This window comes from Phaseolus vulgaris, chromosome 3 (genome assembly GCF_000499845.2).
Source record: "Phaseolus vulgaris cultivar G19833 chromosome 3, P. vulgaris v2.0, whole genome shotgun sequence".
NCBI lineage: Eukaryota > Viridiplantae > Streptophyta > Magnoliopsida > Fabales > Fabaceae > Phaseolus > Phaseolus vulgaris.
Window position 1 is genome coordinate 37169454 of NC_023757.2, and position 138233 is coordinate 37307686.

The 138233-nt window shown below is 29.9% G+C and overlaps 10 protein-coding genes and 1 long non-coding RNA gene across 23 annotated transcripts in view; 4 read left to right on the forward strand and 7 right to left on the reverse strand.

Annotated features, from left to right (window-relative positions):
- Positions 1–1316, reverse strand: part of LOC137807441 (uncharacterized) — a 4107-nt gene extending 2791 nt beyond the window's left edge. Inside the window, exons 1-2 of one of the 2 annotated variants that reach the window (XM_068608087.1) lie at positions 686–1316; positions 93–551 (exon numbers count right to left, since the gene is read on the reverse strand). In XM_068608087.1, the coding sequence (XP_068464188.1) occupies positions 93–534 (442 nt within the window). In that variant the 5' untranslated portion in view covers positions 535–551; positions 686–1316. Of the gene's footprint in view, positions 1–92 lie in introns of both variants that reach the window. The other variant, XM_068608086.1, reaches the window with a different exon arrangement.
- Positions 1317–8387: 7071 nt separating this feature from the next.
- Positions 8388–14718, reverse strand: LOC137807442 (probable WRKY transcription factor 32). The gene is made up of 5 exons (XM_068608089.1): positions 14252–14718; positions 14104–14156; positions 11991–12691; positions 11730–11888; positions 8388–8964 (listed from the first exon to the last, which is right to left on the reverse strand). Exons 1-5 carry the CDS (start codon positions 14493–14495, stop codon positions 8607–8609), a joined length of 1515 nt encoding a protein of 504 aa, XP_068464190.1. The 5' UTR covers positions 14496–14718; the 3' UTR covers positions 8388–8606.
- A 17384-nt stretch (positions 14719–32102) lies between these two features.
- LOC137807444 (uncharacterized) lies at positions 32103–32576 on the reverse strand. The gene is made up of 2 exons (XR_011080519.1): positions 32447–32576; positions 32103–32364 (listed from the first exon to the last, which is right to left on the reverse strand). It is a non-coding gene; the product is annotated as an uncharacterized lncRNA (long non-coding RNA).
- Positions 32577–32793: 217 nt separating this feature from the next.
- LOC137807443 (eukaryotic translation initiation factor 5A-2) lies at positions 32794–35938 on the reverse strand. Its single transcript, XM_068608090.1, has 5 exons — positions 35728–35938; positions 33959–34081; positions 33791–33847; positions 33229–33303; positions 32794–33135 (listed from the first exon to the last, which is right to left on the reverse strand). Exons 1-5 carry the CDS (start codon positions 35848–35850, stop codon positions 33031–33033), a joined length of 483 nt encoding a protein of 160 aa, XP_068464191.1. The 5' UTR covers positions 35851–35938; the 3' UTR covers positions 32794–33030.
- Positions 35939–39837: 3899 nt separating this feature from the next.
- Positions 39838–43378, reverse strand: LOC137807445 (probable LRR receptor-like serine/threonine-protein kinase At2g24230). Its single transcript, XM_068608091.1, has one exon. It carries the CDS (start codon positions 42622–42624, stop codon positions 40057–40059), a length of 2568 nt encoding a protein of 855 aa, XP_068464192.1. The 5' UTR covers positions 42625–43378; the 3' UTR covers positions 39838–40056.
- Positions 43379–61776: 18398 nt separating this feature from the next.
- On the reverse strand, positions 61777–68764 carry LOC137807452 (ubiquitin carboxyl-terminal hydrolase 23). The gene is made up of 10 exons (XM_068608104.1): positions 68266–68764; positions 67934–68048; positions 67615–67725; positions 66853–67025; positions 65770–66096; positions 65373–65498; positions 64566–65189; positions 63715–64375; positions 62675–62768; positions 61777–62260 (listed from the first exon to the last, which is right to left on the reverse strand). Exons 1-10 carry the CDS (start codon positions 68530–68532, stop codon positions 62101–62103), a joined length of 2658 nt encoding a protein of 885 aa, XP_068464205.1. The 5' UTR covers positions 68533–68764; the 3' UTR covers positions 61777–62100.
- Positions 68765–75393: 6629 nt separating this feature from the next.
- On the forward strand, positions 75394–77636 carry LOC137807446 (BTB/POZ domain-containing protein At2g24240-like). The gene has a single exon (XM_068608092.1). It carries the CDS (start codon positions 76088–76090, stop codon positions 77420–77422), a length of 1335 nt encoding a protein of 444 aa, XP_068464193.1. The 5' UTR covers positions 75394–76087; the 3' UTR covers positions 77423–77636.
- A 708-nt stretch (positions 77637–78344) lies between these two features.
- LOC137807447 (omega-6 fatty acid desaturase, chloroplastic) lies at positions 78345–83977 on the reverse strand. The gene is made up of 10 exons (XM_068608093.1): positions 83664–83977; positions 83533–83587; positions 82960–83201; positions 82562–82705; positions 82292–82443; positions 81310–81432; positions 80958–81135; positions 79569–79687; positions 79180–79294; positions 78345–78853 (listed from the first exon to the last, which is right to left on the reverse strand). Exons 1-10 carry the CDS (start codon positions 83700–83702, stop codon positions 78692–78694), a joined length of 1329 nt encoding a protein of 442 aa, XP_068464194.1. The 5' UTR covers positions 83703–83977; the 3' UTR covers positions 78345–78691.
- Positions 83978–91783: 7806 nt separating this feature from the next.
- LOC137807448 (formin-like protein 18) lies at positions 91784–102426 on the forward strand. 6 transcript variants are annotated; one of them, XR_011080520.1, is made up of 18 exons: positions 91784–92147; positions 92384–93081; positions 93944–94165; positions 94254–95821; positions 95920–96043; positions 96583–96654; positions 97490–97588; positions 97690–97731; positions 97934–98014; positions 98099–98149; positions 98234–98315; positions 99535–99629; positions 99829–99900; positions 99981–100097; positions 101176–101244; positions 101321–101387; positions 101772–102104; positions 102210–102426. XR_011080520.1 is itself a non-coding variant. In XM_068608094.1 (17 exons), exons 1-17 carry the CDS (start codon positions 92081–92083, stop codon positions 101930–101932), a joined length of 3687 nt encoding a protein of 1228 aa, XP_068464195.1. In that variant the 5' UTR covers positions 91784–92080; the 3' UTR covers positions 101933–102426. The 6 variants fall into 6 exon arrangements, 2 of the variants coding, with proteins under 2 accessions (XP_068464195.1, XP_068464196.1); XR_011080521.1 differs by having other exon boundaries at positions 102361–102426; XR_011080522.1 differs by having other exon boundaries at positions 101800–102104.
- A 2599-nt stretch (positions 102427–105025) lies between these two features.
- LOC137807449 (RNA polymerase II C-terminal domain phosphatase-like 4) lies at positions 105026–115330 on the forward strand. Of its 7 annotated transcripts, none has more exons than XM_068608097.1 (9): positions 105026–105324; positions 108144–108286; positions 110833–110912; positions 111340–111455; positions 112183–112363; positions 113389–113678; positions 114287–114472; positions 114560–114598; positions 114724–115330. In XM_068608097.1, the coding sequence occupies exons 2-9, from the start codon at positions 108144–108146 to the stop codon at positions 115015–115017; spliced, it is 1329 nt and encodes a 442-aa protein (XP_068464198.1). In that variant the 5' UTR covers positions 105026–105324; the 3' UTR covers positions 115018–115330. The 7 variants fall into 7 exon arrangements, with proteins under 7 accessions (XP_068464198.1, XP_068464199.1, XP_068464200.1 ...); XM_068608098.1 differs by having other exon boundaries at positions 110836–110912; XM_068608096.1 differs by having other exon boundaries at positions 105037–105324; positions 106315–108286.
- Positions 115331–128370: 13040 nt separating this feature from the next.
- On the forward strand, positions 128371–130464 carry LOC137807450 (CBL-interacting serine/threonine-protein kinase 6-like). The gene has a single exon (XM_068608103.1). It carries the CDS (start codon positions 128828–128830, stop codon positions 130127–130129), a length of 1302 nt encoding a protein of 433 aa, XP_068464204.1. The 5' UTR covers positions 128371–128827; the 3' UTR covers positions 130130–130464.
- The last annotated feature ends 7769 nt before the right edge of the window (positions 130465–138233 follow it).

Below are 138233 nucleotides of genomic sequence, written 5' to 3' on the forward strand. Positions count from 1 at the left end.
GCTTATGGTACAATGAATTTATCATCACAGCATAACAAATCTTCATACTATAAATTTGGATGGAATGAAAGAAGATGGAAAAGAATACGAACCAGTATTAGGAGTGATCCAAGCACACCTCTTCTTGGATTGTGAACCATGAGGAGGAGACTCCAACACACCATCAGAAGCAACACTCCTAGGCTTGGAAACAGAGCGCTTCCTTGTGCACCCCAGGCTATTAGACCGAGTTAATCTTCCAGTAGAAGCACGGCTACGAAACGAGTCAGTAGATGCATCAGACGAACATGAAGCATTGAGAGACAAATTACAGTACAGTAACTGCTCGTGCCGGCGCAGAACACTCGCAGAATGTGACTGAGGAGAGGTAAGAACCGTAGACACTTCATGGGATTTCTTCTCTTTGGCCTCATTGTGCAATTTCTCAGCTTTCCTCAGTGGCTTTGAAGCTGGCTTCCGAGAACTCCATGACCCTGTCTTGTTCCCACCCGGTCCAAACACAGGCCTTGCAGCCTCTGAGTCACCAACATTCATAGACCTCAACCTGGGACCTGACATTCACACAAAAAAAATTCTTCACTCCACCACTCACCCTTCAGATGACTCTTTAAGCTCTAACAATCCACTTTTGGAAGGTTAAGACCCAATAGAAAAAGCATGAGCATGTGAAACTTTTAGCGAACACCTGGCGTACAGTGACGAGGGTTTCTAAACAGATCTCAGAATTTCACCCCAAATATGCACTGAACTGAGTACCACTTAAATCACATCCAAAACCTGCAATTTGAGAGGCATTGAAACACGAAACCCACTTTCCTCTCAGACCAGATTCCGAAATCAGCTCAAAAGCCAGAAAGGTTGAAGCCGGTGACGGAAGCTGATGACACAACAGGATCAAGGTGTTGACCCTTTTGAGCTGAGCTAGGGTTTAAGCTGAGTTGCACTGTGTAGCAGTGGTGGTTTGGGAAATGAGGCTAAGAGAGTCTGCAAAGGTTGAGATTCCATTCTGCATTGTGGAGAAGGAAGCTGCTCTCAGCACTACAACCTCGCTTACACGCATTCCTCGGCAAAGTTCACGTTTTTTCAATTTTCTATTCTTTCCCAGAGAAAAAGCAAAGAAATTTTCCGGGAAAAGGGGCGAGGTTTGAGAGTGAGAATAACGGAAATGAAAAAGATTGGAGAGAGAGAGAGAAAGGAAGATACAAAAAAACTATGGAAGATGAGATGAGAAGAAGTGAGAGAATGGGAAGAGTGAGGAAGAACAAGGCCTCTTGAGTTGAGTGAATGAATGAGTGACGCAACGCAACAACAACGTCAAATTAAATTCTTAAAACTATTACTAATATATCAAATTAATAATTGTATTATTTCTGAATTTTAGAATTTCCATTTTAATTATTCATTGATACAATATATAAATAATCATAATATTCCAATACTGGTTAGAAATAAACTCCTGCTCAACTCTATGTAAATTTCACTTATATATAATAAATTATTCGGATCGATGTGATAAAAAAAACAAATTAAAAAATTGTATATATAAATTATAAAATGTTTTAAAAAAACAACCATTTTTCTTAGAATGTATTTTATTTTAGAAATAGAAGTAGAGGAAGTATTGTTTAAAAGAAGTTTGGTAAGAATTAAAAATATATATTCCGTATTTTATTCTTTGAAATAGATTCATTCGTTGACTTTAACTAATTAGTTACCATTTCTTAATATTAACAAATGAAATATCATTATCACTTGTGAAACGCTGTCATTACAAAAAAAAAAAAATTATCGCACTGAACAATAACTAACAGTACAAAAAATATGAAAAAAAAGATCACCAAAATAAAATTAGCTTAGAATGGTAAAAGAGATAACTATAATTTTTAAGATAATATAATATTCCATAATATGTTTACCACAATGCAAAACTCTCACTCAGATAATTTTGAAAGATTTTTCTGTTATTTGTATTTAAAAAGGTAAGATTAGCTTTGCAATTATGATAGTTTTGGCTAATGAAAATAACTTTAAATCAACTAAAACAAAACTATGTGAAATCTCACAAAAAATTTAGTTAGTTAAAATGACACTTTACTGACCTAAGATGACTTTAAAATTGTGTTTTGATGATTTTGGTTAATTAAAGTTACTTTTTAATTGGATAAAACAACATCAACCTCGCTCTTTAGAATGTTTGTGATTTTAGTTTATTAAAAGAAAATTTCAATCAACTAAAATCTTATCTCTTAAACTCAACAAATTTAAAATTATTTTTCATTAATTAAAAACATGTATATAAACATTTCAACGAATGCTCATAAACTTTTATATATCATTTCTATCATATCCAATCACAATTAAACGACAAAAAGCTATAGGACATTAAACATTGAAATTATAACTCAAATAATTATATTAATTACGAGACTATCATCAAATTTAAGAACAAACCAATTAACTTAAAATTGCTTGAATATTCAATCTAAACATAAATATTTAAAGCAACAATTTATATTCTAAATTTTAAAATTCAAAATATAATATATTTTAGATTATAGAATTTAAAATATAATATTTTTTTAATTCTATCATCCATCATCCGTAATATAAACTAAAATTTATATTTCAAATGATAAAATTTAAAATACAAATTTATATTATTAATTAGACAATGGAGACTTACATCTGTCTGTTTTTTGTATTCTATTTATTGACCTATTTTTTAAATAAGTAATGTATTATTGTATAAAAATCATGCAATAAATAGATAAAAGGAAAATTACACCTACCTTTTCCAAGATTTTAGAATACGTATTCACCCCTTTAAGTCACATCATCTTTAGTTTTTAAAAGATACTTATTATCTTTATATTTTTAATTAATACAATGACATTACCTTTTTAATGTTTTTAATAAAATTATATATTTTTTTATTTAAATTAATAATATATAAACTTATTTTTAAATTAAAAAAAACTACGAAACTAGATATTAAATATTTTTATTAAAAATTAAACAATTTATTTATTATATATTAACAATATATAAATAAATTATATTGTCAACCAATTATAAATTGTCTTATAAAAAGATATAAACATATATTTTTGAGAAAAATCTGTATGATTAAGATTATTAACATATTATAATATTTCAATATAAGTATAAACATATCTTAAAAAATATAAATATAAGTATAGTATGAGTAATGATTTATTAATAACATAAGGAATGAGGATATTTATTTTAAAAATAGAAAAAGCGTATGAATGTTAATTAAAAAAAATATAAGGAAGAATGAGTGCAAATATTTTATAATTAAATCATTCAATTCTTATATTTTAAAACTTTTTTGAATTTTTTTATAATTTTTAATTAAGTTATAGTTGATATGTTATTATTAAATAAAACAAGTACAATGAGTAACACTTTGTTAAAAACATAAAAGCAAATATAAATATAATTTTATTAAAAAATATAGAAAAATAAATATTTATTTTAAAGAAATATCACAGTAACCAGATTTTATCTTATCAACAACCAAAATATTAAAGAAAAAGTAAGTAGTTTGACTTGAAAGTAGAGAAAAAAAACTAGTGCCCCCATATTATTTTATCTATCACTTAATATTTTCTCACATATATTAAAAATAAATTATCTAGTAAATAAAGCCAATTCAATAAAATATCCTTACACAATTTCTTTTTCATTATTTGTAATTGTCATGTATTTAAAAGAGATAACTATTACGTATTTTTCTATAACAAAAGCCAAAAAAGTACATGCTTTTATTTTTTATGAATACATGAAATACTTAGTATTGTTCTTCTACCTTGATATGCTAAAAGTGAAATTGACTTCTTCAAAAATAAATTAATCTATAAAAGTTCTTGTATAGTTTATTTTTATTTTTATTTTTAATATATACATCAATTGGATTTAATTTGTAAAAAGTTTATTTTATTTTATTTTCACAGTTTCTCTTAAAAATTTTTATAAAAAAGTTTGTTCACACATATTCCTAAATAATTTACAACTTACAGCATGATAATTGCTAAAAAGTATTTTCTTACACTTAATTGCTTTGCTACAATAATTTGAGTGATGATAAGTTGATAATCATGCATTTACAACTAGAAAAAGAAATAATTTTTTATTGAAATATGAATCACACATAAAGAGATAAAACAATTTTGAAATTGTAATGTGTCACAACAATTGTAAGTTGGAGTATTTCATTATGCAATTGTCAATGTAAAATCAAAATTTATAACAATGAACCAATAAACAATAATACCCATCATATGGATCTTACAATATATGATTCTCACATCTCATACATTCAATTATAATAAAGATAGACATTTACCCATGAGAGTACCTATATAAGTAGTTTCTTTAATCTTCTTTTCTCAATCTATCTTTTGACTATGTTCTTGTCACACTCTTACTTGATGACCAACAGTGAGATAACCTTCTTTGCAAAGACAAAATCTTATTTCCTTTATGTTTTACAATCTCCATCAAATTAGATTTTCATCAGGTTTCGTAATATATAAATATATATATATATATATATATATATATAACCTCCCATATTAACCAATAAGCCCTTTTATATTATTAAATCACATTCATGCTCAAGACCCAAAATCTATTTCACATTAGTCACATTATAATGTTACATGATTTTCTAACATTCTCCCACTTGACTCATGTGAAGTTGTAGTACTTCAGGATTTAATAATTATATAAAGCATAATGCGGATTTAAATTAAGGATACAAAAAATAATAAGAGTAATGACACTTACATGTCATTTAATTAACACATTTTTCTTCCATGTACTACTATATCATTCTTTCTCCTTAATATGACTTTACAATTAAAAGTTTATAATAAGTTCAAACATAATGTCATTTTCATCAACAATAACATAATTGATTTTCCACATCATAATTTGCATGCATGCATATAAAGTGAAAAACATATATTTCATAAACATGTATATCAATGAGCTAATAAGTTAAGAGTGTCAAATAACCATTAGTAGTCATATTCTCAACATGACCAGTAAATGTTTTGGGCGATAACCCTTTTGTTAAAGGATCAACAATCAATCATAAGATTAGTATTAATATGTTTTATTAACACTATGTTTCTGAACCTCTTTCCTAACGATAAAGTATTCTAATTCCATATGCTTATTAACACCTTTGGAATACTTGTTGTTCTTAGAAAAGAAAATAGTTGCAAACAATAAATTCTCAATGGTTTGACAATAATGTTAACCACTCCATGTCCTGAGATAAAATTCTGCAACCAATTAGCTTGAAATGTAGCATTAAAGCATGCCACAAATTCAACCTCCATAGTGGATGCAATAATGATTGTTTCACACTTTTCCATTCGAATAAAAGATACACATAATGAAATATATACTTTCTTATAACCAACAAAGTTTGAACCTGTATATTCAATCACCTTAAGATAATCAGATCTCCTATAAGTAAGCATGTGATTCTTTGTACCTTAAGTATTTTAAGACACTTTTTACAACTTTTCAAAAATCTAATTTTGGATTACTCTAGTATCTACTAAGCATACCACCTGCAAAATTAATATTTGGCCTTGTACATGCTTGAACATACATCAAACTCCCAAAAGGGATATCTCCATCTATTTCCGTTCTAAATCATTCTTTGGACATTATGTGACTAAATCATCTCCTTTCTTCTATATTGGAACAGGAGATGTTAAACATTTTTCCATTCTAAATCTCTCTAAAACTTTATTAATACATACTTTCTAAGATAAGCCTATCAATCCTTGTGATCTATCACAAAATATTTCTATTTCTATCACATGTTATGTCTCACCCTCTTTCATTTGAAAGTTGTTATAAAGAAACTTCTTAGTCTCACTTAATAGACCAAGATCATTAGTTGCAAGCAAGATATCATCAACATACATAATCAAACCACTGACCTTCAAGTATATATACACTGATTAATAATGTTTTCCTTAAATTCAAAGGAAATAATAGGTATCATTGAACTTAATATACCATTGTCTCGAAGTTTGTTTAAGTTCATATATTGAATTCTTAAGTTTACACATCATGTGTTCCTTTCCTTCTTCAATGAACCCCACTGGTTGATTCATATAAACATCATCTTCTAAATTTCTGTTCAAAAAGGCGATTTTAACATTCATTTTATCCAACTAAAGATCATAATGAGTTACTAATGTCATGATAATTCTAAAGGAATCTTTTTTTAGAAACATGTAGAAATATTTCCTTATAGTTAGTGCCATTCTTTTGAGTAAAACCTTTGACAACAAGTTGAGCATTGTAATGTTTGATATTACCACCAAAGTCACATTTAGTCTTAAAGATCCATTTACATCCAACTCTCTCGCCTCCTTCTGGAAATTCCATAAGGTCGACATCATTTTGCATTAATGATTTAAACTCATCTTTCATTGCGTCTAACCATTTATCAGAACTATCACCATTGATGCCTTCTGAAAATGAAACTGAATTATTATCAATGCCTAAGTCATTTTCTGATTCTTGTAGATAAACCACATAATCATTTGAAATAACAGATCTTAACACTATTTCTTGTGGTTGTTACTACAGGTTCACTGTTAATCTTAGGATCATTTATTTTTTGTTCTTCTTCATCATGTTCTGATTCAACAACATGAAGAACAACAATTCTTGAAGTAGAGATACCAGTTAAAGGAACTTGTACTCCAACTTTCATAATGTCCACATTTTGTGAAGCTTCACTCCAACTGGTTTTACCATTCTCAATGAACCAAGCATTTCCAGTTTCAACAATTCTTGTACTATGGGTAGGACAATAAACATATACCATTTTGTTTATGCTGGATAACTAATGAAATATCCACTAATTGTTCTTGCAAACAATTTTTTTTTTCTTGTGGATTATATATTCTAATTTTTGTCTGACAACCCCAAACACGCAGGCATCTTAAACTGGATTACATGTCTGTCAACAATTCAAAATGTGTCTTTTGAACTACCTTACTAGGAACCTTGTTCAACAAATACATGCCAGTTTTTTTAAAAACATACATCCACAAGATAAAAAAAAGAATTACTTAACATGTTCCTAACCATATCCATTAAGGCTTGATTAGTGTATTGAGTACAAATACCTCGTTTCTTAAGGAACTTAGCAAATGAATTAGGGTGTTGTCCACTTTCATCAATCATACTTTCCATAATATTCACCACCTCTATTTGATCTAAAATTTTTCAATAATTAGGAATTAAATAAAATATAAAGATTTGATCACTTTGATAATTACAAATCTATCATACAAATAATTCCAAAAATAATATATTAATCGAAATAAAATTCATCAGTAATTAAGAATTAAATAAAATATAAAAATTTGATCACTTTGATTATTACAAATCTATCATACAAATAATTCCAAAAATAATATCATTTATCAACAAAATATACATTTTATGTCATTACTTTTATTCATCTTAATCTTTTTCTCTTGCATCTAAATAAAACAAAAATTCATGATTTATAATGTAACGGAAGAATTAAGATTTTATTATTTTAATTTAAAATCAATTCATAATCTAGCGGAAATAAAAGGATAAATAAAATATATTAGAAAAAATACTAAATTTGTTTTATTTACGGTGTTAAGGGTGTGAATCTTAAAAGGACCCCTTCAAGAAGAACCTTACATAAACATTAGTCTCATCCAAAAGGGTAGAAACTTTTACATGGCAGCTTGTGAAAATGTTAACCATACCGTCTAACTACCTAGACCCATGCATGGTCTCTGCGCTCGCTGCGTTCTTCTGTGTATATATATAATCTATTCTCATGCATGTGTAGACTACGAGTTATAATAATACATTTCTTTCTTTCTCTCTCTGTAATGCAACCATGGCTTCCTTCACTCTGCAACATTTTACCACACCAGTCAGTCTCAAGGGAGATAACTTTCTCACATGGAAACATCAAGTTCTTGCTACCCTTGGTGGCGTCAAACTCGTGCACTTTTTTGAAAGCAAAAATCTTCCTCCAAGGTACATTTATGATTACAACTACTACTCAGGGGAGGACACTAACTCAACTTTATTACAGATTAATCAAAATTGAATTAAACTAAGGCACTATAAACTTTTTTTAGTTATATGAATCTTTTGAACTATTATTAAAGGACATCATGTCTGCTGCTCCTTTTTGTTAAATTGAGCAACACATACAAGGGAATTTCCTGTCATAATCTTCATATGGAATAATTTAAGCAATGGAGTGGAAAACGGGAAATGAAAATGACAAAATGCTTGTGTTACCCTCCTCCACGACCATGAGAATAAAATGATGTCAATCAATTCTATATTTGTTCCACTACTAGCAAACTGTTTCAGACAAGTTGAAGCGGTGTACAAGCAAAAATACACACCAACTGTTCCACTACAAGCCTACGTGGGGAGGAGAAACAGAAATTAAAAAGGATAAACATGGGAAGCAATGAAGTTACAAGACACCCGCCAATTAATTTAGTTACAACTGCATGCATGGCTTCTGAAACATGAATTCAGCAAGGCTTAATTTCAAAACCTATGCTCAGAAGCGTTCGAGCTGATTCCATTGCTTTCTCACCCCCAAGCTCCAGGGCTTCCCCAGTTAGTTCTCCTTCGGTGTCCACGGACCATTGAGTAGAAACTTTCTTGTTATGTGGGGAATCGGGTTTCTTCACCTGTAAACTGTTCATGGAGGTGGGTGCTGCAGCTGCCACAAGAGGAGCACTTGGTGGCCCATGTCGTTTTTTGGGCACAGGCATGTCATGGTCATGTACACCCTTGTATGTTATAATGACGGCATCTGAGTTATCTACGGCAGATTCAATGTGCTTTCTAACAGGACATCCAGCAGAAGTGCATCTGTAGTAGTTCCTGAAAAAAAAATCAAGGGGTGATCAGAAGAAAAGGAATAAATTACAATTTCAATCGTCAAATTATAAAAACAAAAAAGAGGAAGTCAGTGGCATATAGAAGACAAGTAGAGCAGCTGTTTGGTTACTGTTTCAGAAAGTAAGTTATTATTGTTAAAGATCGACAAACAGAAAAATCCTGCTTTTGTTCCCATGGAGTAAGTTGTGAAGATCTCAATGGTTTGGATTTCTCTATACCAAGCTGTCCGTGGCATGGCAATACCCCACCCTACATTCCAAGTCAGTCACTTTTAAGCATAGGAGGAGGCACCACAGCTCGCACCCACCGTTTCATTTACATCCCAAAGTAGTCTCGCTGAAAAACTGCCCGCACCTAGCATCACAGTTCCAGTGGCGTAGACATGTTGGTGTGAAGATTTTTAGGAGATGAATGTCAGAATGTTATTTGGAACATTTTTCATTCACTTTTGGTTTTTAAGAAATGCTTTAGAAGTTCAGCAGCATCCAGACAATATTTTTCAGACTATTATTTTAAGAAATTATTCTAAAAGGACCTAAACAAGTTTTGAAATTAAGGTAAAAAACAAATCTTAAAAATAAAATAGAAAAGCAATTTCAAACAAGCCCTAATGACTAGCATATTGTATTTTACATACTTCATCACTTGGACATCTGTCCTTGTCCATTTGCCCATTCGAAGCAGCACTTATCAAGAAATAATAGAAGTCAAAGATCTACACCACCAACACATCTTTTACTTAAGACAAGAATCTCATCCTCCCTGTTTTGGAAGGAATGCACTGATAGTTATTCGTAGAGTAAATGAAATAACCACAAACTAAGTCTGTGTAAACTCAAGTTTCGATTAAATTACTTTTGCAAAATTATGCTAAAACTCATTTTAAAATCATGTTTGACTGAAAAACAAACAAGACGGTATTTTCCTGTTTACCTTTTAAACATACTTTTCTATTTTCAAACTGAAAACCAGACATGCACTAAGCATGCAAAACCAAAAAAGAAAAATAGTTTTGCAAAATTATGCTAAAACTCATTTTAAAATCATGTTTGACTGAAAAACAAACAAGACAGCATTTTCCTTTTTACTTTTTAAACATACTTATCTGTTTTCAAACTGAAAACCAGACATGCACTAACATGCAAAACCAAAAAAGAAAATTAGAGAATATTAGCATCCAAATGGTTTTGGATAATAAAGAGCACATGCATGCCCCAGTTATTGACTCTGGTTGACTTTGGGAATAGCAAATCAACGTTCTATGTAATTAAGATTCTTCTTTCATTACTTGTTGCACCAAGGAGAGAGAAATATGCATATAAAAAAAATACAGAATATCTGAAACTCCAATCCAAGTTGGAAAATAGACCTTCCCAATATATTACTTGAGCTGTTGATAAAATTTCCAGAATGAATGGTTGTTCTTTGTGCAGGGAAAATATATCAGTATCCGGCTCAAACTTTGACTTACTATTTACAACTGATTGAAGGCTTGCATCCATAACAGATAGGAAAATATACAGACTCTAACTCTTTTATTGCACAAACTCAGCCAATCATTAATGTTTTGGATAAATCAACCAATACATTTTATTTTTATAAAAATCACCTAAAAAATAATCTGTGACTGCTAATAATGTAGTCAAAACTCAAAAGATCAACAACAGAATAAAATTAAACTAATTTTTAATTTATGACGGTTGACTTTACTATGTTCAATGGAAGCCGACCTAAAAAGAAAACCTGTCTTTATGCAAATGAGCAACATCATTCAATTTCGAAACACAATCTGTGTCAATTATCACAAAAAAGAGTTCCACTACTATATTTTCATCAGAAAATTCAAGTTATAGAAGTTACAGTTTTCTGGTTATTACTCCTTATTTGTGAGCTTTGGTTTCTTTGGCAAACACAAGCCACAGACATACAGCAGTCTGAAATGGTATTACTGAGAAGTCCATACATATTCTCTTAAAGAACCAATAACTTCAGTTTTAAATAATACATGCTACCATGATGGATTCATCATTTCTTGGAACAAGAGAAGAAAGGGACAGACAAGTCCTAGTTTAACACAAAATTCAACAGTTAGCCACAGCTCCTGTTTCATTAGCATTAGATACAATATTTTTTAGAACTGTTTCATTTATTAATTTAGCACTCAGTTCATGTTGGTTTTGGCTTAGTTTTCCCACAAAAACTAAAGCTCTCTAAGCAATTTTTTTATTCAGTTATTCATACTAATACAATTATACAGACATGCACGGGATACATGTGTGTGCCTTCATCCTGGGTCATTAAATATAACTAGTTATTTATTGTTCAAATAAAGTTTAAACCTACACAATAAGAAACTGTTAATGAAGCTCAGCAGTTAGAATAGAACTTCCACAGAAAAGGGAAGTTGAAAATATGTGTGTGTGCAAGCGCATATAGAGAGAGAGGGGGGCAAAATTATTAAATACTAACCCAAATGGCAAAAAAAGCACTGGCTAGAAATAATGTATTTGCATTGCACACCATTGACCTTGCAAGCAAATAAACCCAACATACAATTTCTTATTGAATTCTACAATTTATCAGATTTTTTTTATTGGACACCTATTAAATCTAAATACAACTTATTTTTCACCCACATTGTGTAAGGATATAAACTTGTCAATGCAAAAGAAAAAAAGAAACATGCTAAGGACTGGACAAATTAAAAGGAAAAGAAAACAAAAAGGAAGCAAGATATAGACATTCACCTGGGATGCGGATTTCCCTTCACCATTTTCTGCCCATACTTGCGCCATCGGTAACCATCACCAGATATCCCCACATCCCCTGCTGCATGTATGACAAACTTGGGCTTCTTTCCAGGTTTTACAGGAGAATCCATGTCTGTTAAGTCACCTTTCTTCATTCTGGATATCAAATTAGATGGAAGACGTTAAATATTATATCCTGCCACAGTTACAAGAAAATGGTCTTATCTTTTTTTTTCTATAAAGTACATGCAAACTTACCTTTTTTTCGGTTCTGGCTCATTTACATGTTCCTCTTTCAAAATAACTTTACCATTACCACTGATACTAGATGAGTTTGGCCGTTTCTTATCAGAGCTGCAGGGTCCTTGTAGAGATTCTTTTGAAGAAATAGATGGATCGGGATCCTTCAGAAGTCTGACAGGCTGATCTGGAACACTGTTTTCTACAATAGGTTCACTGGCAGACAGAAACTTATTTTCCCTAAGAGAATTAGTCTTCCGTGGGGGATCATGACTATGCTCACTTTTATAAACAATCTCTATCACATGACCAGAATGATCACAGCATTCAATCTTCTTAGCAAAACAGTCTGAATGAGTGCACCTGTAATAGCTTCGAGAACCTGTAGGACTCTTCACTTGCTTCTGACCATACTTCCGCCAGTTATATCCATCAGATGCTGATGACCTCGCAACAGAAACAGCAGATAAGGCTTTGCCACCGGAAGGATTTTTCTTATCTACTTCTGGCAAATGTGCATTATTGACCTTTGGAGTAGATAATTTTTGTTTTGGTGCAGTTGGACTAGAAACAGATGATAAAGATTGTGTAACAGAAGCTGGTGGTAGTTCAGACAATGGAGTTGAACACACAGACAGCTGAAGCCGATTTGTCTGAGTTGGAAGTGGCTGGGCTGCTCCTCTTTGAATAATTTCTTTTTCAGGAGGTGCAACTGTCTCCTGAGTAAGAAATTTTCTACTTTAGTGCAAAAAAAGCAAAATATATGTGACTTTCTGATGCTTAATTAAAACACAATAAAGATTGCTTTATCTTAGGAATTACTAATTCAAGAAAAGCAATCAAATGACTACTTGTTAATGTTTGTTCGGTGCACCTTAAATTCTCACGTGGGTTATGTTAATTTTTACAATCAATTTAAGGAGATTAGTTGTGCGCTTCACTTTCAAGTTGTATTGCATAATCTGAACTGTCCATACACCTGTAAATTGATACACAAAGCAAAATGCAACTCTGAACCCTTCATCAATGCTCCAAGGCTGAATTGGGTTGGGAAGCCAAATTCCAAAATTAAAAGGACTAAGTACCTCCCCCCAAAAAAATCCCTTAGTTGATTGAAGCCCAAGAGTGGTTTACAAATACCCCAGTCATACTAACACACAAGCCATACAGAACACGGTCCATCGTTGACCATACCTAGTAGTCATACTAAAATTCAACTTAGTTATGGAAAAAGAGTCATGATAGACAGACTCGTGGGGGCTTTAGTAGCTAGAATGTCAAGGATCAATTCACCTAAATTCTTCAAGTTAGACAAAAGCTCAAGAATGGTTTATATATCTACAGTATTTTTTTAGTACTAAATACATCATCAGAGAGGAAAATGCAATGTAAATCACAGGGATAGGAAAAGTATTCTAAAAATCTTCACAAGCGTCTTACACGAGTAATATTCAGATTCAGGTCTCAATTTTGGAACTTGCCAATTATGAGTTGCAGCAGGTACCCTTGATAGGATTTTGGATTATTGCAGCCCGTAGTTAGTTTCTTGATTTTTTTTTAAAGTTTCAAGCTCCTTATGTGGGATCCATCATTAGTATACTTCAAAAGGTAGATGTGAACTCTTTTTTATGTTGAAACTACTAAGCATTTACTTACACTAGGGAAATCAAGAAGCCTGATAAGTATTCTCCAAGAATAAGTTTCATAATATCTAATCTCAGGATGAAATGATTTATCCATATTATCCTCAGACTACTCATTCAAAACCAACCATCATCATCCTGAACACCTATGAAACAAAGACGAAAATGAAAGAAAGAAACAGAGGAACACCACAATTCATACTACCTTTCAGGAAGTTAAAGATTTTAAAGCTAAAGTAACACTTCCCAAACACTAGGTTCTTTAAAACAATATTCAAAGATCCAGTTAACCTATAGGTAGCAACTGGTAAGAATTGCAACTGAGCAAAACTCTTCAAACGGGTTACACTTACACTACATACCAAATCCCTAACCAACCAGAGAACAACTACTAGAAAACCCTTCAAACAAACGATCGCACCAAAACAACACTTAAAATCTCGTTCAAAATAATTAAATCAAATTCCCTAAGATAAATGCTATCTAACCTTACTTTCGGCTTTGCCACTGGAATTCGACGCAGCAGAGCTCCCTTGCAAATCTGTCACATCAACCAAACAATTCACTGAAATATAAATATTCATTTCGAATATGCGTGTGTGGAAAAGAAGGCCACACACTGAACGAAATAATTACCGTCACTGCGATGGTGCTGCACAGCAAGGGTTTGAACCGAAGAGGTAACAGCACCGCCTAGGGTTTCTAAATTGGACTCCGTACGACGCTCGTCAGAACTCCGTAACTCGACGCGCTGCGACTCGGCGGCGGAGGGCGATTCGGTGAGTCGTTGTGTTTGGTTGGCGTCGTGCGGTTCTCGGTCAGAATCGTTTGGCTTGGGGTGTGGCTCTGGGAGAGCTTGGGGGCTGCGGCGCTCAGCCATGGCGCAGTAGCGGAGTATTGAGAGAGAGTGAAGGTTTGGAGCGGTTGCTGGTTTTATGGTGTGGAAAAGCGAAACGTTTCGGGTTTCAAGAAACGCCACAGTTAGTGTGAGAGAGAGTTTGCGGGGGAGAGGGTGTGTGGGTGCGTGTCTCTGACCTGCATTGACTCAGGTGCCTCTTTTCCTCACCAACAATACTTAATCAATGTTTCATTTATCAAAACTCAAATATTAATACTACACTTTAATACATATATTTAATAATTAGGGTCTTCTTAATCACATTCCAACCTCATTCAATTCAATGTCAATACTATCAATATTTTTAAATTATTTTATTCAATTTTTTATTCTTTCAATAAAGACGTTATTTTGACTGAAACATATTTTTTTTTTACTTTAATTATAAATTAGTAAAAAATAATATACTTCATTAAAAAGTAAAATATCAGTCATTTCAATTTCTTTTAAAAATTAATTATAGTCATTGATTTATTGTGTTAAGAAAATAAATATCTTTCTGAAAATAATATTTATGCAATTTTGTCAATTTCACCTAATTGAATAAATAGGTGTTAATATGTAAACTCCAATAATATATGATGGTAATATTTACATGACTTTCAAATATTGAATTGGTTCTTAAGAAATTAAAAATAAAACCAATGATATATGAGAATATCTGTAAGTTAATAAATAACAAACAATATTATACATGAAAATATTATTGTTAACATTTTATTATTAAATGAGGAAATCAGGTCCCATAAATTTTATAAATACACAGAGTTTTTAACTAGTACACCAACGAAATTAATATTATACACGAAAATATTAATAATAGACTTTAACATAGGCTAATTATTAAGAGATAAATTTCACAAAAAATATTCAATGACCTACGTGTTACTTTTTATATCTTTAAGAGATTAAAAGAGATGATTGATTTAATTAAAAGATTCTCTTTTGTTTATGAAAAACTTGTAAATTTACAACAACTTTACATTATCAGTGGGTATATTATATTATTTAAATGGTTTTAAATGCATTAACAAATTAATATTCTCATTCAACTGGAAAAATCTAGTAATTATTTGAAAAATAACATCATGATGAAACTAATTTTTCAACTACTTTATTAATAAAGATACTTGTATCAACAATAAAAGGATCTATTAATGATATAAAATAGCTTATATAACATTTAACGTAACCTTATTTTGACTTTTAATGACAAATTTTAGTTGTCAACTTCAATATTACTCTTATAATGATATATATAAATTAAAAATATGCCAGTCAACATATTTTTTATTAAAATTATAAATACATTAATGATTTATTTATTATTTTTATCAAATATTCATAAAATATCATTTTGCATTATCCTTCATCACCAAGAAAATGTCAATTTCTAAAAATTATAGAAATGAAACTAACGGAACTCACATTAAGAATAAACAAATTATTATAAATTTTTAGTTCTTTTTATATGGGTTATATTTTTTTATTTTTTACTTCTAATATAATCAGAAAATAAGAACATGCTAATTCATTTTCTTTCTGTTATGCTATGACAGAAGGTAACACACGCCGTCCGTTCCTCCGTTAATAGCACTGTTTGTTAGTTGACGCCGTCAATTCTGTAATGTAATGTTCCTGATTCTTTGACTAGCTACCTTTTCTTTTGCTTTTGCTTTTTGGAGCATTAATCACTCTTGAATCCTACGTGGACACTTTCTCTGCCTTTCTTTACTTTCAACGGTTTAATCGTCGTCCCATAAGATTTAGTCATGTCAAATATTTAATATTAAATATATTTTTAAGTATCATTAAGATTATTATATTTCTTATTTTTTATTAAAAATATTTAAGTTTTATTTATGTTAACTCACAACACTTGTTAAATTCTTTTATATTTCACAGTATTAAGGATTTCAGAAATATAAATAATTACATTTCACAATAAATACAAATTTCATCTTATCAATTAGTGTTATAAGATTAAATTAAAATTAAAGTTAATTTTTTAATATATTTTAAGAAATAAATTTATCTTTGTCGATATAGAATTTTAATAAATACTAACCAATTATTTCATATAAAAGATAAGATACCATATCAATAAATAAAATTAGATTTTTAAAGTAAATTATAGAGACAAAAAATATCAACTTCAACAATGAGTGATTGAAAGAAAGAAAGACATTGCATACATATGAAAATTAAAATGTATTCACTTTATAAAAGAATAAAAAAAACATATTTATTGTAGGGATATTAAAATTTGTGTAATAGTAGTTCTAAATTGAAAATGTTTTCAAATAAATTGAATTATGTATTTTGATTTGATATTTTTGGAGCAACTTTTATAGTTAATGGCTATGGCACTTATACTAGAGTTGAATAAAAGTTGGATTTGACATAAATGAGGTTTGGGAAGGAATATAATAGGAATAGAAGTAGTACGATCAAGTCAATAAAGTTCATAGGTGGCTCATGCCAAAGTTGATGACGAATCTGACCTAAATAAGTATTAATATTATGTTTATAGTTGCATTTTGTTATTTGATTTATAATAATAGTGGAAGCATAATGTTAAACCAATAAATAAAAGGAAAAGGGGCATCCACTAGGAACCAGTGTCGATAAGGGGAATGGAAATCCCAAGCATAAGATTGTGTAACTTCTATTATTTCATAACTTCAAATTTAGAAGTTTAAAATTGTAATAAATTTACAAAATTTAGAGTTGGATACAATTCTAGGAAATCAATTATCTAACTCACTAAATAGAAATATTGGGTTGAGTTTTTTTTTAACGGGTTGGATTAAGTTGAGTTAAGATTTTGAGATTTTTCCTTTTGTTATTACAATTACGAGTTATATTTTTAAAGTGTCGACACAACTAAAATTAAAATAAAATAAGATAAGATGTTTGTTTATTTGATATTCGGGTTAAGATGTGATGGAAACGAATCAAAGACGAACAACGAAAATGAGAATGTAAGATGAGTCTGATTGTTTCACTCTTAAATCGGTTATGACTTTTTATTGGATCCAGGAGTTTCCTGTGGTTGGGATAAAATTATTTGGTCTTCATACTTCCAAAACTCTTGTCCTTTGGAAAGTTTTTCATGGACAACTTCCTACAAATCAACACATTCAAAATAAAGGTCTGCATATTTGTTCTATGTGTACACTTTGTACAAAACACGAGGAATCTATTCAACATTTAATTTTTTAATGTTCTAATGCTTTGCGTATTTGGAGTTGGGTTTGGCAGATTTTTCCTATTCTCTAATAAGGATGATCTTCTCTCTTTTATTAAGAGTGATGGTAATCCTTTGGTTAATTTGATTAAGCTTGTTGTTATAACTTTTTCTATTTGGATGATATTGCATATGAGGAATTATGCTCGTTTTCAGGATAAGATTGAGGTTTCTAGGGTTATTTCGGTTATTAAATATTTAACTTATCTAGTGGGAAATTCATCTAAAACTTCAATGAAGAATGATATGTTAGATTTCAACGTAAGTTTTTTTGTATTAATACTTGTACTGGTAAAGTAAAGTTCTTTGTTCTCTTCCTGTTAGATGAGAGTTTCCTTCACCAGGCTAAGTTAAAATTAACATTGATGGGGCTGCTACGGGATATCCTAGTCTTGCTACTTGTGGAGGTATTTTCTGTGGGAGTATGGAGGAATTTATTCGAGCTTTTTCTGCATTTCTTTAAGTTCAGACTGCTCTTGTTGCTGAGTTTTATGAGGTTATACATGCTACGGCGGAAGCTCAAAAGATGGGGCTTACTAATGTTTGGCTGGAATGTGATTCTGCTTTGGTTTGTATTGCGTTTGCTCCTAGGACTAATGTTCCTTGGATGTTTCATAATCGATGAAATATTTGTCTTAATTACTGTGGTGTGGGAAAATCAGGTTTAGGGTTACTCATATTTTTCGTGAAGAAAATGCGTGTGCTCATAAGTTGGCTAATTTAGGATTTATTCATAGATAATCTTTTCATGGGTATAATAGGCTATCATTTAGTTTGTTCTTAGAATTCTTTATGAATAGATATAGTCTACATATGTGTCTTTTTTGTTAACATGTGGGTTTTGGTCTAATCCCCATATTTTTGTATTTTTTTTCTTTTTTTTCTTTTTAATAATATTTTTTTTCATGTGATGACAAATGATTGTTGTTATTTAGGTGTTAGTATACCTAAGATGTCAAGTTGCATAGTCATGCCAATATCAAATTAAATGTAAGACTAGTATAAAAGTGAATAATAAATTTGATATCAGGCTACTCATATTAAACACATCACTCAATTCCTATAAGAACGTGGAATTATTAAGTAACATGAACTAATGAACACTTCTAAATCATACATCTAAATTTGTTAGAAAAAAATTTAATTTAATTATACATATAAAAAGGTTTATATAAATGCCAAGTTTTTTTTTTAATTTCTTATCCCTTAATTGTTTTCATCAATAAACTAAATATTTACATTCAGTTCTGAATTGGAAATATTAAATTAGGGGGAAAATGAATTTTATAGTCAATGAATAACCAATTTTCTACAGAAGTTCCGTAATTAAAAGGAGATAGTAATGTAACTTTTGCTAAGGCATCAGAAAAATATTTATTTATTAAAAATAATGAAATGTGTTGAGAGACCATTATAATATTGAATGCTATATGTTTTTCATAATTCTTTTAACTCTTTTTTGTAATTCCTTAACACTTATAATATAAAAAAAAATTACAAAAATAATATAATTATATGTATAAATAGTACGTATTACTGACTTTATATTTATATTTATGTAAAACATAATATTTAATTATAAGTATGTGCGTATTGTAAGGAGGATAAGATTAGTCTTAGATTAAAAATGATACAATTAAAATGACACTTGAATATTTTATTTTTAAAATAAAAGAGCATATAAATAGAAAATTTAGTTATTCAAATTTCATTATAAAAGAACCACACTTTCTCTAAAAGTTTCATTTAACTTTCATCTTCCTTCTTTCTAAGATTCTGACCTCCTCACTTATCAGTTTGACGATCGGAGTCCGCCATTAGATTCTGAGAGTGAATACTACAAGGTAGTCTTATTAGATTTGTCTCAATCTAGATTTTTGCATGTGACTCTTTTAACTTCAGGATTAGTCTTTGTTAGCTCAGAGTCTTAGTGTTATAGTTAGATTTTTTTATCAGAACTCTATGGTGCAGGTTAAGCTACCCTTGAACTTTTGGTAGATTTGGAACTCTTAGTGAGTATATGCTTAAGTTCAGGTAGGGAAAACTAATTTTAAATTTTCAATAAAACTCTAGGCTAGAAGATCTGGATGTGGAGGGTGACATGGTCACCAGTCTCAAAATTTCTTACAAGATTGATTGTTTTGGTATATTAGAAGTTGATTGAAATTAGAATGTGAAATTTTATATATGGTAGATGTTATAAAATTATATTAGTTTTTTATTTGAATAAGTAAATGAATGTATTTAAATAGTTTGATGAATCACTTAAATGATAATGATTTTTAGTATTGGCTTTTTATTCTGATTTAGATTAATTATTCAACTCTAGTAGGGACTTTGTTACTTTGGTTTAATACATGTGATAAAAAACAATTTGAATGAAAATATTATGTGCTCTTGAGTCCATTTTTTCTCAAACGAGATGGGATTAACTCTGGAATGTTCACTAGTTAATTTCGTTCAAACTAAAATTTTAGTCAAACCAAATTTTTTAGGTTGCTCGCGGGTGCATTTTTGCTCAAGCCAAACAAAATTTATAATAAAAAAAACTTAAACTGGAACTTTGTACTCACTTTTAAAAGGTTGATTATTTCTAATTCATAATTTTTAATTATAAATTATGTGAAATTTTGCTTTATTTATATTTAATTAAAAATTCTTTAATTAGATAATTACGTGAGTATTGGATGAAATTTTGTGTGTTTTGAAATTCTAAGCTTTGGTATGACTTGATTGTGTGATTTTGGATATTTTAAAATTTGGATATGAACTTAATCAAGACATATTATTTTCAGGAAAGAAAATATCGTGTTAAGATTGTTTAGGATGTGTATTGAGTAGGGATTCGTCTAGAAGGAGATATCCCGACTCTCCTGGAATAATGAAATCATATAGATGAAGTTATTCAGGTGGTGAGATTCAAATGAGTTTCATATGAATGGGTAAGTTATTTGAAATATAACTAATTTGATCTGTTATATGAGTTAACCCGGTTGTACTAGGAGAGATGATATTAAGATGATTTATGTGCATAGTTGTGTGAATTTCACAGTGAGATAGTATGACATGTTCAAATCTATGAGTCTAAGTCAATGCACGAGTCTTCCGGAAGTAGAGTCAAGTGTCCGAATATGTTGGAGAATAGAGATCTGACGTGAGGGAAATGTGAATGATGATTTATGATAGATACTTGATGGTTTGAGAAATTTTATGAGACTTATGTTTTGTTAAAGTGAAATTGAAATTATATAGACTTTTTCTATTTAGTTAACTTACCCTATTGTTTATTGTGTTTTGTTTTCTTTATGATCTTGTTTTTACACGGGAGCAGATGAGGTTGCAAGTAATAGAGTTACTCAGCGAGCAGTTCGAATATGAGATGACTTTACTTTAAATGTTTTGTTTGTTTTTAAAACTTTGTATATATTAAAATCCCCAATAAGAAGAATATATTTTTGAAAATACAATATAAGATAATTGTATATATTTATATATTAATTATATATTGTTTACTTTTTATTTTATCAAAAATTGAAAAAAATATGGATGTTACACGTATAATAATTAAAGTTTTTTAATATTTTTCTGAGTTTTAAACTATTTTTATACAATTCTCCATTTTTTTTATGTTTTTTTATATCTATTTTATTATTTATTCTTGTAAATTAGTTTCATTGATATTTGAACTTAATAAAATTATTATTTTATTTTCAAATGGGTTGTGTCATTTGAATAATAATAAAAATGATCAATGGAATAAGTTTATTGTAAATATTGGTAAAATAATTGTTGTACATAACTACAATTTTTTTCCCGAAATATCTTGGCAAAAAATTCGTTATAATCTACAAGTAATTATATTGTATAATTTAAATTTAAGAATATTGTGTTTATAATGTTATTAAGTTATGACTTGCATTTAAATAACTCAAGGTCATGTTTAATTGTTTTTAATGTTGTCTCTAGATGTTTTTGAACATATTTATTATTTTAATATAATGTTTAGACAATATAATAAATAATTTTTAACCTTTTGAAAATGTAAAATGAATTTATAATTAAAATAAGAAATCACATTTCAACACTAAAATAGGAACAACGACACTTATAATATGTAAATTAATTTTTAAAAAATAATGTAAAATTTTAGTTTTTATTAAGATGAATTTTAAATAGATAAATATTTAAAATTCGATAGATAAAAGGTTTATTTCTTATTTTATTATAATTGTTTTTACGTCTCTTATCTCTAAACTCTCGTTAAACATAGAAAAAAATTAAGATTACGGTTATTCTACCAAATTATAGCTAAAAAGAGATAGAAAAATAAAACATTTCAATGTACCAATCAAATGTGTTTCGTAAGTAAAACATTTATGGTTTATATTTCATTGTTTTTTATTGTGTATTCTGTTAAGAAAAAATGTTCTTAAAGTAGGATTCATTTTTTCAAGCTTATATGAATTGTTTTGAGATTTTTGAAAATGTCTAAGTGAAGTTTTATCTATAGACACACATCAATTAAATTAAAGCAAGAGAAAATAATAGTTTCTTTTATTTGAGGGTTTGGTTGTTTAGAAGTGTAGAATGTGTGATAACTAAAATACTAAATATATGCCTATAAAAATTGATATATGTACATTTAAAAACATTATTTGGAATGAAATGAAGAATGCATGTTTTTATGAATCAATTGAAAGTTGAAAACAATGTAGACAAGGTGCTTGATGCATTAGAATGATGATTTGGATGAATTATTACTAATTTTCTGGTTTTTTTTTAATTTTCAAACTAAATATTGTTCAACTGATGTATCATCATTGAAGTGATGCATAAATGGTGTGTAATGATTACACTCATTGTTCAATATCGTTCATTCTTACTTGAGTTACAATACGGGTGTTTAAACCATGACATTGTAGTTGAAACAAAGACTTGTGACTTGAGTGAGGAAGATGTAGATGAAACTTTTTCCCTTCTTGAAGCATATCGCTCAATTATTATGTTCGACTCTCAAGGTATGGTAGATACCAAGTATTTTTGTTACAAGTTTGAGTGAGGTGCAGGAGGTCGATAAGCATGAGTTTTATATTCTTGGAGAATCATGCAGCTACGTTTGGGGTACTCAAGTGGTATCATGGTAACTTTAGCATTAGTCGAACAATGATAAAAGTTTTGGAACATGTTGGAAGAATATCAGTATGTGTATATTGCTCGAACATTAACAGTGCACTCAAGCGATAAATTAGGTGAGGGGAGTACATAATTAATTTATGCCCTCTAGACAAATCTCACCTAAATGGTGAGTGACCGCTCAAGTAAGGAAGCTTGTTCCTAGTTATGGAACGAGAGTCTCCTCAAACAACATGTTTTCATGTGTTTATATGTGTGTTGTTATGAGAATGAATAATCATCATGATGTATACATTGATGAATTAATAGTATATGCTTTAGGCATGTGATTAATGTAGGATATGTATATGACCGAAAATGATAAAGGTGAGATCATTTACTTATGTGTGAGTAAAGATGTGATGTATATGGACAATGATATATTTATGACATGTTGTGGATATTTGGGGTGACATCAGTAAGAATATTATGTGGCACCTCACGATTATTTATCTTATTAATTGATCAATTACCATAATTATCCTATTATATTATTGGTAATTACTTGATGGACGTAATTACTATTACCATAAATAATTAGGGTTTCCCCTTGGGTGTATTATAAATAGAGATTACCAGACAACTAAAGAAGACACTCTCATATTCTAACATCACACGGCCGAAACTCATTCCCTAAAGGGATTTTCGAGCCTCTCATCTCTTTGTCTCTCTACTCACATAATTCCATTCTAAGCGATACACCCTAAAGGGGAACCCGATCAAGATCATGTCTTCGTCCCTCAGCCATACAATCACGGGTCTACCAGGGAACCCGATCAAGATCATGTCTTTGTCCCTCAACCATACGATCACGGGTCTACCAGGTATTATTTAATCATCATTATTCTCGTTTCATTATATGATTGAGGAATCCTAATCCAACATGTGGTATCAGAGCGTTTATGTTGCTTAATCGATTCTTCTTTCGTTTTCCCTAAATTTGGAAGAAACGAAGATTTTGATTCAACCTATTGATTTTCGATGTTTTTATTTTGGTATATTATTGAACCACTTATTTTCGAAAATCCACCTTGATATCATAAAAATAAATTTTAATTTTTTCGAGATCCATAATTATTTTAAGATTTTGAAAATTAAAATTTAATATGAATGTTATGTGTTCTTCGTAATTTTCGTGAGTATTCTCTTATTTGGAATGAAATTAATTTTGATTCTATGTTCATCATCATTATTTGTTGTTTGTATGAATTTTCAAAAATTAGGAATAAAGAATTTTCGGAAATTAATTATTCCCTTAATTAGGAAATTTCAAAAATAATATTTTTCCTTAATTCAAATTTTCGAAATACAATTGATTCCCTTAATTAGGAATGGATTTGATTTGATTGTGTTTTCCTAAAAAAATAAATAAAAATTGATATCTTAGTCTCCAAGTTTTTCCTTATTTAGAATAGTATATTCTTGCTTATTAATTTTCGGGTATTATTATTATTATTACTATTTTCGAAAATAGCAGTCGTGTCAAACTTGGAAACATATCAATCTAATTAAAATTTTGAAGACCAAATCTAAAATCAAATCCTTAATATTCCGCTACTCACCTTATCGGATTTACGAGTAACATATTTACGCGTTTCCTTTTATTTATCGAATTAAATATGGTAAATCTCATGATACTGTAATTATGTTTAAAAAAAATACTTATTTTGTTAAACTCTTAAATATATATATATATATATATATATATTAAGTTTGACAAAATTAAAATTAAATTTTTTGCTTAAACTTAATAACAGGAGTCTCCCTTTTGTCCAACGATGATGGGTTATGTCTTGTTATTTGAGTCTAATTAAGCACCTTCACTTACTTGTGAGTACACTTAATTATTAAATATTCACATGACATTTGCCTAAAAACACAATTACTTCTATTCTGTCCAACGATGTTTGTGGAACTTGTGTTTTGCAAACTTAATATGTGCATAAGCTTAAATGTTCACTTCTGTCCAAAGATGATGTGTCACATTCTTATTGCACATACCTTACTTATAATTGTTCATTATGCTTAAATAATTGGTAATTAACCAAAGTGAAAGCTGATTATTTAAGTAGAACCTAATCTAGTCTATTATTTTGATGTTATAATAGATTTTATCACAACTTCATTATCATAATGGTTCTTACTTATGTCTGCTTTAGATATAAGTTTCCCTATGTCACTTTAACTTTTTCCTTAGCCTAAGTATCTTAATTCATCGTCTAACCAACCCCTAATATGGAAATTAAGACCTTGACTGGTGAAAATCAGTGAAGGTTTCCTAGTCCACTTCATTATGACTTCTCTTCATTTTGCGTTTGAAGCCTTCAAAGTCAACTATAATACTCAGAAGGACAAATGGTCCATGAGTGAGTTGATTGCTATGACTGTTCAAGAAGAAGAGCGCCTGAAGCTGGAGAAACCAGATGTTGCTTACCTCGTGGCTACTGAATCAAAGAAGCGGAAGGGCAAATTCCATTGAAAAGGAATCTAATAAGGTCCCTAAAACTGATGTAAGTGCACCCTCCAGCTCTAACAAATCCACTAGCAAGTCCTACTGCAAGTTCTGCCGCAAGGTAGGACATAAGCAGTCTAAGTGCTCAAGCTTTAAGGAGTGACTAGCTAAGAAAGGTAATCATCTAAATATGATAATTGAGTCCTTTAATTTAAATGTTCCAACTAATACTTGGTGGTTTGACTTTGGTTCTATGGTTCATGTGACCAATTCAATCCAGGGATTCCTTACAATCCGGAAGCTGGAAAGAAACCAAAGAACACTTAAGATGGGGAATGGACAAGAACTATTTGTCGAAGCTGTGGGAACCTTAGAATTACTTATGAAAACTGTAAAATGTATTAAACTTTTTGATACCTTATATATTCCCGAAATTACTCGAAATCTTGTATCAGGACCAAAGTTAGACATTGATGGTTTTTATGTTTCCCATGGTCATGGCAAACTTACTATTTCTTTAAATTCTCAATTGTTTTGGTACTGGTTTTCTGGATAACGGTCTCTATAAGTTAGAACTAGATGATAGCTTCTCTAAATCTTTGTTATCATATAATATTAATGAGAACTTAACAAAGACCAAGAGAAAACGAGACTTAGAAACTTCATCCATGTTGTGCCATCAACGTTTAGGCCATATTTCACGAGATCTCTTATCTCGACTTGTGAAGGATGAAGTCTTACCATCTCTCGATTTCACTGATTTTGGAACATGTGTCAAATGCCTCAAAGGCAAAATGACATCCACGACTAAGAAAGGTGCCACTAGGAGTTCAAAATTATTAGAACTTATTCATACTGACATTAGTGGCCCTTACAACATCGTTGGAATAACAGGACATAATTCATTTATCATTTTTATAGATGATTATTCTCGTTACATGTACTTGTATCTCATTAAGGAAAAATCTGAATCACTTACAACTTTTATAGATTATAAAACTGAAGTTGAAAAACAACTTGATCTTCAAATAAAAGTTGTGCGATCAGATAAATGAAGTGAATACTATGGTAGACATACTGATTTGGGACAAGCCCCTGGTCCATTTTATGAGTTTTGTAAAAGCCAGGGGATTGTGAACCAATACACCATGCCCGGTACTCCTCAACAAAACGGTGTTGCTGAAAGGAGAAACAAGACCCTAATGAACATGGTACGTAGTATGTTAGCCAACTCCAATTTGCCCTTATTCCTCTGGACCGAGGCATTAAAAGCAGCAGTTCATATACTCAATAGAGTTCCTTCCAAATCTGTCCCTAAAACTCCTTATGAACTTTGGACTGAAAGGAAACCGAGTCTTAGATATATGAAAGTATGGGGCTGCCTTGCTGAAGCTAAAGTTTATAACTCTTTCTTAAAGAAGCTTGACATGAAAACAATAACTTGTCACTTCATCGGGTATCCCGATCACTCAAAGGGTTATAGATTTTATTGTCCTTCCCACGTCACCCGCATTGTAGAAACCAAGCATGCTCATTTCCTGAGGATTTCAAGATCAGTGGGAGCAGTGACAATCCTTACCTGGATTTACTAGAAGTACAAGAGGCGGGGGAAGATCTACATCAACTACTAATTTGCCTCTGATCACTCCTCTTGTACCCACTTCGCGCGTCACTGCACCATCTACTCCACGCTCAGAACCTGATGCTACTCTGAATCCATCCGAGAATGAAGGCACCCTGAACGACAAACATCAGTACAATGCAGAACCCGCTAATCAGCTCAGGAGGTCATCTAGAACTAAAACTGCTACTAATTTTGATGATTATGTAACCTACCTGACTGAAGCAGAAATGGATCCCGGAAGGTATACTGATCCTACCTCTTACAATGAAGACATTACTAGTGATCAGTCTTCTGAATGGAATAATGCCATGCTCGATGAGCTTGACTCCATGAAGAAAAACAATGTTTGGGATCTGGTAGAATTACCCGACGGAGTAAAACCCGTAGGATCTAAATGGGTGTTCAAAACCAAGCTAGATCAGAATGGAAACATTGAACGCTTCAAAACAAGATTGGTTGCAAAAGGGTTCACTCAAAAAGAGGGAATTGATTATCAAGAGACCTTTTCACCTGTCTCTCGAAAAGATTCCTTAAGGATCGTAATGGCCCTCGTAGCTCACTTTGATCTAGAGCTACATCAGAAGGACGTCAAGACCGCTTTCCTTAACGGCGACTTGTATGAAGACGTGTACATGCAACAACCAGAAGGTTTTAAACCTGAAGGTCAAGAACACCTAGCAAGCTGAAGAAATCCATTTACGGGCTGAAGCAAGCCTCACGGCAATGGTACATAAAGTTTGATGAAGTTATGAAGAAACAAGGTTTCCTTAAGAATCAAGTGGATCAATGCACCTACCTCAAGATGAGTGGGAGCAACTTTACTATACTTGTCCTTTACGTAGATGACATTCTATTGACAAGTAATAGTATAGACATGTTGCATGAGTCAAAGCGCATACTTTCGCATAATTTTGACATGAAGGATCTCGGAGAGGCCGCTTATGTTATTGGCATCGAAATATACCGAGATAGAGCTAAGGGGATTTTGGGATTATCCCAAAGGGCCTACCTTGACCGTGTCCTCACTCATTATAACATGCAGCATTGCTCTCCTTTTGTGGCTCCAGTAATTAAGGGAGATGTTTTCGGTTCTTTTCAATGTCCGAAAACAGAGGTTGAAAAAGAGCATATGGCGATGATACCTTATGCATCTGTAGTTGGAAGCATTATGTATGCTCAAGTCTGTACTCGTCCGGATATCGCGTACATTGCTGGAATGCTAGGCCGGTATCAATCTAATCCTGGTCTAGATCACTGGAAAGCAGCTAAGAAAGTACTTCGATATCTACAAGGCACAAAAGACTATAAGTTGACCTATAGGAGAAGTGACAGTTTAGAAGTGGTGGGTTATTCTGACTCTGATTTTGCAAAATGCAAAGATGACAAGAAATCCACTTCTGGGTATATCTTTATGTTAGCAGGCGGGTCTATCTCATGGAAGAGTCATAAGCAGCAATTAACAACAACCTCAACAATGATGGCAGAATATGTTGCAGTGTACAATGCAACTTGTCATGGAATGTTGTTGCGAAATCTTATCGCTGGACTCAAAGTCATTAACTCCATTTCCAGGCCATTGAAGCTTTATTGTGATAACTCAGCTGCCGTTAGTTTTTCGAACAATAACAGTTCGAGTGGCGCTGGATTATATCTTGATACAAAGTACTTGTTCGTACGTGAGCGAGTTGAGGAAAATAAGCTTTGTGTTGAGTATATTAGTACTAAAAATATGCTTGCGGATCTGATGACTAAAGGTCTCCCACCTAAAGTATTCGAAGAACATGTTTCGAAGATGGGATTATCTAAAGACCTTATTTAGCATATTTATACTTACTTATGTTTAATAAAATTTCCTCATTTACCTTTATTTGTGTGTCCTTAAATATGTTTATGCATGCCTAAAAATACATAGACACTAACTGTACAAATCAAAGTCTAAAGGGCTTACTTATCAATTGATCCTAAAATTTACTTAAGTTTTAAATTTGTATTATAGTATGATTAATGGGGGTCTTGAGTTGAATATTGATTCAAAGACTGTATTTCTCTGCTACAATTACAGTTTAGGACTAAAATGAGTATTAAAATCTGGCCAGACTTATCTAATGCTCATAATAAATAATCCTTTGGCCAAGTGGGAGAATGTAAGAATATTATGTGGCACCTCACGATTATTTATCTTATTAATTGATCAATTACCATAATTATTCTATTATATTATTGGTAATTACTTGATGGACGTAATTACTATTACCATAAATAATTAGGGTTTCCCCTTGGGTGTATTATAAATAGAGATTACCAGACAACTAAAGAAGACACTCTCATATTCTAACATCACACGGCCGAAACTCATTCCCTAAAGGGATTTTCGAGCCTCTCATCTCTTTGTCTCTCTACTCACATAATTCCATTCTAAGCGATACACCCTAAAGGGGAACCCGATCAAGATCATGTCTTCGTCCCTCAGCCATACGATCACGGGTCTACCAGGTATTATTTAATCATCATTATTCTCGTTTCATTATATGATTGAGGAATCATAATCCGACACAGTCTATGTAACAAATAGAGTCAATGTAATGAGTAGTCTCTGTGGTAAGCAATCTATGCAATAGAGTGTTTAACAATCATTGAGTAAAAGAGATGTTATGAATTTATTGATGATCTTCTCACGTAGACTAAGACATAAGTTGTGAGAAGTTTACGATGGAGACATACTTGATACTTGTACGTTTTTAAAAAATATTTTATGATAATTTTACCATACATTATAAATATAATGTAATTACAAATTTTAACATGTTATTATTTATCATGTTCTAATTGAGATTTATACTTTATTTACCTTTTTATTTTTTAAATTTATATAATTTTGTTATGTGTATGTATATGTGTTGTGTTTCTATGATGTTGTTCATATAAATTTTACAAAATATATTAAACAAATTAATAAATATACATAAAAAACTAATTATGTATTTCCGTCTAAGACAGTAATTTTAAATTGACAAAAGTAACTTAATTAAATTTTTTATCATAATAAAATACTGTTATAGAAAATAGTAAATTAGGTTTAAAACAACGTAATTCGTTGGTTTCAATTTCAAAACACAAGAAAAATAATAATATCCAAAATGAAGTTATTAATAGCAAATTATTTTCATAAATGAAAAATGAATAACATAGTTTCATAACCAAATTTAAAAGATACATATAAATTTAAAAAAAAAGATTGAAAAAACTATTAATCCAAAATTTGATTGCTCCTTAAAATACAGTTGGTTAATTGTGTAATCGGTTTGATTATCAACTCAATTCAATTTATTGGGTCCATCCAAATCTTTAACTTATATTGGATTAACCAATATGATCATCCATAACTATGATTTTAGCTTATATGACTTGTGTAGTTGAGGAATGTAAACCAAAATAAAATTAATAGATTTTGTTAGTTTTTTTAATTATAAAAAAGAAAAATAAAATTAAAAGTAAATAAATTTCACTAATTTATTCATTTTCACATGTATCTATGTCTTTGTTTTTTAATCAAATGCTTATGATTTTCATTTTATTTCGTGCTATCAAGTGTGTTATCATTAGCAGCCAAATCCAAAAGAAGCAGCAGTTTCAGACCAATTTCATTATCGTTATTATTAAATGTTGATTAGATGTGAATAGTATAGCAGTCAAATTAATTGCAGTGAAGAGGCATAGTTTGGCCAACTTGTAGGAAACAGAAACGTTCAACTTTATTCAATAAAAAAGAGTTGTGAAATAACTGCTCTATAAGAATTTATTTGAACCTTATTCCTATCACACACTAAACACAGAATTATTATTATATTTTTTCTTAACTCAAATTCATACATGATTTCAAAGCTAAATGAAATAGCAAGCGGATTCAAATATCTAATCATTCCTTCATCAGAAATCGATCAATAAACAAAGAAAAATTTAGGTGATCTAAGAAGAGTAATGATAGTCTTCACCAATTTTGTAACAACTGGTAAAGCAAAGTCGTCAAGCTTCAAAAATGAAGTTAAGGTACTGATATATTGATAATTTTTACTTTTTATACCACAATATTACGATTCTCAGTATTATTATTTTAATATTTTTTCATATTATTTAATTATAAATTTATTTTTTATTATATATATTTATTTTTAATTCTACCACATTACAAATTATATACAACTCTAACAATTATCAAACTATTATTTTCCTATCTTATTATGGAAGACGCATATATTAATTCCTATGTCAACCATCGTGTTGGAAAATGAAGATTTTATGCCTGGTTGAAACGAAAAATCTAATTTTAAGAAATGCACACACATTTCAAGAACAATAATAAATGTTTGGATGATCCAATCTTTCAAAATATAAGCTAGATTTTCCGTCACCAAATTATGTTCTCAATAAAATAGAGTTTTGTAGTTAATTTGTTAAGAAAATTTGTTTACTTTAGAAAAAAAGTTGGGTTTCTTTTTTAAAAATGATTTATATCTAAATAGATTGTTTAAAAAAATAGTAAATATAATATGAAATAAAAATAATTGCATGTATAATAATATTTCTTTTACCTAATGATTTTTTTTTTCATATTTCTCTCCATAAAAATTGTTTGATGATTGGGCATCTACATAACAATATACACATACACCAAATTGAATTCGCACGCAATGTACTATGATGTGTGAAGTAAGTTAAGGATTTTGCAATCTCATTAACATTGACATTATAATATTTATATATATCTTGAACAACTTTTTCACCAGACCGTAATAATATTTATATCTCTTACAAATTTAAATATAATATAACATTAGTCTCCATAACTTTGGTATATATAATATATATTGTTTTGCCGACCAAAAAAACTTCCTTCCCGACACACTATCTTATAGCATCATTTATAATAATTAAATAATGAGAATAAAAAATCAAGAAAAAATAAAAAGGCAAACAACTTTGGTGACCCAAGTTAGACATGATTTTCAAATCGTGATAAACTTGGCCCAAGTATTAGAATATGATCTCCAACATTTTGAGCATTGCCAAGTTTGTGCTATCATGATCCATATGTTTAGAACAGGAAATGCTAATATTGTAGTTTAAAAATTCAAAGTATGGAATTGCTAATGAATTCCGTTGGATACATTATTGTGTTGGTCAGGATTATGATTTAGATCAAACGTTGCAACATGAGGTCACATCTCTATTACGGGTATTCCAGAAATGGAAATTGCTACAAATTGGTGAAGAATTATATGTCTAAAAGGTAGACGTAAATTACGAAACCTCTTGAAGAAGAAAAATGCACTTTATCATTTGATAAGTGCAAGACCTGTTCAAAATATGCAGTAACTTGAGTCTTGTAACATGTCCGAAGGTATGTTAAAGGCAAATATGATGATAACTTCAATTACCAGCTGTACAAGGTAATTCCAATTGTGCACCATTTTAGCAGCAGCAGGTGTTCATCGTAGACATCACCTAAATTAATATATTAGAAAAAACTTTATTCCTACTCATGGTTTGTACAACTTCTACAATTAGAAGGCCAGAAACAAACGAGATGAGATAATAAATGTGACGCAGAAAATGGAGGGAAAATTATGAATACTATCACCTTTTATTATAAAAAGGATAGGAAGTAGAATTATAGTTAAAAATCGATGTTAACTTTACCACTAATCCCAAAACGAAGATGGCTATCCAGAAATTCACTACAGTCACTATCCTAAATTTATGTGTATCATCTGACAAGTGCAGAGAGTAGCAATAGGATTATATATTAAACTCAATAAAAACAAATAAGCATGGGACATTTATGAGAATTTCATCCAATCCAAGACCGTTGTTGTGCAAGGATTTAAGTTTTTCAAGCACAGGCAAATTTCCATCTGATGAAATTTATTTTGCACACATGCAACGGAAATATAATACTACCTGTTAGCAACATAAAAATAAAAAGCATGCTATCAGCTATAGCTAGAGCCATAGCATCATTTTAATTTTTGGGACCGATGTCCTTCAAGGCACAGATCTGCTCTTCTCCCATAGCAGACATGACAGAAACCACAAGATCTTTTCCTTCAGCAAAACCATCTTTAATCTACATACAAAAGCAAAATAAATCAATTAATGAGACATAGTTCTTATTCGGCATAAAACCATGTCTTAAAATAAAATGATTTTAGCAAGACACCTGAGAAAGCAGCGAATCATCGGTGGGAAGTCTAAGATCATCCTTGGTATTTCCGTTCTCAGTCAACAGACTCACCTAAAAGAAATCCACAGCAATTGGTTAAGAATGCTTTGCTACTCTGAGAAAAATCATAATAATCCAACTGCTTTTTCTTGCGGGTGACATTCTTGCTTTTAAGCTAACAGTGAGGGTAATCATTTAGCATCCTTTTACTTGTTTAATTTAACCAAGCTAAATTATTGGACTTAAGAAATACATCAACTTGGAAGTGCACCCAAAGGCATCTTGGATTAGGTATCGGATCTTATCTTGAATTGAATGTAAAGATTTCAAATAAAAAAAAATTATAATAAAAACACGTGGAATCAATGTGAGGTTCAAGTTTCTCCATGTGACGGAAGTATTTATCTTCTAAGCAACCTTCAAGAAAAGATAATCTAAAATCTTAGAAGATGGTATCCCAGCAATGTAGTTGATAAAAATTTCTCTCGTTCTCTTTCTCATTTTACAAACCACAAAACAATTCCACGTCACCTGGAGTTTGAAGTAAAAGAAAACTTACAAAGCCATCTTCAGATATATCAATCAGCTGATAGTCAGTGCGGTTCACGTGTGGAACCTGCAAAAAGAGCAATTATGATTGAAATGCATCACTAGCAAAAAAGGGCAATTATGATTGAAATGCATCACTAGCAAATATTAAATACATAAGTGAATGCAGTATTATTACATCACAGTTGTGGGATGATGGAACGATATCTTCAAGCTTTTTCCCATTAAAAATATCAATTGCAACAAAGTGGCATTTAGCATGTCCATGCTTGCCTGTTTTTGATGTAGAAACTTCTACAACCTGTTAAGATAAATTGAAAACCAACAGATGAACAAAAGTGTTGTTTACTTAACTGGCTATCTCAAACTCAGATCAAAATAACAGACAAATAACATTCAACAACGACCAAAATCATATCACATTAGATGAGCTCAACAATAACAGACAAATAACAGCAATACTTAAAATATTTTATATAGAATGACAAATTTGCTAGAACCAAAGCGTGGGAGGGAACTAGATCATATATATAGAAAAATAACAACAAAAATAATAAAATATTAAATTTATAACATAAATACATTGTTGATAAATCATAATGTTCCAACTGAAGTAGCAAAATTATTTAAAGAAAAGGCAAGTTTTGAAAGGAGAGAAACTGAAGTTCATAGTATTTAGTGACAAACTAAAGAACTAAACAAGAAAACTGGGTGTCATGAATGGGCTCTGATAAGTTACCAATCACTTAGGAAACCCACCCTCACAGGCTAACTATTAAAGGGTGAGAACTTCAACACTTAAATACTCCAACGAACATCTGGTGAGAACTTTAACACTTAAATACTCAAACGAACATCCAATACAGTTCGATGTAGGACTTGGGCATCCCACAGTACTGTAGTTCCTATCAGACTCATTTGTACTAAGTAATGGAACCGAACACATCCAATAAGGATAAAGCAACTATCAATGAGCACCTATGCAGGATAGGTTGCTATTATATTAAAGAACATATTTCTGAAGCATATTTACATTTGTGTGTTAGGATTATGGGTGAGACGCCGCAATTTCTTGAGTTTCATTTGGTATCAACAATTTGATAAAAAGGTGCAAATTGTTCAGTAGCCCTTGAGATCATTATACATTAATATACCTGAAAAGGCATACTTGTATGCGCCAACAAAAATATTGAAAAGACATGCCATCAATCAGGAGGAGAGTGGAGCAATGTAAAGGCACAAAGCAACCATATTTAGACATTACAAAATTGAAATAGGACACATTCTATATTTTATTTTGAGTAAGGACAAAAGATCAAGCAAAGCAATCAGTGTGCCCTCCCACACTAAATGGTATACTCACACCATAAAACACCAATAGGATATTTCCACATAAAAAACTCTCGTTAAATCTTCATCTGCATCATCCATTCATCTTTTGTTCATACTTTCTCCTTCTTTATTCCTTAATATCTGTTATCCACAATCCTATACGTGAATCATGCGAAGTGCACGCTATTCGCATCTATCGTCACTCACAACACATCATCTCTCCACTAAAGACGAGATCAAATAAAAACAATTCATCTCACGTTCCAAGCTTCTCGGTTCTTTCCACTTTCTACTTCCTTCTTAGCAACAGAAACTCTGAACTTCCTTTCATAATATTTTAATACAAATCAATCTAAAAACCTACTATTCTCAAATCACTTCCTTCCTATCCAAATTATTTATTCCTTTAAACAAAACAAAATCTATCTAAGGAAATAAATAACTCATCGAATCTAAAACAAACAAACAGACTCTACATCGATATTTCTCAGAAAAAAAGTGAGTTGAGTTCCTGCTCGATGCAATAGATGAGATCAGAGTGAAAATCACAGTCAGAGAATCCACGTGCAAACAAAATCGTGTAAATGAAAAAAGAAACGAAGAAAAATAGAAAACCTTGCAAGGCCTAGATTTAATGACGATGTAACCATTCTTGCGAATGGTACCAGCCTGCTGAGGATAGGTCTTGGATGCTCCTGCATCTGCGTGAGAATCGAAGTGATGTTCTTCGTCAGACATATTCACGCTTCTCTCTCTTTTTTCTCTGCGCAGAGAATAAAAACTACACAAAATGAAGAAGAAGAAGTGAAGAAGAAGAGTCACTACTACTCACTCGGTAGTGTGGTCCCGTGTTTTTATGCTAATCCCCAGATTACCCTCACCTAATTCACTTTTTTACATCCAATCGTAGCCGTTCATTATCATTCATAAATCCTAACTTAATTAGGATTTGTTTGCATAATATTCTCTCCCTTAATTCTCTCCTCAAGCTAACCCTTCTGTTAGCAGTTGCTTCGTATTTGTTACTCAACAATTTTTATTTTTTATTTATTTTAAATTATGAACTTGTTTTTATTTAGTTCTAAATTTTGAACGTTTGTGGTAAATGAACAACTAAGCTGATATTAACAATTTAAAAAAACATATATAAAGCACAGTATTAATTAAAGATGATTTATATATTTTTATTTGAATTCATATGATTTTTATAATTTGAATTTATAGTTGATAAATTTTAATTTATAATTTTTATATTTTATGCTAATTAAAAAAAACTTGAAGAATGCACAATATTTAGTCCAGTCAGCATCAAATCAAAACATGCATTATTGGATTGACAATCTGTAATTGGATTGATGATAAAGTAAAAACAACATTTTCTTATTTTCAATTGGGCCAAGCCCAATAAAAGAAATCGACAAAGAAAAGAGACAACAAACATTTGCTGAAAGTATAGAAACTCAATAATCCAAATGAATATTAGATAACATGTTTGGGCAAGATTAGAAATTAATATTAAATAGATATTTATGGATGGTGAGTATGGGTAATTTAATTAAATACTTCTTATTGAGCAGGTATAAACATAATGGTATGTGGATATATATTACCTATTGTAAGTTAATTTTCTTTAAATATTTTAAAAATTAAGTGATAAAAAAATATTAATTATCAAAGAATTTTTAGAATTTAATTTTATATATTTATGTTTTTTATTTAGATTTATGATTTTTTTAAAAAGGTGAACTTTGTAAAATTTATACTTGCAACTTATTTAAATTTATGTTTTAGTAGAAAGATCAGCTTTATTTTCAAAAAAATTATTATATAATTTTAAATAAAATTAATATTTTATTTAGGTTTATATTTTCAAATAATTTAAATTAAAATTTAAAAAATGAAAATAAACAATATTTGATATAAAAAAGTTCATAGTATTTTCTTTTTGGATACCTAGTAAAGAATAACACTAAGTATTAATAGTAACCATCTCAACCCATTTTCATTTTAAACTCACAATCAATTTAAAAAAAAAAATCAATTCCCTAAAAGGAAGGTGAATGATGAAAGTTCAAATTTGACTATGATTATTGAGTATGTACTTGATTTGTATTTTCAAAAAATTATTTTTACTCTTTGAATAAAATAAAGAAAACACATATTCATATTAAGTTTACTATCTAGCATTATTTCAATCCTTGAACTAGGACCACAGAAGAGAAGGAGATAAGAAATTATTTCTTAGTTGTTTTTTGTGGTTTATAGAAAACTTGCTTTGGAAAAAAGAATCTTGATAAATTTTAAATGAAAACTTATTGTGGAGTAGTGCAAAATCATTTTAAAAAATAGTTTAAATAATTAAAAAAGTTAAACGAAATCCTTAATTATGTTTAACTTTAATGTTTATGTGAATGGGTTTGAAGGTGGGATGATAATGTTATGGAACAATAGAAATATTATTTGAGAAAAGAGTTTTAAAGTGGTGTGAATGTGACCGTGTAGTGTCATTAGGTGACAAAAGGGCCAAAGCCCATAAAATTCTCTGGCAGATAAGCAAATACTATACTTTTGATATCATCTTTTTTGCTGCAGTAAAACATGTATAAACCCAAAGGGATTTTTTAACTGTTGGAAGAAGACTACACAGAAATTTCAATAATCTCATCTTCTCTTTTTTTATCATTACCCAAAGGGATAAAGTATTCTAGTTAACATGTCTTCCAAACACATTTAATTTAAAACTAAAACAAAATAATTGCAATGTTAACAACAAAGGAACAAAGCATAATAACAAGTATTCAAAAAAATATGTTTAACGGCTATAAAATAAAAATACATTTTAATGATGGATATACTTCATTCTAGTTATTAGTTTAAAATTAATCGTTAATATATATATATATATATATATATATATATATATATAATCATGCATCTTGTAGAATGAAGATGCATCACTTACTTGGAAGTATATACTTAACTAATTTCAATGCCAAAATTTAAAATTAAAAAATAATAGTGACACTTGCACGTTTTAATTTATTTTATTAAAGTATAATATTTTTTAATGTTAGATATTTATTAAAAATATTTTATAGTATATAGCATATAAATGGTATAAATTTATTTTATGAACGAACTTGTTAATTAATATTAAGTTAGAGTTAAAGTTTAATTCATAATATTTAAATTCATACGATAATTTATTAGTTTTATCAGATCATGATTAAAGTTGATTTCTAAAAAATTTGTAATATTGAAATTATACTTAAAATTCAATTTTAATATTAAATATTTTTATTGTTTTTTAATTTAAATTTAACATATTCTTTTTAGCACATTAATTTTGCTTGTACATTATTTATTTATATATATGACAAATTTGATGGCAGAGAATAATTTATTTGGTTTTGACTGGTTTATTTGTTGACAAAAATAGTTCCAGTTGTACTCCACTTCCATTTATTCAAATGTCAATATCTTGTGACTTTTCTCATTCACACAGCTTGTCTTTTACCCCCATTTTCAACAATAACAAACATATATTTGTGGCACTGATAACGGTTCATAAAATAAAATCAAATCAGTTATAATCCAATGATAAAATAATGTTTATAAAATTATAATTAGTTATAAGTGTTAACTTCACTGTTTTTTTTCTTATGTTTGACAATATAACAAGGTATAAGTTTAATGTTTTGTGTAAACTATTAAAATCTCCTATTACTGTGCAAATTTTATTGTATATACTTTACATGTTATTTATAAGAGTATTAAACATAGAGAAATAATGGAAAAATTATTATTTATTTGAAATAAAATAAAAAGTGAACTATATAAGAAATGTTTTCAATTGTAACTTAAAATAAAAGTGGGAAGAGATTTTACTTTTTCACTTTGGTTTCTTAAAAAAATAAATATTTTTTAGAATATGTCAAATAAATAAATAATGAAGAAATTTATATTAGTAAAATTAATCAATAAAAAATTAAGGTTAATTATGTTTAATTATAATAACTATTTAAAAATAATTAGTTAAGAGTTAAAAATTCGTATATTTCAATACTAAAAAAGTATTTTATACAACTTTATACATGGAAAATAACCAATGTAAATTGAAACAAACTGATAAATTTGTAATATTTTATAAATTTCTCCCAACGAGTGTTGTTGTAATTGATGCAAAAAAATTACCATTCTGCATGGGTTGTAATATGATACATGATATAGAAAGAGGTATTTTAAAATGGTCATTAGAATTTATGTTCATTTATGAGAAAAATGCACTAAATTATCCCATAATTATTCTATATGACAGTCACATCCATTCAAATTTTAAAATACACATTAATTTTCTTTATCGTTTTTAATAAAATGACATTGATATTCCTTTAATCTTTAAAATAACAAATTTGTGTAGACTTTCTCTGTGATGGTTTTGCCAGTTGGGGGTTCTTGCATCTGCCTTGCCTTCAACTCTACTTATCTCTGACAAACCTTTTATAGAAAATCATTTACTTATCAAATCAGCATGTGTTTCTCTCAACATTTACAAATGTAATTGTTTTATCAATTAATTCTGACTATATATCCTTATTTTTGTCTAACATTTGATTGAATGTTTTAAAACATAAACAGAGAATGGTTTCTTAATGTTATGATACTTATTATATAATAACGTCAACTGCAGCTAAAATCTGACATAAAAACAACATCAAAACAATATTAGGAAAATGACAAGTTATAGTTGAATGTATATTCATCATCAAAGTTTTGTTCATTTAGCAGAAGTGGTGGGGGTAAATGAAAAGAGATCAACATTGAAGAACTCATAACTGCTTTACATTTTCTCCGAGGAAGCACGAGAAAAGCTCTCAAGAAAGAAAAAAATGAAAAGGAAAATGCAATGAAAGAAAAGGACCTAACTCATTCTCATCATGCTAACTAATCAGCAGTAGGTTCAATATCCTTTAGAAGTCCAACTATCTGTTGCATGCTTGGTCGTTTGAAGGGATGGTCAGCAGTGCAAAGATAAGCAATCTTAAGAGCCTCTTCCATTTGTTCATCTGGTCCTGTGTCACGAATTTTTGGATCAATAGCTCTTGAAGCTTGGTTCTTTCTCACAAGTCCTCTCACCCAACTCACCAAAGTTGCCTCTTTATCATCAGGGTACTCATCTCCAACTGGCTTCTTTCCAGTTACTAGCTCAAAGAGCACCACCCCAAAACAGTACACATCAGATTTTGGGGTTGGGGTGTCCAATTCTGGTTGAGTAAACTCTGGTGGAACATAACCAGGTGAGCCACGCGCAATTTCATCATCCAAGCCACTTCCAAAAATCTTGGCCAGTCCAAAATCAGACAACCTTGGCTCCAAGTCATAGTCCAAATAAACACTGCTAGCCTTAACTGCTCTGTGGATTATTGGAGGGGAGCAACCGTGATGCAAAAATGCCAATGCTCGAGCCGTGCCAAGGGCTATCTTGTGGCGAAATCTCCAAGATGTGAGTAGCCCTTCAGAGCCAGCATTTTGAATTCCATTGTTGTCAGCTTCTTCCCATGTGTCTGTGCTCCAATCATCTGTGCTTTGTACCCCAAGTGGCAGGTCGTAAAGCAGGTTTTGCAAGTTACCATTCTCCATGTAATCATATATGGCAATTCTTTGGTCCCCAGCTACACAATATCCAGTTAAAGGAACAAGATTCGGGTGCTTGATTCTACCAAGAAACTCTAGCTCTCTTGCAGCCTCCTCATCTGTTAATGTAGAACCAACAACCAAAACTTTAACTGCCACATGAATACCACCAGGTAGAAATCCTCTATAGACTGGCCCAAATTTCCCCTCAGCCAAAAGGGTGCCCCTGTCAAAGTTGGAAGTTGCAGCCAAGAGGTCTGCAAATGTGATATTCAACAATGGCTTCTCAAAGATTACTACTGGGACTGATGTTGCTTGCTTAACATCAGCCACCCATGTCGTTGAATCAGTCTGGAATGAAAAGGGACCTGAAATGTTTTGTTCCTCTTTGTACGAAGATTGCTTGAATTCCCACATTTTTGTTTTCCTTCTGCAGCCAAATGCTAGAAACAAAAGCCCAGCAAGCACAAAGATCATTGAGAAGGTCAGTGCCAGAGCTAGCTTCATTCCCGTGTGTCCAGTGTCTCTTCTTTTGAAGAGTCGCGGGTTTACAGCAATTGGACAACTGTTCAATGATCCAAAGAATGCTGTTTGCAGGATCTCAGGTTTGATTTCAGAAGCACAAAGGGTTAGGTTATTATAAGAGAAGTTGTATTTCTCCATCCGTGGGAGTTTGTCCAAGACAGATTGAGGGACTGCTCCGGTCAAATTGTTGTTTGAGAGGTCTAGGACTTGGAGCTTTTCATTCCTCAGTGAAGGAATTTTCCCACTCAGATGATTCAAAGAAAGATCAAGTGCATTCAAATTGCTTAATTGTGAGATTTTACCAGGAATTTCACCGACAAGGCTAGTTTTGGACAAGTTCAGATATTCCAAATTCAGTAGCATTTCAATTTGGGGCAATTTCTGTATGGTAAATCTATTCTGAGCAAGATTAATGTGCTTTAAATTCAACAAGGACTCGTTCAAATTTTGAAAAAACTCCCCACTAAGCTTATTCTCTGACAAATCCAGGTAAACTAAATGAGACCAATTGTAACCACTAAAGTTGTACAGTACCTGTGGAATGTGGCCTTGAAATTGGTTTCTGCTAATGTCCAGAACCTCCAACCTTCCCTGAAACACGTCCACAATGGAACCCTGAAACGAATTCCCTGATATGTTGAGATTAGCAATGGACTTCAACCCAGAAATATCTGAAACACGACCGTACAAATTATTCCCAGCAAGGTTCAATATCCTAAGCTTAGGAAAAGCAGCACCAAAACCTTCTGGTAGTGTTCCATTGAGCTGATTTGATGAAAGATCAATTGAAACTAGAGACTGGCACTTGAGAATCCCAGAAGGTATGTTGTGTGCAAACCTGTTGTGGTCGAGTTTGAAGACCCGTAGACTCGGCAGTGAGCAGACAGCTTCAGGAATTTCCTCAGAGAAATTGTTGCTGGACAAGTCAATGCTTTCTAGCAAACCAAAGTTGGCAATGTTGCTAGTCAATGAACCAGAAATATGATTCGAGGAGAGGTTAAGGTTCTTGAGGGAGCTTAAGCTCCAAAAATCTGAAGGCAAGCCAGTGATTTTGTTGTGGCTAAGATCCAAAAATTGAAGTTTGCCTAGCTTGCCTATGGTGTTATCAGGTATAGTGCCAGAGAGGTCCATACCGGAAAAGACCAAGTCAACAACATGTTCTCTATCGGCATCACAAGAAACCCCTTGCCATGAACAGACAGAAGCAGAGAAATCGTAGGCTTTTGAGGATGTTAAACTCATATTTTTCAAGAACTCCGATACAAAGAACCCATCGGTATTTGGTTGCTGAGATGCCAAATGCTTGAATAAGAGTGCCAAAACCAGAACAGAACCAAACACTCCCAACCCCATCAAGGAGTGATGTCTGCTACTTGCAAAAGATGCAAAGCACCAGAACAGATTCAAAACATATCATCCAGTGTGGATTGTTTACAGTAAGAAAAATCTGAGCCAGGGAAACAACTTTTTTACAGCATAATATAGCATAGAAGGACACAACACAGGCTAAAGGACACGGTAGTTGAAAGAGTAAAAGTACACAGCACGAGCCTATAAAACTAATGGTACTTTTTAAGAAAAACAAAGCCACTGAGATAACAGGAAGATTGTGGACTATAAACAAGAGAATGTGAACAAGTTTGTCTGGATGCGAGGATCCCCCAAAAGCCAACAAAAAGAAGGATAAATAAAGAAACAACCGATGCAAGAAGCAAACTATTGGCTTTGTCTAGACTCAAGGTTGCGGAAAAGCTGTGATGCTTTGGTTCTGTGGCAGCACTTTTTGTGTAGAGACTTAGTTTTCAAGAGGGCCTTTTCCCCCTTCAAAAGAGGCAGAGACAGCGCAACATGCAGTGCAGTGTTTACTGGGAAACAAATGTGAACAGTGCAGTGCTTCCTCTTCATAAATGGGAAGTAACTGAACTCATTGAGGAGACGGTTGGTTATGGTGTGAATATATCAGATTTATTGGTGTGAATTCAATGATTCTATGTTGAGGGAGGGAGGGTGTTTATCACCATTTCGAGAAAAGAAAAGAAAAAAAAGAAACAAAGAAAAGTCTCTTTTCAAACTGATATCATTATTATATGAGGAAAATAAATGATTTCTTATTCTCGTTTTTACACAAACCTCTGCCATACTACATTTATTCACTGCTTAAATTAACATGTGTTCATTTTTAAAATGATTAATAATTAAAATTTTAAAGAAAGGATTATTTAAAACTATATCAATTTTAATTACAAAGTTAATTCACATAAACAGCAATGAATTGTGTAATTTAATCAAATCATTTAGGGTTTTGAAATCCGTACCAATAGCAAATAAATAAATAAAAAATCAGTTCTACTTAAAATGTTTACATGGGACCACATATAAAAAAATTCACTCGATAAATTTGCACGCGTAAACTTTTTATGATATTATGCTTTAAAATATTAATTACATTAATAATTTATTCAAATATGGAGAGCCTTTCTTACGAGTCACAGGATTATTTGTTTCTAATTCAATTTATCTTAAACTTTTAAACTATCTTTTCTTTTACAATGTATACCATAGTATAATCAGTAAAAAAAATTATTCTTTATCTCGTAGCGAAGAGTAATCTTAACTATATTCGTAATAGAAAAATTCTGATTTTTTTTATTTACAACCAATATTTATTAATTAAAATGATTAAAATCTCACCTACACATCTCAATAAAATATTTACTTTATTTTCACACAATTTATATTACACATCAATATATTATTTAATCACACATAAATTTAATTTTTTAATAACAATTTAAAAATGTAAAAATAATCACATAAATACATAAAATCAATATTTCAAAATACATGTATAATTAAAATTTATATATAATTTAATTAAAATAATAAACAATCATCAAACAATCTTTTAAAAACAATTGTTTTTTAAATTTCACTTAACCAGATAGAACAATCCCAAAAGTAAAATTTATCCTAAATCCATAATGTCTTGATTTATATATACAAGTATTCTCATTTAAATCATAATTTGATAAATAAATCAAAGATTTAAATTTTGAAATACATCCCGTAATCAATTTAAACAATCAACCATTTATCAAATTGTTTAAACTTCAAACAATTTTCATAAAATAATGTCACTTAACAATAACAAAACAAACCCTCCAACAGAAAATTTAGAACTTGTGACAATGTACTTTTACATCCATATCATTTAACATAAAGTTTTATCGAAAGATAAAACTATATTTTCTTACAAATGATAAATACTCACAAAGAGTTTCAACTCCTAAAAATAAGGATAACCTAACTTGCACTACAAGACCTTGATTTATTATCTAATCACATAATTATAATCTTGAACCAATAAAGACTAATACTAGGACAAAATACCTCAAATGCAAGACACGTGTACCTACTACACAACAAAATTCAAAATTGTTTAAAAAAAATGAGCAGAATTGAACTTACTTTAATCAAAATTTTAATTATACAATTTTATTCTAATAACTGTTAGGAGTTCAAACATGACGTAAGATTGATAAGATAAAAAAAATACAAAGAAAAAATAAAATAAAGAAAGATAAAAACTCATTTAAAAAGATGATGATTATTTTAAAATAAAATTTAAATAATTAAATTTTATTACATCATTTTTTATATTAATAATAAAATATTAAATATTATTTTAATTTTATATCATTTGATTCTAAAATTATTTTCTACATCTTACATAAGAGATATAATACAAATACTTATAAACACATGTAAAATACTTCATTTGTAATCGAAAAGAAGATATCATTCAAGTAAACATGCATGTATCATATAATGATTACCAATTAAATGCATTATATACATGATATCAAATTGTGTATTAATACAATTTTTCAAAACAATATCAAATAATGGTAGATACTTTTCTTGTCAATAACGTGTAATTAGTTTATAAAATTGTGAGTGCCATGTGTTTGCATTTGTAGAGTTGTCAATCAAGTGATATCTTTATGAAAAACAAGATTAAAATAAATTAGATGTTGAAAAAACAATGCAACCGATTAAAAAGAGAATAAAATGTAAAACATGAATTTATCACCAACAGAACAGTTCCTTTTCTGCTCCATAATATGTTGTCTTGGTGTGGTCGAATATGTATGAGTGTGTTTTATGAAAGTTATGATGTGGTGAAATCAATGTTGTTTTGGTACTAGAAAAGCAGAAAAGAGCTTTGGTTGGGTAGTTGTTACCAGCATCTTTACTTTATATTGGTGGTTTCACAACCCACCCTTCCTTCAGTCCCCCAAAAAACTTAAATAATTGTGTTATGATTAATATTATTTGAATGGGTTAGTTAGGGTTCTTGGTAGAATATAGTGCATATGTTTGACTTTCAAACTTGGAAAATGGTTTATTTCTACCCCCATTTTCCCACCTTAATGCATAGTGGCAGTAACCTAGAATCTACCATGTGGACCCTCTCTTTCGCCACCATTCTCACTTTAAAACTATTTTCGATTTCAATTTCAATTTCGGGTTTTGAGCCCTGCGGCTTCTTTGTCGCATCACGTGAACCAATGCCAAGTTCTAATTTTGTTCGTAACAAGCTCCACTTTATGTTACTCACATAATCTTTTCTATTTCTATAAATATTATATTTTATTACATTTATTTATTTATTTATTTGTATCATCACAATTAAAGATTTTTAATATGGATTAAGAAAACAGTAAATATATTTAGTTTTAAAATAAGCTAGAAATAATATTTTATTAAAAACTACAAATTATGTTGACGTTATTCTAACTAGATATTATATTACACATGTATCTATATTGTCTCTTTGTGTAAGTAGACACAATAATTTTAAAACATGACCATAGAAAGGATAAGCTATTAAAAATAATTAATAATGCACCATTTCATATAAATGACATGTTATATTTTTTATACATTTTTATGCACAATGAATTTACAATGGACTTAAGCACAAAAGAACAAAAAAATAATAATAATAAACATTTGTCTTTCTAAAATTATGTATTATATATATATATATATAACTTAATTGAAGAATTTGGTTTCAAAAATATCACAAAATAAAATATGAAGTTCATTACATCTACAAATATTTGGGTGCGTAAGGACTTTTCATCATTTTCATTATCTAATATCTCAATTACATCATAAGTGTTTACAATAAATAATTATTCACATCAATACAACATAGTAGTATATTATTATTATATTTTATTATTTAACTAACAAAAACTTAGACTCCAAAAATATTGTTTGAGCGATTTATAGTATAAATGAATGCACTAGAATTTCATTGTTGAGATAGTGTTGTTGAAGTAAAAACTTATATATATATATATATATATATATATATATCATTTGAGTGTCTTGCAAGTGCCTTGCCAATATTTGAACAATAAATTCAAATAAAACATGAATTTATCTCATGTTACTCCAAACTCATTTGAACTTGATTATACATGGACTCACCTAAAATTCTTTTATCATAATTTAAGTGATCAATCATCACTCCAATAAAGAACTTATAAAAAGAAGGGATTATCACCATCACTATTTCACTTGAGCAATAATCCTTTGTTCATAAGGTTAAAATTATCGCTTGAGTATTGTTCGACAATATTCACTTAAAACGAAAATTACATAAAACAATATTTTTTACATAAAACTTAAAATTTACCTAAAATCAATTTTAATAAAAAAAGCATCTAGTAGGTTCAAAATATACTCTCTTTTTTTATACCTAATATTAGAAAGCATAAATTATGTAAAAATGGTTAAAAATACTCATTTTAACCCTTATAAATCATTACCCAGTTAAAAAAATTCATGTAATGTAATGATCAACATCCATCCAATTCAATTTTAATACATAAACCAGCAATTCAACAATACATACTCAAATCAATAATTAAATAAAGTTTTAAATAACTTCCATTATAATCCATATAAACGAAATACACCAAATTTCAATCAAGAATATAACTAGTTAAGCAAATTATTTTTCTCAAATAACCTAACCAATATTGAACTAAAATACTATCGGTAAAAGAATTGAGAGATTTTTAAAAATAAAAAGACACTTACTATAAATTAAAATTTATTCAAATAAAAGTAATCATGGACTTGTCAACTACACTACAGGACTAGGTTGAAGGAGTTAAGAATTAGTATGAGAAACTTAAAGAAATAATAGGAGTTTAGACTTGGAGAGTTAAATAAAAATGAAGAAATGAAATAAAAATAAAGAAAAGAGAACAAATTAGAAGAAAGGCCATGTGCCATGAATCTTGGAACATATAAATCAATTCACGTGTTTTCTAAATTTAGTAAATAGTTTTAAATTCAAAATCATGTTATACAATTATGTTAACACATAAAAAGAAAAAAAATTTACAATAACTCTATAATTAGTTTATCTTGCATAAAGAATACATGTTTCTAGTGTTTTTTTTAATCTTTTTTATCTCTACTTCCATTATTTGATAAATATTTTGTATATTAATTAATTTTTTATTTACTATATCAGTTTTATAATCAACATTATGTGCCAATGAGAATTATGTTAACTATTGTAGAGAGAGATCAACAAGTACATGGAACAATGACAAATAAAATTGAGAAGTAATTTGACATTCTTTTAAAATAATGCAACAGTACTTTTATAAGAAGAAGAATGGGCAACGACCAAATTATATACTATTTATAAAATGATATGTAAATGTGATTATTTTATTTAATAAACATTGTAAGGACCGAGAAAAATAATCTTAGAGTATAAATGGTACAATTAAAATGGTACCTGAATATTTTATTATTAAAGTGAAAAAGCTATATAAATAGAAATTTAGTTATTCAGGTTTCATTTTAAAAGAACCATCATCTCTCTAAAAACTCATTTTCCTTTCCTCTACCTTCTCACTAAAATTTCGACCTCCTCGTTCATCAGATCAACGATCGGAGTCTGCCATTGGACTCTTGGCAGTGAACTCTACAAGATTGACCGATCAAAATCTTAGATAGAGTAAGTTCTTTCTTGGCTCCTTTTCATTTGAGTTAGTTTTGACCTGATTAGGTTGCCTTTTAGTTTAAGTTCGCATGTGAGGTTTTTATCTTCAGAATTAGTCTCTGTTAGCTCAGGGTCTTAGTGATATAGTTGGATTTGTGATCAGGACTCTGTGGTGCAAGTTAAGGTATCCTTAAGCTTTTGGTGGGTTTGGAGCTCTTAGTGAGCATCTGCTAAAGTCCAGGTAAGGGAAGCTAGTTTAAAATCTTCAAAAGAACCCTAGGTTAGAAGATTTGAATGTGAGTGTGATGTGATCACCAATTCCAAATTTTGTTGCAAGATTTCTTGTTTTGAGTAGATTGTAGTTTGATTGAAATTGAAAGTGTTGTGATTGAGAATTGGTTATTTGATTTAAATGGTTTTGGAATTAGAAATCATATATATGTATAGATGGACATAATAGCTCAATGATTCAATGAGAGTGATTGTATCATGCTGAACAGTAACTGTCAATGTAATGTGTAGATTTATAATTTATGAATTGAATGAGATATTGATTTATAATCTAATAAGTATATTAAGTTATGCAGAATTTTTCTGCAGATTTCGCTCAAGCTACCAAGTTCTAGCTCAAGCTAAAGAATTATGGGTGTTAAGCTAAAATTTTGGGTGCTCTCTAGAGGATTTTAGCCGAAGCTAGCGAATTTTAGCTCAAGCTAAAATTTTGGGTGCTCTCTGGTGGATTTTAGCTCAAGCTAGCGAATTCTTGCTCAAGCTAAAATTTTGGTTGCTCTCTGGCGAATTTCTAGCTCAAGCTAGAGTTTTAAAATAATAATAATAAATAAATAAATGAAAATAAAAATATTAAACTAATTTTTATTTTCTTTTAAAAGATTGATTTATTTATTTCTATATAGTTTTTCTTATAAAGTATGTAAACTTTTATTTCATGTATAGTTAATTGAAAATCTCTTTAATTAGACATTTATATGATTAGTCAATGAATTGTTGTGTATTTTGAATATTCTAAACATTGGTATGATTTAATTGTTTGATGTTGGATATTATGAGGTTCAAAATATGAATTTTAATCAAGACATAATATTTTCAGGAAAGAAAATACCGTGTTAAGATTGTTTAGGATGTGCATTGACTAGGGATTCATCTAGAAGGAGATATCCTGACTCTACTGAGATAATGGAATCATATAGATGAAGTTATTCAGGTGGTGAGAGTCGAAGGAGGTTCATATGAATGGGTAAGTTGTTTGAAAGATAACTAACTTGACCTGTTATATGAGTTAACCCTGTCATACTGGGAGAGATATGATATTGAGATTAATTATGCGCATAGCTGTGTGGATTTGACAGTGATGTAGTATGACAGGTGCAGGTCTGAGTCTAGGTCAACGCACGAATCTTCCGGAAGTATGAGTCAAGTGTCTATGTGTTATGAGTCAGTAGAAACTGACATGAGAAAGATGAATATTGAAATTGTTGATAGACACTTGATGGCTATGTGGAATGCATGAGAAAGGATGAATTTATGTGGATGTTTAAAGTTATATTATGTTATAAGTTTTAAAAATACCTAGCTTACCCTTTGCTTTGTTTTGTGGTTGTTTTTCTTTGATCTGTGATGATTGTGTATTTTACACGGGAGCAGATGATATTACAAGTGATAAAATTTCTCGGTGAGAAGATGGATGATGGAAAATGTTTATTTTCTTTTGAAATTTTGTTTTTAATTTTATGTAAATGTTTCAAGTCTTATAAAGAGAGAGATAATTTGAAACATTATATGAAAGAGTTGCAAATATATTTGTATTATTATTTTTATTTATTTTAATATTTCATACAAATTATGGTTATTAGATATGGGAAAATATAGGGATGTTACAAACATATCTTATGATATTTTATTAATTTATATTTTGATATTCTTTTTCTTTTTATGATATGAATATAGAACCAATTATTAAAGTAGTAATAAATATGATGTGATTATCAATAAATTAAACTTATCTTTAATTTTATCAATATAATATTATAGAAGTCAATAAATTTATTATATGAGATAATATAATTATACTTAAATATTTTGAATAAAGATGTTTTTAATGAATTACTAAGGCAAAAATTAGATTTTTTTTATGAATTTTTTGAAGAATTTTCTAGTGTTTTTATTTTATTGTTGATCGATAGAGATTTAACGTTTACATGATTTTTTTTTAATTATTAAATCTTTAGAATAAACTCCATTGTTGGTACTAAGGAATATAAAGTTCTTTTCATATATATATATATAACTTATTTTAATTACTTTAGGAAAATCAGGTTTAGGGTTCCTCATATTTTTCGTGAAGGAAATGCATGTGCTAATAAATTGGTTAAATTTAGAATTTATTCATAGGGAACCTTTTCATTTTCATTAATTTGTTCTTAGAATTCTTTAATCTACTTATGTATCGTTTTTGTTAGCATGTGAGTTTTGATCTAGTCCCCCATATTCTTGTATTTTCTTTCTTTTTTTTTATTTTTTTAATAATATTTTTTCATGTGGTGACAAATGATTATTGTCAGCTAAGGTGTCAGCCTAACTGAGATATCAAATTGCATATTGATACGCATATTGATACATAACATAAAATTTTTATAATAAAATAAAATTATATATATATATATATATATTTCTCCCATAGTTATTGTAGAGAGTGTTAGAAAAGAACATATACGAGATAACAAAAATAAAATTAAAACTAATTTTGACATTGTTTTAAATGAAGCGATGATATTTTTATAATAAGAATAAAAAAATCACCAACAAAAGTATATACTATTAATAAAATGACATGCAATGTGATTTTTTTTATATGGGAAACATATTGGATTTATAACTTTTAATCCTTTTCCTTTTTATTGAAACTAGTCATTAAAATTTTAATAGATATAATATGACTATAAATCAATTAAAATTAACTTATTTTATTAATATAATATTATGAAGTCAATAGATTTATTGTATAGATAATATAATTATAATTAAATAAAATTGTAATTGTAAGAAATTGTAAAAAAGAAAGAAAGAAAAAACCACATATCCTACCTCTCTCCCATTCTCTTTCTATCCCTTCTCTTTTCGATCTCTCCTCCACAACTCATATATTTCAAAATCTGATCACATCCTGCAGTAGCTTAGGAGTCAGACTACATTTCTATTTGATCATATTTTCAAATAGAGTAAATTTATTTTTTTACTCTAAAGTGTTCCTCTTAACTTGTTTTACAATATACTAAAATTTGGTAATGTTTGAATAATTTATTTTAGGTCCCTATATTTTAGAGTGGTTGTCCTACTTGAACAGGAATTTCCTCGGGATAAGAAATTACAGGTAAAGGAAGTTATCTATGTTTTTTAATAGGATCTTAGATAGTTGATTTAAATAACAAGTTAATATAATAATTGTATGCATGTTAGGTTATAAAATTAGTTAAACTGAATTTGATTATGAGTTTATATGGGTATGAATTTCAAATATACATGTATAAGTCATTTGAGAAATCTTAAATGATGTAGGTATAAGTGATTGATATGCATTGTATGTGAATGATATATGTTGTATGTGATTGATGAAAGTTGCATGAACTTGATGTCATACATTTGGGGTAATGTATGAGATGTTGTGTTTTCGTACATTAAGTATGAAAAACCTACTAACAGATATCCTCTGACTTCACCGATGATCTAAGTCACATAGACTAAGGTTTCAATTGGTGAGAAGTTGAAGAGGGAGTTTATATGCACCGTTACCGCTTGTAGTCACACGGTATGGATGTTTGGACTTACCATGATCCGATTGGAGTGAATTAGATGTTAGTCTTTGGTAGAGGCATACTTAATGAGTCTTATGGAAGATAATAAATCTATATGTTATCAGTGATTGAAATGAAATGAAAAGGGTACTAGGGATTGAAAGGAAATCAAGGTACCATGAGACAAATGGATTTATGTGGCCACAATTTGATTAATGAGTCTTACGGAAGATGATAGATTCATATGCAATCAAGGTACTGTGAGGCAAATGAATCTATGTCAACTCAGTATGATTGAAATGAAATCAAAGTACTCTGGATTGAAATGAAATCGAATTATTATGATTGATATTTGGATTTTGTATGACCGTGTTTGAGTAAAAAGGAAACTAAATTAATTATGAATTACTAATCAAGTTAATTATTTTAATTGTATGTTGTGTGTCAAAACTTTATTTCGATAATTTACCCTTGCATGTATTTGTTTGTGTATGAACTGAGAAAATTGTATTATATACACGAGCATATGATCATACAGGTACAAGAAAGGCTGAAAGGCTGTAGAGTTTTTTTTTAGCTATGAATTTGTAAATATTTATATTTTTACAAGTCTTAATCATGTAATAGGAATGTTTTTAAAACTCTAAGTTATTGTATAAAAATATGTAGAACTTGTATTATAATAGTTAAATGTATTTTCGGGATATAATATTAATAAAGGCTTGTTTATTGAATTATTAATGTGAAAAATTATCTTTTTGTTGTTAGAAATTTCCCTCTTTTTCTTTTTATTATTTAAAATGCTATAGTTTATATTTTTTAAGCATTTTAAGGTAATTAATCATTGGCTAAAAAAATACACAAAACACAAAATATTGTAACTTTAAGTATAATACATTTTTATTAAATAAAAATTTTCATGTTAGGTATCACTATGCAACTTGAGATCTTAGCTAGGCTTATACCTCAAGTAACAACAATAATTTGTCATCACATGAAAACAGTATTATTACAAAAAAAGAAAAAAAATACAAAAATATGAAGGACTAGACCAAAACTCATATGTTAACAAAAACGATATATAGGTAGATTATACATATTCATAAAGAATTTTAATAACAAACTAATTGAAATCTCACGTCAATATATACTTGCTTTCTTCTTTCAGGCTAGACTAAATTTTTTGACAATTTTGATTTTTTATTTATTGTAAAAAATGTATAGTAAGCTTTATTTACTTGAAGTGTATTTCTTTAAGAATTGTTCTAAATCATATAACTTGGTAAACACAATTGTAGATGCAAGCAAATACGTCGTTTAAATAAAAATGATTATTATTTAGTAAAACTTGTTTATAAGTTAAAGTCTTTTATAGAATACATTATGTTTACTATGACATGGTAAGTGACTAAATGATTCACATTCATAATCTTGATATACACATTATAGATACTTAATCATAATATTTATGAGTGATGATATATTTCTACATTTATTGTTTCCTTGCATGTTATCTTTGTACTATCTAACTATAATAATAGTTATAATGGAAGCATTAAATATTATTATCTTAGAAGCTTTGATGATAATGTATTATGATTAAAGAACCTATATTGTATATTTATAGTAGAGTTTTATATAACTATGATGTCTTATATTACCATACTAGTTAAGCGAGACATTATAACATGTAAATATATACTTTTTATTTGTAAATATATTGTGTGAGATTTTATTGATTTCTACTTTTTAATTCTTTCTCTTTTTACTATAATAATATCAAAACTACTCATTAAATTTTTAATGGATATGACATGACTATGAAACAATTGAAACTATTATCTTTAATTATTTTTAATACAATGTTGTAAAATTCAATAAGTTCATTATATGAGATAACAAATTTATAATTAAATAACATTGTAAATAAATTTTTTTTATTATATTATTAATTCGAAAGTTATCTTTTAGAAATTTTACACTTCGATTATTTACTTCATTCAATACCACATTTCATATAAATATTTTTAAAGAATTATTTAGAGTGTTTTATTTTTTTTATTGGTGGATAGAGAATTAATTTATTTTCTGTAATCATGCATATGATTATTCGAAATATATAAAATAATATTGTATTCTTAATTATTAAAGATTTTAAAATTAATATGATATGTTATAAAAAAGTTCTTATTTTATTCTATAGAAAGAATGTTAACGTTACAAAATAAATAAAATTTATATGTAACTTTTATTTCTACCATTGTTACTGTTGAGAGGGAACACCAAAAGAAAATACGTGATAAGGAGAAATAAATTTGGAAAATGATTAACATTCTTTTAGAATGCTGCGATGATATTTTTATTGGACAAATAAAGGGTTAATTCTTGTCAATTGTTTTTACTTATTATATTAGTTTCATTTATTATTAAAAGATAAATTTTAAGTTGAATTTAAAATTATAAAATTGTTTTATGTGATAAGTTTTGTAGACATGTATATTATGAATTTGAAATATGTAACATTCCATACTAAAAAATTATTAAATAGAAATCAATTTTATAACTAGATACCAATTTAGAAATTATTTATCAATAATAAAACTAATTTAGAAATCATTTTTTTTTCTAAAATAGTATCTAATTTAGTCAATATAGCAACTGAACCGATAAGGGTTGTATGATTGATGTCACGTCTCGATCTCCATCACTAGGCCGACTGAGGTAAAGGCTCACGTCCATAAGGCCGACCGACAACACAAGTCCAATTACGTTCAATCAAGGTTAGCGAAGCTAATCCATGATTAAGAACTAGGTAATGCAGCCCTAGATACGGTCTAACTCCTTAACCTGACCCAATAAGGAAAACCCAGCAAAGATAATATAAATAGCACATATTCCAAGAATCAGGTACACTATCATATATCGTGCTCTAAGAACTGAGTACCGAACATCTTTGCTGACTTGAGCGTCGAACTGCCTTCTGCAGGTACCCTCCGAGTTTGAATTACGAGAAAACCGAGAGTCAAGACTAGAAAGGAAAAGCGAAGAGTTTGCAAGGTAAGGAACTAAAGGACAGTACGACCGACCGATAGAAGGAAAAAGAAGAATCCTATCAATAGTTGTCTAGGTCTCAACCCCCCGTACGAGAAGAGTAACTAATTATTTTTTGTCTCTAAATTTGAGTTCTATTTAATGATTTTCTTGTAGTGACGGTATTTTACTAATCATTATATATATTTATAATTTTTTTTGTGAAACATGATTATTTGAGTATATAAAATCTGAAAGTTCACGTAAATATTGATTAACATAATGAGGGATGTTGAGAAAGATGATTAGAGTAAAAAAGAGTGATGGATGAGAAGAAGGAAGAACATAAGATGCTTCATTGATGTTTTGAGAGGAGAAGTTGGGGTGTTGATGATAAAGGTCAAAGTTGATAAAGAAAGGTCCAAGTTGGGGCAATGAGCATAAAATGTTTGAGTGGTGAAAGAGAGAAGAAGGTAATGATTTGCATTGATTAAGGGTGAGTAACATGAAATCAACCCACAAAATTAATTTGAATAATCATACCATCCCCCACTAATATTTTAATGTGGACATTACTGTTCTACTCTCATTATGTATTCCATCTTTTTTCCTTAATCATGCCACCATACTTATATTTCAAACCACGTCAAATAAACAATCTTCCTGCAAAACAGGGACCACTTCATCTACTCATCACTTCCATCTTACTATCAACTAATCCAAATCTATATTATCTTACAAGCCTTTTTATCTTTAAATTTCAATACCTTTTTAACAAATATGAATTATAGTAATTTAGTTCTAACTTTATACTGAGTTAAATATATTTTTCGTTCAACGTAAAATTGATTTTTATGTTCTTTAGACAATATAAATATATATAAATACATGATACATATAATAAAAAAATTATTAGAATAAATCGTTTTCAAATTATTTTATGTGTTAGGTGAATTTCAAATATAAATATAAACTAAAATATTAAAATATTTCATATTTTATTAGTGACGTGAATGTTATAATATAATTAATGTTGAAAATTCATTTGTTAAGTAAAAAAGAATAATAACATATTTTAATAATTTCTTTAATATAAACATCCAGAAAATCTAAGTTTGAAGTATTAGAAACAAAAATCTATATTACAAGAGGAAAAATGTATTTTATTTTATTTTATTAATAAAGATAAAAAAGAGAGTGTTATGAAATATTCCATGTAAAGATGAATATGTGGTCAAAGTTTGTGTTTGGTAGAAAAAGAAATGATGCATGGCAGAGATGAAGGAGTATATAAGAAGGTTGAAATACTTGAGAGCATTCTTACACTATTTTCAAACATCATAGTACAGTTCATGATTAAAGATAGGAGAAGTCATTATTTGATCTTCTACAAAATGTTTCTCAATTCATAAAACCATGCTAACTTGTGTGAATTTCAATTAAAGTCAGGTGTCTTTCTAAAATTTATTTTCTTAATACTTGTATTACCAATTTTCATACCAAATTAAATTAGTTTTTATTTATTTATTTTATGGGTTTTTTTAGTTTCTATACCTGCTTTTAGCATAATGGGACGTTTACAAATCAACAGTAATTAATCAGTTAACAAAACTATTTAAATATAGAAAATTAAATACATTTAATTTTGTATTTTACGTTAATTTTTTATTTAAAATAATTATTTATGAATTTTTATTTTTTATAGTTATGTATATTTGTAAGGGCCCGTATAATATTACTAGAAAGACCTAAAAGATTAAGGTAAAATGACAATTGCCTTTGATAAAGTTGCGAAGAATCAAATTAACTTAATAATTCATGAAACACAGTTTAAGAAATATAAATGAATGTCGTGATGATATCATAAGTTTTGTCTTGTCCCTTTTAACATTGATAGCTAAATTTGTAGGTATTTTGTATATTTATTAACTTTTTAATTAAAATAAAATAAAAGTAATTCAAATTTAGAAAATAACTAAATTAAAATGGCTAATTTTAAATTATGTATAGAACACATTTTGAGATAAAAATAATTTTTTAATATTAAAAATATAGTGAAAGTGAAGGATATTATTCACAAGATGAGAACACAAATTGTGTTTCAGTTTAATATAAAAAGGTTGGTATTTAATTTTTTTTATAAAATATTAAGTTATTAGAGTCACACATATGTAAGAGCCTGATAATAAATATATCTACATTTAATAATAAAAATCTAATTCATAATATAAACAGTTTTTTTTTTACTTTTTTTTTCTTATAAAGAAACATTTTTAATGATCAAAGATCTCAATTTAATTTATTAAACATAGTTGTTTTTTTCAATCATTGTCACTAAAGTCTAAACTCGTTTTAGTTATATAATTTTTTTTAAGAAAAACTAAAAAAAATTATAAATAAAAACTAATTTAAAAATTAAAAATAATTAATCACTATATTAACTAAATTATATACTATTTTGAAAATTAAAAAAATTATTAATATTTAAAATAGTTTTTATTATTAATAAATAGTTTGTAAAATATCAATTTAAAAATTATTTATTAATAATAAAAATTACTTTAAATATCAATTTTTTAATACTTTATAGTGTTTAATTTATTTAATATAGTAACTAATTATTATTTTATTTTTAAAATTAGTTTATATTTAATGATTTTTTTTAGTGAAATTTGAAAAATAAATTTTTGGTGTAATATAAGAGTTTATTGATTTTGATGTAAAAATAATAATTACAATTTAATAGTTTTTTATTTTTAATCTTAATACATCATAAAAAATTCTTAAAATTTAAGTACTTTGAAACATTAGAAGTTTTAAATTAGTTTAGAAATAATAAAATTATAAAGATTTTTATGCTACAAATAATAATATCTGATTTCCTATGATGCGAATTGTTATGACAGTCATAGAAATAAACTAATTTCAACTATTTATAACATTAATAGCTTTTCATTATGAATAATTATAAATTATTAAATAAAATTATTCTATTTAATAACATAATTCTTATCATAATATATTATTAATATAAAAAATTCTTAATAAGTATAAATTAAACCTCACTCATAATTTAACATTAACATAAAATTCTCAATTTTATCTCCAATGATATTAAGATGACTTAATGCGTATTCATTCTAAGTTTTTTTTTTATTTTTTATATTAACATGAAGGTAGTAAGTCTTTCTTATAAAGTATCATAATAAATGGTATAAAAGTTTTCATTACTTAAAACCTTAATATATGTAATTTAAATAACTAGTGAAGCAAAAATATCTCATTTATATTAATAGATTTTTTTACTTAATACTTAAAATCAAAATCAACTTTAAGACCATCTATTTTCATAAATATATCATCAATAATTATATTAAGCATGTTTCACTATATATTAACATATATCTAGTATATTCTTTTCGTAATTTTAATCTCATGATTAGAGTAATTTTTTTATGCACAAAATCTCATAAAACAATAGTGCAAGAACTATGCAGTACACATTAACACGAACATTAATATGATATGGATATGAAAACAGAAATATGTATAATTTAAAATGTAGGATATGATGACACAAATTTATATATTATATAATTTATAAATTATATAAATTGACAATAAAAATTTATGTACATAAGTATATTTCAATTTTTTTTAGCAGAAATATGTTTTTCATGGCTGGTTCAAAAGGATTTGTTTCTTATTTTTATAATCATACTAAAAATTTGTACAATAAGTTTGAATTTTTAAAGAATTAATGTATTTTTTCTTTTAAAAATTAGGTTAGAATCGTGTTAGAATGGTTAGAAATCCAACAAATATTTTTTAAATTTAACATTTCATCCATACGTGTTCTACGAATCTAAATCACTCTTATTTCATTCACCACCTACCACATAGTATCCTAATATATGTAAATTTAAATAATAGAAAATAAAATAAAGATATTTTCTTTATAATAATGGTTCATGTAGCATATCATCATATACACTTATTCCTTAATTATAAATATATATCAATTCATAAACTTTATACATACACCTAATCAATTCATATAATCCATATTATTTTTAATATCTAAATACAATGATTTCCAGAATCTCAATATAAAATAAAATTCACATAATTCATAACACATACTTTGCTAAACATAGTATACAATTAATTATAATATCATATAATCTCATTTAAATTCAAGAAATCAAATAAAAAGAAAGTTACGAAAAATTAAGAGGGGAAATTTTTTATTTTAATGGTCTTATCTTCAATGTAAATTAAAATATACCACTTTAAATTCAATTTTAATCAAACATTCAATCTTTTTCAACCGACACACAACTTTATTTCATTCCAATCAAAATATTCAAATACTCATATTATTCTCACAATAACGAATTTTCAAACATAATCAAACAATACAAGATATGTTTAAAGTAATAAAAATAATTTTTTAAAGGTTTATTATTAAATTATGTATATCACGTACACACAATTTATCTCAACTTTAAAACATTTATATAAACCTTATATATATATATATATATATATATATATATTTTAAAAAAATATATATATAAAAAAAAATATATATATATATACTTGTATAATCTCTATTTCATCACTACAGCATCTCTTTCTATAATATTCCTTAAAAAACTGGTCAAAATAAATAATATCATTAATTCAATAATAAGCATCTAATTGAAGATTCGATTCAACACGAAATTATAAATATTATATATACAATATTTTGTTCTCTCAAAATAACTTAACAATTTAAGTCGCTTTTTATATTATGTTTTTTTAGAAAAAAAATTCAAAATTATAAATTTTTTGAAAAGTTGAGTTACTCCTAAAAAGAGTTATCCATATACCTTGTTTGCAAATTGAGCATATCAATGTAGACTAATATACATCCAGGAGTTTAAATCTCAGATACATGAAAACCACACATAAAAACCATTTAAAATGAAAAAAAAAAGGAAACTAAAGATTTCAAAAGATTAAATGAATTATTATTTTTTTACCAAGTTAGAGATCAAATTAAAATTTCCATTTTCTCAAAAAAACAAATTAAAATTCCTTGAATTGGAGGACAATGAAACTCCCAAAAACTAACAGCTAAGAATTAATAAAATGTAACCTTTTTTTTTTGCTTTTCTTTAATTCATGATCCAGATTATACAATCACCAATCTTTGACAATCTATAGTTCTAAGTAACGGAAAATAAAAAAATAAGGGAAAATAAAAAAAATGGTAATTATAGCAAACTCTGCTGTCACAGTCTTCCATTATTCTCTATCAGTTCTTCTTGTTCTTGAGCTTCTTGATGGAGGTGGAGGAAGAAGCTTCAACCCAGATCTTTCTGACAAAATCATTGAGGTGAGTAAGTTTCTTACTAGTCCTCTTGGACCTAGGCTCTTGGGCTTATCACATTCATTATTTTAGGGATCTTGTTATTATTTTAGGGTAATAGTTAGCATCCTATGGATCATTCCTAAAAATTGGGGAAGGGGTTTAAAAATGGGAGGAAGAACATGTGTATGGTGGTTGATTCATCGTCTCACAACTTTAGTTTGTCGAGCACAGCATGAAGGGTAAATCAATGATAACCGAACACAATTGAACTTCTGTCTCATTTTTTTGTTAGAAAGGAAAATTAAAAAAATTAAGTGAAAAAAAAATCTTTCTAAAATCGTTTGATGAAAATAAAAGAAAAATAGATATAAAACATGTAATGATTGATTCTAAATCATATTGAGCATTGAAGAATTTTTGTTTTCATATAAAAAAATCACGTGTCATGGAAAGTAAATTTGGAGTTTCTTTGTTTGATTAGTCAAAATATTTCTGGAAATGTTCTGTAATTTCTTGAAATAAAAATATTCAATTTATTGTCACATTAAATTAAAATTTTTAACAAGAGTGTTGTAGTGTTTATTTAGTAAAACAAATATTTTAGCTAAGGAAGCTAAATTTCTACATTACTCGTGAAAATAAATTTAACGAGTATTTTTTTAAAGTAAAATTTTTATTTTAATAAAGGAAAGTTAAATTTCTACATTCCTCATGAAAATAATTGAGATTTGACCAAAACCTTTCAAAATAAACTCTAATATTGTATTTTAGGAATAAAAAAATTACTATAAAAAACTAACCGGCACTGTTAAGTTGTGATTACATTTATGAACGAGAATCAGTTAAACAAAATTCCTCTTTTAATTCATTAATTCAAAACTGAATATTCCTTTTATTTTAGAAAAGTTTTCAAATTAAGCACAACCTTATGGGGAAAAAAGAAAAAAAACAAATGCATATATATTTCTACCGATGATTCACGGAGTACTTTCTGTTATTCTCATATTACTTTAGCCTTTATAATTAATAAACCATTATAAATTTTCGCATTATTTTTTAAACTTTATACTACCTTTTTCAATCATCCCATTTTCTGTATTAAAATTTAATTTATTAATCGATAAGCAATTTATTCTGCGTAATCCAAACGAAAGCCCTTACATTTATGAATTAGTGTATAATTTATTAAACAAATCTTCCTATAAATTAATTGTACATGCCATTCTAGTACCCAATCCAAACTTAAACCAAAAGCAAAGTACAAGTTCAGTAGACGTTACACACTTAGTAATAAATTTGAAGTACAGAATGTGTTAACAAATTTAAATCCATGAACAAAATTTCAGAGCTACGGCATGCAGCTAATACAACAGAAATACAGTTTGAAAATGAGATAATTTGAACATGAACACAAGTGCATAAAACCCCAACCCTCTGCGCCTCTGTCACAAAGACATGCGATCCAGCTAAAAAATTTGTACCGGGGAAAAGAATAAGGTAGGTAGGTGCTCTCTTCATTACACTTTCAGCGTTTGACAAAATTGCTACAAAAGATGCCCGCAGACAATAGCAGGCAAATAGTTAGGACATCATATCCTAAATGGAGGATTCCCTGAACAAGATTGGTCCAACTTTGCCCTTTTGGACTTCGACTTCTCAATAGCAATTTCTTGGAAAAGATTTGGCCCACCAAAGCTATGTTTGATGCCCCTTATCTTCTTCCTCTTCCCTTTATCATATTCTTCATCCCTGCAATTTTTGGGGCAGAAAGATACAAATTTGTAAATATATGCAAAAGTTTTGGATCAAAATGGTTCCAGCAACACAGCAATAACAAATCCTAAGCCCCATCCCCCATCAAAACTCAAAATATTGTGGCGGGTAACAGCTCCTGTTTCAAAGCCATGGAAACCATATTTTGTACACTTGAACTCAATGTACAAATTATTATTAGCAAAAGGAATGGATCACGTGCATCTCAACTATTTAAAAGCATACATCGCATCCTATTAAATAGAAAATGTTTTCTAAACACATAAATCTTGGAAAAGATAAATCTTAACAGATAGTGAAAAGGTAAAGCCTTCGAAAAATGCAAATTAATAACAGTCCACGTTACTACAAATAATAACCAAGAAAGAAACAATGTATAGCTGAGCTCACCATTCATCCCCAATATATCCAATGCTGACAAACTTGTCATTCTTTGACTCCAAGGGCCGTGATGATGGTAATTCTATATCATCCCAACGTGCAACTGTATCCAGATAAAGAATAGGGATGTTGTTATATACCAAACAAAAAGGTGCCAGACTTTCATAGGTGCAGAGAAAGAGAGAGCAGGGACTAATTCAACTTTACAAAACCATTAGATAACAAATTGACTATTATTAATTGAAGTGGCTAGTTTTACTATGGATAAACATTAAATACATGCAGAACAATCTAGATCATCTTCAAAGTAACATTTTGATTACACAAATACAGAAAACATTTGATTGGTTTACTTGAAGCATTCAGCATTCATTGATATCTAATCATAACATTTATTATGTATAAAATCCTCGAAACTAAGCACTTTCATCCCACATTACCTACATATAACTAATACTATAATTTAGGAACATGTGAATATTGACACAGCTGCTATTGCCCCCACAGCATAGAAAAAACCACTCAGCAGTGAATGGGTTTCATGAATAGAGAGAAGTGAATGAAGGTGTGAGATTTGAAACAAGTGAGCAAGTTTGTCATTCCTCAATATGACTGAGATTTTATTGACAGGAAAATTATAAAAAAAAACTATACCACTCTATGAATTCTCGAGCCAAAAAAGGGTACTTCAAAATTTTAAATTAATCAATTCTAGAAATCTGATAAACCACAAGATTCCTTTTTTTTCAAAAAGCAATAGTGGATATTAAGGCACCAGGTCAAACAATCAACACTAACAGAGCATGAACAGGTGGACTAGTATTAACACAAAAATCAACTTGTGTAGTATATTTCTATATGCTAAAATGTACAAGCAGACATATATAATTGACCATAAAAAAATATATTATTATCCAAAGACAGCACAAACAATTAAGCAATTTCCTCTTACACAGTACTAGAATAAGAACAAAACCAAAGGGTGTGGAACAAATATTTTCCGTATCTTGCCAGACAGAACTTAAAGGGAAATATTTATGAAAGCTTACCAACTGTCTCCTCCAGACCTCGGGTGAGCATACTCATTAAACCATTATGCATTTGATCTCTTCTACTATCTTGTATATTAGTAGCCTGTCTAGCTTTAAGTTGATTTACTACTGAACCACTCCCAGATATACTTTCAATTTGTGTCATTGATGCAAGCACAGCACAGTTCCGATCAACTCTCTTCCGAAATTCTCCTTCAACACTATTTTCTGTCAGAGATTCATCATTAGATTTAACATTATCACCAGATCTATAGCCAGCCTTTGTTGCTTTACTTTCAGAACAACTTGACACACAAACATATTCATCAGTTTTTCCACGTGTAGATGGTTTGCAATCTTCTGATGAGAAAGCAAGCTTATCCAATTTGTCCTTGTTTGGATTTTTCTTACTCAAAGTGAGGCGTTTATGTTTTTTTTTATTCCTCTTCCGTGGGCCCAAGTATGTCATGTATAGGAATATTGGACGAAGATGCATACCAGATACCTGATACTTAAGGAACTTCTTTTTCAATTTTTTCACAGACTTTTGATCACGTTCTTCTGAATTCAATGATCTATTTACTGACTCGTTAGGATGCAGTCCCTGAGAACCAACCAGATCTCCATTCACCTTACTACTTGTTTGCTCACACACCAAACCAGTTGCAGAAGTTCCAGGCTAAAAAAAATAAAAGTCAACACATAAATAATTCAGGCTCAGAACAATAGATACATATAGTAATATTTGTGCTTGAATCTTGAGATGCATCGTCATTAACTTTATTAACAATCTAAGTGAAGATAGTTCAGTAATCTACAAAACTGAAATAGAAACAAGTAAAATATTGGAAAATACTGAAATTATTTACCTTCGTAGACTGAGATTTTCCATCAGTAGCAAGTTCACAAGTATGTGAATTAGTGGATAATGGCACTAATGAAGGAGAATCCATAATGTCCTCTTTTGAAATTATATTCTCCTTACACAAATAAACTTTTTCTCCAACTGGAGCAGCTAAACCTTTCAAATTATGATGGAGACTATAATCCTTTCCAGAGTGGCCTAATGATGACAGGCATCCAAGTTCTGCTTTAGCCACAGAGAGCCCATCTGGTAAATCATGTGCCTGTGTATTGGAAGGAAGCTCAGATCCATGTTTTTTACTTTGCATCAGGTTTTCTTCTAATATGACACTATGATGAACAAGAGCGTCCTTCACAGAAGTTGATGAGTCAACATTTGACATTTTCTTTTTTTCCTCTTCAGTCAAAAATGGTTCAGTACAAAATTTATTTTCAGCAGGAACATTTGGATACTCCATCAATACATGGCTTGAAGTTGAAGATTCTTTATTTCCATTCACATTACTCTTCACATTTTCCTTCTTAGCAATGTCAACAGGCTTTCTTGGAACAATACTTTTTCTGTCACGAACATAAAACAACATGTATGCTTGCTGATTTAAAACTTCCCGTTCACTGACATGACTTACCTGTTGCAACAGTGCAAATTTAGTTAAAATGATAAAAATAATTGACTTCAATAAAAAAAAAATTGTGTCTTGCTTTATTAACCCCAATCCTAGAAAGATTTCATTCATTGAACAATTATTTAACAAGTTATGCAGGAATCGTGAACAGAAAAAAAAAAAAACTATAAAGCACATTTTCAGTACCCGGTTATCATCCAAAGTATACCACATGTTATTTGAAGTGCGAACATAACAGTAATAGTGTCCAGAATGAGTGCTGGAACCGGAATGAACCAGAACCCCATATAGAGAGTACTTCACATCTCCATCCTGCCAAATGGAAGAAGATTGAAAGTAAGAAACCTAACATTAATACACAATAAGTTAGAAACACATAACAGTCAAACTGCATGTCACTTATTTCAAAACAAGAAACACATGAATTCTACTGTGTATGTCCTTTTGAGCATAGTAAACCCATGCAAAAACAAATATTACATATATATTTATGAATTTATCACACCAAAAAGAAAATAGAGGTACTAGCACAGAAAATAAGATAATTCATATCAATTTAAAAAATATACTTTATTGTACTTACATATGAGCCACTGACAAAAGGTTTCAAGTCCAGTGCACAGCCAAAATTAACCTTCTTTTTAATCTTTTGTCCAGGATCATGTGCATGGAACCGCTTTAAGTGAATAGTAAGCACATAAGGTGCCTTATGAATTGTTAGCTGTTTAAGAGCCCTAACTTTCTGTTTGCATCGTTGACAATGGTATTCTCTCTCCCCTCCATCCAACCATTCTGCAGCGGTGAAATTTGCAAGTGCTTTTTGCAATGAATCTGCCTTGAATATTTCAAGACTTAAATCTAAGAAAGGATCAAATTTGTTAGAGCAATAAGAACACTGGTGACATTTCACCTGCAAAAGCAACCAAGGAATTTTTCAATTATTGTAATGAAGTATTCATATTAAAACTTGTATACTGATACAACTTGGAATTATACAATAATAAGACAACTTTGAACATTTTCCTAGTATTTGATTTATAGGGTACATTTAAAAATAAGAACTTTCATATAATCTAAAATCTTCATTTAGTAAAATTGAGGCTTAAATATGTAGTTGGTCCTTGAATTATAATCATATTTTATCTTTGGTCCTTAAAAACTTTGTTTGCTCTTTAGCCCCTCTAGAATTTTATTTTATTTTTTTAACTTCAACCTTTTATTTGAAACAATCCTGGTAAAATACTATTTTATTTTGGTTCATGTTAGATGTACATCATTTTCTTTAAGTCCCTATCAAGATATTTCAAGTTTACTAATTCAAAATAAACAATACATTATAGATTCTAAAACAAATAAATATATATTTTACAGATAATAAAATAAATTAACTACAGAAAAAACAACAAATACATATGGTGATAAAAATCAACCAAAAAAAGGTTAGGTACAAAATGGAAAACATGACAATATTTCAGGATATGAAAATATATTTAAGCCTAAAACTAGATTAATTTTATATGAGTACCATCCCCTTTGATTTTTTAAAATTGGTCATATCCCAATGTGCATGTCATATCGTATCTCTGTTCTGTGCATTTCTGTGAATCCTAGCTCAATTAATAATGACGTTCCTCAGAAATTTCACCATGAAGCAAGAAACAAATACCTGACTCCTGAGACGACCACCAAAGATTTTATGGACAAAACTTTTCTCATAAGCACCAGGAGATTCACTTGGTACTCCAGAAGGAAGACAACATTTATGCATACACTCAAGTAAGTTCACCATATACTCATGTGCATCCTCCTGCCTTGCATTTCGAAAATTTCGTGATATACCTAATTTAATGTTAAGAATTACAAATTTCAAGCTAATAAAAATAGGAGACAGTAAATAGTGATTATTGTCTAAAAAATATAACAACCACTCTAGCTAACAGTATTATGCCTCATCTAACAGAGAAGCACATAAAATCTAGTTCTTAAATTTAGATATAGTAAAGTATAACTTGTCTAACCTTATCACCTTATCAGCTAAAGAATGATAAACTCTCTAATACTGTTAAATTATTCTTTCACTTTCAAAATATGATAAAGGTAATGTAATAGAGAAACTTCTAAGAATAAGCATAAGGACAAATATTTCTTTTAAATAAATGTCAAAAAATCAATCCTCGTATTACTCTAGAGTAAGCAGCCAAGTTATTTTCTGATACATTTATATGGAGAGATGTTAAGTTTCACTGTTTAAAATCTCCATGGCAACATTCTCTTCTGCTCATTGAGCAACGGTGATCTACCTCTTATCAAGTGTCTAGGATGATGATGATAATGATGATGAAATAGAAGAAATGAATCATAATTTTCCATTCATAAATAAAAAAAAATACTTTCTACCCATAAATCAAACAATGAATCATAAGGATACATCGTAGATTTCCAACCAGATCCTCTGGGGATAATATTCTCCCAGTTGACTGCAGTGCCCGACTAACATGATTCTGTATGGCACACAAAGCACAAAATCCGGCAACGCGACCTACAGTAATTGCACAATATAATGAGAAACTCAGTTTTTTCATACATATGCATAACAGCCAACTAAAAGAAAAAAATTGAAAAATCTAAATAAAACATTACATTGTTCAACTGTACTAATTTTATCAAGCTCTAGCACACCAAAACACAAATAACAGTTAACAAAGAATTCTCATCGAAATAATCACACTAAGTGTAAAGTTGCTCACATGAAGTTTTATGCTTCCCACTTTGAAGATACGCTGCTAAAGGCTCTGTGTATGTCAAACACTGTAGTACTGAATTGAGAAAACAAGTGTTCCCCAAATTGCGCAATCCAGCACCCTGAAAATTATGAACAGCATCTCAGTACTAAAAAATTATAAAAACTAAAACATGCAGAAGCCATTCAATACCCATAATACAAAACTATTATGTTTTTTTTTCGTAGTTCAAGGGATTCGCTACAAGAAATAAAAAAAAAAAAATCCCTGGCAAGAACAAAAGTTCCTAATTACATACAAAAGTATAATCTCAAATTCTGAAACGAAATTGAACTCACTATTCTGCGGAAGGTAATTCCAAAGGTAAGTTCCGGATCCAAGCCAATCTCAAATTCCGAAGAGTCGCGTTTCTTGGGAGTGGAACCGGATATTCCAGGTTCGGAAGAGGAAGGATTTAGGGTTTCTATGTGAAAATCATGGGAGAAACCCTTAAATGGCTTCTTGACAGGAATAAAGACAATTTTTCTCGGTAAGGGAGTGATGGCACTGGTTGAAGGATCCAACGGATTCGGAGGTTCTATTTCGATCAATGATGTTTCCGTCATTGATGTACTTCTAGAAGCTTCAATTTGGAAGAGAAAGAACTGAAACAGCGAAGAAGAGAAGAGAAAGAGAAAAGAAGCTGCAGAGGGGTTCGGCTTCTGGAGAGAGGAGTAATAGCTGAACCTTGTGTCTACTAAAACCCTACACCACTGTTTTGCCTTTTCTTTTTTCTTATATTTCCTTTATTAATTTAAATTCTCTCTCTATGTATATCACCACAATTATGGGTGGTAGGGTCTGGGCTTGGGCCCAAAACTGAGTATATAGTCGTTAAAATTTTGGGTCGTGTTAATTTAATTGAGTCACTCTATCTAAACCGCGTGGTCAAAGTTCTGATCTATTTTGACTTTTTCTTATCTTCCATTACGGAAACTAAATCATTCTCACCAAAAAGAGAATAAAAATATGTGATTATTGAAATCAAAATTCATTATCTTTATTTTATTATTATTTTCATAACTAAAATATACAGTATAAGTTTGAATTCATGAAATCAGTTTTCAGATAATGTTACTGAAAAAAAATACATTTGTATTTTTGTTCTAAGTTAAAATTTTATAATATTACAGGTTCTTTATGAAAATATGTATTGAGTTTTTTTTTTCAATTTACAAATAGAAAATAAATGTCACCCAATCTAATAAATGTATTCGAGTTTAACATATGTGTACACACGAATATACTATCATGTAAGGATATTTAATTATATTACTTATTTTACTATTTAACTTGTATTAATGGTAAAAAGGCGTTATTTAAGTAAAATATATTATAAATTTAATATTTTTCCTTCTCTTAATTGTTTAATATTAAATAAAACTGATGGGTTAAAAAATTATCCATCAACATTTTAGATGTTACATTTTTTATATAATAATTTTGAATTATTCAATAGAATTTTAAAAAACATTTTCATTTTACATTTGAAGTTATTATATATTTTTTCTTCACCTCATTAAGAATATTTAGATAGATAAGTTGATGGTATTAAGAAATAAGTTAAAATTTGTGAAAAAATATAAATTAAATAGCTTGAATTCAATAGCCTGTATTTTAGGAATATTTGTTTTATGTTATGATTCTATATTTTTGGATATCACGCAAATAAATAAACAATGTTGATATTTGTAAATAATTTGTGTTAATTTAATAGTATGGATTTAAAACATTTATTTCAAGGTGTAATTTACTGAAATATTGTGTTAAAAGATCAAAAAAAACTATAATAAACATGATTTATTTAAAAAATATACATGTATTAATAAGACACAACTTACCTACATAACTAAATAAAAAAAATTATTCATTATCTAATAAAACAAATTGTACCATTTTCTTACAAAAATCAGAAAACATTATCCACAAAGATGATTTATTTTAAACAACTTACTCCTTGGGATTATAACATGTTGATAGAGGTTGAATTTAAGAAAATTAGAAAAACCTATTTTAAAAATATTAAAAAAATAATTTAATTTAGTTCTTATTTTAAAATATTATTGCACTATTATCTTTATAATAATGAAAAAAACACATAAATTATTTATTAGTACCAAAGCACTTAACTTGAATAATAAGGTCAAGTCCAGGGTGATTCTTAGTTTTAAAGTTTTACTTTTTTATAAACTAAAATTAGTTTTAAATTTTTAATTTCAGATTACATTGATTTCTTGTTTTAATAGTGTGCTCCTGAGAAAAAAATAGTTATTCTTTAAAGTATAAATACAGATAACCTTATATTTCAGTTACTCCTTTATATAAATTTTTAAATTATATTTTTGTAGTTACTTCTTGAATTCTTAAAATAATTAGACTTGTATTGAAACATTACGTTGTTTGGTGATTATTTTAATAAAGAAAAACAGCAACAAACTAATAAATTGAATAATAAATAATCAATAACTTAAAAACTAAAAGCATCCATCATGAAAACTAAATTCTAAGATTTGAAGCTTGTGTAAAACTCATTTTAATGTTATGGTTACATATGTATGAAATTGACACAGTATAAAAATTAAATTTAATGATTAAATCTATGTGAATAAGTCAATTTGAATGTGAGATGTTTATTTCAATAACTTTTTTTAAAAAAAAATTAAGGTATTATCTTAAATATTTAGTTTGATATTGCAAACCTTTTAAAGTGAATAACTTGATTTGTCATCCATCTTCTTACAAGGTAATGTTTAGATTATGTTGTGTTGTGTTATAATATAATATGGAGTCATGTTTAGTATAACTTAACCTTGACTAAAAGTTTTAGATGTTGAAGTTTGTGGTTTTAAGGACAATTATCAAAGTTGACAATACATTAAATATGATAATTGATTAATTGATCTTAAGAGTATTATCTTAGTGGACTTGAGGTTGGAACATTAGTGTAACTTAATGTTTTCATTTGGTAGAATGTGTTGTGCATCTTTCTTAATTAATATCATGGTATCTGTACTAGGTAAAAATAGGTGTTGTGACTCTATGCCTTTATTGTTGAAGCTTGATGCTTATGTTTAAAAAAATCTCGATATTTAACTTATGAAATTCAAGTAGAGTGACTTGTTAATAAAACATTGCTCAAAGCACAAAGTCAAGTTAGACATGTCTAAGGCATGAAACTAAGTTAAATATCTTGAAGTTGTGAAGTTGAGCTAGAGACACTAAATGCATAAAGTTTGCTAAAGGTGTTATAAGTTTGAAAACAAGTTAAAAATGTTATGACCACAAGTTCTAGCTTAATATGTCAAAGACACAATGTTGAATTACAAGACATTACATGCACAGAATTGAAAATGTTTTAGGTGTCGATTAAGCTACTTATATCTCTAAGCATGGAGTCAATATGTTATAAGTTCAAAGTTGAGTTAAAAATATTATAGCCATGGGGTCCAACTTAATATGATAAAGATAAAATGTCAAGTTATATGTATAAAATAAAGTCAAAGATGTTATACGTGTGAATTGAGCTACATTTGCTCTAGGCATGAAATCAATTTAAATATGTTCAAAGTGTGAAACTAAGCTATATATGCCCAAAACCCGAACGTGAGTAATAAATATGTGAAACAAAACTATAGATGCTTAAGGTTTAAAATTAGGCTAAATATGTTCATGGTGCAAAGGCTGGTTAAAAGGCTAGAGGTGTAAAGTGAGGCTAGAAATGTTTAAGTCGTGAAGTGAGGAGAGGCTAAAAAAAGTGAAACCAAGTTAGAAATTATTGAGACCTAAACTCTCTAACTTGTTGAGGACCACTAAAGTAACCCTCTAAAGTGTTTTGATGATAACAAATATTGAATGTAACTTATATATGTTATATTCTTATGAACTTTTTAATGTGTGATGCATGCAAGTTGTAGCTCATTAGACCTACCAATAATCATACATCATCCATTAATGTTAGATGATACATAACTTTATTCATGTAATGTATTACCTATATGTAATAAGCTATAACATAAATGTTTTTTTATAATTAAAACAAAGGTATAATTAATAAGTCTACATGTTCAAATAGCATTAATTAACTAAGTGCAATTCATATACGAAAATAGAATTTTAGTTTTACAATTTCAAAGGAAAATCAACATTTCAATTTTGTCTTTTATCAACACTAATCAAGTCATGAAACATTAGTTTTGTGTAATAAATAAGGATCACAATATCAATGGGATAACTTGAAGTTTGAACGCAACGAAAATAATATCATAATGCTTATATGAGAATACTCAAGTAGGTCATGAAGAACACATGAGACATACACTAAATTCTCAGCTTAAATAATTATGTCTAAGTGTTTTAAGTGTATGTGGGAGGGCATTGGATTTTAAATTGTTTGTTCTTGTGAAAAATTTGAGGTTGTAGACTTGAGAAAAGATCAAAACAGACTAACTAGAAGTGTTTTGTGTATTTATTATAAATAAGAGTAATTTGTATACTTGTTTTATAAAAAAATATATTTGTAGAACGTCTTAATAAGTCGTCTAAGTTAGAACTAGATGTAACTCATGTGTTTGATGTAAACCAATATAAAAGTGTTGTATACTTTGTTTTTTGATAATCTAGTTTATCATTTGAGAGAAAATATTTAAGACTATATTAAATACTTCCATTATTAGATGTTTGAGAATTTTATCAAATTAAATATGTTCCAAGTGTGAAATCAAGCTAAAAAAACTATGAAGTTGAGCCACATATAATCAAAGTACAATGTCAAACTAAAGAAACTTAAGGAGTAATGTCGAAACAAACATGCTTAAGAAGTGAGGTTGAAATTAATGATACTAAAAAACATACAATCAAACTAAAAAAACTTAAAAATACAAAATTGAGTTAGATATATTAAAAATGCAAAGTTTGAACTATATATACTAGTGAAAATACATATATTTGTATAATATTTAAATAATATAATTTCAAGGATATATGTAAATTTGTAAAATAGTATTAAAAATACAAAGATACTATAATTTAACGAATATATATAATTTTGTAAGAATAGTATTAAAAGAATTATGTGGTTGTTATTTTAGAAAAAAAAAAGTTATTTACTTATTTTAAAATAGAAGCAATTATTTAATTAATTATTTTATTAAATAAATATATAAATTATTTTGTATTTATTAAAAGATACAATTTTTTAAATAAAAATGACATAAAAATAAGTAAAATGGTTATTCCTACAATGTTAAAAATTAATAGTTACTTCTACATTATTTTCGATTCATGTATATTTTAAAATATCATCTGCATTTATAACATACTTTAAAATATTTAGTATAATTGATTTCATTTATTTTTTCTTTTTTAATTCACAAGAACAAGACTCACTTTCACTACATAATTAATATAAACTTAATTTTTGAAAAAAATATATTATTTTTTAAAACAACACTACTATAATTTAAAAATATAACTAAAAAAGTGAAGTTATGACTTTAAGTGATGACTTTATTAAAAAAATAAAGTCGCGACTTAAATAGCAAATTTAGAAAAAAAAAATTAGCAAATATAGTATTATAATTACATATTGGTTGTTTGATAGTAAAAGCGGAGAGGTGTAACAATGAAAGAAATAAAAATTATGAATGCAAAGACGATAATTGGCCTATGCTGAAGAAGTATTTAAAAAAAAAAAATTATGTTTGATCAAATAAATATTATATGAAAAAATATTACTAAAAAAAAGGAAATAAATTATGAGTGACTAAGTCAAACTCAAACATAAAAAGAAATCTCAAATTTATATTAATAAAAGCAATATATAAAGGATATTCATATTTTACTAGTTGTAGTGCCTAAATATCATACGTGAAACAGAAAAACCATGAATTGTTTCATATCTTAATTTGTAAGAGTAGGGAAAAAATATAATGTGTTTTAATTCCTTATGATATTTCTATTTTAGTTCTCTAACATTATTCTTAACTCAAACACTAATTTATTTTTTAATAATTTATTAGAATAATTTCTCAACTATATGTAAAATAATATAAAATACAATAATTTTTAAAATTAATATACGTGATATTTATATTAATATTGATATTTTTTAATTCATGTTTGTTTCATAATTAAGTTTGGAGTAGATTTATATATATATATATATATATTTTGTAGGATGTTAGAAAACTTGTTTTAGGTGTTTTGTATAAAGATTAGAACACTCCTGAAATGTCTCATTTTATTTTATTTATTTTTTACCGATAAAAAAAATAAAATATATATATAGTCACTAAATTTCTTTTAAATTGTAAATATTTACTAAACTAATATATGTTAAATTTATCCTAGCATTAATATGATTTAATTCAATACTGTTTTCTACTTAAAGTTTGAATAATTCCGTCTACATAATATAAAATATATTAATTTTTAAAATCAATATACTAGAAAATTTTTTAAGAGTTAATTATGTTTTTCACTAAAATTGATGTTCGTCTCTAATCCGAACTTTAAACCTCCTTGTATTTGTAGTAAGAAAACTATTAAAATGAGTTTTTGTTAATTTTTTTTTCATGATAAACATATTTTTAGTATGAACTGGGATGAGTGACATAAATGTTATAAATTAACTTGTTATGTAAAAAACATTAGTAAAAACTCATTTTAATAGTTTATGTTACTATAAGTATTTAATAAGTTTGAAGTTTGATATGGACGAAAAACATATTTAACTTTTTTATATCTTAAAGTTTAATGAATATTAAAAAAACCTTAATTTTAGAGGAAATTTGTAATCCCTACTTTTTAGTTCGTTTTACTACTTTTAATGCTAATATTTAATGACATTAACATGTAATTTTAACCACCAACATAAATCTACATTAAAACTTTTTTTTTGTTGAAATGACTTTTCACAAATTACAGAATAATGCACTCCAATACGATGAATTCCCTTTTTAATTCCAATGAAAGTTTTAATAATAGTTGTTATGTGTTAATCAAGTGAGTGAGTGGATGATTATGGTTCCAATTCCAGTGGATTAGAAAACCCTTTTTAGGGTGAAATTTGGGTTGGAAAAGCCCATTGGGGTGAACTAAAGAGTGATAAGGACGCGTTACCAATCAATAAATGTGGAATTGGACCCAATTGGTTACAAAATTTGAAAGACTAAACAGAAGAAGTTGCTCATAAAATCTCAACCTTCACTATAAACAAAAGAGGGTGTGATACCCCCTGCTTTATTCAGATTCCTATCATTGAATCATTGGATTCCATTGCATGTAGATTAATTGGTTTAATTAATTATCTTTTTTGTTTTTGTTTCTGAAAATGTAAAATCATTACAAAAGAGAAATAGAAGGACTAAAACATACAGAAATTAAAATGCAGAACTGATACGAAAAATTAACACAAGTATACTAAATTAAACTACATTTTTAGTGTTTAATATCTATACTGCATAAAAGGTTTTACACAATCAATTAGTGAGTGTGAAGATAACTATGGCTAAAGTTGTGTGCAGTAAAAGTTGGGATTGGGGAGGTCTTAAAATGTTTTACATGGTAGTTGCATACTATATTTTCTCTTATTTTAAATGGAAGAACAAGGACGAAGGGACAAAAGGAAAAGGAAAGAAAAAGAAGAAGCAAGAAAACAGAGAGAGAAGAAAAACAGAGTGACTTAGTGGGAGGGATGAAACTGAGTCAATTCTGTTTTGAATTCAACCCTTCTTGATTCCTTCACCAAATTCCACACAGAGTTTCGAAAAAACCCTTCTTTAAAACCAGTCGTCTCTTAGAATAACAATCCCCATGTCCAGTTTTTCACACAATCTCATCATTTTCCTGTAGCTTAATCTCTGTCCTCTGATCCCTATCTCTCTCTCTCTCTCACACACACACACATACACCATTTGCTTCAATTCCAATCCTTGAACTGTAATTATTCACTCACCTATCGTCAACCAAACCATTCCTATTTATTCCCACTCATTCTCTGCTTTTCCCTGTTCATCCATCATCCAATTCAAACCCGCAGAGCGCAGAGCTGTTGAACTGAACACTCACCTACTTCCCCACCTGGGTTTCTGGAAAAGCCACAATCTTGGGAGGAATCGAGTGATGGTGGTTCAGAAAGACAGGGTGAAATTCAACGTGGGTGGCAGGGTGATGGAAACAACGGCAACAACCCTCGCCAATGCAGGGCGCAATTCGATGTTCGGTGCAATGTTCGACGACAATTGGAATCTGATACTATCGTCAAACAAGGAGGGCGAGAGATTCCTCGATCGCAACCCGGATTGCTTCGGGATTCTCCTCGATCTGCTCCGAACCGGGGAACTCCACATCCCACCCAACATCCCGGAGAAGCTCCTCTACAGGGAGGCCCTCTACTACGGCCTCTTGGACCACGTACGCGCCGCCAGGTGGGGCCCATTCGACGGCAACAGGTTAAGGTTGTCGCGGTCTCTGCAGGGCCAGGCCCCGGGTGACGGAACAGCCATTCGGGCAGGCCCTGATGGTGGCTGTTGCGTTGCTCATGGCAGCATGGTTCATGTGTATGATTGGATGTTGGATGAACACCCTCCTCTCAATCTCGATTACCAGAGGGTTAATGATGTTGGATGGGTTGACTCCGACAAGGTTGTGATCGGAGTGAGCGAACGGCTTGGGAGGGGTGATGGGGGGATGGGGCTGTTCAGTTCTCAGAACGGGGAGCTTAGGTATAAGTTTCAGGTTTGCCATGAGAATCAGATGAAGAGTTACACTGCAGGGGCCTTGAGTTTTAGTTCAGATTACAAGATATTTTCTAGTTGTAAGGGGAGGAGTAATGAGTATGGGGTAGGGGTTTGGGACCAGGTTACTGGGAAGCAGATTGATTTTTTCTACGAGCCTTTGGGGTGGTCTCTTGGGGATGCTGATAAGCTTCAGTGGTTGGAAGGGAATAATTGTTTGTTGGTGGCTACTATGTTTCCTAGGAAGGACAACTGTTACATTAGTCTATTGGATTTCAGGGAGAAGAAGATGGTGTGGTGTTGGTCTGATGTGGGGGCTCCTTTTGCCGTGGATGAGAAACGGGTGAGGGATGCTATTGCCATGGAGGATAATAGTTCCATCTGTGTGGTTAATGAGTTTGAGGATTTGGGGTTCATGGATTTGAGAAGTTCTGCTGCCACAAGCATTAGGTGGAGCTCCAGAAGTAGGTTGATGAAGGGGAAGATGCCGGAGGAACCCTGCTACCCTAAACTGGCACTGCATGGGGGACAGCTTTTTTCATCCATGAATGATTGCATTTCGGTGTTCTGTGGCCCTGAATGGGTTTTGACCTCTAGGCTCAGACGAAGCTACGGGGGTTCAATATGTGACTTTTCCATTGGAGGGGACAGGCTTTTCGCCCTTCACAGTGAGGAGAATGTGTTTGATATTTGGGAGACTCCAACACCACCACTTGTATGATTAGTTTTTGTTTATTTTTAGCTTACCTTGCTTTGCTATAACCAGACTGCTTCTGGGTTTCTAGATAGTATTGAGTTTTGAAACTTGTATGTATATACGGGATTGAGTAGTTTATAACTTGTCATACATGTAGGTTTACCTATACTAAAGGTGTCATGGTATATGTAAATATCTATAGAGAAAGATGATATATGGACTGCTTATTTTCCGTTTCTTTTTGTGACTCGGATTTCATACTTCACTTCAGATCTCTTGCAGATTCTAATTTCGAACCAGTCCCCTTATTCTGTCTCTTTTCCTTTTCCAGCTCTACCGAACACTTTTTTGACCTTTTTCTTTCACAGCCAACATTGCTGTTTCAATTTGGTAAAGTGACTTCACTGAACTTAAAAAAGGTAAAGGGAATCATGCTAAGTGAAGTCCCATCCCCTGTTTGAGAGTAGTTGTAAGTTGTAACTGCTGCACCTTAAGGATTTGCTTTGAATAAGAATGGCTTCAGATAAAGCGTCACTGGTCACTTTCTCAACAAATAGTATACATAATAAAATACTCACGTAAATCCGAAATATTAGCTACTACGAGGTAAACCACGATAAACAACCAGACACTTTCGTTGTCGAAGTTCTAAATAATAATTTAGTCAAACTTTATAACATTATTTAGCAGGAAAAAAAAAGACAAGATCGATCGGGCTCTCTTGGAGTGTCCACGAGGAAGGACTTGTTTATGTTTAGAAGAACGTTCCACACTTCCACTTTTAAATTTGCAAACAATTTATGGTTAAATATGCAGTTTTCATTAGATAAAAAGACACTGTATATTATTTTTTAGTAAGAAACTGTATGCTTGAATTTCAGCAATATAATATTATACAACCAAAAGAGCAATAATGAATAACAAAACACTGTCAGTATACAAGTAATTCAGTAGGCTCAATCCACTCACGTGCTTTTTTATCCGTCAGACAACTTTATAATATATTATTCTTCCCACGTGATAACAAGAACCCCACTGTTCAGATTACCACAACACCTACTTTAACTTAATGAATGCATCTCGGTGGCTTCGCCTTGGATAATCCGCAACTTCGTAACACGATTACCCTAATACGTGTGAACTTTGAGAGCAACAAGCAATTTTCTTACTAAACCAGATATGAAGATATAACAATTTTAAACAAGATCGAAAATGTAAAAAGAAAACCGATGGCAAACGAACCTAATTTGATACATACAAAATTTCATGGGATAAAAGGCAGGTTGGACCTAATTAAGCATAATCCGGCATGCTTTTCTTCAAAAATGCAATTGGACCAGAATCTTCAGGGGCAACATCGTCGAACGCAACATAATTTTGCTCTTTATCGTACACATGACACACTGTCATGATTGTTTTCATCAATCTCCAATTCCAACTAGCCTCATTCAGATACTGTCGATCCAACACAAACAAAACAAAATTGAATTAGCAACGGTGATTTTTATTTGAGAGATTTTAAACGTACGGGATTCGAGACAACTGTAGTGTTGGAATAAACAAAACTTCCACATCTTTATTTGGACTACATCTATAATAAGTTTCAGTAGCAAAGAGAATATACGAACAATTTCATTTTCTTTAGAGAGGAAGTAAAAAAGCCATTACTTGTTAATTATGATAACAATGCTGATAATATATTTTGAAAGCGAACAGTAGAACAGTGGCCTTCATTCCAATACAAGAACAAAAAACAATATATTGGCAATTTTCTATCTTACCTTTCCCCAATTTTCTTCGATGGACTTATGGGCTGCTCTTAAATTATAGCTTGGTATCCTCGGGGATATGTGGTGTGGAATGTGGACATTAATATCATGACATAGGATCTCGATCCTGTTCAGAAAAAAAAGAGTCAATAAATAGCAGTTAGTTAATGCGAATGCTATCGAATTCATTTTGAAAACCTGCATTTTAGACAAATTGACAAGATGGGTAAATTCTTAAAAATTATTCACAGAATCAAAGAACAATCTTTTTCAGATGAGTAATGAAATAAAAACATTCGGCAGTAACTCATCAATTATGCAGTATATTCCACCTCCATGTGTAAATTTATAGGCCAGAAAAACGTACATAACTAAAGAAAGAAGTAAAAAGAATCCATTACCATTTAGGGTAATCACAATGAACAGTTCCATTAAGCTGTGCTTGTGCAGCATTCCACTCTTCTGAGATTCTGAATGGAATATGCGGTGCAGTATGATGAACCATGGTAAACGTACTCATCTGTGATCGCCAGCAAAATAAATAGATAGTGTGACTCTTCTAATTATAACTTTTAACTCTAAAGAGACATGGCAAGAGTATTGATTATATCAAGAAAATTCAGCCACAATTAAATCGTTGTAAAAAATTTCACTGAAGGGGGAAATTGATTTTATACTCTGGCTATTAATTAAATATTATCATTCATTGGCCTTGAGTTGTGTAATACCTTCGTCTTTTTGTCTTAGACCCTCAGTATCCAAAAGTGACACTGGACCTTAACCAAGTTCAGTTGAGCCAAGTAGAACCATTTAAGGGGACAAAGCTCTCCTAGTGCCCCCTTTTTTCTTATTCACAATACTTGAATCTCAAATCTACTTTTAACAGGAACCAACCTCCACTTTACTTGGTCGAATAGGCACTGGTGGTGGGTTGTTCAATATTTTACTATACTGCATGCTCATCCAAGTTTATACTGAAAATCTATCTTCTTCATTCATGTGAATATTACAGACTTCTTTTAAAACTTATACTTCATTAAGATCTCTTAGTTTAAGAATAACAACCAGTTTGTAAATTAACATTCCAATCGATTAAATACAAAGTCAGAGACCACACATGCAATTTTTCATTTGCATAAAATAATACCAGGTACAATATAATAGAAAATATAAGTGTAGATCCATGGTTAGAAGGCCAGGTCCTTACTGGACCCCTTCCCACAATCCCATCAATCCCTGGCTATAATATAAGACTAAAACTATGACATTGGCCTCAGTTTTCTGGCAGCATACAACTACAACCAGGTATAGTCTGGTTTTTTTCAGTCCCCAAACATAAGGTTACGAGCTGTTTTATATCTGAATTCAAGTTTAGCACAAACTGCCAACTACCACCAGCAGAACTACAACAAAAAGCTTATCATACATAAGTCAGGCTAGCTAAATCCATTATATGACATGATCGGACTCTATTATAATCTATCAAGAGAGACCAACGTTAAAGATTCAACAAGTTTTACATTGGCTGCCAAAGGCCTAAAAGCCTTTCATCTTGAGGCTTCGGGCTGACAATAAGACCATAGGAGGAGTTTGCTTAACTAACACCAATGCAGAACATAAATGGAAAAGTTTAACCCACTTCCAAATTATTAAAAATGGCTTCAACAATACCCTGGATAAATATGCGTAAGTCATTACTACCCATCCCAACAAAAACAAAAAAAAAACAAAAATATTGGAGCAAACAGTGGTGAACAAAGAAAGAATTTACAATATAGAATTGAAATTACCCAGAAGTGATAGCCCAACCATGGCATCAACCAGAATTTTATCCATCCCATGATTCCTGTCTTGTAAATAATTAATGGCCACCCAATCGCTATAAAGGAAAAAACACACGCTAAGCTTATCTTCACCCTCTTTACTTCACTTGGTCTGAACTTCTTCAAATCAAAGTGCAAAAGCAACCTGAGTTAGAATGCACCCGCATATCAAGATTTAATTTGAAGCTAAAGGTAATTAAATATGAAATCAAGGCACTTTTAGCTAATGAAGCAGTACTTTAGGAACTGCACAAAGATATTTCAAGCCATAGTTGACCTAAGAGATTAAATGATAAATGATTTCATTATAAGCTTATACCAATGAGCTATAGACATCCAACATCGAAATGGACCATATCCATATATTATTGCTTTCCTCAAAAGGGGAGAAGATTCAAACTCGTCCTTCGATACAGGGTTCCAAGCAGTATCTTCGGACAGCCTGTAGCATAATAAATGGCTTGCAGTTAAATGAAAGTAATGAAACAGTGAAGCTACTGAATCTATGAGACAGTTAAACTCGGAAATAAGCATACTGAATTATGTATTTATTACTGGAAACTTTCCAGTTTTAGGCCAGCATCACCGTACAGGAGAGACAACAGATGGTTTTCCTTCAGCAAGGAGTTTCCTCCTTCGACATACAGCAATTAGTAAAACTATCCTATGAATATAACCACCCCAAGTCCCATACAACTAACATTAAGGTATCACACACTAACTATCAAACCATTCAACCGCATTAAGACAGAAATGCCTGAAGACACAATTACAACACATACACTAATAATTCTGGCCTACTGAATCTCGTTTTGCTTCTTATCCCTTGCAGATATAAACTTTCCAAGGTCTATCTGTCAGAGACAAAGGAATTTAAAAAAAGCATACGTGTGCATCCTGTAAATAAACCAAGGTGCAAGATTTTATCCATAACACGGTGTCACCATTATGTCTCTTACAGTGCATTATGCATGTCATATAAAGCCTGTATTTTATCCTTTCAGTATTGGTGTCATCTGACTTTGAGTTAATCTGGGGCAGAGAGTGTGAATGTATACTGCAAAAATAACTATATACAACAGAATGATGCATTATCCCACTATCAGTTTTAAGCAGAAAATATTGTTTTCCTTCACTGACCTACTCATATATAAATTTACAAGGGCGGATTTGAGGACTTAAAAACATGTTTTCCACTGCATGTTAAATAAAAATATTATTGAGTTCCTCTACAGTATACATACAGGATGCACTTAGAAAATAAAAAGAATACAAAATAGAAGGAAAGACAAACTGCTTACATGTTTGTTTTTGCATGATGTCTGTCATGCTTGAATCGCCACGGCTCATATGGATAAATCAGTGGCAAAAAAGCCAGGGTTCCAACTATGTCTTCTACCAATTTGTTGGATGAAAATGATTTGTGAGCACAATCATGCCCTATAACAAAGAACTGTATGACAAAAGAGGAAAGAGGGTTACAAAACATAAACAAACATGTTGGCCAAGTTCTAAAGAGATATGATTGAGAAGGATCTGAGATACCAGAAAGAAATACAATTATAACTAACCCCAGTTACTGCAGTCCCAGTCCATGCCCAAGCCAGAGGAAGAAGAAACCAGGGAGCTTTGGAAATCATGAAGATCCCCAATGCATAAGAAGTGGCAGATATCAAAACAGATTTCCATGCTTTCACATCATCAATCTCAAAGACCTGCAAAAAAAGGTAAGACATTTTATCTTTCTCATAATGTGCAGAAAACATCACTGCTGTTATTTATGTTTTATTATAAACTTACATGCCACAATGAATGCTATTTTAAGCGCATGAACAAATATTTCACAAAAAAACAAAGTATTTAAGAGGTGACTCCGCATACTACAATTAAACCAAAATTCATGTTCAATGATGCTGCTATGAAGCATTACATCGATCTAAATAATAATAATAAAAATAAAATAAAGCACCTCCTTAGGAAGGGAATTGATGACATCCTTTAAAGTAACATTAGATGGAAGCGGCTCTGCAATTTGCCTGAAACCGTAGTCTTCAGCCAGTTGTTTTCTATACTCCACACTTTCCACAGGAGCTGGTTGTTGTACAGGAACTGCCACAGCACGTATGAGAGTAACCTTATTCCTATTAACAAAACTCCTTTGACGCCTGAACCCTTTCCGGATAAGTCCATCACTGTTTGAACTAAATACGCCTGTGGAAGAAGAATGCCAAGTAGTTAGCTAAAACAAACCCATTCCACACACCATTCATGTTCATGCCTATTAAAAGTTAAACATAATGGCACCTTAAAGACTCCAGGCCAGCTTATCAAAGGATAACTCTCAAATTTCATGACTAAGTGATACTGATGACTGATACCACCAGGTAATGGTAACAATTCACCGGAGAGAATCTTATTCGAGTGAAATATTTGTGATAATTGTTAATATTTCATCATCGAATACGTCCATTTCCAATATCTTGAGCTTAAATTGAGACAAGGAACAGTAAATTGAATTACGGTAAGGGAAGAGGGTGCATACCTGGGGAGTAGTGTGCAGCAATGTCTCTCTTGCGAAGTGGTTTCTGAAAAGAGCCCTGAAAAATGGAACCAAGATAAGGTTAACATTTGCTTGAAAGTTGAAACACGCTCGAGAGAGAGAGAAAGGAAAACCTTGAATAGGAGCAATGAATCAGCGAGCGTGCAAGCCATTGTGAGCACAGATTAATCTGAGCTCACAAGAGAGGATTTTGGGGCTTTGAAAGAGATAACGCTTTTTTTTGTCCGTTTCTGAAAGCGTCGTGGATGGGAATGTGTTTTATATGGTCGTTTCGTCGTGGGGCCCCCAGAATGTGGACTTCCTTTAAGAGATCTTCGCAGCCGCATGTATGCATTGGACGGTGTCGTTTCTTCTCCGTCCACCACACCACTTCCTCCTCTGCTTTTTGCTTACATTTTTAATAATAACAATAATTAATTGCTTGTTTGTTATACGCAAATACACAATGAAAACAATATTATTGTTTTTCATGTGCAAAAACAAATTTTATTTTGCAAAATAATTTTTATTAATGGTCAAAGATAATAACTTGGGGAGGAAAGTGGAATATGAGTGATACAAAATTAAGATTTCAACCTTTATATATCCAAATTAGATTTACTGGAGGGATTTAAATGTGTATTATGTAAAAAAAAAACAAATTCATCAATAGATAATAGGGAAAAAATGAATAATTCCATTTGTTTGGGCTAAACCCATTAACTCGTTATTGGTCTGTCAAAAGTTAGATAAATATAATTGGTGCATCTAAATTATACAATTTGGAATTGGTAACTTGTAATTTGTTTTTTACCTATTTATTTAGTTGTAGTCATTAATATTATTTTTTAGACAACAAGTGCAATAGAAATCAATAAAATTAAATTAAACTTGAATATTCTAATCAAATAATATTTAATACTTAACAAAACAAATTAAATATCAACAATATTAAAAAATATTATAAAAATATTAATGTAAATAAAGTTTAATATAGATTATTAACAATCACCAATATTTATTCCAAAAACATGACTTTCCTATTTAAAAGTACAAAAATCAAAGGAGGGTGTCCGTCCCGCTTGTGACCCAACAGGTTGACAAGTAAAAGTATTGACTTGTCCTATTTAAATAATGACGGTTGGCGATCTAACCTGCCAAACTCAACGTATTTTACCATCCTTACAAGACGTATAATAATGAAATCTATGTATATCTTATTTTTTAATATGAAATCTGTTGTAATGGTAAAGAAGGCTATCAAAGTAACATACATAGAAAAAGAAAAATAATAGAAATTTTTTCATTATAGACATTGAGAAAAAAAAAATTTAGAGATCTCACATCGACTAGAGATGAAGACATTTCATTGTATATAAGTAGGTGCAAACCTCACCTTATAAGTCAGTTTTATGAGGTTGAGTTAGGTTTAAAGTTCACTTCTTAATACGGTATCAAAGTCATTTCAAGTTTATCTTAGTGAGTATTTGGTAGGCTTATTAGGTCACCCGCTATCGGACTGTTATCGGATCACCCATAATATGTTGTCCCACGAACTATCACTCTTGACGTGAGGAGTGTGTTGGAGATAAAATAAATTGAATCCATAAAAAAAAATCTATACATTGTACCAAGTGTACATGTAATATTTGAGATATAGATTCACTAAGTTCTTTTTATTATGTTGTTTCACTTAACTATTATTTATCACCTTTTTCTGATTTTAGGTGTTTTATTACTTGCCCAATAATCATCACACAAAACATATTTTGATTCTTGTTAGTATTTATCCTCGTTTGTTCTTTATGTATTTTTACTTGGTACAACATGTTACTATTTGTAATTAAAAGTAAAAAAAGAAACATTGACTAGTTATAGTATATCATATTTTTCATGAGAAATATATAAACCTTAAAATAAAAAGAATAATTAATTATAACATTACTGTTTATTTTAAATAATAGCAAAAATAGAAGTGAGAGAATATTTTTTTTATATAAGTGTGAGATAGGTAAATATTATTAGTAAATGGATTGTCAAAATTAAAAAATAAAATAAAACACGTAGGTCTTATAAACAAAATTATGTTATTTTTAAGTTATAATATATTTTAAAAAATTAATGCAAATTATTGATGATTAATATGATTCAAATTTACTTTTACCCATTTCTAATATAAAAGTTAATATGGAGGATAAAATAGAAAAAAAATTAACAACAATTGTTTGTTACTAATTGAAAAAATTATCGTTTGTCACGTTTTACATTTATAATATATGCTTGGCTCAACGTTTTTATTGGCTTCCCTAAGGTAATGCAGTGGTTGACTAAAAGGTGGTGACTGGTCTCTGCGTGTACATGTTTCACATGGGTTGTTGCTATTCCAATTTTTACTTAAATATGGATTTATTTCTTTAAAGTAGCAACATAGAGTTTTTTTTTTATATATATTCTTATTGTCAGTTAATAAAACAATATTCTAATACAAACTTTAAATAAGTTTTATGCAAATTGATATTTCTAAGCATAAGATAAATATATAATTAAAGGATAGTATATAGAAACTTAAACTACTAGTTTATTTAAATTAAATTGAGAAAGTTTCATGTACTTTTAAATAACAGATTTTTTAATTTTAAAAAAACACGTCTCTCCTCTGTAACAGCATAAAAATTAATTATTTTCTTAATTTATTTTTTCTCTCCATCTACATATTATCTGAGTATCATCACATTCCAAAATAATACGAAAATATTTATAAAGTGGGAAGAAAAGGACAAATATTTTATTCGTGATAATACATAGCATAATTATTGAGAGTATTACGTAGGTAGCATATACATTTATACAACATGAAGATATATATAATCTCTAAAATATAAGACATGTGACACAAATCTATATATTATATAATTATGAATTATACAAGTTGATAGTAAAAATTTATATGTATAAATATATTTCACATTTTCTTTGAACCAGAAAGATGTTTTTAATCGTTGGTTCAAAAGGATTTATTCCTTATTTTTATAATCATAATAAAAGTTTATACAATAAATTTAAGTTTTAAAAAAATTAATGTATTTCTCAATTTTTAAATTGTGTTAGAACCGTGTTAGAATGTTCAAGAATTTAATAAATATTTTTTGAATTGGATACTTCATCGATATGTGACTTACAAGTATCGCACAAGTGTGGGTGTCCGATACATATATCTGACACGTCAATTAAGAGGAGTATTCGAATTTCATAAGTACATACCTAAACTAATAATATAATTATTAAGATTTAATACATATAATAATTTTGGATATTTTTAAAGGAAGCAACTCATTACATTTGTGAGTTACTAATATTCTAGTTAATTTATAACCTATTATAATAAGTCTCTCATAATTAGGAGAATGTCTTAATGCAATGTTATTAAATATGAAATATGTGTTATAAGGTTAATTTCATTTTCTTCTAGCTCATCTCTCCTACTTTATTTGTTGTCCAATTTATCTTCATATGTAGAATTTGGCTGTGTTTTATTTTAGGATTATACACTTAGTTGAATAGAAAGAGGACCAACAACATATATTCACACCTCTTCCTAGGAAATGAAAGTAAATAATGATCATAAAGTAATGTTACAGAAAAATAATGAGTACTACTATCCTCCAAACCACCATGACACCTACCTTGTTTTTTTTTTTTACAAAAGAGTTGCATTTCATATATGCCCAACAATTATGTTATCTACCTATACTTCTCATTCACACTTTACCAACCAAAAACACTTTAGACATATTCACATTCATTTAAAAATTAAATATATTATTCTTTTTTTAAAAATTGTTTTTTTTTATTATTAAAAATATTATAAAGTGGAAGTGAGATGAAAAAATAGTGTCAAATAAACTTTTTTTTAAGAAAAATGTGATTTTGCTATTTTCTTGTTTATGTGAAAGCAGAGTCAGATTTAGGATGATAAAGGAGAATCTTGTTTGATATTTCAAGGTTTAAATTGTCTTTTAGAGCCCTAAAGCTTTATTTAAAAACTTTGTTATTTTATTTTATTAATGTATTTTTTTTCATCCGATTTTATATTAACTTTTTAAGACTTTCTGTTTCTCTCTCTTTCATCTAACATATATATATATATATATGTATATATATATGTATATATATATATATATATATATATATTTTGATGCACACATCCTCCTCTTTAATTATATGATTTTGTAGTTGACATATATTATTTTGTTATTCTATTTTCTTGATTTATAATTGTCAACAACATGTTAAATATGTAAAAATACGCATAAATATTCACAAGTCATAAAAGACAATGTGAATTTGTTTAACTTTATCCTCCTATTCATAATTATAAATTAACAATCTTTAATATAACTTACAATTCAAAAGATTAACCTTGAACAAGAAATTTATTCGTGTACATTATATTTAAATTTATCTAATTTAAAAAAAAAATTATTGTTCAAATTTTTTATTTGTTTTTTTTAGTTTTTCTTATTTGAATAAAATATTTTTAATCACCAAATATAAAAAATATTTGATATCAAATAATTGTTAATAATTAAGAAACATCAATATTAATTATATTTTTTTAATGCATCTTGTTTGATGTCATTTGTCAGGATTCGTCAATATTTTTTAAGTGATTCTGACAAAGTTTTCTCAATGTTGGTTGAAATTCTTTTCTGTTAATGTTGGCTATTTATTTATGTTGATATTGCTTAGAATTAATATTATGATATTGGTTGGATTTTTTTTTTTTACTTTTCGATTTATGTCAATTGAAAAATTCTACAAACTACATTAACAAAAGACAATCATATTTTTTAAGTGGTTTTGACAAAATTTTCTCTTGGTTGAAATTGTTTTCTATTAATATCGACTATAATTATTTATGTTGATATTGTTTAGAATTAATTTTATGATATTGGTTGGATTTTTTTCTGACTTTTCGATTGATGTCAATTGAAAAATTATGCAAACTACATTAACAAAAAAACAATCATAGTTAATGTTGGCAGAAAGTTTTCCTATTTATTATTAAGAGAATAATCCAAAAGTATTATTTATAAAAAAAAAATTGACGTGGATGATAAAAACATATTCAGTACAAACATTAATAGAATAATAACTATAATAGATGTCAATTGAAAAAAATAATTACATATGTTAAAAAATAGTCTCTCAAGACATTAATTGAAAAAACCCTGCTTAATATGCAGTACATAATAATAGTGGTCTATAAAAGATATAATTCTAACAATTTAAATAAACAATAATTCTTATCATAATTGATATCCATAAAAAAAAAGTGATTATTTCAACAATGTTTTGATATTACTCAAGTTAGCCAACTAAAATCGATTTGAGAAATGAATATAAAGATAATATATTTGAATATAAGAATTTGAAAAAATTTAAATCCTTATTTTTTTCTGAAATTTGGGATTTTTTTTTTCATTTTAAGTAATTCAATTACTCCTATAAAGTTATAGAGTGTCAATTTATTTAAAAAAAATCAAAAAAATGTATTTTATCATAAAGATATTGTCTATAAAAATAAATTACATTCTTTGGAAAATATTTGAATTCTTATTTTAAATAACTAATGTAAAAACCATTCTCTTTCACCTCATAATATAGTTTTGGATAGTTTATCTTAATTTTTTTATTAAATTATCTACCACGGCACACGAATCTATTATAAAATGAAAAAATAAATGGAGAAAACTGTGTATAAAGGAAAACAACAATCATCACATAAATTAGTTTATAAAGTTAAATTAAATCCAAGTCAAATTTTAATACCAACTATTTCTCTTTTCATAAGTAAAAACCGTACTATCTAATATTACGTAAATTTTAGTTACTTTTACTTCATTTAATTTAGTTGTAGTTTTCCTTGGAATAATCTAAGTTTAACAAATGATATTTCAGAAAAATGTTAGAATTTAATGTATTATGTTTAAATTGAAGTTTTTGTTGCTTATAAATAAAAATGGAAATAGTATTATAAATTATATATAAAATATTATTTCACATGTCACTCAAAATTTAACAAATTATTTAAGTTTTTTCAATATTTTCTTCTACAAATTCACAAGTAACAACACAAGGAATGTAGAATAAATTCTTAGCTATCAAAATACATAATTTACTCATAAGAGGTGCTTTGCACATACTTATATACTATGAAGTGTTTTTATCTTTAGTTAATGTGAAAATTTCAACATTTCTTTACGTCAAAACCTTTTAACTGGTATGTGAGACTATATATCTATTTATGAGTGACCGGATAAGATAGTAAGTCCAACAAACTTTTGTTACGATAGACTTTAAATAACTTTGATATCATATTAAAAAGTGAATTTTAAATTTAACTAAATATGATAAATCTGACGTTTATATTCACTTATTATATATTATAAAATATAATTATCTTTAATTTGGAAAACTAGAAAACACTCATAACGGTCTAACACAAGAAAAAGTTAATGAGCTCTGAAATTGTTACACAACCATATAAGTTGTCATTAGAGAGAGTGGTGTTAGTGAAGGTTGTTGGCCAATTCTCGTACGAATCCCCAACTATGATTCCCTCTTTCTAAGATACTTAGCTACCACATAGTTTGTTTGGTGGTCCAAATTAGTCTCTTACAAGCCACTATTACTATAATTTCTTTCTACCTTTACCCAACCAACCCCTTTATTTCTTTATTCTTTAACTTTCTCACCATTTTCTGACTACTCACTATCTTTTTTTTTAACTTTAACCATTCATAAATCTTCAAGCACAACAAATACCTCTAACCATTCTCAACTTAAAATCCCGTTTCCCATCATCCTCACAAATTCAGTTAAATAGATATCATATTCTCAATTCAGAACACTTGCTCAACAGAAGTTGGTGCTTTCCAAAGTTTAGATGCAAGGAACAAAACAACAATAAATTATGTATAAAGAAGATTATGTTTTATAATTATATTATTTTATACTATTAAGAAGTATACTCTAAGCCCAAGTCAATCCCATAAAACCGGCTCATAAGGTTGATGTTTGCATCCATCTATATACAACAAGTGTCCAATAAACACTTTTTAGAATAATCTTTAAATGACTCTGATATCATATTAAAAAAGTGAATTTTAAGCCTAATCAACCCCATAAAACCGGTTCCTGAGATTGAGGTTTGCACCCACCTATATACAATGAAATGTTCTCATCTCTAGTCGATGCATATTTTTTATTATTTTTATTCTAAGAAAAAAAAATAACTAATTTTATTGATTTTTATATAAAAAACTATCTGCTGTTATAGACAACAAAAAGTGAACACTGTATGGGACTGTGTTTTTAATTCTACCTACATTAGGTTGATATTTTGCTTTGGCTTATCAATTAATGACGCATTACTTATAATTAATTCTTCCAAATTTAGGATCTAACTTTATATTTCAAGGACACCTATAAAGAGCTAAAAATAACAAGTGAAAAAGTAATTTAATATTTTTAAAAAATCTCATACATGTATCATATTCTCTCGTCAGTATTTCTTTAAAATTAATAGAATATGTGAATTATTTATTTTCAAGACACCATCTCAAAATTATTTTAGAGTGTGTGTAATATATACATTATGCTTGTAAAAAATAATTTAAATGACACGTGTGTACATATTCTATTTCAAAAGGTAACTATCTTATTTTTTTCTGGCATTTTAATAGGAACCGGAATAGTTAATGATTGCTGAGGAAATTAGTTAGGAAGTTAGAAGTAATAAAACGTATACATAAAATTAAGAAGACCAAAATAATAAATTCGTTAATTTTTATTACTACTACCTTAATGAAAATATTTTATGGTAAACGTGGATAAATATTAACTCATAAAATAAACGCACCAGATTATATAAAAAAAAAGTGATATAATAATAATAATAATAATAATGCAATCGAGAATTAGTTATAGGTTTTGACCGCGAAACGAAATCCGACATACAATATACATTCCAGTGCGAACAACTAACGAACACTCATGAAGCAATGATGGAGACACGTGGCGTACGGAAAGAGGGAAATGAGCGAGAAAATTTCCGAAAATGGAAAATAACAGTAATTAAATTACCCGTCATGGATATCACGGTACACGTGTATCATGGAAGGGCGTCCACGTCACCAACCGGTGACTGTGAGTCGGTTGGTAACCTCAGCTGCAGTCACGTTATTGAGCTACGATACGATACGAAAAATAAAACGAACGGACCCATCTCCCCCGCAAAACTTTCCTTTTCTTTTCACTGAGAAACAAAAAGAGAGAAACAGAAGCGACGATAAATCCATCCAAACTCTCGTTTCGTTCATTCTTGCATTTTTCTGCGAAACCGCTGCTTCGTGATTTTGTGCCGTGAAGCTTAAGGCAAATCGTGACGTTACGTTAGCCTCTACCGAATGAGAATTTGTGGTTCTCGAATCAATCGCGAGCGATAGGGTGAGTGAAGCCTGAATCTGAAGCTTCGCGGACGTTGGCTATGCTCCGCAGATTGTTCTTCCGCAAGCCTCCAGATGGCCTCCTCGAGATCTGCGACAGAGTTTACGGTACTTTCTCTGCTTTTCTCGTTCTCAATTTGTGAAAAATGTTTTAGCAATTGAAAATATATGATTCGAGGAACATTTGGTGTCTGTTTGATTGCTTGGAAATGCGGCAATGACGCGTGAATTGGATTTGAAAGGGAATAATTTGTTAAATGTGAAATGACTTTAACTTGATATCATCATTAGGAGTTGAGTTAGTGATTGTTGGAATTGACAATTAAGATTCTCCGTGAATGTAGTTTTTGATTGCTGCTTCACCACGGATGCTTGGAAAGAAGCGAATTATAAAGAGTACATGGATGGGATAGTTTGTCAACTCAAGGAGAACTTGCCTGATGCTTCGATTATGATTTTCAATTTTCGTGAGGAAGATACCAAGAGTCAGATGGCAAGTATCATGTCTGAGTATGACGTTACTATCATGGACTATCCTCGGCACTACGAAGGTGTTCCCGTGCTCAAAATGGAGCTCGTCCACCACTTTCTGAGGTCTGGTGAAAGCTGGCTCTCGCTTGGGCAACAAAATGTGTTGTTGATGCATTGTGAAAGTGGTGGTTGGCCTGTTTTGGCTTTCATGTTGGCTGCATTGTTGATTTATAGAAAGGTTTATACTGGGGAGAAGCGGACTCTCGATATGGTTTATAGGCAGGCTCCTCACGAGCTTCTGCATTTGTTGTCACCGTTGAATCCTATCCCTTCCCAACTGAGGTATCTGCTGTATGTTTCCAGGAGGAATGTGGCCTTAGATTGGCCTCCTCTGGACAGGGCACTTTTGCTGGACTGCATCATTCTCAGATTCTTCCCAAACTTCGACGATGAAGGTGGTTGTCATCCCATGTTTAGAATTTATGGACAGGATCCCTTTAATGCTGATAAAAATCCAAAAATGTTGTACTCAACGCCAAAGAGAAGCAAAAATGTCCGGGCCTATAAGCAGGTATGTGAATTTCCCTCATGCTCTTTAATGGATTGCTCTGGGTTCTTGTGCCTCCTGTTTTTTATATTACAATTTGTTTGTGTGTTATTTTGGAGCCTGTACTGTATAGGAGGCATGCACTGATTGCCTATATCATGAAAACTATTATCCTGAAATTAATTGTTTTTAGCAGATAAAAAGACTTTGGCGTTACTGTTATTTTGCCAAAAAATGCCGAAATAAATCTGTAGCTGTTCTTGAGATTACTTCCAATCTCATAAATTGTGGCAAAAAGGCCATTTAGACTTGTAGAATATTTGTAAATTGTGCTGTACACTTTTCATATAATTTAAACTTTAAATAGTTATAAACCACTAAATTGCAGCTCAAACTTGTTTTTCTAGTTATCAACCTGAGCTTTAATAATTAAGTTTTGGCAACAACCTTGACATATGATTGTAGTGATACTGATGAACAACATTGGTTATTCATTCCTCCTTGACAAATATGGGAGCTACATTTAAGATAAGTCTTGGTTTTTATCAAGAGGTTGCACTTGGCACCGATAATCCCAAAAATATAAGAGGAAAAAGGGGGGGCATACTTAAAAGAAGAAAGGAGAAATATGTTTGTAAAATCTATGTTCAGCATTTAAGAGATCCTAGTAATATTTCAATACACCTTATGCATATAGGCCTTACAAGATTGAGTTCAGAACTGGCTTGTGCTCTTTAAATTTTAATAAATATTTTCGTTTGCAAAAGTTTTGCTGTTCTAATAGATATTGTATATCAATTCATTTATTCTATCCAGCGAGTTGAATCTAGAATCTGATATAATAACTTATGTAATTATTGTACAATTTATTGTTATTGTGTTGCAGGGAGAGAGTGAGCTTATTAAAATTGATATCAATTGCCATATTCAAGGTGATATTGTCCTTGAGACAATTAACTTGAATGGTGACCTGGAGCGTGAAAGGATGATGTTTCGAATCATGTTTAACACAGCCTTTGTTAGATCAAATATTATGATGCTTAACCGGGATGAAATTGACATTTTATGGGATGCTGAAGACCACTTTCCAAAAGATTTTAGAGTTGAGGTACAACTTGTTTTCAAAAATAATCATGATGCTTTTGATTGTACATTCTAACGGTGAATTTATTTTTGTGGTTTATGTTTGTATTAAGATCCTTTTCTCAGAGATGGATGCTGCAGTAGTTATTGCCGATAGGACCTCATGCTTTGAGGAGAAGGAAGGACTACCAATGGAAGCATTTGCCAAGGTTCAAGAAATCTTTAGCCATGTAGACTGGATGAACCCCAAGGCAGATGCTGCACTAAATGCTCTCCAACTGATAAGCGCTTCAACTATGAATGATAGGTTGGATGAAAAAGGTCCTAGAACGCCTCAAGGAAATTTGAGTGAAGAGGTACAATCTTCATTTTCACCCAAGACATCCCCAGATAATGATATGAGTAGAAAAGAGGACAAGACCAACAAGGTAGAGGGTATTCCGCAGCAACCTAGTACACCTAACAATATTTGTCAACAGTCAACCAGATTTTCTAAAAAGACCTTGGAATCCAATAAATGTCCAACAGGACCTACAAATCTTGATATAAAACTGCAGGCGCCTCATCCTGCCTTATCTTCTACCGATACTTCTTTTTCCCCTCGAACACCTCCTTTAAGGCCTCAATCCACTAGTGCTAAAGAAGCTCACGATTCTCCTCGCCAAACAGAATCGCCCCCTTCTTATGTTTTGCCTTTGCAATCAAAACACCAATCACAAGACAGAAGTCATTCATCTATTTCTGTCCCTACACCTGACACCCAATCGTCATCTACTTTTCATAGCAAGTCACCGGCCGACACCATTTCCTATCCTTCAGCTTCAACAACTACTTCAACTCAATCATCTCCGTCATTTTCTTCAAAAAATGTGGATGAGATTCCTCCTATTAAAACAAGAATAGAGTCTTTCCCTTCACGACCTCCAACTCCGCCTCCTCCTCCCACTCCGCCTCCTCCTCCCACTCCGCCACTAAATGATCATAGACGAGTTCGAGCTAGACCACCACCACCACCACCTCCTCCTCCAAAGAAAGAACTACATGTTAAAGCTGGACGCCATCCTTCTCCTTCATCACATAGGAATGTGGAGCCACAGGTTAGAGATGGACCCTCTCCTCCCCTTTCTCTAAAAGAGGAGCAACCTACTAGGTTTGAACCTCCTCCACCTCCTTGTCTCTCTGGGCTAGTTGCAGGTTCTACTATAGTACCACCTCCACCTCCACTTTCAAGTGAAGTACATTACTCAAATCACACTAATTCATCGTTACAAAAATCTTTAGCTCCTCCCCCTCCTCCTGGGGCACCTGCTCCTCCCCCGCCTCCCCCTCCTCCTGGGGCACCTGCTCCTCCGCCTCCTCCTGGAGCATCTGCTCCTCCCCCGCCTCCTGGAGCACCTGCTCCTCCACCTCCACCTGGAGCACCTGCTGCTCCACCTCCTCCATTGCCCTTTGGTAAAGGAGGTCTAAAACCTCCAGGATCTCTTTCTGGGAACGGTGATGTGTCAAGCACAACAGGACCTCGATCTAGTTCACCAACCAACTTAAAGGGACGAATTTTATCACGAACAATTAACTCAAAGAATAACACAAAAAAGTTGAAGCCACTTCATTGGTTGAAACTATCTAGAGCAGTGCAAGGAAGTTTGTGGGCTGAGACACAGAAGTCTGGCGAAGCTTCCAAGTAATGTTGATTGGCTATTGTATTTGATTTCTTAGGACAGATCATTCTTCTATTATTATCGTGTCTCACCTGCCTTTCCTTTTATTATCTTAATGTAGGGCCCCAGAGATTGATATGTCAGAGCTTGAGCATCTCTTCTCAGCGGCAGCCCCAAGTTCAAGTATTGCCAAAAAGTCAAATGTCCAAAGCTCAACTGGGCCTAAATCAGAAAAAGTGCAACTGGTAATTATTCAGTTTGGAGTACCACTAAGATTGCTTATGGATATTTACATAATCTAGTTGCTTACATTTGAGTGTGATGGGAAAATGCAAGAAATAATTACTAGGAAAATGCGATATTTCCTAGTACTTATAACCGGGGGTTGTCATTTTATGTTGGTTCTATGCAGCCATAAAGTTGTAAATGGTGTCATCTATCAGCTTTTCAGTGAAGGAAACCTTTAGAGTTGACAAACTGAAGAATCAAAGTTAATGTTCACAAAATTACTTTTGAATTTTTTTAGAATGATACTGTTACATCATCAACCATCTTAAACCACTAGTATATGTGGTAGTTTCTCCCTTTCACATATTTACAACTATAAGAGTTCATTTGAATGGTGCAATGTTGAAATAATGAGTGTTTACTACTTATCTGTGTGACGTAGTTCCTAAAGTAGGTTCTATTTATATTTTTTTTCTCAATAACATATAGTTTGTAGTCACAGCAAAATGATAATCCTTTTGATTTTGATTTAGATTGATTTTATAACTCCTTGCAGATTGAGCATAGGCGAGCATATAACTGTGAAATCATGCTTTCACAAGTGAAAGTGCCGGTGCATGATTTAATGGTAAGATTGACATTTACGTTTATGGTCTTATAATGTGGGAAACAAAATCAAATGCTATTTTTAAATAATATTGAGTCCTAATTAATAAGAGAACTATGATTTGATTGACAATTGAATTGTAGCTTTGTTCTTTTGATATTTTATAGCTTTGTTCTTTTGATTAAGAGTCTTCCTAGAATTTATTAGTGATTTGTTTTCATTGGAAACTATGAATGTTGACACAATTTTTATAGCATAACTATAAAGAGGACTGTAAACTCCTTCTCATTCTGTTCTTGTTTTTCATTATTGTTTTTTTTTTCTTCAGCTAAACTGTATTACCTCTTTATTGGAAATTGGTTTTCGGTTCTCTTTGAAATAAACAAAGATCTGAATGTTTTAACATAAATACTTTTTTCAAACTTGTATTTCTGTAGCATAATGCGGGCATGCTGTTTTTTTTTGTGTTTTCAGAATATGATTATCATTAAAAGATATTCTAAAACTTTTATAATGATTTTGTAAGTTTTACGAAGCATAATTTTTGGTGCATTTGTTAGAAATTAAAAATAGTAAATTTTTGGTGCATTTGTTAGAAATAAAAATCTATCATAGAATCTTTGTTTTTCGAGCTTACACTAAATGAGGCTTGACATTAATAAATTAATTGGAATGACTATTTTTATTGTGGGAAAGATGTATGAAATAATTATTCTGTGCCGTGATTCTGGAAGATATAAAGTGAATGAGAAGTCTCGTTGGTTTTATATGAAACATCTGTAGAACTTTTAACTATTTCCTTAAACCATTTTCTGTGTTATATTCAATAATAATGGTTTGTTTGAAATGTTCACAGAGCTCTGTGCTAGCACTGGAAGAGTCAACACTGGACACTGATCAGGTTGAGAACCTCATAAAGTTCTGTCCAACAAAAGAGGAGATGGAATTACTCAAGGTTGGGAGATTGATTATGGTTAAAAATTATGCTACGTTCAACTTATAGTGAGTCTCCTCTTTCTTTTCCAAAATTTCACAACTCCATTTATTCTGACACAGGGTTATAATGGGGAGAAGGAGAAGTTAGGAAGATGTGAACAGGTATATAGGGTTTCACGACTTTTGGTTTAGTGCCTGTATTTTGGATCTCTTCTGTTAGTGCAAGATTTATGAAAATTGAAATTATCGCATTGCTTGTACAGTTTTAACTGTAATGAATGGCTTATCTTCAATGGTGGAAATTGCATTTCTACCTTCTATTGGCATGAATCTGAATTATATATTCATAAATTCTTCATTACAGTTCTTAATGGAATTGATGAAAGTACCACGAGTGGAATCCAAGCTCAGAGTTTTTTCATTCAAGATTCAATTTCGCTCTCAGGTTGATATATTACTACTATCTTTACTACAAAAAAAATGGACTTGAACTTATTACCATTTTGACCATCTTAATACTTTTGTGTAGGTTTCTGACCTAAGAAAGAGCCTGAGTGTTGTGAATGCTGCTTCAGAAGAGGCATGATTATTCCTTTTTACTTAAACCTCCTTTTGCAACATGGTTCCTCTCTCTTATTTTTTGTGATTTTGTTTCTTTTTTCAGATCAGGAATTCGGTAAAACTGAAGAGAATTATGCAAACAATACTTTCTTTAGGAAATGCTTTGAACCAAGGAACTGCCAGGGGTATGTTTAAACAAATATACATATCAGATATATGCAACACGAACCATTCAAGTTTATGACAAAGAAAAGTACCATAAGTTTTAGAAAATATCTGTAATTTATGGCCTTTGTGCATGGTACTAGATCACTAGACACACTGCATTTAGTGTGATTTTGTATGTGTTAGTATCCCTTATTTGTTTTCTTTACCCTTTGTATTTTACTTTATTGTTCCCCCTCACCAGGTTGTGATAGTAAACTGTGAACGTTTTTTTTACTTGGAGGGCAAGCTATTGTTCCTCTCTTTATTATACAATTTAAAACAAAAAAATCCATCAGTATTCTGAACCCTTTATTCCTTGACACTTCAGATATAAATTATTTCTTTATTAATCATCCATATTTTTCATTTTAATTTGGAGAACAACATGCGCCCCGATGTTATTATTGTTACTAAATCAATCTCACCTGTGAACGTCAATTAAGATTGGTTTAGTGAAAACTAAACCAAATTAGATGAATGCATTTGTTTTGGCTCTCCTTGGATATAAGCTGATACAGTGTGTATCTGAGGTACCTGGAATCAGAGAATGAAAATGGAAGAATTGACAGACAAGAAGACAAGTTTCTAGAGAGCAGAGCTCTCCTAAGCAAGAGAGGAATCTCTCTGATCCAAATATCCACCCTAACGAATCCCAAGAATGATCCCAACATTCTTACAAAGGGAAAATATAACCAACCCCACTCCCCCCTTACAGAATCATCCACTTCCCAAATACCCCTCCTTTACTAATAAAAAAATTACCCCTAAACAGAAATACCACTAGACAATCAATCCTGCTTCTTATTCTTGTGCCTACGACTATAGATTTGAATGGGCTTATTCCACCTGAAGGGATGTTTCTATCATAAGCACCATTCTGAAACATTAATTATGGTTAGGGGGATAGAATATTCATTACTCTAAATAAAATCAAAATAAATCAAGGGGATTGTAAAGCTGGTTATTTTGTAGTCATTTTGAAAATTTGTAATGTTTATAATACTTCATTAATAAAATTTAGATAGACATATGATGAATGAGTTCGAGAGCAATCAATATCTTTTTTCTAGACATATGTGCTGAAAACAAAATAATTCACATTTACATAATTTTTTACTAGTGCTTTAGATTTTTACTTATCATTATTTATTTCATTTTGTCAATCTCCTATGTTTATATTCTCCAATCTTCTTTTAGGTTCTGCTATTGGATTCAGATTAGATAGCCTTCTGAAACTAACCGAGACACGTGCAAGAGACAAGAAGATGACTCTCATGCATTATCTTTGTAAGGTACATGTAGCTATTTATTCCCTTTTGTTTTCATTTTTTTTTATTTTGCAAAATGTTTACGAGTTTCTTCTGTGCCATGGAGTGACTTGTAATATTAAGTTGGGGGGAGATTGTTCTTTTTTTCATCTTCTGATATTAAGATCATCGTAATTTTCCATATCTGATGCATTAATCTCATACTGTGCGTACACATACATAGGTGCTAGTTGACAAACTACCGGAAGTCTTAGACTTCTCCAAGGATCTTTCTAACCTAGATCCGGCAACAAAGGTTCTGGACTTCTCAGAGACTCTTCTGCTCAATATATTGATAACTATTGTACTAACACTGACTTGAATAATTTTGCATAGATCCAATTGAAGTTTTTGGCTGAGGAGATGCAAACTATTAACAAAGGATTAGAAAAAGTAGTGCAGGAACTATCAACCGCTGAAAATGATGGGCCTATATCAGAAACTTTCCGCAAGGTATAAGCATCATGCCTTTACTTCTACTATAGTTGATTCACCAACTCTTGTGTTTCCTTTTTTCAATTTGCCCTTGTTCATTTTCACTTCTCCAAGTTTCATATTTCCACACCAAAAAGAAAATTATTTCACTTATTGGTGAACTGTGTATATATCTACATTAATTAAAGTCAATAGAGTTTGCTATCATCTCACTAAAAGAAGACCATATTCTTGGAGTCCCCATTCTGTGGAGGCAGACTTTTTGAGGCTTGTCTGCAAAACTAGTCAAAATGGAAATTTTACTAAAAGGGGACTGGAAATCCTAAATCGAGAGATTGTCAATACAGATTATTATAAACAATAACGTAAATATGAAAATTGTCTTTTAATCTCTACAAACACAATCTTAAATTGACAATCTGAAAGGTTAGATCCAACTAACTAGTCACAAAATTATAACTTCAGCTAAATTACTAACTAATTAACAACTCCAAATACAAAACACCAAGATTTTGACATTGAACCTAAACAGTCAAACACGAACCTCTTTAGCTTTAGAGACGTTTTCAGCACCAAAACAGACATCAATCAAGACCAAAACTGCACCAAAACCAATAACCCAGTAGAAAAACAAAAGAACCTCCTTCATCATCAAATGCTACGAGATGAAGAAGCAGAAGCACCTTCAAACAAAAGGCAGAACAAGAAGAAGAAGGAACAACAGAACAAGCACCCCGTGCAAGGAAAGCAGACAAAAAAGAGATTGGGGCTTCAGATGTCATAGGTTGTTTAGCTCGCCTGATCTTTCCATTTTTATGAATAACGTCGTGATCCTATCTGATCCAACCAAAATGGATTCTATCATATAATTGGGATCACAGAAGCCGGAAAAAAATTGTAAGATTGTGCGACCTTATTATCAAGATAGTAATTATAGCTATCGTGCCTGTCTGTGATTGATCTAATGTGAGAGTTTGTAAGTTATGACTTTAGGAGAACGCAACAAAGATTAAAATTGTGAAGTCCTCTTCTGTTTACTAAATGTTGTGATAAAATTATATGCATTGTCAGGCTTTAACTTTGTTTTTAACCACAGAAATTGAAAGAATTCCTCGGTTCTGCTGAAGCTGAAGTCCGCTCATTGGCTTCACTATATTCTAGCGTGGTAAGCTTTCTACAATATATTATATCTTTTAAAACCTTATAAAGGTTTGCTTTACTTTAAGAGTGTATGTTTACAGGGCAGGAGCGTGGATGCATTGATTCTCTATTTTGGTGAAGATCCATCTCGTTGCCCATTTGAACAAGGTGTGTGACTGAAATTTGGTACTTTTCTTGATAGCTAATTTAAGTGAGCACCCTCTGACTGGCTTATGCTTCTTATTATATTTTTAGCTTTGTACTTCACTAATATTGTACCTTCCTTAAAGTAAGTGCACGGATTCTTCACTTGGTTGCATATATGTGAGTGTTAATATTTTATAATAACTGACTTTGTTTTTAGTTTCGCAACTTAAAACTGATAGTTTCGTTTTATGCAAATTTTAAGACTATTCTTGAACGGTATGCAAGGCTTTACTGTGATCCCTTTTATGGGAAGAATGAGTGCACCCCAACTTGTGTAATAATGTTGATGCCCCTACTTGTTTTTCTATACTGCTTATTCTTGTAATTATTTTGAATTTTCTGCAGTCGCATCAACTTTGCTCAACTTTACCAGGATGTTCAACAAAGCCCATGAAGAAAACTGCAAGCAGCTAGAACTTGAAATGAAGAAAACTGAAAATGAGAAAAAGAAATGTGAATCAGAAAGAATTTTACCTACAGCTATCCGGACTGGCAATGTCAAATAGACTCTACTAGCTTTGAGAATTAGTAATACTCTAACATGACAAGGAATTTGACTGGACAAAACCGGGTCTGGTGTATGGTGTTTTTGAGAAGCGTGTATAGTGAGTGGACACAGTTAGTGGTAGCTGTCATTGATAACCAAAACGAAGAGAACTGCATTGCACTGCATGTTAGGTAACATTTTGAACCCATTGCTCTCTTTACATCTTTTTCTGAATATTAATCTCCTTCCTTCCTCACAGTAATTATTCTATTTTAAACAATTGTGAGTTATAGCAGAAATGGTGTAGTTTGCACGAGTTGTGTTATTTCCCAGTCAACCTGTATATATCTTCCTCTTCCCTCCTTTACTCGGAAACTGTATGATTGTATCTTGTAAGTATTTGCTGCAAACCTGGGATTCGTTATTAATTTTTTCTCTCTTCCTCAGGCTTGGTTCTCTGTTAGCAACATTGATTTCACATCTGTAATGCAATGCTTGATTTCTTCTTGTATAGCTTATATTTGATGTTTTTTTTCTTCCAAATTAATTATCATCTTAGGAGGCCCCAAAAACAATTGAAATTTCCTGCTCCGTATTATCGAATATGTAGTCCCCATAACACTATGCTTTAGTTGGAGATTGTTATGGCTCACACGATCAAGATCGCATATATTTAATACAAGAGTCTGAAAAATTCAGTTGGAATAGTGCTTTGTTGTCATTACTACTTACATTTGTTGAAATGATAGTATCATGTAAAGGCGCAGGTTTAATCACTTTGGTTGAAACGCAAGTAGATTGAAGTTGAGTTTGATAAAGAAATAAGGAGAATTATATTTTGATATCTTACTCCACTTTACACCCCACCCCGAAAAAATATTAATATTTATAATAAAAAAATTTAAAAATAAAAAAATGTTTTTAATGAAAATATAGGTAAAATATTAAAATAATTTTCAAAATTAAATAAATTAAAATATTAATATTTAGTGGTGTGTGAAAAAACCATTTTTCAAAATTTCCAGTTTTTAAAGGCAACAAGTCTCTCAGTAGAAAAAAAATCAAATAATGTTATTTTAATTCTAAAAATGTTTTACTTGATGCTGGTTTCATTGGATTAGTGCTACGTACGTAACAGAGCGTAACTTTTTTTTTTTCTAAAAACATTTTTTCTTCATTGACTCTTTCTTTTCATCTCCTACTTCCTTCCTGCACCTGTATAGCTATGGAAAAGGTTCAAATTGTTTTTGAAAATACTCTGTATTGGTAATTTAAAAATACATTTTAAATTATGTAATTTAAATTCAGAAGTGTATTTCAAACGACAAAATTTAAAATCATATTCAAAATTAAACAGTATAAAATACATTTTTTAATTTAGAAATATATTTTAAAATATATAATTTGAAAACATATTATGAATTAAGCTGTAAAGACATTTTTGGCTGTACTGTTTAGAATTCATTTTTAAATTAATATAAAATATATTCTCAAATCTAAAAATGTATTTTATATTATATAATTTAAAGATATGATTTTCAAATTTTGAAAATAAATTACGAATTGTTTGATATAAAAATTCGAAACATATTTTTAAATTGAAAGTATATCTTAAATTATATAATTTAAAATACGCTTTTAAATTTCGTAATCTCTACGCTATTTTTGTGTATGAAAGTTTAACAAGCATGTTTTCTTTTGTTCTTCGTCCTACTTCATATATTGTACTAGATGAGAATTATTAGTATCTTTGTTATGTTTGAGCTGTCATCTTAGAAACAGGTGGAGTTTATCTTAGAAGTTTGTTTTGTCTTGAGGAACTGCCACAATCTAGAAGAAAATTATAAGTTGAATATATTCTTGAAAATAATTCTATCAGATGTTTTTGGTTAGAGTTTCTTTCGGTTAATTTGGTTTTCCTAATCTTAACGCATAAGACAATGGGTCAAAAAGGTTTACAAAATATTATATTAAATTATATTGTCATAGATATTAAATTAAGACTATTATAATATAATTTAATTTGAATTATCATAATGTAATACAGCTTTCAAAATCACAAAAAGAAATTATATCTCTACAATGAAAAAAATTAAAAACCTAAATATTGATATTATTTTCACAACTTTACGTATTGAGTAACAATTAAAAATAGAAACAATAATATTAAATGAATGGAGAACTATAACTAGTCATAAATTAAAATGTAATTTGTGATTAAATAATAATATTTTATAGTTAATTTAGTAAACTTTTTTATTATATTGTGGTCAAATACTAGAGGTTTGATAAAATTTGATCCTAAACTAAATAAGGATAAAAATACATTTTATCTACATAATTTTATGATGTTCATAATATTAATAAGTTGGGAAGATAAATAAATAATTAAAATATTTTTTTATAACATTTACAATAATAAAAAATAATTTACTTTTTCACGTATGAAACAGAAAAGATTTTTTTTTCAGTTTAGACATTGTGAAGATAAGTTATTAGAGAAATAACTCAAAACATGAATCACTCAAGTCGTAGTGGTGTACCACACAAATAAAAAAAAGCGCAATAATAAAAAAAATCCAAAAAAAACAACTAAATGATTATTAAAGGGAAATCAAGTTATGAAAAATTATCGTAATTTAAATAAAGTATTAATAAAATTGAATCTATGTTCACGACATAAATTTAATATTTTGTGTATATTTTTAAACAAATTTTAAAAATGGAATAATATATATACACATGTATATATATTAAATGCAATTTATAGCATTGAACTATTTTTAATTTTATTATATGTTAAAGATTTTTTTAACTATACTTTTTAAATATTTATGTTCCTATATTATTAATTATATTATATTATATCATATTATTTATTTTAATTTGTTCTATTATTTTTTTGCAGACATGAATATCAAACCAGTAAAGAAAATCCTAGAAAGAATGAGGACTCTACCGATACTCTAATCAGTGATAAATCAAAATAGAGTGGAATAACTTGTTGTATTTTTATTCCATCTCTGAAGTGCTTGAAATTAAAATTTAATATTCCAAAATAAAAAAGTAAATTTGTTATTACGAATAATAATGTACAAAGGATAAATCTTTCATGCTTTCAGAGACACTGAAAAAAAGGCGCCTAAATCCCTAACGCACAAAATTCTCCTCTGCTAATGAAAAAAAAACACTCTTTTCCCCCCAAATCCCCAAAGAAACTGTTGAGACCCCAAATCAATGGAGCTGACCATGGAGCCTAGATCCCAAATCCCTAAAGCGTTTCGATCCAAAAGCCAAACCCTGTGGGAGCCCATAGCGTAGCATATAGGGGCCGAGAAAGCCATTCAGCTTTGGTGGGCTGAGAAGCACTCAGAAAGCCACGGTCACAGTCTTGCTGCTTCGCCCTAAAAGGTAAACCTCTGATACTTACTGCGTTGGGTGCCACCATTTCTGTCAGTGGTTAATACTGTTTTCGTAAATTTACATGGTCTTGCTTGTGTATGACATGCTCTTGCTGATAGCATAAGTTTAATATGATCATGGGGGTGAGAAGAGTGTTTTTGTAATGTTAAACATTTTTGCTTCATCATTTTGTGCAGGTGAGTGATATATTAGTAGTATTAGTAGGAAGACTCCCATTTTCATTCAATTGATCTTGCTACCGGATTTTTTCCACTAACAAGAATAACTTATAAATGGTTCTTTAATGTAAAAGTGGGAGAAGGAAGATACAAGCAACATATATTTTGTTAAGCTAACTATTAATCAAGAACATCAAAAGTTCTACTACTTATTTCGCAACCAGTTAACTTGTAGTGAAACTGAAACGATAACTACTAATCCTTTCGGTATGTGAGTACATGTTTAAACAGATGTTATCATCTTTTGTTATTAACTAGGGAAATCGAACTATTTTGACTGGTAGCTGTTATCATAAAATTTTGGGCATAATTACTAAGGTAATTGTGATTGACTTAATAATTGTTATAGACTGAAAAATTCACTCATCAAATGTGAATAGGCCACACTTTTCAGGTCTGGGTGATGGCAGCATAATTGAATGAAATGAATGCAATTTGAGTCCACAATAAGACAATTTTAGCTTTAATTCAACATTATTTTGCTTGTATGATATCCTTTTATATTTTCCTTATCATTTATCTCGTTTAATATTTTACTCCGCAATAAGGCAATTTTGGCCTTTTATATTTCAACCCAAAGGTAGCACTAGAAGGTTGTGGATCAGTTTTATTGCCCGATTGTTTTGTTTTATTTGTTTCAAATTAATCCCATAGCCGTAGACAATCACTTTGGAGGTGATTGGTAAATTATAAATGTACTTGATTGCCATATATCCTCCAGTTCGCTTGATTTTGAGAACTTTGAACTGTTGCATTGTAGGGGTTATTTCTATCAGTAGGTTGGACAGTCCAAATTTTGCTACTCTGGGCTTGTAATTTAGCATGAAGAAATATGTTTCGGGGCTTTATAACTCTTGGATTAGACATTTTCTGCGAAAGAATCATTCTCCATATCCCAGACACCATAAACCTATGCTTTGCCTTTTGCTTTTTTGGTTTTATTTTAACCAAATTCGTAGCTTTTATATTTCAAAAGAAGCATAAGACAGTTATTGAATTTGTCATGAATAAACTATCTCAAAAGCTTAGACTTTATCTTGAGATGTATAACTTTTGTATTATATAATATAACTAATTAATTAGCTAAGGTTGTAGAAAATTTTAATAACAGGTCTGTTCAATGTCACGTCTCTGTGTTCGACATTGATAAGCGTACTACATGTGTATGACATGTGTCAGATACTTTGCTTAAATTGTCGAATTTAGAAAACATTAACCAATTTGAATAAATAAGATAGAGAAAAAAATGTATTCAAACTACACTGATGAGCTTGTATTGATGTAGTATAAAACAAAGGTAACACTTGCCTTAACCCTAACCTTAACACTCGGTACATACAAAAGAAGTAATAATAAAATAACATTTCATTTTAACAATATATTACAGTAAAGGGTCATTTACTGCATGGGGTTGTGTGTGGAGTAAGAGACAGTAGTTAGTCTTTTCTTTTTTTCTCCCTATTCTGTTCTTTTGTGAGGAAAGATAACTAGTGAAGGTAAACTGCACGGGGTTGAATTATTAGGGTCTTAAGGAGGAATTATTAGGGTCACCCTCACATGCAAATGAAGAATCTGTGGCTATGTTGTCAAATAATTGGAGAAATTATCATATCATCCTATAATGTATTCATGAACTCAGTTAATTTTTGTAAAGGTTGATCGATACTATAAATAATAACAGTAAGGGGTCATATAATAATTTATGATAAGAGAGTAAGGCATAAAAAACGTACCATTATTATTTTTAAATGTCCATATTTCATTGATAAGAGGCATAAATAACGAAAAAGCAATGTTTGATTGTGGCGGTGGTGGTATCAGACCAGTTCTGTGACAGAAAATCAAAGGCAAGCACCTGTAATTTTGGCTAATAGTACACTTTCTAAAGTTGAAGGATGGATTATATGCATACATGTGTGGTTGGTTAATGTTGATAAAAGATGAATCCAGTTGACCATGTTTGTTGATGAGAAATAGACAAAATTGTTTTAACAAGTAGTAAATCTGAACTCAAATTCAAGATCCTTAACCGAACTTAAGTAGGGCAGATATGTTTATGAACTGTATTAGTTTGACCAAACGTTACTTATGTATGTTTGGAGAAATTTTTAATAAGCATTTATAGAAGAAAAAAATAAGCTTGCATGAGCGTTTTATGCAAATTCAGAAGTGATATTCATGACCTTAATCACGTAGCAAGAGATCCTTGTTCTCTTAGTAGACCCAAGTTGTAGTGAAAGGTAGCCAAATGTATTTAAGCCCAATTACTTCAACAAGAGTGGGCCAAAGTTGAAGTTACCTTGTCAGTACCATTGCCTCGAGTAAATAATTCCTAGGGATTCATTCATTCGTTCATTCTTATTCTTTATTTTATCTTATTACATTACTTCATGCTCTTTTTCTTGTGAACGACACTTTTGCTTTCAAGATAGGGACCAATATTGTGGGCTGGTTTTCTATATAATACTCCTTTTGTTTGAGAAACTGTTTTTCCTTGGATTTCTAGCTTTTGTCACTTGTTTTTATTTTCCAATTTGTTGTGACCCCTTTGTTTCTGGATTTTGGTTTTGTTGGATGGGTATGATGCAGATGAGTGTTGTTACCGACTCTCCTGTGCATTCATCCAGCAGTGATGACTTCGCTGCATTTCTTGATGCTGAACTTGGTGCAAGTTCGCCTGATTCCTCACCAGTTAAAGAGGCTGGAAATCAAGATGAGCTTGAGAGTGTCAGGTGCTTTTCATAACCTGTTTTGTTTTTTTTATTGTATGTGCTCTGGTACGAGTTAAGAACTCTTGTCAACTTTGGTTTCTCAAATTTCGAATATATTGAAGTTTGTTAGATGTGAGTGACATATTTTTATATCAGATCATGACCTGTTAGAGGTCAAGCATTTTTAACACAGGGAGTACTGTGGTGCTTATAAATGGTATTCTGGAAAATCAGGTTTTTGATGGAGTGAAATTGGAATCAATTGAGCCATAGAACTGATGCTTGAGCCCATGTAGTTGAACAATGCTTTGTTCATTTTGTTTTTAAGTGTACTGTGTGGTGGTTCAGACTTCAGAGTGCAGACAAATTATAGTCATATTTGTTTGTACTTTGTGTCGCAGTGCTAGGCTTCTACCCATTTTCATGTTGTAGCTATTATATGATTTTGCAGAACTACTAGCGGGTGCAAATTTGATTAGTGGTGGAAAGCCCCTGTTTACCCCCAGAGTATTGTGTTTTTTAAGGTTTATTTTAGTGGACAAATTTGCGATTTCACTCCCTTATTCAGGGTTCAAAATTAAAACCCTATTTGAAATTATAGTGTGTTCTCTGAAACATGCTTCATTATTCTGGTTCTGTCTGTCTATTTCTGGCATTTTCTAGCACATTCAAGTTGTTTCTGTCCTTGGGCTGTTCTCTTCTCTGGCACTACCTCTGATGTTCTGGTCTGTTGTTTTGGTGTTTCTGTTCAATTCAATTCACTGTGTGAATGTTCCTTGCTATCACTCTGACAGATCCAGAATCAGTGACTTCGAGGAGGGAAAGTTATTGAGGCTTTCACTTATTTTTTTATAATGAAAGGGAACTCAGATTCATGCTTTTCCTATGAGCCCACTGTTCATAGGAATAAATTTTTTGGAAGTCTTATACTTTTTACCTTTTCTGTTTTTTTGGTCTGTTAGTATTTTGCTGCCAACGTTTTGTATAATGAGTATTGTTTACCACCAACATTGTCTGATCAGTAAGTACTATTATTTACTGCCAAAGTTTTTTCAATGAGTATTGTTTATTTTTAATGTTTTTCCAGCAAATACTGTTTACCATCAACATTTTTACAGTGAGTACTATTTCATGTCAATGATTTTTGGTTTCGTTTTCATCGAGCTTTTTCCAGCCGATTTTGATGTTCACCACAGACTTTTTCTGGCAAGTTTCTTTTCTTGTTCTTATTCTTGCAAGCTTTTATCTAGCTCGTGACAGCCACCATTAGCATTGCCTTGCTGTGTAATGACTATTTTTTGCTCTCCGACATTTTTTGTTTTGCAGCCCTGCACTCTCTGACCAATTTTAATAAGCTTTACTCATGCAATTATGTTCTAGTTTGAGGGGGAGTGTTTCAAATATGATTTGAAATGACAAAGCATATTTACAGTTGATTGTCACTTTGAAATAGAAAAAGTCATGTTTGGGAAATATCTACTCACTTTGTCATTATTTACTTTGTCCACTTCAGCAACCAGCTCACTGACATGTTCACTGAGTCTCAAGTGGTTTTGTGTTAATGACACGTGTTACAAGTTTGTCTCGAATGATATGTATTCTCCAACTTAAAGGGGAGTGGTACATATATGATTTAATCACATTTAATAGGGAGATATATGATATAATTTGATAGAGAAATATCTTACCAAATATTCTCCATTATTAGATACTGATTATGTTCCTTATTATTGTAACTCTTATTCATTATAAATAAAAATACTCATATGTGTACCAAACACACAGAATTCATTACATCCCCTTCTTAGTTTCTCTTTACTTAACATGGTACCATTCTCTGTGACCTGTTTTGTTAGTTATCCTTTCAGCAAGTATTTTAGAGTTGATTGTTGGTGCCTTGGATTGGGCTGCCTACGGAGGGTTTTTCTGTGGAAGGCTCTGACCAATGGGAAGTTGAGGGAAGTGTTGTATAATGAAAGTTATTGACTCTTAGGAGCAGGACTGTGATAGGAACTTGAGTATTACTATAGGGAGTTAGTTTGAGAGGCTCAATAGAATATTTAAGTGTCTGGTTCTTCTCTCTGATAGCTAATTTTCGAGGGTGAGTTCCTCAAGTGCTTGGGTGCTTCTCAGATTGATTGTTGGTTTTTTATAAATCTTGTAAGATCACAACGAGTGGTTTAATTATGCGGCATTGCTTATATGATAATTACAGTCACTGAAATAAGAATTTGGTATAGGATCTTTTCTGCATCCTTCTTTCCATCATTCCTCCTCGTCAACTATTTTATTGAATTTATATTACTACTTATGCATATTTAATAACTAACGGTAAGTGTGCATCGGAGTTTTGCTTTGAATATTTTCAGCTTCTATGAAATCTTATTTTTACTTGTGGTCTGTCAGATTGTGAATCATTTTGTAGTCCAAGAGGGCAAGACTGATTTTAGAGTCATGCTTCTGTTTTATTTATGTTGCAGATATCATTGTGAGAGATGATGCTACAATTTTTTGCTTCATTTTTTGGTTAAATTTCACTAAGTTATACTTTAATTTATGAATTAAAGCAGAATTAAAAGACATAAAATTGAAAGCATTGAGGAAACTGAGGGCTCTACTTTAGAAGGAATCATCAAACAAAACTTAGGTAAGTTTGATTGCTTTAGTTCGTTCTTTGATTATCTTTGCAGGGAACCGGAATTGTTTGCACCACATTTGAAGCTGAGCATAAGTAAAATTTTTACTACTCCACCGTTTCTCTTGAAAGTGAGAAACTCAATTTTTAATGAACTTTTTGTGTTTCTTAGTTTTATCTATGTACAAATCTCTCTTGAACTAGTTCCCCGATTGAACCTTAGCTTATCTAAGTAGCATTGCCATCTGTAAACTGGTTGAGTCAAATAATTGTTTCCCCACTTCACCAAGAAACATTAACAACAACTAGATTTTAAACTTATTTGTAACGACTCAGGTTCTGCGCTACCTTTTCTCATGCTTGTGTAACTATTATTATGATTCTTATACAACTTTACATTTTTGTCTGGGAAGTTTCGTTACTCTTTTTGTTGTTGCAGAGGTATCTGTCAAGGTAGATGTATGTTCGCATCCCGGCTCGTTTGGAAGTATGTGTATAAGATGTGGGCAAAAGTTGGATGGGGAATCTGGTGTGACGTTTGGGTACATACATAAGGTATCCATTTGTTTCAGAAGGTTATGCTTTGGAGTTACAAATTTAGTTTTGGATAGTTGTTACTGCTGCATGGCAGTTTTTGCAATTTCCGTTACTGTTGGAGTAGCCTGAAATAAGCTGTAGAATGTTAAATAGTGATTTCCTGGTTTAATGGTTATCTATTACGAATAAAAAGTGTAGTGGTGAACCTGTAGCACTGCTCATTTGGGATAAAATTTTATATTAAAAATTCTTATTAGAAATAAATAGACATTTGGGTACATACAGTAGGTATCCATTATTTCAGATGTTTATCTTGTGGAATTACAAATTTAGTTTTGGAGCGTCACTGTTGGATTAACCTGAAATAAGTTGTAGAACGGTAAATAGTGATTTTCTGGTTTAATAGTTGTTTGTTCGTTATCTATTATGAATAAAAAGTGTAGTGTTGAACTTGTACCGCCACTCGTTTAGGATATATTTTTATATTTAAATTCCTATAAGAATTAAAATATGATGTGCTGGGGCATTCATATAAAAGTGTTAAGTTGAATCAATGAATTATATGTGCCACCAGAATTTGATGGTGTTGATTCTATTATAAACATTCTAAATATCCTCTAATATTTAATATGACATTTTCATGATTTGGTTAGCATGATGGTTGACTAGTAGACATAACCTAGCTAGTTATTTATTTTGGCCAAATAACAGTTTATTAAGCATGATGGAAAATTTATATTTTCAGGGACTGAGACTTCACGATGACGAGATTTCTAGATTGCGCAATACAGACATGAAGAGTTTGTTATGTCGGAAAAAACTCTACTTTGTTCTTGACCTAGATCACACACTGCTAAATTCCACTCACCTTTCTGATTTGAGTTCAGAAGAGTCAAGTTTGCTTGATCAGACAGATTCTCTAGAAGGTATGTGTAAACCAATGTGCTTTTGCTTTTGGTAATTGGTATTAGTATTCGAAATCAGCAGTTTTGCTTAAATGTCCTTTGCTTCAATCACTTCATTGATATTGGTTAATTGATTTGGCCATTGCAATCTCGTCTTATAATAAAACTGACTGTAGATAACTGCTATATTTCTACTATGCTGGGATTAGATAATCCGTTACTGAAATGTTTGCTCTATGAATCTTTTGGACTTGGTCTGTTAGAGTGTGGCAGGGGAACGAATGAGTCATTTCTGTCTATTTTTATATTTCTTAATCTTATGTTTGTTGATTCATTTGGAAACTTCCAAACATGCAATATGTTGTCCATAATACCATTTTGAATTTTGTTATTGAATAAAGAGTTATTCATTCATGTTATTTTTGTTGCTAAAAGATTAATATCATCGTTTTTTTCTATGCTTCATCTAACATGTCATATGTAGAATCAAGTTATATGCCCTTGTTAATAATGGGAATATAATGGAGAATATATGTTTTTTAATGCAATTGCAACAACCATGCTTCATCTAACATGTCATAAATAGAATCAAGTCATGCTTGTTAAGAATGGATAATAGAAATGGGAAAGAAAAGAAAGATCTTATTGGTTCGGATGGAAAGAGCAAAATAGGAGATCTCTCCTTCTAGGGTTTTCCCTTTACAAAGGATTGCTCCATTCAAAAGAGCAAAGTTCAATTCTTCAATGGTGCAAGATAGAGTGAATCCTTTCCCCTTGCACCCTCCTATTTGTTTAACTTACTAGCCCCAAGACTAACTAATTAATATCCTATCTGTCTCAAAAAATTACATTTCTTATATAGTTGATAGCTCTTTGAATGAATTCAACTTAAAGTCTGGCCTTTTTTTTTGTAAAATGAAGCCCTTTCATTACTTGTAGTTCATAACTTCTCCTTGATTTCAACATTTGATGTTCTGGGTTCTTATTACTTATTATGGATGTTGCTTTTTGTTTCCGTACTGATATGTAATGAAATCAAATCATAGATGTCTCTAAAGGTAGCCTCTTCAAATTGGACCACATGCATATGATGACCAAGTTAAGGCCCTTTGTCCGCTCATTTCTGAAAGAAGCAAGCGAAATGTTTGAGATGTACATATATACTATGGGTGATCGGCCATATGCATTGGAGATGGCTAAGCTACTTGATCCTCGAGGAGTATACTTCAATGCGAAGGTTATTTCTCGTGATGATGGGACTCAGAAGCATCAGAAGGGTCTTGATGTTGTGTTAGGGCAAGAAAGTGCAGTCTTAATTCTTGATGATACAGAACACGTGAGTGCGTTGCTAGTTTCTGACTTGTACTGCTGATTTACTTTATTGGAATGCTTGTTTGGTAAAAGTTATTTTATGTGCAAGACAGTCCTTGAATATTTTCTTTTAGTCTATATGAATAACATACTGGTTTGGCATATATTCTATAAAGTCAATTGCTTGTTGTTTATAATTAATTCAGTGATAATGGAAGAAACTATTGTATTTCAATTGCTAAATATCACTGAAAGGCACGCCTTCCATTTAGCCATTATTAGCAATCTTGTAGGCCTCACAACTTTGGTCAAACTACTTCTGAATGGAAATGTTTCAATTTTAATGAAATAAACGAAAAACGAGTTTATAATGAGTAAAAAAGTTATACCCTATACTTTAGTTTGTTATGAAAAAGAATCGCATTTGCTTGTCTCTAAAGGTCTTTCAGAAATCACTTTGCATAGTTGATCAGTGACTGTACTCTTTATCCCATATTAAGTTCACTTTCTATATAGAAACCTTAGTTTAAGATGTTCTATGATCTACCCATTTAATGCTTCAGGTGCCATTTGTCATTTTGAAATTATGAACTAAATTGTCTCTTTTTAATGGAATGTATGAAAATGTTGCAGGCATGGATGAAGCATAAAGATAATCTTATACTGATGGAAAGATACCATTTTTTTGCTTCGAGTTGTCGGCAGTTTGGTTTCAATTGCAAATCCCTTGCTGAACTGAGGAATGATGAAGATGAAACTGATGGAGCACTTGCAAAAATCCTCAAAGTGCTCAGACAAGTACATTGCACATTCTTTGATGTATGTCACTCCTCATATGCCATCCGGATTAAATGTTTGTTATTTCTGATACAATACTAAAACTGTGTGGTGGGGAATCCTTTGTAGAAACATCAAGAAGATCTTGTTGATCGAGATGTGAGGCAGGTAGTTATGTTATTCATGTGTTTATCTTATTGCTCTCATTATGTCAGTGGAAATATTTATTTAGTTTTAGAATCTTAATGCGTGATTCTCTTGATGAGGTCCTCACAGTCAATTCAATTTTCAAGGTTTTGGCATCGGTTCGAAGTGAAGTCTTGGGCGGATGTGTGATCGTTTTCAGCCGTATTTTTCATGGTGCATTACCATCTCTGCGGAAGATGGCAGAGCAGATGGGAGCTACTTGTTTGACAGAAGTTGACCTGTCTGTGACACACGTAGTTGCTACTGACGCTGGTACTGAGAAGTCCCGATGGGCAGTGAAAGAACATAAGTTTTTGGTTCATCCCCGATGGATAGAGGCTGCAAACTTTTTTTGGGAAAAGCAGCCTGAGGAGAACTTCTTTATCAAGATAAAGCAGTAGTCACTTTTCTTATCAAACAGCGATCTGTGTTCATTATACTTTTCTCACTGAAAACTTGAACCATTTTTGTATAGAAAACTTGTTTGCTTTTGGACTATTTCTTGTGTCATGGTTGTATTCGTGCTTACAGTGAAGTTTTGAAGAGAAGGCCGAGAAAATAAGTTTCATGAAGAGCATTCTTTTCAGTTGAACTCATGAGGCTAAAATGTTTGGCTGTTCAGCTCAAGAGTTGTACAAAAAGTGTAACACTATTTCATTGATGGTGAAGAATATTGTAATTTATTGATCAATTTGACGTTATTTTCTTCATTCATGAGGTGTGTTCAAACTTATTGTAAGTCATCTATTCCACCAGTGAAAAAATTTCAAAAAGAATCTGACATTTCTCTACATGAGATGCACGAAGTGCACCCAAAACAAAACATCTTCAAATGACATTTTATATGGTTAAACACGTAATATGATTTTTTTGTTAATTTAAATATATTAACAGTTTTATTATTATTTTATTACACAAGACTTAATGTAAGTGTGTATCTGTATATACATAATTACTCTCGGATAAACTTTGAACTCTAGTTGAACCCTTTGAATCCCCTTTTTTTTGGTCTTTTGTAATGATTGGATGAACCGGTGGTACTCTCCACTATCATTTCAAAACATGTATAGAGAGGACGTACTAACAGCTTTAGCAGACAAAGAAGTTTGGCTTAAAAATAAGATAAAATGTGCAATGAAGAGAAAGAGATAAGAACCTCAAGCAAGATAAACTTTTCCCCATGCATGCATGTGTGCTGTGCCACAACAATCTAAAACATGAACATGCCAGATTCTCTCACAAGCTGCACTTCTCCCCATTATTCTTTATATTGCAAAACCAATCCAAACTTTGCAGTACTTCCCAATTTTGTTCCAAAGGATACGCCCAACGTAATTCAAAGGATCAAAGACCAAACTTGATCAAGAGACCAAACATTCATAACTTTATTTTTAATTTTTATTCAGATGAAAAATCATACCAAAAAGTGAAGGCTGACATGTAAGTGTTGTCAGAATGACTAACCTTTGCCTATTCTTGGATGATACGATGCATTATTTGATGTGTTGATGAGGTGATTGTTGAATAATGATAACCTTGACGAGTGGTTAAACAAGGCCACTTGAATAGCCAAGAGTTTGGAATCCTACGTCTCATCTGCTTGGGTATGGCACGTGGAAAGTGTACTAATTATGCCTAATGTTGGGCCATTATGGGGTTACCAACTCTCCTAATTCTACCACTAGATCTTCAGCTTACCTTTTCAGGATTTTCTAACTTTCTTGTCTTAATTATTTCTGTCTTCTGTTTTCTTTGTAAATTCTGTCAATCTAGCAGTAAAAAGGAACAAGTTTGGTGTAGATTCAACAGACCAAAATAAAAAATAAAACACCTACAAATAGAGGAAATTGAACTAAAACTATAGATTCTTTTTCTGAATGTGTCCTAAAAAGTTGCATGAAAAACAAAGGATCAAAATTATAGATGGAAAGTTACCGGAGTCCAATATTACAATCTAGCAGATAAAAAGTTAGTGTGAGAATAAGGTTTGTAAATTTGAGGAGGTAGCTTTAAAACATAAAATGGTGGTTAGTATATTATGATGAAACCAAGATAGGGGTGGTAAAGATGGTGACAGGACTAGACAGTGCATGTGTGGTATGAAATGGCTATAAATAGAACATCCTCAACCACTTGTTACTCTATTGACAAGAGAAATGAAAACACCACAAAAATCATCACTCTTGTTGACCACTGTCAACTGTGAAGACAAACAAACATGTCACTGAATTTATAATTTCACATGCAACTCCATATTCCCATCATATGCAAGACAATTATTCTAGAAAATTTTGGTTACTAGCTATTATTGATCATATAACTACAAGAGAAACACCTGTAATATATATCTTAGAGGTGATTAAAGCTAATTAAACTTTGTAATTTTTAGAATATTTCGCTGATATGGTTGTTGCTGTTTGGCTGTGGAGGTCCATATAATAGGGTTCCATATCAAAACCTCAACCTTTATATCCCACACTGCCAATTTTTAAATTTAGAGGGGACAAAAGCAAAAGTTGAATGTAAGAAGTCATTATTGAACTCATAATGTTACAACCAATCACTTGTTTATCGAAATGAGAAAGTGTTTAATCAAAGAAATTTCTTGAACATAAGATTGATATGGGACAACCATATAATCTTTTCCATCATTCTTTCTCATTAATAATATATAATGGTAAAGAAAGCCATTAGAATACAAAATTATTTATGAGAATAGAAATAAAAACACATTATAACTTTAAAATTATTATCAAATTTCTAAAAGTATAATGAATTAGAGATTCATACACCTTCATGTTTTCTTTTCTTTGCATCTATATTTAAAAAAAATATTCAAATTATTTTTTAATATTTTTTATTAAATATTTTTTATAATTTTAGAATGTGAAATTCAAAAACTTTTTGATTTCTGATTTATAAATCTAAAAGTTAATTGTAAAATTTGAAATGAATAATTTTAAAAAATTTAAAAATATAAGACAATAAGAAAAAGTTATGGGTGTAAATTTTTTTAAAAAAATAAAATAAAATACACTAATTATACAGGTAAATATGTCCCGTTCCACACACTGATATATGAATTATGTTGGACAAACTTAAACCGGTAAACGAATTAAAATAAACAATTCGCCGTACTTTTCATGTTAAATTTGAGTGTTAAATTAAAATAGGAGTTTCGACAAGTTCCAATAAAAGTAAACAAAAGTTATATAGAAGGTCCAATGAAGTAAGCAATCCAAGTTATAAGAAAAAAAAAATTATAAGTCACCTCACTCGTTTGTGATGAATCCATTTCTTTAACGTAAAGAAAAACTGAAAGTTGCACAAAATTTCCAACTCCTTTTATTCCTGAGTATTAAAGAAGAAACCGATGATTGAGATTGGGCAATCTCACCAGTGGCTGAATATTTCTTAATGGCAACATTATGATAAAAAAAACTCAAAACACCCTGCGATTTATCTGAAAGCAAAAGCAATTTATGAACAGTAGATTGAAAACAGTGAAATATATAGAAAAGATCATAAAACAAAAATAGGTAATTTCAAAACTTGTTAAGAATTATTTACATATTTTGATTTTGAAGACTCTTTATGTTAGGCTAATTGATGTTACCAAATATGATAAATATTGATTCCAATACGTATGTATATGTTGGAAGAACAAGAATGTATGATGACAAGGACAGCGACGAGGTTATTAAGACAGAGTTTGGTCAAAAGGGGTTTTCTCCTTTGAGTATGTTTCTCATGGTTACTCATTAGATGCAACATTTTTTTTGTTTTTTATGTTTTAAAATGTTTAATATTATTTTCTCATTTCATTATCAAATATTTTCTTACTCATGAGAGAGGAAGATGTTTTCATCTCAAACCACTTCAAGTTTAGGATGATAAATCACCTTAAAACATAAATTTTAAGAAAAATAAATTCATAGATAAAATCACTTATAAACATGATCCATAATTTAAAAGTACTTAAATACTTCTAATTGTAATTATATAAAAATATTCATAAGTTTTACATTACTAGTTATTATTTGAATGAGACATATGAGTGATGAGTATGCTACTTTATAACCTATTGTTATATACCTAATTAAGTAAATAGTATTTTTACTTAATTTAAAAACCGTTAGTTAATTAGATACAAATTATTTCTAATTTAATTATTATAGTAATTAATTATTACTTTTTTTTTAAATTGGTTTTTATTTCATGATTTTATTGTAGTATCAATTTTTTTTTTATGATTTAAAATTAGAGTAAATTGAAAATAAGCATCATACTAAATAGAGTGAATTGAGAATGAAAATGAGAAATCTTGCAAATAAAAGAGTATATATATAATATATATGTATATATAATTTTTCCGTTTTTAAAAGATAAATATATTTTTATAAAAAAAAGAGTTAAAGTATATTTTTTGACATAAATAAATATTGATTTTATGTTGAGAAAAAATAACATTGTAAAAATTTAGACCTCTTGTTTATTTATTTTTATTTCTTGACAAATAAACCTTGTTTCCCTTTAATAAAATTTCAGTATAGAATTATTTTCCATTTTTTATTTATTTTTAATCACTACTTAGCATATTTTTTTTTCACTTTATTTTTCTTGTTCTTTTCATTGATTTCTTTTATTCCTTAATCTAATCAAAACATGTCACTGGAGAATGTATGTGACCCTGGACCTTGACCCAAGCATAGTCTTTGTTTCGTCCTTCTCTGTCATTAATATTAATACATACATATATATATATATATATATCGTGATTGATTGATTCTCCGTGGTCCACGAATTTTAAATAATGACCACAAATTTTAATATATACTCATTTTAAGTATATATATTAAATTGTAAGTATTTTAAATTTAAATTTTTATTAATTTTTTTCTATTAAACATTTAAAATATTTATTATTTTTTATCTAATTACTTTCTTGTTTGGTTTTACCGTTAATAACATAATTCTTCTTTTTCTCTTTTTCTTTTAAGTATGTAAATTAATTTGCATATTTTCCAATCTCTTTCAATTCATTAGTCAACTTTTACAAATAAGGAGAAAACGATTTAACATACTAGTTACAAAACATTAAATAAAAAATCAACGAATTGATTTGTCAACTGGAGACAAAAAGATAAAGATAAAAGTAATATTATCTTATTAATTACAAAAATTAAACCATATAGTATTTAAATGAAAATAAAAATACCATAATATAAATTTTTTAAATCAAAAATCAATTATAAGTACCAAATGGCTTAGTTTAATTTTAAATTAATATATAAATTAATTATAATTTACCATTACATTTATTTTATTTTATTTCTAAAAGTTTGTTGTTCTCTAAAAAGAGTTTTAAAATGTTAGCACAATCTCTTATTTAATGCCTAATAATCAATGATGTATGGATATCTCACTTAATTACCCTATAGAGACACATGCATTCAATTCAATCCAATTATAATAATAGTAATACATATCTTAAAAAGAAAAACTATAAAAAAATTATATGTAAAAATTAAAACTTTAATGGTTGTGTATATCATGGACAAAAGTAAAGAAGCATAAAAACAAAACCACTTGAGAATAAATTTGACTAAAAAATATAAAATGTTTAGTATTTGAATACAAATATTTTCTTCCCACAAAAATAAAGAAAATTCAATCACGGCAATTGAGATATTATTTACTTTAGAATTTTATTTTTAATGTAGAAAATGTATATGAATTTTTTTGATCTCAACATCTTAGGAATGTAGGATTATTAGGTATACCGGAAACAAAATTAATTGTTAATGAAATATTTAATTATTATAATTATATAGTAGTATTTATTTTCATTCTTATTTTAATATTAATTTAAATATAACAATAAAATAACAAATGATAAATACATTTTACTTTCATTAACTTTTCTCACTTTCTTTTAATCTAAACCTCTTATTTATCACTTTTTCTTTATTTCTTTAAATTATCTCCTCAAAAACCTAAAAAGCTGGTATTGTTTTAAAGTACGACGGTGAATAAAAAGAACACGTTTTTCTATGCTATCAAACATAAAAGATAAACTTGTGAAATAGTTTTCATTTTATTAAAAAATCCTTTTATTTCTATTTTGTATTTAAAACATTGCATATTATATTGAGATAATTTATTATATTTATTTCTTTAATTTTTTAAATAAAATTTTTTGTTATTTATTTGTTTAACTTGTTTAGTTTAAATAAGTAGTTTTCTATTTTTTTTAAATACAGATATTTTCTGTTATTAAATTAAATAATTTTCAAAATTTATTGATTTAAAAAACAATATCACCCTAAACTTTAAATTTAAATAAAGTAACTCAACAAAATGACAAAAAAGTACAAGTGGCACTGTTGGAACACATGCATGGTGCTGCATCAACTGGCTCTCTATAATTAGGGCTGCCCTACACACATCCATCACTTTCAAGAAAAACACATAAAACAAACCTATTTCTGTATGCATTCAATTTATGTTGCCTTCAAAATTTGTTTATTTATAAAATCATAAAAACTTGGGTATTCAAAATAAATTAATCCAATCAGCATCCATTCTAAAAACAATTGGTTGGATTTTAATATCTGAAATTTCTTTAAGGGTGTAATTTTAAATTTGTAAAGAATTAAAACTTCCGAAGAATGAAAAGTTTATAAACAATTTATAATTTTTTGTTTTATGAAAATATTATCTTTTTTGTAAACAATTTTTTTTAGAAATATAAGCTACTAAATTATTTATTCTCATAATATATTATACTATTGAAGATATGATAATTTAATAGATTAAGATAGTTCGAACATATTATTAGTAAAAACAAGTTTTTAAGTTATATATGGACGATTCAATCCCTTTTTTTTTTTTTTTATTAATAGAGGGATTTAAAAGTTGGAAGTTTTGGTAGTATACTTTGCGTTTGGAGGTGTAAATGAATAGTTCTACTAAAAGGTGTATTAACTTCAAATAAGTATAGTTAATTAAATTACATCTATTTATTTTTGTATTAAATTATGTGTGTAATATGTATAATCATTATAAACATAACTTTTGGTATTGTTTAAGTATCATAATGAATATTCAAGTAACATCAAATGATAACTTGAAACATGAACAAAAGAGATGTTGATGCATTTCTCTCTCTTTGAGACACTCAATGCTTGAATGGAGGAATGGTCACTCAAGCATTAATGTGTGATGATATGGTGCATGATGTTTTTATAATTTGTTCTAATATACAAAAAAATATACTCCTCAAGTGATAATGTGGTTACTTACATGTTGGTGGTACATTGTGATTTGATGTGTGTTTAGATTTTTTAGTGAATGTACGTTTAGCTTTGGTGGTACATGGTTTATTCACATCTATAATTACATTATTTGGTTTATTTTACCATAAATTGTCTTTATTCTATATTAAATTCTTAGTTTTTTTTTGTTTATTGTAAATAAATATTTTAAAAGCATAAACTATGATTTGGACGAAATATGAAAGACAAATGTAAATAATTCACATGTTAACTATGAATGGTCTCTTCTTAATGGAATGTTTCTAAAGTAGAATTTAATGTGAGAAAAGACCACAAACATAAAGAACACATTTATTTTTGTATTTTAATGTGAGTTTGACCTAATTGACTAGAGAGGATTTAAAAGTAAAAATTAGACACATAAGAAGGAGGCTAAGTTCTATCTTTTACATTATGCATTGCTATCTCTAAAATATTTTTTTCTCTTTTTGTTTTCTTTTTATTTATAAAGCAAATAATTCTCTAGTAATCAAATGCAGTGAGTGTCACCACCATAGAAACCCAAGACTTCATATTTCTTATTTAAGTGGATTAAAAATCTTCCCAATTGTCATAGTACCAAATGTCATTTTATTTTTGTGTGTTGTGTGAGATTCCCAACAAGTAATCATGAATCAAATATCAACATTGTACTAAAGAATACCATCTAAAATTCAGAACTTATAGTTAAAGAGTATGAATTTCCATTTCATAATACACGCAAACAAAATATTAACAATGCAAGAAGATGAATAAGGAAAAAGAAGATGCAATCTTCTTAAATAGATTGTCCTTCCTAATGTTTTTACTCTTTTTCTTTAGTTAATGCTTGTCTTGCTTCTTCTATCTTTTTTTTTTCTTCTTGCACTGACTCTATTATTTCTAGATAAAAATAAATAAATCTTCTAGAGCAACAATACCACACAAACAAAATAACAATTATGCTTTTTAATTGATGGTTTGTATTGATTTTATATAATGTAGAATTTTCTTTTACAATTATACAAACTTTTGGTTTTTGTTTTTCCAATTATGCAAAATTTTGGTTTTTGTTTTAGTTTTGCTCAAAAGAGAGATTATCAGTTAGACGAAATAAAATAGAAACACAAAATTTGTTCTTAGTAGTTTCTTTGCTTAACGACAATTTTCGTTTAAGTGAAAGATTTATCGTTCAAGCGAAAAAGAGGTAGAGTGTAACATCCCTAATTTTTTATCCATATATAATAAAATAAAAGTAAAATAAACACTATCTACTTAACATATGAATATATATAACCATATCTTAATTGTATCTAAAAAAAATATCCATCTTCATAGGGATTTTAATATATACATCAAAAGTTTTAAAAACAAACAGAGCATTCAAATTAAAATTTTCACATCCTCCAGTTGCTCACTTAGGAGCTCTATTACCTGCAATCTCGTCTGCTCCCGTGTACCACACGATCATCACAGATAAAGAAACAAACACAAAACAAATAACAGGGTAAGCTAGCTATAACAAAACTTTCTATATAATTTAAATTTCAAATTGATACACAACATTCATAAATTCTCATACAATTTCTCAAACATTTCATATAACCATCAAGTGTCTATCACGTTCATCATCCACATTACTCCTATCAGATTTCTACTGACTCACATACTCAGACACTTGACTCTATTTCCGGAAGACTCGTGTATTGAAATTAGCATCCAGAGACCTGCACCTGTCATACTACTGTGAAGCCCACACAGTCATGCACATAATTATCTCAATATCTCATCATCTCATCGTCTTCATATGACAGGGTAAATCCATTTGATCTGCTCTGATCAGTTCTTTCAAACCTCAGACTCAGCCAAATGAACCTCCTTCGACTCTCACCAACTGAATAACTTCATCTATCTGATTCCACAGTAGAGTCAGGATCGTCTCATTCACAGGACACTCACAAATCAATACACCCTAATAACAATCTCAACACGGTATTTCCTTTCCTGAAAATACTATGTCTTGATCACACTTTAACCTCATTACATACATCATTTAACATATCAATGCACCACTCAATCACATCATATTTAAAACAATCCAAATATATCTCAAACTTTACTTATATACATAATTAATTCCAAATATATGCTCTGTAAATCAATCATCATTTAAAATCAAACAACCACTTCTCATCAAACATCTCATTAAGTAATTCAACAAAATATTCTAAAACAAGTTCAACTCATTTATAATATTATTCAAACACTTTCAATTCTCAATCACAAACACCTTCAACAACTTATTCACCTTAAAATCAATATAAAATATTCAAAGTCAATTATTTTAGTCAATATATTACTTTACTCTTCAAAAGAGACAATCCTGCAAGCAAAAACAATTGGAATTGGTGACCACGTCACCCCCACATCCAGAATCTTCTAACCTAGGTTTTAATGAAAAGAATAAGACTAGCTTCCCTTACCTGGACTTGAGCAGATGCTCACTAAGAGCTCCAACCACCAAAATCTTAATCTTAAGGATAATCTAACCTGCACCACAAAGTTCTGATCACAAATCTAACTATATCACTATGACCCTGATCTAACAGAGACTAATTCTGAAGATAAAAACCTCACATGCAAACTTAAACTAAAAGGCACCCTAACCATATCAAAACTAACTCAGAAAATGAGCCAAAAATGAACTTACTCTATCTAAGATTCTGATCGGGCAATCTCGTAGAGTTCACTGTCAGGAGTCCAATGGCAGACTCCGATCGTCAAACTGATGAGCGAGGAGATCAGAATCTTAGAGAGAAGGGAGAGGAAAGGAAAAGGAAACTTCTAGAGAGATGGTGGTTCTTTTAAAATGAAACTTGAATAACTAATTTTCTATTTATATAGCTTTTTCACTTTAATAATAAAATATTCAGGTGTCATTTTAATTGTACCATTTCTACTCTAAGACTATTTTTCTCGGTCCTTACATAGAGAGTAAACATTTTCTCTTATATATTTTTGCTTAAACTAGAGATCTTGATAAAAATCAATTCTTTTTATGTTATTGGAATTCATTCAAGTGAGATTGTGTCCCTCAAGTGACTTTTACATCATAAAATTAATATATTTTGAAGTTAATAAACATTAACTATATAAGCATATAATAGAAGAAAATATTTGAAAGTATATAATACATTTATGGTGTTGTGTATATATGTATAGATGTATAATTGTAATGCATATAATATTCAATGTACATAATGATATATATGTACATACCTAATATAGAATTATAACCTTTTGTAGGTGTGTTGTGCCTTTGCAGGTGCAATGATGATACCTGATATGATATTGTGTTGTATTAAACGCAGAAAGATAACATAAAAATACGGACAATATATAAGGTGGTGAAAAATTGAAGAATATTTTTGTATCAACATTTATTTATGTAAGTAATCACTTTGACATAAGACACATAAGTTCAATTTTATTAATGGTGGTTTATATTGTTCAAGTATTAGTCTTTTTAGGACATGCTTAATATGAATATTTTAAAAGATGCTATAATATGTAATAAATTTGTTTTTGAATTATCTGTTATTGTATTTCAAGTTTTATAAAACATTGATAGCTACCAAATATTTTATATTCTAAAATTATATTTAAAACATTGATAATTAATTAAATACCAATTTAAAAACTAGTTTATAATTTTTATTAATAATATAAATTACTTTATATAATAATAATTTATTTATTCTATAAAATAATATTTAATTTAGTCAATATAATAATTAATTATTTTTATTTTTAATTAATTTTTATTATAAAAAATATTAATTTTATAGTTAATATTTTAATTATTGTTTTAAAGGAGTAAAGTATAACAAATTAAAAAGTATATATATATTCATCTTCGCCGTTTCATCAGGTTTTTAGAATTATGATACCTTACAATAATAACAATTATTATTTTTTGTTTTAAAAAATAAATCTGCATGGTACAGACATATGGCGAGATTCTTATAAAATAGATAACCTAAAGAAATTCACCAAAAAAAGAGATAAGCTAAATAAGTGGTATAATGCATGTAGATTGATTAATTATAATTTATACGCACATGTATACAATAACTTAATGTAATAATTATTTAATTAATCCACCTGTAATAATTTATTACAAAAATGATACAATTTTGATACTAGTGAAATAAAATAAAAGGGTCTTTATTAGCATATTCATTATTTATTTTTATTTTTCCAATTAGTTTATGTTACTCTGTTTTCTTAAAATACTCTTGATTATTTATTTTAAATTTGTAAGATATATTACCATTCTTATGGACTGTATATTTAATTCATAGTTATAATAGTTAATACAAATCATTAAATTTATTTTTTCTATCACAGTTTTAAATTAAAGCGAGGTATATAATTATAAATAATATATATATATATATATATATATATATATAGGCTGACACAGTAACAACAATCACGATTCATTAGCAACATGCTACCTATTTAATATATTAGTTAGATTAAAGTATATAAATTAGTTTATTTTAAAAAATAAAAATGTACAAAGTATGTTTCTAAATCAATTGGCTTTTCAAATAAAATTTTATAAAAAACATAAGAATATATTATACATATGGGGCTCTTTAGTCTGTATGGTTGGTGGGTGTCATACATGAAACAATTATAAAATGTTTTTTTATAAATTAATAGAAGAATAAACAGGGCTATTTCCTTTTTATACTGAGAAATTTAAATTAGTATGTCAACAAGACCAAATTAAATGTCTATAAATAAAAATGTACTTCGAGTTTAATTATCATTTTAATTTCTATATTAAGACTACAAAAAAGTTAATTGAATCCTAAATTTTTAAAATATTGACTATAATCTCAATATTTGTAAGATTTAATGTGTTTCTTTTTTAGATTGTTCTCATTAAATTATATTTAATTTAGTATTTTGAAATTTAATTTAATCATTTTTTATTGTACATTAAATTATATATTATTATTAATATTAAATATTTTTAAAAAATTAAAATCAAACACATTGAATAATTAAGATGACATTAAACATTATAATTTCTTAAATATGAAATTGATTTTTGCAGTTTAATATAGAAAGTAAAAAAATAATTAAATCATAAATAAATAGAATAGAATAAAGCTTACCTAAAATATATTTAGTGTATGAAATTATTTACCTAAAATGTAACCCCACTTATTCTACCAGTTTTAAAGTACAAGAATGGAAGTATAAAAGATAATAAATTATAAATTAAAATATTTATAAGTTTTCTAGCACACAAACATTTATCGTAACTGCCATAATTAATAATTTTATCTAAAATATGGCAATTTTTTTATTATTTTGCATTTAATATATCATGAAAAAATAAAATTTCATTAAATTTATGTTATTATTGTTCGAATACTCAATACTAACAAACGCCTTGAAATAACCACAACTACATAGGTATTGAAAGTAACATAACCACATTTATGTCTCGAATTACAAAAGAAATAAATAGAATAAATAAATAGAATTATTTTTATATTGAATTTTAATTAAGATAGCTTTTCTTTAAAAAAAACTCGAGTTAAGTGAATAAATTATAAAATTAACATTTTCCAATGACCGTATTCTATCTAAAAAAAAAATTATCATCAGTAAAAATGTAACCGGTCGGTCTAACACTCTTGATACTCCTTGACACGTTTGCGCTCCCAGTTGTGCTTCCCTTCTCTTGATCGTTCAACTTCTCAGGTGGGGTGGTACATGCAAAAGACACTCCAACGCTTAAGTCAATGAAATATCGGTACTCGGTTGTCAGAGTACTGTAGATAATGACGTACCTTTCTTCTTGAAATGCGTGTTATTCATATTACCTTAATGAACCTTTACTGCTGGACCAGGTTAAGGGAGTTTGTTTGCGTTTAGGGTTGTGTTAAACCACCCTTAACCGTGAATTAGCTCTATTAATCTGGTTAACCTTTAACTTGAGCGTTATCGACCAGTCGGAAGACTATTATATTCTTTTATTGTTTCTCTACTAACTATTAAATCAATTTTTGTAATGTGTAGAGAAATATGTGAAAAAGAAATGTTTAAAGTAACAAAGATGATATATATGAATTTTGTCTCTTTTGTTATAAGTGATATGTTGTTTGTGTTTGGATGTGATGTGATTAAGCAAATGGTAACTCTGAAGTTTGTAACAGCCAAAAGAGGGGACCCCTATGAGCTCACACACACCAGACCCTACTCAATAATTGACAAACAAATACCTTTCATAATTAATAAATAATTTTATAATAATTAAAAATATTAAAATAATAAAATAAAAATAGAAGAGGAACCTAACGATTGATGGATCCGATCGAACGGTGTGGCTGGGTTAGCTTAAACAGTGGGATGGGGTGTGGTGTGGTTTGATTGAGTCGGCAAAATGGAAAAGACAAGTCCATCGTGGAGTGCCGGATGGTCCATACACGTGTTTATTTTGTCCACCGTCAGATTTAAATCCAGCCCTATAAATTGAAGAGGAATCACTGTATTGGGGAAGCTGAATAGAATAGAATTGGGTTTAAAAGAAACAATTATTGAGTGATTGAGATAGGGATTTATTGTGTCTTTTCAGGTGGCAACTGCAGAGAAGGGAATGCATAGAAATGAGAATCCATTGGTTCACTCCGTCTGAGGCAGGTGGCCCTGCCAAACGCAGAACTTCCGGCAGACATTGCCACCGGAAACATGTGGAAGACGGGTAGTTAGTACATATTTTTCCATCCAATTCCTCATCTATCTCCCATTCCCAATTTCAAACAAACCCTAATTTCTGCTGTATAGGATAGTATCCAGTGTTATTGTTGTTGTTGTAGTTGATTAAGTAAGGATGAGTGAGAAAGAGAAAGAGAAAGAGAAAGGGGTGAGCGAGGGATCGACGTTGTTGCACGGAAAGTACGAGCTGGGGAGGGTGTTGGGGCATGGAACGTTCGCGAAGGTGTACCACGCGCGGAACCTGAAGACGGGGCAGCACGTGGCGATGAAGGTGGTGGGGAAGGAGAAGGTGATAAAAGTGGGGATGATGGAGCAGGTAAAGAGGGAGATCTCGGTTATGAAGATGGTGAAGCACTCAAACATCGTGGAACTCCACGAAGTCATGGCCAGCAAGTCCAAGATCTACATCGCCATGGAGCTCGTGCGCGGCGGAGAGCTCTTCAACAAGGTCTCCAAAGGTCGGTTGAAGGAGGACGTCGCCAGACTCTACTTCCAGCAGCTGATTTCCGCCGTCGACTTCTGCCACAGCCGCGGCGTCTACCACCGCGACCTCAAGCCGGAGAACCTCCTCCTCGACGAACACGGCAAGCTCAAGGTCTCCGACTTCGGACTCACCGCCTTCGCCGACCACCTCAAAGAGGATGGGCTGCTGCACACCACGTGCGGCACGCCCGCGTACGTGTCGCCGGAGGTCATAGCGAAAAAAGGGTATGACGGTGCCAAGGCTGATATATGGTCATGTGGGGTCATCCTCTACGTACTCCTCGCAGGGTTTTTACCCTTTCAGGATGATAATTTGGTTGCCATGTATAAGAAAATTTACAGAGGGGACTTCAAGTGTCCACCTTGGTTTTCCGTCGAGGCGCGAAGGCTTGTTACCAGACTCCTCGACCCCAACCCGAATACCCGGATCAGTATCTCTAAAGTCGTGGAGTCTTCCTGGTTTAAGAAACCGGTGCCGAGAAAGGTGGAAGACGTGGCGGAGATGGATTTGGAAGAGAAGTGTGAGACGCCCGCCACCATGAACGCGTTTCACATAATCTCGTTGTCAGAGGGGTTCGATTTGTCGCCCCTGTTTGAGGAGAAGAAGAGGGAGGAGATGAGGTTCGCGACGGCTGGGACGCCCAGCAGCGTGATATCGCGGCTAGAGGAGGTGGCGAAGGCGGGGAAGTTCGATATGAAAAGTAGCGAGACGAAGGTGAGGCTTCAGGGGCAGGAGCGTGGGAGGAAGGGAAAGCTGGCGATTGCGGCGGATATTTACTCCGTGACTCCGTCGTTTATGGTGGTTGAAGTGAAGAAGGACAATGGGGATACCTTGGAGTACAACCAGTTCTGCAGCAAGCAGCTTCGTCCTGCGCTTAAAGACATCTTCTGGAATTCCCCACAGAATTCCACACCTGCCATAGTGCTTGAATGAATATATATATGTGTACACTTGCATGTGATGTCTCACTCTCATTGTTTTTTTTTTTTTTCTTGTTTAGGAACTTTAAGTTTTTTAGACATGAAGGTAAGAGTTGTTTAAAGTCATAGTTTGGTCTTTTGGGCTGGCTGGACAGTGGGTGCTCTCTGTGTAGCGTGATTCTTTTACCTGTGCCGAGGATGCATTTTCAATTTCTGGAATCAGCAGCAACGTTGTGATGATGATTCCATATGCATGTAGGTTGATTCTGTCTGTGAATTATGAACTATCAATTGTGCGTGTGTCGTTGGATTAGGTGTGGGGCTTATGATAGTGCGGCTTTGTTGAAAGTTACTTCTACCTTCTTTGAATTGGAGTTTGTGTATGTTCAGAACCACATGTGCTTGATTGAGGAGGATTTGGTTATTTGGTTGCATCACCATCGCAATCCCACACCTATAACGTCAGCCATATTGAATTTTGTTTGGTTAATTAGAAGTGTCATGTGAAATCAACTACAAATTGTTGGACTTATCCTTTAGAACTTAGTTCTACCATAACTGGCTTTTTGAAAATCCCTGTGTGCTTGAATTGTGATATACTATATGAAATTCTGTAGATTATTTTTGTAGAGATTACAGGATACAGATTTAGCAGTTAATAATAGACAAAGACATCAGCATAACGAAGACAACAAAACTTGGCAATGAAAGCTTTTGCAGGGTAGAGGAGAGCTAAAAAATGAGGGAGTTGGTGTGGCCTCTATTCAAGTGGTGCTGATATATTAACATCCTCAAGAAGAGTGAAATATACTCTTCATACTTTAATAAATTAATATTTTATTGATTTTTATTTTATTTTTTAATTTACAAATATTATTATATTATTATAAACAATATCAAATATTATTTACTCTTCATAGTGTCAACATATTTTTTCTCATACCAAGTCTATAGTTAGAGAGGGTTCAAGAATGAAAAAAAGTTATGATATGTTAACACTATGCACATTAAAACGCATATGATATGTTAACACCATGTACATTAAAATGCATATAGTTCACATATCAATAAACTAATATTTTAAAGATATTTTATTTATTTTTTAATTTAAATTATATTATTATAATTGTTCTTGGGTTGGGATCCAGAAAACTATTGAGACTCCTCCTTGGTCGGTCGGCGTGCATTTCAGTTACTCTCTCCACAAGCTCCTTCTTCTCTTATGCTCGCTCAATTTCTTGTTATTCTCGTAATCCAGACTCAGATGGTACCTGCAGAAGGCATTCCGACGCTCAAGTCAGTAAAAGTATTCGACATTCGATTGTCATGCACTGTACCTGATGATGATCCCCTGATTCTTGGAATGTGTGTTATTTATATTACCTTAGTGGACCTTCCTTATTGGGCTGGATTAGGGAGTTAGACCGTGAGTAGGGTTGCATTACCTAGCTCCTAATCATGGATTATCTTTGTTGATCTTGTTTGAGCGTAATTGGACTTATGCTGTTGATCGGCCTTATAGACGTGGGTCGTGAGGTCTCGATCGGTCCTGTGATGGGACTCGAGACAAGATATTGGTTGTACGGACCTTACCAGTACAATGGACCTTCCTTATTGAGTCGGATTAGGGAGTTGGACCGTGATTAAGGTTACATTACCTAATTCCTAATTATGAATTAGTTTCACTGACTCTGCTTAAACATAATTGTCGATCGTTCTATTGATGTGGATTATGACATCGGTTGGTTCGTTGATGTGGACCATGACATTGGTCGATCTAGTGATGGAGACCGAAACATGTCATCAGTCGTACGACCTTTACCAGTACAATAATGATGTGTGAAGTGTATGTATTTTACTTTTTTAGAGTTAAAGAAATATTTTCCATGAAAAAAACACCTATACATACTCTTCACCTAATTATTTACAAAACTACCTTCATTTACTATTTACAGTGCCAATTCATCCTTCTAACAATCCAATTCAAAGTATTTACTAATTATTTACTCTTGTTTCTTTTTATCCTGTATTTATAAAACAATTTTCTAGGTTTTTTGAAGTTGAGCCTTTTAAATTTTGAATATTTAAGGGTTTACGCTTTTTATAAACTTTTTTAAATTATGATTTAAAAGAATTATGTATACTTAACTACATCCGAGATACCTTATCTCTTAAATCAATCATTATAGGTTCTCTTAAATCAATTATTATATACTTAATTATTCTTTTTAGAATCTATATGAAAAATCAATTTAATCTTTCATATTTTAAAAAGTTTAATATTATTCTAAATTTTTTAAAAAAATCAATTTCATCCTACAATATCTTCCTCTTCGTAAAAGCAGATCTCCTGTTTTATTGGATCAAATGCCCTTTGTTGTGGGTTATTAATCCACTCTCAGTACTAAGATAAGGAATGTTTCTTCCTGCACCTTCATACCTTCTTCTCTCACCTCCATAAATTTTCGAATTTTCAAAAATGTCCTTTTATAATATTCTGAATTTCATAATCGTTATTTTTTAAATTTGTAATTAGTTTTCGGATTACATAATCCATAAGTCTTTTTTCATATACATGATTACTTTTTGGATTACATAATCCATAAGTCTTATTTAGCTTTCGGATCATGTAATCCGGAAGTCTTTTTTCAAATGAATTTCTGGATTACATAATCCAAAAACTACTCTATAGGAGTGACACAAAAAGATATAAGAGTGAGACAAAAAAAATAAAAATGTATTTTCATGTTGTGTATGGAGGTGACAAAAAAAGATATAAAGGTACAAAAAGAAATAGTCTAAAATAAGTTCTCTATAAAAAAGAATCACCCGAATGTGCTTTATTGAGTCAAATACTCTTTGTTGTCGGTTATCAATCCACTTTTAATACTAAAATGAGTTCTTTACATAAAATAAAACACTTCTATCGAATAAGGGTCCATAATTTCTATTAAACACTTTATTTATGTACCTAAAGACAATTTAACAAGATCCTAACGTGATCTCAATTTTTTTAAAATAATTAAATGTAATGATTCCAAATTTTTCTAAAATATTTAATGTGATAATAACACATATAATTTTATATGGACAAAATCAATAAGGTAAACATATTTTAAGAAGCACAATCTAAAAAAAAACATAATAATAGTTTACATTTTTTTAAAACTATATTATTGACTTCTTATCCTTAATATAAAAACTAAAAGAATAATTAAATTATTATATTGTTCATTTGCATAATAAGTTATTTTATTATAAAGAATTGTATATATAATCAATTATTAATTACTAAAATTTAACCTATCAATTCTTATATTCAATACGTTAATATCATAACTTACTAAAGTCCTGGATTGTCTCATTTTATTTTATTTATTCTTTACTGATAAAAAAAAAATAAAAAAATAAAAAATAAAAAAATTAATAAAATCTATATATAAGATTACAAAAATATATACAACAGCATGTACATATTTTTTTAAGACTAACTTCAATAATTTAATTTCAATCGTATATTCACTCTTTTTTTTTCATTATATACTCTAATTTTTTTACAATCTTATATTCACTCTTTTTTTACAGACTTGAGTTTTATTAGTAGGTGAATATATATTTATGTATTGTTTGGATTATAAAGGAGAGTAAGAAAAAAAAAAGGTTGTTTAAATTAAAAGAGAGTCTAAAGTGAAAGGAAATGGGTAGAAAATTTATAGTTGATTTAATTGATATAATAAAATAGCATTTTTGTATATATTTGAAAAATAATTTAAAAAAATAGTTTGATATATATTTTTTAAAATAATTTGACATACAAAGAATTTTCAAAATTGAAATTAAAGTTAAAATAAATTATAAATTAAAAAATCTTAACGAATAAATAAATTATACTTTAAAACAATAATATATTAAAATATAAAAATTTGGACTAAATAATTAAATTTAACTTATTATTTTAAATATATAATTTATATACTTTTGTATTAAGAAATATTGATACTTTCATATTTTATATATAATAGTATAATGAATTAATAATATAATTATTATAAACATTCTTATATGTAAACGTATATGATAAACTAATATTTTTAAACATAATCTATTATCTATTTAAGATAATTAATTATATGCACAAATATTTTATCGATTATATATTAATATTTTATTATTATTTTTACATAATCAATTATATATAACTTTTTCGTGAATATATAACTAAAATGTTAATTTTTAACACTCCTTCAAAATATTTTTTAATTTTTTGTTTCTTTAACATATTTGGACAATAGTTTCTCTAAAAAATATTATTTTAGGAGAGAAAAATATCAAAAGGTGGTAAATTAGTAAAATTGAGAGTTATAAATAATATTATTTGTCTTTATTTAAGCTTTTATAAGGGTAATTTTTGTGTTATTTATTTTGACAAAAACTTTTTGTTAGATAGTATGTCTGTAAATAATTTAATGGTAAAACTTTCAAATCTTCAATAAAGTTTTCTAAGTCACCTTTTGCATGACTTTGTCTATATATGGTATACCATTGGACAATTTTCAAATTTTGAATTCAAATTATAATTTAATAATTTTTTATAAGAAAATTTGAACATTATTTTGTTGAATTTAATTAAATTTTTAAAATATTATTTAAATTAATATAATTAATTTAATATACAGTATTCACTTTTCCATTAATTACATAATTATTTAATATTATTTAAAAATAAATAAATAAATAAATTATTGTTGTTATTACACTTTATAAATAAATAATTTTTTATAAGAAAATTTGAACATTATTTTGTTGAATTTAATTAAATTTTTAAAATATTATTTAAATTAATATAATTAATTTTAATATACAGTATTCACTTTTCCATTAATTACATAATTATTTAATATTATTTAAAAATAAATAAATAAATTATTGTTGTTATTACACTTTATAAATAAATAACAAAAAAAAAATAGTGAATTGGGCCTTACACGTACACTAGTAAAATGGCAAATTCTTCCTGTAACATATCTATTTCAACATGTACTCTATCATCTTTTTTGAAAATTTCAAAATTACTTTTTATTCTGAATTTAAGAATTTAAAATTCAAAAAAGTTGGAAAATAATTAGAAACACAAAATTTGAAAATGAATTCTGAAATTTTTTTTCTAAAATGTGTTCTGAAAATTTAAATTTGAAAATATATTACAGAAAAATAATTCTAAATTTTTTTTTTATCCACACTCTTTTTTTCATTTAAGGTTATTTTTCGCCATTTTGTAAGCACATTTTCATCATTTTAGTAGCAAATCAAATGTAAATTGAAATTAATATCGTGCAGGAAGAATGGGTGAGATTGTAATGAATGGTTTTTGATTGCTGCATCCAATCAATTTTAACATGCTACCTATCAATTTCTATAATTCTAAAATTGTTCTTACCCATTTCAAACGGAAGTGTTCATAATAGGCGAGGCTATCAACAAAAAACCAAAATGTCAGCCTATATATATATATATATATATATTTTTTTTTTTTTTTATTTACAAAATTATCACTACATTTTTTTTAGATAACACTTCCGTTTAAACTAATGTTGATGAAAATCATCCGATCTCGAAACTTTTTGTAAAGAAGACAGACGAAGATTGAGACTTATTAAAGAGATTGTAAAGTATTTTTCTTCTTCTTAGTCTTGTAAAAATTGTATAGAGTAATTAGAAAGTTTTGGACTTGTATTTTGGGTCAAAGTAGAGAATGATGTAAATAGAAAAGAGAGTAGAGTGTAAAATAGTAAAAAAAGGGTGCAAATAGAAATGTAGGCAAGGAAGACATGAGATTCCATATGTCTTCTCCATATGTCTTCATCTAATAAAATAAATATTTAAACAATTTTTTTTATGCTAAAAAATAACTATAGAACTTTTTTATTTTAAAATAATCACTACATAATTTTTTAATACTATTCTTAGGAAATTATATATAATTTTAAAATTATATCACTTTAATATATTAAAAATACAAATATATGTTTTCCAACAAATGTTTAATTTCATTCAGAGTAGTCAATCATACGAAACTTATATATTCTTACTAATCTAAGCAATAATTCATTACAAATAATAATTACAAACAATAAAAAAAAATTAAGATAAAAATCTTAAAACTACTAACCTAGTAAGAGAGCAGAGGTTGGAGAGGAGTTCAGGAATTTTGGAGGTGGCATACAACAACGACGATAAAAAGAAGACGAGTAATAGTTTCGAACTCCAAAACTCAACTTGTTCTACATTGAAAAGAGAAAAATGAATGAAGAAAACATATAAAGTATGAAAAACAATATAAATACAATAAGGAAAAGCACATTATAAGTAATGGGAACAATGAGAACAAAGAGAAGTCACAAAAAAGACAACAATGGGAGCAGTAAAGAAGAAGTCATGAAGGGAAAAAAGCTTGTAGGGGAAATGAAAAACATATAGATGAAGGTTATGACCTAGTAACCATAATCTATATGGAGTATTGAGGTATAAACAATGGTTGCCACAACATTCATAGTCTATAGTGTTTATAATAGGCGAGGTTGCCCATCAAAATCGTTGCCTATGTATTTCTTTTTATTTACAAAATTATCACTGCACTTTTTTAGATGACACTTTCGTTTAAACTGGTGTTGATGAAAACCATCCAGCCTCAAAACTTTCGACTAAGAAGGCAGACGAAGATCGAGACTTATTGAAGAGATTGTAAAGTCTTCTTTTTCTTCTTAGTCTTATAAAAATTGTATAGAGTAGTTAGGAAGTTTTGGACCTTGTATTTTGAGTCAAAGTAGACACGAATGTAAATAGAAAAGAGAGTAGAGTGTAAAATAATAAAAGAGGGATGCAAATAGAAATGTACGCAAGGAAGGTATGAGACTCCACATGTCTTCTCCTCAATGGAGGATTTGCACCAATAAGGTGGTGACACTTGTCACACTCTCATTTGAGAAACTTTCTCCTATATGTAGGAGTCTCTTGGACATTGTTTTTTTAACTTGTTTGAATAATGAAATATTGTCCAATTGAGACATTTTTACTTGTTCAAAGTATACCCACTTAGATTCATTGACATAATTTTCATCTATTCCAAAAAATTTTACAATTCTTCATGCTTTCGCAATAATGTTCATCATCCGTAGAAAATATTCAAATAAAAAACAACGAAAAGAGAAAATCTACAAGTGAAGATGCAAGATTGCATCAGATGTATATAGATGTTGTCAAACCTCCTTTTTACACTGGGGTTACTTCCTACATGTCTAATATCTATACTTGCTTGGAGAGTACAAACTCTAACAACACTTGTTTTTTTTTTCTTCTCTACTTTAGAGAAAATTGTATTAACCCATTATTTCTCACAACTTAAATCATCAAATTTTGTAGTAATAAACTAATAGTAGTGAAAAGGCTAACAACACTTGCTTTTTTTTTTTGCTAAATGAGAAAAAAATTGTTAATCCATTATTTTTCTAATGCACTACTTAAATAATCAAATAGAGACATATATATACCATACAATCATTTATATAATAAAAGATATTATCCAAGAAATATCTATAAAAAAATCTATATTATATTTTTTTTTCTTTATGGTCTAGTTTATTTCATCTTTCTGAATAGCTATAGCTAACATTTGTTTGTAGGCTTAGCTAGAAGGGAAAATATTTGTTTATGGACAATAAAGGATTCTTTTTGCATTTTATTATTGATGCTAATTTTGTTCAGACATATGAAACTGAAAGCAATTAATGATTTGCTCCAGTATGTGCGGTCAAGAGAAAAATATTCTAGTATTTTATATAAAGTATTATCAAAATGTTCTTAAAATAATTATTATTCATAAAAAATATTCTAAAAATAAATATACTTAATGTATAAAATTATATTGTGATTAAATCTCAGACATGCAAATAAATTAATGCATGAAATTATATATAAAGTTTAATGAAAATAATTATTTTATTTATAATGATTGATTCAAAATAATATTCATTTATAATTAAATTATATACCTACTAAATAATTATAAATTTAATTAATGATTCTAACTAATTATTCAATAAACCAAACATTATAACTAA

What these genes read in the sequence shown, in the direction of transcription:
- LOC137807447 (XM_068608093.1), bottom strand. Translation starts at nt 83,702, where the DNA reads ATGGCTTGCACGCTCGCTGATTCATTGCTCCTATTCAAG. An exon ending in TCAATTCCCTTCCTAAGGAG is followed by an intron (nt 82,706 to 82,959) that starts GTGCTTTATTTT and finishes CTTTTTTTGCAG; the next exon opens with GTCTTTGAGATTGATGATGT. An exon ending in CATCATGCAAAAACAAACAT is followed by an intron (nt 81,433 to 82,291) that starts GTAAGCAGTTTG and finishes ATTATGCTACAG; the next exon opens with GCTGTCCGAAGATACTGCTT.
- LOC137807450 (XM_068608103.1), top strand. Translation starts at nt 128,828, where the DNA reads ATGAGTGAGAAAGAGAAAGAGAAAGAGAAAGGGGTGAGCGAGGGATCG.
- LOC137807449 (XM_068608096.1), top strand. Translation starts at nt 108,129, where the DNA reads ATGGGTATGATGCAGATGAGTGTTGTTACCGACTCTCCTGTGCATTCA. An exon ending in CGTTTGGGTACATACATAAG is followed by an intron (nt 111,456 to 112,182) that starts GTATCCATTTGT and finishes TTATATTTTCAG; the next exon opens with GGACTGAGACTTCACGATGA. An exon ending in TCAGACAGATTCTCTAGAAG is followed by an intron (nt 112,364 to 113,388) that starts GTATGTGTAAAC and finishes ATCAAATCATAG; the next exon opens with ATGTCTCTAAAGGTAGCCTC.
- LOC137807446 (XM_068608092.1), top strand. Translation starts at nt 76,088, where the DNA reads ATGGTGGTTCAGAAAGACAGGGTGAAATTCAACGTGGGTGGCAGGGTG.
- LOC137807443 (XM_068608090.1), bottom strand. Translation starts at nt 35,850, where the DNA reads ATGTCTGACGAAGAACATCACTTCGATTCTCACGCAGATGCAGGAGCA. An exon ending in TTAAATCTAGGCCTTGCAAG is followed by an intron (nt 34,082 to 35,727) that starts GTTTTCTATTTT and finishes TTATCTTAACAG; the next exon opens with GTTGTAGAAGTTTCTACATC. An exon ending in CATCATCCCACAACTGTGAT is followed by an intron (nt 33,848 to 33,958) that starts GTAATAATACTG and finishes CTCTTTTTGCAG; the next exon opens with GTTCCACACGTGAACCGCAC.
- LOC137807452 (XM_068608104.1), bottom strand. Translation starts at nt 68,532, where the DNA reads ATGACGGAAACATCATTGATCGAAATAGAACCTCCGAATCCGTTGGAT. An exon ending in TCTGGTTGGAAATCTACGAT is followed by an intron (nt 67,026 to 67,614) that starts GTATCCTTATGA and finishes ACATTAAATTAG; the next exon opens with GTATATCACGAAATTTTCGA. An exon ending in CTTTTGTCAGTGGCTCATAT is followed by an intron (nt 65,499 to 65,769) that starts GTAAGTACAATA and finishes TCCATTTGGCAG; the next exon opens with GATGGAGATGTGAAGTACTC.
- LOC137807445 (XM_068608091.1), bottom strand. Translation starts at nt 42,624, where the DNA reads ATGGGGTTGGGAGTGTTTGGTTCTGTTCTGGTTTTGGCACTCTTATTC.
- LOC137807442 (XM_068608089.1), bottom strand. Translation starts at nt 14,495, where the DNA reads ATGGCTGAGCGCCGCAGCCCCCAAGCTCTCCCAGAGCCACACCCCAAG. An exon ending in GTGGCAAAGCCGAAAGTAAG is followed by an intron (nt 12,692 to 14,103) that starts GTTAGATAGCAT and finishes TTTCTTACTCAG; the next exon opens with GAGACAGTTGCACCTCCTGA. An exon ending in AAGGGAAATCCGCATCCCAG is followed by an intron (nt 8,965 to 11,729) that starts GTGAATGTCTAT and finishes TTTTTTTTTCAG; the next exon opens with GAACTACTACAGATGCACTT.
- LOC137807448 (XM_068608094.1), top strand. Translation starts at nt 92,081, where the DNA reads ATGCTCCGCAGATTGTTCTTCCGCAAGCCTCCAGATGGCCTCCTCGAG. An exon ending in AGATTCAATTTCGCTCTCAG is followed by an intron (nt 98,015 to 98,098) that starts GTTGATATATTA and finishes ACTTTTGTGTAG; the next exon opens with GTTTCTGACCTAAGAAAGAG. An exon ending in GAACCAAGGAACTGCCAGGG is followed by an intron (nt 98,316 to 99,534) that starts GTATGTTTAAAC and finishes ATCTTCTTTTAG; the next exon opens with GTTCTGCTATTGGATTCAGA.